Below are 144,179 nucleotides of genomic sequence, written 5' to 3'. Positions count from 1 at the left end.
GTAGTACTTAAAGGAAAATCTTTAGCCCTAAGTTTCCTATTATTCCATTTATACTGCAGAATACTAGATGTCAGGAATTCCCTTTGTGACTCAGTGGATAATGAACCTGACTAGCCTCCATGAGGATATAGGTTTGATCCCTGGCCTTACTCAGTGGGTTAAAGATCTGGCATTGCTTTGAATTGTGATATAGGTCACAGACGTGACATGGATCCCAAGTTGCTGTGGCTGTGGCATAGGCTGGCAGCTGCAGTTTCGATTTGACCCCTAGCCTGGCAACCTCCATATGCTGCAGATACATCCCTACAAAGCTAAAAAAAAAAAAAAAAGAGTATTTAGGAATCACTTATTTTCTCTCTGCCTACCCCCCAAGAATCATTAATTTTTTAAAGATGTGATAATGGTATTTTTAAAAGGGAGGAGGAATTCTTATCTTTCAGAGATTCATGGACAAATATTTTTCTGAGTGGGAAAATCAGAATATTTTTCAAGAAGATAATAAATATTAGAGTACAATTAAAGTGAATTCAAATAAATAATGAAATTGTACATATTAGAAGAGAAAATGAGGGGAAGGAGGTCATATAGCCTTCAACTGTATATATGGCACTTTATGTATTTAGTTCACAGTGTGGAAGATATAAGCCACATTGATAAAACCATTTATCTCTTACAGGTCTCCTCCAGCCGACCAGACCTTTCTGGCTTTGATGATGATGATAAGGTAGGTAGCCATGGGTATAGCCAGGTTTTTAGCAGAATCTAAGTCTAAAATGTTAAGGTATGGTGGTGTTTTTAAAATCTCTAGGGGAGTTCCCATCATGGCTCAGTGGTTAACGAACCTGGACCTGGCTAGCATCCATGAGGACACGGTTTTGTCCCTGGCCTCGCTCAGTGGGTTAAGGATCTGATGTTGCCGTGGGCTGTGGTGCAAGTCGCCGACGTAGCTCGGATCCTGCATGGCTGTGGCTGTGGCATAGGCTGGCAGCTGTAGCTCTGATTCGACCCCTAGCTTGGGAAACTCCATATGCCGTGGGTGCAGCCCTAAAAAGACAAAAAAAAAGACAATAAAATAAAATAAAATAAAATCTCTAGACTTCCCATCTTAATCTGATATGGATTATTGTCTCCACAGGTCCAGGTTCAAATACTTAATGTGAAATTGCTACATACTCTGTGTTACATTGTTGCTTAGCATGATACTTTCCATATCAGGATCCTACCACATATAATAGAATAAATATCCCTGTTTATGGGTCTAACTCTAAATGATTTAAGAAGGTATTACATCTACCATAGCAAAATGAAAATTATTTCAAATGGAGAAAATTAGATACCGGAAATTGAGGACTTTTTGCAGCTTTATTTTATACAACTTTCTTGAACATGTGTGTAAATTACTGCACTAGAGACTGTGGATGATTCAAAAAGTACTAACTGAGATTATGTCCTCAGGAAGTTGAAAATCTAGTCCTTAGAGATACCCATCTCCTGAGAAGTTGAAATAAGATTAAATAAGCTTGGAGTTCCCCTCGTGGCTCAGTGGTTAACGAATCCAATTAGGAACCATGAGGTTGCAGGTTCGATCCCTGGCCTCACTCAGTGGGTTAAGAATCCAGCGTTGCCATGAGCTGTGGTGTAGGTTGCAGACAAGGCTGGGATCTGGCGTTGCTGTGGCTGTGTTGGAGGCTGGCGGCTACAGCTCCAATCGGACCCATAGCCTGGGAACCTCCATGTGCTGCTGGTGTGGACCTAAAAAGCACAAAAGACAGGAAAAAAAAAAAAGGATTAAATAAGCTTATCTGATGTATAAGAGGAGTTTTCTCCCTTTAGTATACCAATATCTTATGCCAGCTTGAAACTTTTAAATCTCAAGTGTATGTAGAGTAACCATACCACCTGTTTTCCCCAGGGCAGTCCCAGCTTATACCTAGTACCCAGGAAAAATGGTTAATGGAACTGTTTTACTCTCAAAAGTGTCTTGGTTTGGTCTTTAAATTATCTGGTCACCTTAGATACACACCAAATTTATGAAAGTGGATGAATGGGACTTAGAGGAGCTCAAAAGAGGATTTCACTCTATTTGTAGTGGCTTTACTAAATATTGAACAAATATAATAAACTCTCAACATGTATTCACTCTGGGTAGCTTGGATATGACCGCATTTGTCATATTGTTCAGTACTTGTCTCCTTTTTTTTTGGCTTTTTAGAGCTGTACCCACAGCATATGGAGGTTCCCAGGCTAGGGGTCCATCAGAGCTGTAGCTGCAGGCTTATGCCACAGCCACAGCAACTCCAGATCTGAGATGCATCTTTGACCTACAATCGCAGTTCATGGCAACCCACTGAACAAAGCCAGGGTTCAAACCTCATGTATACTAGTCAGGTTATTAACCCTCTGAGCCACAAGGGGAACTCCTTTTCTACATGTTTGAAGTATTTTATAACAGAAATAAAGAGCACAGGAGTTCTCTTGTAGTGTGGGTCACTGATGTGGTGTGGATTTGATCCCTGGCCTAGGAACTTCCGCATGCCATGGGTGCAGCTAAAAACAAACAAACAAACAGCACATACTGCCATTAAAAAATAGAAGATGGAAGTTCCCTTGTGGCACAAAGGGTTAGGGATCCACTGTAGCCACAGCTGTGGCACAGGCTGCAACTGCAATACACATTCGATCCCTGGCCCAGGAACTTTCACATTCTGCAAGCTGCAAAAAATTGAAGGAACTCAAATCTGGGCTGCATTTATCTTTTTACAGAGACTTAATTACAGTTGATCTATGTTTTTACCCTGTAGGGTTGGCCAGAGAGCCAGTTAGACATGTCTGACTACAGCCCCAGTTACCAGGACGTATCGTGTTATGGAACTTTGCCCAGGGATTCACCTAGAAGGAGTAAAGAAGGTAGGGGTGAGCTTGTTCTTCTGTGTTATTTCTTTCTCATTTCTTAGGAATGGCTTGGGGGGGATATTCTTTTATCGATGACATGTGATAAGATAGGAAGCTGAAATTCTAGTTTGTGAGATGATCCAAAACTCATTTTGAAGAGAACATATCCTGTTCACTTATTTGATATTTTTTGCTTGGTATCCATTATATCATCCAAATAATAATAGACTTTTTGTGCAACACTTTAGAATTTTCAAATCACATTTCACATATCACACTTCCCTTACTTTAACATCAGTTTCTTGAGGCACACTCAAATCTTATCAACTATGATTAGATTTCATTTTTTACCAGAAAAAATCCACCTCTGTCATGTTTTTGCACTCAAATTAAAGGATTTTTAGGATAACATGTCTCTGATTCCTAAAGGAATTTCAGAAATTATACCAGAAGTGAATTTGATCAGTGACAACATTATTACACACACACACACACACACACACGTATGTGTATAATTTCCCCATCCCCAAAGCAAATAGCACTCTTTGCCTGTGTCAATTGTCTCTGTTACTTTACCCCTGATATTTATTTTACTTACTATGTGCCATTGTACCAGTGAATTGAGGAGAAAATATAAAAGGGGAAATAGAGGCCCAAAAATGTAAGAAATGAGTAAGAGCAAGAATTCACTCATGAATATTAAATCTTTGAGACTTTATTGAGCATCTACTTGCTATGTGCAGTGAAAGATACCAAAAGGTACCAAGATCTGTGGAAATGAGATACATAGAAAATAAGCTAGTAAATGATAAAGTACCAAAATGCATGTGCAGATAATAAGGGCTCTGAAATGCAGAGAAATCAAAAATCAACATAAGCTGAAATTGGTCTGCTCAGTGATGTGTATGCTGGATCTTGAAAAGAGGAAAGAAAATTTGGTTTCTGATTTCTTATGCTACCCTCCAGGGCTTTGTTGACTCTGTAGGTACATCTCTATCCTTGCCTGCCTCTGTTTTAATCCTTAATCAAATACAGCCATCTCTCAGTATCCTCAGTGGACTGCTTTTAGGGGCCGCTGCATCTACCAGAGGGCGCTGCATCAGCCCTCCATTATCCTCAGATGCAAAGCCCTGAGAATATAGAGGGCTGATTGTATATTTATTGAAAATAATCCATGTGTTAGTGGACCTGCACAATTCAAACCCATGTTGTTCAAGGGTCACTGTATTTGCATATTAATTCTATGCATCCCCTTGGGTTTTTTCCTAAGTCATTGTGAGCCATTTATTTATTTAGTCTTTTGAGGGCCACCCCACAACATATGGAGGTTCCCAAGCTAAGGGTTGAATCAGAGCTGTAGTCGCCAGCCTACAGGATCCAGGCTGCATCTGGGACCTCCACCACAGCTCATAGCAATGCTGGATCCTTAACCTACTGAACAAGTTCAGGAATCAAACCTGCGTCTTCATGGATCCCAGTCAGATTTGTTTCCACTGAGCCACGACGGGAACTCCCTGAATCCCATTGTTGTATCAGCTATTTCCCTGGCTGGTTCACTACCTCTCTTCCTGTGTGTTGAGTAAAGTGCTCTGTGCCTGTAAACTCGTGCCTCTTGTCCTCCCCAGGTTGTACATCAGAGAATCCTCATGCCTTAACAGTCAGCCCTTTTAAAGCATTCTCTCCTCAGCCACCAAAGTTTTTCAAGCCCCTAATGCCGGTAAAAGAGGAGCATAAGAAAAGGATGTCCCTGGAAGCAAAGCCTCTTCTAAGCCAGGAGGTAAATGCTGGATGTGCCTGCCCATGTGCGACAGACTGGACTCTGTGCCTGTGGAAAAGTCACCATTGGCATTAACAAAGTTAGCGGCTGCATGTTGACATGAGTGGGTCATCACTGAGTGGATCCTGTTCCGTAATCCCTCTTTCTCCAGCACACACGGTCATGGCAGAATGTTTGGCATGTTGTTCTCACTGCTGTTTTCTTTGTGTTTTATGGTTTTGTCCAAAGTATTTATTATTTTTCAAGTGAGAAAGAGATGTGCCCTAGGTGTTTTGAAAATAGGAAAGGCTTTTTTTTTTTTTTTAATTTGATAAATCCAGTTATGCTGTTTGCCATAGAACCTGTGTAGTCTTGTTGAGTTTCATCTGTCATTTAACTCAGGCCTGCAACATTGTTTGCTGCACCCCTCAGGGTGTAAAAGTGTTTGCATTGCTTTTCTAACTCACACGTACTTAACACGTATTTTGGCCGCCGTCGTCTTCCGTGTGTGATGCATCTGTGTGTCTTAACCTTTGCAGAGCATGCCTCCACCTCAGGCACATAACCCTGGCTGCATTGTACCCTCAGGAAGCAATGGCAGCAGCATGCCAGTAGAACACAATAGCAAACGTGAGAAGAAGATTGTAAGTCCTGCAACCATTTCCTTCATATTGCCTGGTGGTGGGTGTCAGGCCCTTTTGCAGACAATCGTCCCAAAACTTTAGAAGAAATTAAGATATGTATTGGGTCCTGGCTTTTCTTAAAACATGTGATCCTCGGTCATGAAATTTTGCATGGACGTGGCCGTGACTTGTGATTATTTTTCCCCCTCGAGATTCCTTTTATTAATTAATTAATTAATTACTATTTTGCTTAGTAGAAACTTGCTTAGAAAAAGGCACTTTCCATGACTCTAGTCTTTACAAAGTATAATAACACGGAGATCACTTTAACTAATTGGAATCTTTCTAACGTGCCTATACATATTTGCCCAGATTCTGAAGTTAATCTACCTAGAGGAATTGCACTTACTGGGAGTAAGTAATCACGTATTTCGCTGTGGGTGTGTTTGAAAGCTTTTCTCATATGTTGCCAGATGCTAGTGCCAAGATCATCCTGTAGTTTGTAGCCGCTCCGCCGTACTTGACTGCCCAGCAGCATCATCTGTACCCCTCTCCATAGCTTCTTCTAATTTGCTGTCCAAATAGATTGCACCTGCCTTGTCCGTCTTGCTTACATATGGATTGAAACTGCCTGTAAGATCACATTCCCTAGCACTTGGTTTTCACATCTCCAGATTGAGAATTTAAACCTCCGTGTACCAGGCACTTTGGATTATAAACAATACCTCCATTTAAAAGCAAAAAACTCTCGTCCTCTCAGGTCTGGAAAGAATCCTCTAGTTTTGTGTCGCAGCTTTTACTCTCCTGTGGTTTCCTCGGCTTTGAAGAAGGGAGGCCGCTTGAAGCGGGAGGGGCTGCTTGACGTTCACATGTGCATGCGGTCTGCTCTGCAGGCAGAGTGTGGGCCATTTCCTTTCCAGCTGCACCCTGTCAGGTCCATTCCGAAGGGTCGTCGTCAGCGTGAGGTCCTTCAGCCGTTCTGGAATATGCTGCTGATGCAAACTGTCCAAAGCTGGCTAGACCTAACCCGAACAGGCAGGAGGCCACGTCCTGCATGCTTGGAGCGCCAAGGCATCTTAAGAAATGATCTTTGCATTCCTCCTGTCCCCTGAGGAAAGACAGAAAGGCCCCATCTTCCTCTCTCCTCTGTCCGTCCTCCCCTTGTCATCTTTGGGTTCGCCCCGTCCTTCTACCCACAGTCCCCACTAAGTCCCTGCAGGAGGAATGAGCACATCAGCAACAGCCCCTTCATGTCTCCCAGCCTGAACTGACTCCTCTGTCACTTGCTTGCCCTCCCCCTGCTTAGTTAAGGGAGGCTGCGACCTGGGCTAAAAACGCCAGGTGGCTAGTTTATTACCCCTCTGGCTGGCTAGATCAGTTTATTGACATGGCACCCACTACCACGGCTCCCAGGTGCTAAATTTTAACTTTTTTTTTTTTTTTTTTTTTTTGCCCATGCCCATGGCCATGTTCCTGGGCCAGGGATCAAGCCTGTGCCACAGCAGTGACCTGAACCACCGTGGTGATCATGCCGGATCCTTAACCACTAGGCTACCAGGGAACTCCATTAACCTATTTTACCAATACATTTTGGTGGAACATGCCATCAAGAGACTGCTGGATGGCCCTTCTGGGGCTGCCCAGCAGAGAGTTTCACTGTTCACAGTTTGCTTCATAGTTATTTTCTTTATTTTCCTTTTATTATTTTAAAATCCCTGGTGGCTCAGTAGATTAAGGATTGTGGTATTGTCACTGCTATGGCTCAAGTCACTGCTGTGACGTGGGTTCAATCCCTGGCCCAGGAACTTCTGCATGTCACAGCATGGCCAAAAAAATAACAAAATAAAACCCATCTCAGGACTTTTAGCTAGCAGAGAGTAGGATGGAACCAGATTATCTTGGCCCAGGAAGTTTTGAGGAACAGTTAGACTATCTGTGATCAGACACACCATGAAACCCACTGGGCAGGGTTCGATGGTACCATTTTTATGGCTGGGATCTTACTCAAGGGATCTGCCTCTACTTTCCTCGGAAATCTGGCTTGCTGCACACTCTTCAGCTCCAAAACTTTTAAACTGTTTGATATATTTCACAGAGTAGCTTTTTCAGGATGTTTTGGTAGATCTTAAGGGTATTACTTGCTTGATCTGAGGATCTTGTTTCTCTTTGGGAAGCTTTCATTTTACTTCTCTTATAAATGGATATAACTGCTGTATTCTTTTGTTCCCTGTGCGCTTTCCTTTTCCACTCTTAGAAAATTAGAGGATGAAGCAGTATGAGACATCGTCTTTTTTTATTTTTCAGCCCCTCTGATTACCAAATAACCTGTAATTTCACATAAAATATGGTAAATATAGCTATGCTTGATTCTTAAAGCAGTATTTCATTCTCTGATCAGTTGGGGAAGATACACCAATGTACTGTGTCTTCTGTGAATAAGATAAAAGCAACAGTATGCCTTTGGAGTCTGTCCTTTTTTTTTTTTTTTTTTGTCTTTTCCAGGGCCACACTCAAGCGGCATATGGAGGTTCCCAGACTAGGGGTCTAATCGGAGCTATAGCCGCCAGCCTACACCACAGCCACAGCAAGGCCAGATCTGAGCCTCCTCTGTGACCTACACCACAACTCAAGGCAACGCCGGATCTTTAACCCACTGAGCAAGGTCAGGGATCAAACCCGCAATCTCATGGTTCCTTGTTGGATTTGTTAACCACTGAGCCATGACGGGAACTCCTGGAGTCTGTCTTTTTAAGTCACAGGGCAGAAAGAAAAGCATAAAGACAGTCAGTTTTCCCTCCCTTGGGTCTTGCATAAACAGCATATGGTTTTTGTTTCTCATTTTACAGAAGAAACACAAGACTTGTTGAGTGACTTGCCCAAGGTCTCACAGTTAATCAGAGCATAAGAACAAAGGCCCCATCTCTCAGCGGAACTGAGTTGACCCCTGTGACACCTGGGACTCCCAAAGATAGTACATTTTCTGTCTTTCAGCCCTGCTGTTCTCGTTTCTTAAAAGGGGCCACCCTCTCCTTAGTACCATGGACAGAAGTACTAGGGCCCTGGGCTGAGGGAGTCTCTGAAAACAGAGGCCGTCTCCCCTAACAGACAGCTGATTAGAATGGGACTGAAAAGGATTTTAATCGTGTGAAAGTCCTTGCAGAAGTCACTGTTTTTTTTTGGGGGGGGGGGTTGTTTGGTTGGTTGGTTGGTTTTTTTGTTGGCCATGCCCAACACATGCCAAAGTTCCTGGACCAGGGAACACACCCTCACCACAGCAGTGACTCAAGCTACAGCAGTGGCAATGCCAGATCCTTAACCTGCTGAGCCACCAGAGAACTCGAGAAGGTCACTGCTTTAATGTGGATTTTGATCCCTTCTTAAAATCAAGGTGTTTTGTCTATAGGTAGATACCTGCTACATAATCAAAAACCAAATCATGAAGACAGTAGCTGTAGAAGAACTTGAGAACTTGACCCCGTGTCTCACTTTTAGAAAGAATTTTCACTCTTTTTGTCCATAAAGTGTAATAGGAAGGTGCTTCGTTTAATCTCCTTTAAGGTAAAGTGATAAATAATATTTCTGCGCAGACGTGGCTCGCAGATGCATTGCTGTGGCTATGACATAGGCTGGCAGCTGCATCTCTGATGTGACCCCTAGCCTGAGAACTTCCATATGCTGCAGGTGCAGCCCTAAGAAGAAAAAATAATAATAATATTTCTGGTATAAAATGTCTAATATATAAAATAGATAAACAAAAAGGACCTACTATATAGCACAGTGAACCATAGTCAATACCTTATAATAACCTATATTGGAAAAGCTTCTGAAAAAGTATGTTGTACATGTATGTATGTGTACATACACACACATGCAAAACTGAATCACTTTGCTGTATACCAGAAACTAACATAACATTACAAATCAACTATACTTCAATTTTAAAATAAATAAAAATGTACAGAGCCAAGAGATAACTGTCAAAAAAAAAAAAATTCCTATCTAACCAAATTCCCTTAAAATACAGGTTAAGCCAGTGAAGTTATTCTTTTCTCCTTGGAAACCTTAACTTCATAGACTTTCCATCTGCTCTTACACGTTGGAAAATGATGAAATCTATTCAGTTTTCTTTCTTCTGGAAAGTAGCTGTCCCTATTCCACTAGGCTTTCTCTTGAGGTCACTTCCCCAACTCCAGCCCCACCCCAAGTGCAGAACTATGTACTGATCTCTGTTTTTGTAGACTCTTCAGTTTTACTAAGGTCATTTTAATCCTTGAAGAATCATTGTTTATCTTTGGGATTTTTAATGAGTATGTACCTGTTCCTACACATTGAGCTCATGGGTGAACGTTTCACTCAGCAACGTTGTATTTTTAGGGGGACAGACCTTGTTCAGAAGAAATCACTTCAGACATAAAAGGAACCCCAAATTGCAAATTCTCATCTTCAGGTTTGGTTTTCTTTGCAACAACTAATTTTTTAGTAGTTAATTACATCAGGGACTCTTGGGTTTGGGGATTATGTTTCTTTGCCAGCTTAAATCAGAAGGAAATGTAAAAGAAACAAACACCTGAAATCCAATTTTGAGTCTAAACAGGTCAAGTAGAGAATCTAGAAAATATCACCAAGGTTACTGATTCAGACAGTTCTGTCCAGTTTTTGCTCTCTTCCAAAGGTTCCCTCTAACCCCAGGCAATGATCTCTCTACCCGACCCCCTTTTTAACCGTGCTACTTAATTAGAATGCGGCTAAAGATAAGATAGCAAGGTTAGCATTGCCAAAAGTTTTGTTTTGCTAATTTCTGGAACTTTATCACTGATATTTGATAGTCATCTTTGATTAATCACCAAGGGATTAAGACTACTGATAATTTAAAATAATTTTCATTCAAGTTATGTTTAAAACTAAGAAACATTGAAGAGTATTAAGCTATTTCTTTTTTTAGGTACTTAGCATCTTAATGAGATAGAAAAGAAAATATTGCTAAAAAGTCCACTAGATGGACTCTGTGTTCATTTGCGAATGGCCACCTTTCACCTCCATGGAGCGTGCTCCCCTGCCCCCCCCCATCCTTTCTCTCGCCACTATCTCTTCTCTCTCACTCTCTCTATCTCCCTTGAAATGAGTAAGTCTAGTGTTTTAGTTCCAGGTCTTCATGGTCACACTGTTGTTATACTGAATGGAATTTCATCCACCCAGCCGGGTCCACGGTTGTTCTTTGAGCAAGAACACACAGTTGTTACTCCTTGAGGACAAGGAACCATGTCTTTTTTTACCCAACATTGATTCTTAAGACAATGGCTGACTCATAGAGGAGGCTTGATGAATATTTGTTGAATGGAGGTCATGTTTCAAAAGAGACAAGGAATATTTTGCACTGTCATCAGATGTTCATGAAGTTAATTAGAAATGGCTAGATAGTAATAGCACTTATTTTTTATTTGAAAATAAAATGTCCATGTGTTTTACATTGTTTCCCACCAAATATAAAAGAATCAAGTTCTCAGGGAAAGGGATTGGAAGTTAATAACACTCACTTCTCCATAGTTACCAGTCTCTGTAAACAGAATCCTAAAGCTACTTAACAAAGGACATTTTCATTTAAATCTCACTGTCTTCCTCACCTTCTAGTCAAATCCCCTATCCATGCTTCTCAAAGACCTTAGAAAATAGTAATTGCAGATGAATTTAGTATTTTACAAACTTAAAATATTTAGTATAAGACTGAGAATGGGTGTTGAAATTGTGTTCTGTGCCCTTTTGCTGTTGGAGGGGGTGGTCTTTATTTTATTGCCTTTCCTCCCCATAAAATTGCTCAGAAGTCTTTTTTGCAAATCATCTTATTTATCTGCACTTTGCTCCCCAAGATGAAGATTATAAGAACAAATGACACAGCAGCTCTGCTCTGCCTCTAGCTGTCCCTCTACTCATTTAATTAGAAAAGGGAAACCATCCAACCGAAAACTAATCACGAGGAACTAATTAAAAGTCCACTGCACTTCCTGCCATTCTTTCCCTCCAACCAGGGGAGGAAGGGTTTCTAATTATTAGCAATACTTGAGCACAGAAGAAATAAATTTTTATCTCCTTTATCTTGGACATAATGGGTTCACGCTCACAGATCTCGGAGGATCATGTACCTGTGTCCACAACAGGTGACAAGCTTGAACCAAACTCCGAGAGAAAAAACGCTAAACATGTGATGGCAAAAGCCTTTGATAGTCTTTAAAACTTGTCTCAATAATAAAGTTGCTCCAAGGAGCTCCTGGCTGACTTCTGCTTGTTTCTGTAGGACTCTGAGGAGGAGGAAAACGATCTGGAGGCTCTCAACAGGAAGCTGCTGAATTCACAGCCTTATGTCCCCGTGGAGTTTGCCGACTTCAGTGTTTACAATGCCAGCTTGGAGAGCAGGGAGTGGTTTTCTTCTAAAGTCGATTTGACGAACTCAAAGGTCCCGGAGAAGGATGTGTCCCGCAGCCCCACCACCAGCAGCATCACCAGCGGCTACTTTTCCCACAGTGCCTCCAACGCCACCCTGTCTGACATGGTGGTCCCTTCGAGCGACAGCTCAGATCAGCTGGCCCTTCCGGCGAAGGACGCAGATGCCAGCGAGCATCCCGGACCATCATTTGTGCATGATTTCCGGCCGTCCTCAAGCAAAGAGTTGACAGAACTAGACAGAGGCTTGGTAAAGGATAAGATGACGATGGTGCCACTCAAGGAAAACAGTGCCTTAGCCAAAGGGAGCCCATCATCCCAAAGCACCCCCGAGAAAAACTCCACCGCTCTCTGTAGGACCGGCTCGTGTTCAGGACAAGAGGCCTGCTCCGGTAAAAAGGGCCCGCCGGCCCGAGGATTCTGCCCCAGGGAGGTGACCGTGGAACACACCACGGACGTCCTTGAGGACCATTCTTTCACAGAGTTTATGGGCGTGTCCGATGGGAAGGATTTTGATGGTTTGACAGCTCCTTCTGCGGGAGAACTTTCGAGCAGTCGGACCCTACCCAGTCCAACGGACAGTAAGAGGGCCCCGTTTGGGCCCCAGGACCCTGGCCAGCCGCCTTCCTCGGCAGGGAATGACCAGGTAATAAATTCCAGGGGCAGCCCTGTGGGTCCTGGGCTGTCCGTGGATGCACCCAATTGTGCCCCGCCAACTGGGGGCCCTTCATCCTGTGACTTAGGAAGGGCGATTCATTCAGATGTTCCCCACAGGGAGGAGGGGCCCACTTGGGGACCCCGTTCGCATGCTCTGTGAGGGGAGCAAGCCTGTGAGTCTGCTTGCTTAGTTTCAGGGTGGAACTCTGAAATATGAAGGACCTGTGGCTTTTTTTTTTAACTGGCATATGGGTTCGTGTTAAATTGAGCATTTATTGTGGGTAAGGAACAGCCAACCTTGTGTCTGTTCCCTGAGATCTTTAATTACTGGCTGTCGCAAGGTTTTCTGGTAGCATCTACCGTATTTCATCAAATCTGTGATTTCTTTGGTTATTAGATACACCATTATTTTATGTGTGCATCATTAAGAAAAAAATACCTCTCATTCAACTCCATCATATCAGCAGTTTCAGAGGCATTAAAAAGCACAGGTTGGGGGAGGTACACATCACAGATTTGGAAAAATACACACATTGAGTGCCCCCAGAATAAAAATCACTTTGGAGAAGCCTAGCTGAATTCCCTGAGCAGTTGAGGTTTGGGTTTTGAAAGTTAGCTAGGCTGGTTTGCTGTCGTGTTTAATGTTCACAGTGGAACAAAATGAGTCTTTCCTATATTCCTAAGGAAAAGAGTGACTTACATAAATAAGAGGCTGTCTGCTTCTGAGTACCACCGTCTCTTAGACCCACTCAGGGTTGCTTTTTTGGTCTCACCCCCCAGCCACAGCCATGAAAGGGGCACCGGAGCACCAGGCTCAGCCACACAAAGAGCTGCCAAAACTAGAAAGCAGCTGTAGGAAGGAGAGGAGAAGGCAGTGCCCTTCAGCCCCTCTGTTTTGCGGAGGGAGTTATCATTCCAGTTTGGTGGCTTTACCCCCGCCCCAAGTGTTCCATACTAACCCTTAAAATTTCAGTGTGTGGTCGTTTCTACGACAGATTCATAAAAATACTGCAAAAACCGAACAGAGATCTCTTACAACTCAAAAAAAAAAAAAAGACTTTTTAGCTCAACAGAAGAATAAGATAAAGGTATTCATTATTGTTCTTGCAAACTAAGAATTCATTTATTGCAAAGTCTTCAGCTTCTTTTATACCCATCTTTAGCAGAATCTGCTTTGCTGGCCCACAACAGCTTTTCAGTCCTTCTTCCAAGAAGTCCAGGAACACTGTGGTCAGGAGTGTGGTCCAGGGGTTAATTCTTCACCCTGGAACAGTGCTTCTCAAACCTAAATGCACTGTAGTCTCACTGGGAGGTGTCAGGAGAAGATGCCCCTTAAAGACTTAAATTCTGGGGAGTTCCCGTCGTGGCTCAGTGGTTAATGAATCCGACTAGGAACCATGAGGTTGCGGGTTTGATCCCTGCCCTCACTCAGTGGGTTGAGGATCCGGCGTTGCCGTGAGCTGTGGTTTAGGTCGCAGATGCGGCTTGGATCCCAAGTGGCTATGGCTCTGGTGTAGGCCGGCGGCTACGGCTCCTATTGGACCCCTAGCCTGGGAACCTCCGTATGCCGTGGGAGCGGCCCAAGAAATGGAAAAAAGACAAAAAAAAAAAAACAAAAACAAAACTTAAATTCCCGGGGAAGTTCTCTGGTGGCCTAGTGTTTAGGACTTGGCACTTTGACCACTGCTTCAGTCTGGGTTCGGTCCCTAGTCTGGGAACTGAGATCCCACATCAAGCCACTGAAGGGAAAAAAAAAAAAAAAAAAAATCAGATTTCCAGAAGTCACTGCCCTCCACACCTAAGACTTTGCTTCAGTACAAGGTGGAACGGGGGGGGTGAGGTTTTCACAAACCCAGCTGCTGAAGGAGTGGGGGGTGGCATGTCTGAGGTGCACTGCTTGAAGCACCGCTCATAGAAGAGGGAGGAGGGCAGCAAGCCCTTGTTTCATTGCCTGGATTCGTTAGAACCCGGTAACAGGAACAGAAGCTGATTTCTGCTTTCGAAGGGCTCCAGAATAGCATGTCCCTGCCAAAGATTTTGGTTTGAAAGTAGAATTTACAAAAATATTTCTTGGTGGGAGTTCCCGTCGTGGCTCAGCAGTTAACGAATCTGACTAGCATCCATGAGGACGCAGGTTCGATCCTTGGCCTCGCTCAGTGGGATCTGGCACTGTCATGAGCTGTGGTGTAGGTCACAGACTCGGCTCATATCTGGCATTGCTGTGGCTGTGGTGTAGGCTGGCAGCTATAGCTCCGATTGGACCCCTAGCCTGGGAACCTCCATATTATGCCTTGGGTGTGGCCCTAAAAAGCAAAAAATAAATACATTTTTTAAAAATATTTCTTTTATCAGGGTAATGTAGGACTGTGATGATTTTTTTTTCTTTTTCTTTTTGATTACTGTAGTATTTTTGTTATTAGTTCTTTTTTTTATTTTTGGCCTTGCCCTCAGCATGAGGAAGTTCTTGGGCCAGGGCTCGAACCCGTGCCTCCATAGTAACCAGAGCCACAACAGTGACAACACCGGATCTTAAAGCAGCTGTGCCACCAGGGGAGTCCTGTTGGTTGTGATAAGTTGTTTTGACAGGGAAAAAGTTTGAGGACTTTTTTAAGTACTGTTGTTTGACTTTGGTTTTCACCCTGGTACGACTTAGAGTGTGGACCCAGAAGTGATTTTGTTTTACTTTAATTTTGGGTCTTGCTGGCATTACTTTTCCTAGACGCTTCTCCTTGGAGCTAGGTTCCTCCCTTGAACAGTGTAAATTCAAGCACTGGATTCCATTGTAAATCGGATCCTGTGGGTCCCCCTGGGAGGAGCCCCTTGTGTAGGGTGGTCCCCATGGGTAGGGAGGGGGTGGGGACACAGGAGCTGGAACTCATCGGCCTCTGCGTTCCAGGGGCGCACGGCCACTCGGTAAGAGCAGCGAGCACTTCCTGCGAAGGCCACGGCATCTCTGCTCCAGTCGCCTCCCGAGAACACCAGCCCATCTCTACAACAGGCTGCGGCCCAGCGGGACCCCCAGACCAGCACCGAGAAGCCACGCTGTCCCAGGGCTTCCTCCTCTTCCTCCTGAGCAGGGAGAAGCGGCACTTTGTCACTTGGGTGAATCGGCAACCTCTGCTTTTTTCCAGAGAACCGAAAATCCTGGCTTAATGAAGTGGCAGTATTTTTGTTTGCACTCACTACACACACACACACACACCCCCGCCCCATGTAGAAACCTCCACAGATTCAAACAAACTTTATTCTTGTACAATTTTAATCAGTTCTTACTGTAGAATCTGGAGTCAATGCTCTAATTTTTTTTTATAAGTAATATATATTATGTATATGAAATGTGTATCTATATAGTATGTCTGGAGACAGACGAGACTGCACACTGAAATGCGGATGAAAGTGGTTTGTAGAAAATCGTAAGGTACTGGACATTGTTACAAAGCAGCCTGGGCGATCGCTCAGAACACGAGCAGATGAAAAAGATTGTACTGCCTAAGGAGGAGGTTGCACACCCCTCTTTGTGGAAAAGGTTACAGAATGCCGTTCTTTATAACCAAAGAACTTACACAAGACTGAACGTTTTTGCTGTCCACCCTTGTTTTATGTGTACCTATGTGTTTGACTGCAAGTTCGGTGCCATATGCCTCTTGGCTACCAGGCCACGTGCTGCCGTTCTCTGTCCTCTGTTTCACAAGCACACTGAAAAGTCTCAGCTCCCTTCTTTGGTCTTCCACTTGGTTCGCCACCTGCTGACATCGATGTGTATTATAGCTGTTGACAATGACTGGGGCCTGACCCCAGCATCTCTTGTCCCTTGGTCCAGCCCAGCCAGGCAGGCAGAATGCAGAGAGCAGTATTACTGTAAGAAAACACAACGACATAACCAAGCGTTGGGTCGGGCGGGGGGCCGGGAGGGTGTTGATTTTCGTCTCTTTGTGGTTCTGTTTGGGATTGGTAGGTTTTGTGGTGGTGTGGTTTTGCCCTTGTTATTTTACTTCGATTCTGGAAAATACTGAAGAGGTGGAATGAGCTGTAAAGTTCATGGGCACCCACTTGACCGTGTTCGCAAGAAATGATGGAACACAGATGACACTGCTGTCGGTGTCGTCACTTGTAAAAATCTTTAACTGATGGAGGCTTGGAGGGACTGTGTATGCAGAAGTTGTTGCAAAAGTACTTTATGTACCTATTGTGTAGATGCCTGTACAGCTGGTCCACTTGTACAGCAATTCATGTGTTGTGGGAGCCAGAAAGAGTGTGTACAGTTGGCTGTACCTTTTTCCTTTCAGTTCTTAGCATCAGTAAATGAGTAAGATATTGGAGATTTTAATGAAAAGCTGCTGTTCATGATTTTTGTGTATAGTGAGCTGACTGTAGTATTTTACTATTGTCTGTTTAAAAAAAGAAAAACTGTAATTTATATCCCCTTTCAACTTTATTGTATTTAATTGGTACAGACTGTGTGTGTGTGTGTGTGTGTGTGTGTGTGTGTGTGTGTGTTAGAATACAGACTGTCTAATTCCGATTTAAAAACATTGGTTGGTTGTCTTTACTAACTCTGCCATTGGTTTCATATTTGTGTGCCTGTGCCTGTAGCTTAAACAATAATAGTACCAGCAATCATGCCTTGGGGGTTTACTGTGGGACTAGGCACTGTTCCCAACCTTTGATGTTTATCTCAGTTAATCCTTGAAGCTGAGGATGCTGTGGGTTTGGTTGTTATTAAGCGCTGGATGAATGGAAAACGGAGGGAGGTGGAGAGGCTGTGACTGGGAGTGGGTGGCAGAGGCGGGATTCGGTCCACACTTCCATTTCTGCCTCTTCTGTCTGGCGACATGTTGTAGAGGGACAGGTCTCTTAAGGGAGGACCTGGCGCCTTCAGAGAGCAGAAGGGCTGTGGTGAGTGTCCCAAGCCCAGGCTGACCAACATTATCGGGGAGTATCAGCATCAGACGGGAGGGGGTGGGTTACTCATGGTCCCAACACTCAAGCACTTTTCTTTTTTGCCATTCCCACAGTGTGTAGGAGTTCCTGGGCCAGGAATCGAACCCAAGCCATGGCAGTGACCCAAGCTGCTGCAGTGGCAATGCCAGATCCTTAACCCACTGTGCCGCAAAGGAACTCCACTCAAGCACTTTTTTTGCTTGCTTGTTTGTTTTAGGGCCGCCCCTGCAGCATATGGAGGTTCCTGGGTGAGGAGTTGAACTGGAGCTGCAGCTGCTGGCCTACACCACAGCTTTCAGCAACACCAGATCCTTATCTGACTGAGCAAGGCCAGGGATCGAACCCAGGTCCTCATGGATATTAGGTTTGTTACCACTGAGCCACGACAGGAACTCCCAGGCATCTCTTTAGAGGAGGCAGCAGTCCCTGCCACCCCAGAAGTTACAAATAGCTTAACCTGAGTTAATGAAAAATGGTTTGAGAGAATCTTTTCAAAAACATCTCTGTTGTTCACGACAGCCTTTCTGATGAAATCAGGAGCTAGATCTAGTCTATTCTGGACAGAAGAGTGCATTATATAGACAGACTTACAGGGGAAAAAAGATGGGAGGAAAAGCCCAAATTATTTGAATTTTATAGAATGGGAGTTGAGGAAGGAAAATAGCCATTTAATGTTTAAATAAATCATGACAACTACAAATACAGTTCAAGACAAAAATGAGCTAATTGTCTTTCCCTTTGCTAGTATGAGATTAGTGCCATTTGGTCAATAACTGTTCATATAAAGTATATTTAGGGTGGGTAAAGGCCAGATACAATCTTCTAAAAATTATCCGTCTTTAGCCAGTGCTTATTTTGAGAAGTACAGTATCCAAGCTTTAAAACTATTATGGGGGGGGGGGAGACAATTAATTACATGATTAATCTTTATTTTTAAAAAGTAAAGCTGTCTGGTCGTGTAAATGAAGTCATAAGAGATATAATTGATTAAGAGTTCTTTTTTTCCTGGACCAAGAGCTAAGAGTAGAAAAGGATGCTAACTGGAATTCCCGTTGTGGCGCAGCGGAAGCAAATTTGACTAGGAACCATGAGGTTGAGGGTTTGATCCTTGGCCTCGCTCAGCGGGTTAAGGATCCACTGTGGCTGTGGCATAGGCTGGCAGCTGTAGCTCCAATTAGACCCCTAGCCTCGGAACCTCCACAAGCCATGGGTGTGGCCCTAAGAAGCCCAGTACACAAGGACAGAGAGAGATTTTTGTATTCAGCCTTGAACTTAGTACACTAACACTAGCACAAGTGTCTTTCCTTTTTCCTTTTTATTTTTTGGCCACACCCACAACAGGGATTGAACCCATGCCACAGCAGTGACAATGCTGGATCCTTAACCTGCTCAGCTACCAAGCAATGCCACAAGTAGTCTTTTCTGTAACATGGAAGCTACATCCTAAATTAAAAGACAACAACAAAAAGTCAGTCTGTAATCTATAGCAGTTGGTCTCAGATTTTCTCCTAACCTGGAGGAGAAGCAGTCTGTTCTCATGCCCAGCAGCACCCACCAGACATCTGGGGGTGAACAGCAACCTGCTGGTGGGGGCATCTGGAATGTGGAAGACTCCAGGAGAATGCCAGGAGGCAAGTCCTGCCCTCAATACCTCATGAACTGGAGCTGACAGGAGTGAAAAAATCCCAGTCTTCCATTTCACCTGCTTGTCATTTGTTTCTCCCTGAGCTGAGGGGAAAGATAATTGTAGATTTGAGTGACACTTCATGGTCATTTTTTCTCAGACTCAGCGAGTTAATTTAAGTTGAAATAAAACTGAGATTTCGGAGTTCCCGTCGTGGTGCAGTTGTTAACAAATCCGACTAGGGACCATGAGGTTGCGAGTTCAATTCCTGGCCTTCCTCAGGGGGTGAAGAATCCAGCGTTGCTGTGAGCTGTGGTGTAGGTCACAGACACGGCTCAGATCCCTGTGGCTCTGGCAAAGGCCGGCGGCTACAGCTCCAATTTGACCCCTAGCCTGGGAACCTCCATATGCCGTGGGAGCAGCCCAAGAAATGGCAAAAAGACAAAAACAAAAAACAAAACCTGAGTTTTCATCTTTCTGATGTTCTGGGACACACACTCTGTGTATTTTGGGGAAAACAAGCTATTTTCCCTCTTGTGAGGGGTCCCTGTTGCATTCAATACTTAGAAGACTGCAGCTCAAAAAGATGCTTTGGGACCTCGGTCACCATAAGCAGTTCGATGGGCAACAGCCATCATCGCGGTGCTTGCAAAACACCAGGTTGTCCTGGAGAAAGAAAAAAAAAATTTTTTTTTTTTTTTGGCCACATTGCAGCATATATATGGAAGTTCCCAGGCCAGGGATCAATTGTGAGCTGCCGCTGCAGCAACCCTGGGTCCTTAACCCACTGCAGCAGGCCTGAGGTTGAACACACATCAGCAGCAACTGGAGCCACCGTAGAGACAACACTGGATCCTGAACCCAGTACACCACAACTGGAACTCCAAGAAACTCTCGAATCTTCATGGGATCCTATTTAGGAAGACATGGAGAGGCTGATTAATAAAACAACGAATATTTCACAAAGAGAAAGATAAGTTGAAACAGGAGTCTCTGGAAGATCAACTGGGAAAGGGGGAAAGGTCCAGTTTGGTTTAGAGTCCTAAAAACCAACCTGACCCTTTCACAATACCTAAAACACTTGTAAGTATTTACTTTTTTTTTTTTTTTTTTGCTTGCACCACAGCAGTGAGACAATGCTGGGTCCTTAACCCACTAGGACACCAAGGAACTCCCTGTAACTATTTACATTTAAAACTGGAAAACATCGGTGTTTATAACGACTTTATCTGCCTGAACCAAATCATAGCGAGATGTTCTTAGGTTTCTTTGTTATTGTTTATCTTTTCCTGGTCTAGCTTGCATTTTGGGAAACATCACAGGAGAGCATATATATTTTCCCTTGACTAAAGAGCTTAGAAAAATGGATCTGAGCACAAAGCCACATGTAAGTGATTAGGTAAGCTTGTTGAATCAGCATAATCTTTACCAAACATATAGGTAACCACAAATAAGCCAAGCTGCTTAGAAACACCAGAGTTAAAATATTTAGCCACAGCCACAGCCAAGACAAGCACTATCACCAAGAATGATGATTTAAGATCTAACCTCAGTACACTTGCGTCCGAGGCTGTCTTAATGATATGAGAATGCCAACTTACCAGCATTTTTTTCTAGTCTTTTTCTGTGCCGTAGTATACAGTTGTGAGAACGCTGGTGCATTAATATTAGTAATCTATTGCAAAATGAATCACCCTTAAACTCAGCCACTTGAAACAACAATAAGCATTTCTTATTTCATACAATTTCTGTGAGTCCAGAATTCAGATGTGGGCAGTTCTGGGGAATTCTGGCTCCAGTTGCTCGTGAGGTGCAGTCAGCTCTGGCTCAGCCAGATCCGCAGTTATCTGAAGCCTTGACTAGAGCCGGGAGGATCCGTTTTCAGGGTGGTTCTCACCCACAGCTGGCAACCTGGTGCTTCATGGCCATGCAGACCTCTCCATGCTGCTTGAGTGTCCTTAGGACGTGATGGCTGAGCCGTCCCAGAGAGCAAACAGGAGCCACAAAGCCTTTTATGACCTCATCTCAGAAGTCACACTTTGTCACGTCCACCACGTTCTTTTCATTAGACGTGAGCCAGGAACCCAGCCCCCACTGCAGGGGAGGAATTGGACTCTTCCTTTTGAAAAGAGAAAGGCCTAAGGCTGTGTAGACACATTTTAAAATGACCATAACTTCTTACAAGTTATATGGCTGAGGCCATGGGGCAAAGCAAAGCTAACTGGAACCTATGAATGAATATGGATATCCAACTTGTTTATAACAGTAAGGTCAGAAGGAAAGCCTGCATGTCCATGGAATAAAAAGGTATTAATAAAAAAAAATGAAAACACTAGGATGATCTGAATATGTGAGTTATAGCCAATAGCAATGTACTACTATTTCTGGAAGAGGGAAATTATCAGGAACTATTAAGCATGCTTCTATTTATAGTTACATTTTCACATTTGATTATTTTCCGATTTGCTTCATTAGAGGCACAATGAATAGATTTGATGGCTTTGTTCAAAACTGAAAATGACTCTTAGGAAATTCAAACAATCATTACTTAAGGCAAGCAATACTAATGATTAGCTTTAGAAATAAAACTGCCAACAAAAGGGTTTATGAACACAGGATTTTTTTTTTTTTTTTTTTTTGCTGAAGATACTTGAAAACGTAGGATTATTTTACTATTAAAATGTCATACACATCCAAATGTTTGGAAATAAGCAAAAGGCTTGGTTCAGGGCTCTTGAAGCTTGTAAAATAAAACTTTAAATCCAAAACAGAGCAACCAGAAAAAATAAAATTTTTTTTTTGTCTTTTAGGGCCTCACCCACGGCACACAGAGGTTCCCATGCTAGGGGTCAAATCAGAGCTACAGCTGCCAGCTTACACCACAGCCACAACTACGCCAGATCCTTAACCCAGTGAGCAAGGCCAGGGATAGAACCTGCGTCCTCATGGCTGCTTGTCAGATTAGTTTCTGCTCAGCCATGATGGGAACTCCAGAAAAAAAATTTTTAATAAGAGGAATTTTTTTTTTTTCTTTTTCAGTTCATATAAATGACTGGGTAATTTTTTCTTTCTTTTTTGTCTGCACCCATGGCATATGGAAGTTCCCAGCCCAGGTATTGAACCCACACTGCCACAGCAGAAACTCCAATAGGGGGATTTTTTTTTTTATTACTCAATGAATTTATTACATGTGTAGTTATACAATGATCATCACAATCCAATTTTATAGGATTTCCATCCCACAACCCCAGCGCATCCCCCACCCTCCAAACTGTCTCCTTTGGAAACCATAAGTTTTTCAAAGTCTCTGAGTCAGTATCTGTTCTGCAAAGAAGTTCAGTCTGTCCTTTTTTCAGATTCCACATGTTAGTGAAAGCATTTGATGTTGGTGTCTCATTGTCTGACTGACTTCACTTAGCATGATGATTTCTAGGTCCATCCGTGTTGCTAAAAATGCTGGTATTTCATTCCTTTTAATGGCTAAGTAATAGTCCATTGTGTATATGTATCACATCTTCTTGATCCACTCCTCTGTCGATGGACATTTAGGTTGTTTCCATGTCTTGATTATTGAAAATAGTGCTGCAGTGAACAGTGGAGTACTTGTGTCTTTTCAAGTCATGGTTTTCTCTGGATAGATGCCCAGGAGTGGGATTGCTGGATCAAATGGTAGTTCCATTTTGAGTTTTCTGAGGAATCTCCATACCGTTTTCCACAGTGGTTACACCAATTTACAATCCCACCAACAGTGTAATAGGGTTCCTTTTTCTCCACACCCTCTCCACCACTTATTGTTTGTAGACTTTTTGATGATGGCCATTCTGGCCCGTGTAAGGTGGTACCTCATCGTGGTTTTGATTTGCATTTCTCTAATAATGAGTGATGTTGAACATCTTTTCATGTGTTTCTCGGCCATCTGTATGTCTTCTTTGGAGAATTGTCTGTTTAGATCTTCTGCCCATTTTTTGATGGGGTTGTTTGTTTTTTTGATATGGAGCTGCAGAAGGTGTTTATAAATTTGGAGATGAATCCCTTGTCCGTCGATTCATTTGTAAAGATTTTCTCCCATTCTGTGGGTTGTCTTTTTGTGTTGTTTAGGGTTTCCTTTGCTGTGCAGAAACTTTGAAGTTTGATTAGGTCCCATTTGTTTATTTTTGTTTTTACTGTCATTAAGAGGTGGATCTGAGAAGATGTTGCTGTCGTTTATGTCGGAGAGTGTTTGCCCTATGTTTTCCTCTGAGTGTTTTATAGTGGCTAGTCTTATATCTAGGTCTTTAATCCATTTTGAGTTTATTTTTGTGTATGGTGTTAGGCAGTGTTCTAATTTCATTCTTTTCTATGTGGCTGTCCAGTTTTACCAGCACCACTCATTGAACAAGTTGTCTTTTCTCCATTGTATATTCTTGCCTCCTTTGTCATAGATTAGTTGGCTGTAGGTGTGTGGGTTTAATTCTGGGCTTTCTATCCTGTTCCACTGATCTATATTTCTGTCTTTGTGCCAGTACCATACTGTTTTGATGATTGTTGCTTTGTAGTATAGCCTGAAGTCCGGGAGCCTGATTCCTCCAGCTCCATTTTTCTTTTTCAGGATGTCTTCAGCTATTCTGGGTCATTTCCAAACAAACTTTAAAATATTTTGTTTGAGTTCTGTGAAAAATGTCCATGGTAATTTGATAGGCATTGCACTGAAAGGGGGATTTTTTTAAAAAGGCCATTGAAGTGGTCCTGTCAGCCAGGATAGGTGCCTGTAAACTCTTGCCCTGTGCTGCCTCCTGCTGACCCTGGTTGAAGATTATTTTTTCTCATCTAGTTTTGGGATACAGACTTCTGTCTTCATCCACCACTGATGCCAGGGATGGTCTGTCTTCTGAGAACCTTTTTGCAGGACAATTGTTCCCAGGAAACCTGGCAAATACCCTCTGCTGACGGGCTTCCCCCACTGGCCTTGCACAGGTACTTGTGAGGCCCAGGTCTTCCTGTTCCCAGATCTGTCCACCTCACACCCCCTTCCATGGCACTCCTATACTGTGTCCATGCCTGGTGAACCCTGGCAACTCTTCATACTCAGCTCTTAATTCTTCTGCATCATTCATGGTGTCTTCTAGGAACTTACACATGCCACACAAGAAGAACCCACTGGATGCTTTTTGGAGTGCATCTCTTCCCTCCATCCCACCAGAGCAAGGCTGGGAGGGAGTTAACAGAGAAGCAGACATCAGCCTAAGCAGTCTCAAGTTTCCTCTCATGCTGTCTTAGCTTCTAATGGTTTTCCTAATGTCTTAACCCAGACAAAGACTTGGCGGACGGGTCTCCTCCTACAGACCAGGAAGCATCCCCCACCATGGTCTCATCCTCTGAGGTCTCTCTCTTCCGTCATCCCCTTTCTTGATTCCTCCTTTTCATCTCTTCCTATCTCACAGGAACCACCTTTATACCATACACTCTGGCTCTACACATTCTCAGACCTCCAAGTTTTGCTCAAATATATAAAGGAAGGTTCATGGAGTTAAAAATAACTGTTTTCTCATTCGGCAAAACATGCTCTCAAGGTTACTTATTTCCTAGGTGAGGTCTGAAAGCTAAGCCATGCTCAAGACAGTAGCTACCACCCTGTGAAGGAAGGCATGTCATGGACACAAAGAGTGGAGAACCAGAGTGCAGCATGATTTGCACGCAAAAAAGATACATCTTTTTTTTTTCGTTTTTTTTTGGGGGGGGCACTCCACAGCATGGAGAGTTCCCAGGCAAGGAATCGAGCCATCGTTGCAACCTATGCCACAGCTGTGGCATGCTGGATCCTTAACCCACTGTGTCGGGCTGGGGATTGAACCCACGTCCCTGCCACTGCAGAGACACTGTTGATCCCATTGAGCCACAGCTGAAACTCCAAAAGATACTTTTTTTTTTTTTTTTGCCTTTTTAGGGCTGCACCCACAGCATATGGAAGTCCCCAGGCTAGGGGTCCAATTGGAGCCACAGCTGCCAGCCACAGCCATGGAGTTCCTGTTGTGAAGCAGCAGAAATGAATCTGACTAGTATCCATGAGGACGAGGGTTCAATCCCTGGCCTTGCTCAGTGGGTTAAGGATCTGGTGTTGCCGTGAGCTGTGGTGTAGGTTGCAGACAAGGCTCAGATCTGGCATTTCTATGGCATAGGCCAGCATCTACAGGTCCAATTAAACCCCTAGCCAGAGAAATTCCATAGGCCACAGGTTCAGCTCTAAAAAAGCAGGAAAAAAAAAAAAAGAGAGAGAGAGAATGGAAAGGGAGGGAAGAGTAACTTTATAATGAAAACCACTACAGGGAGTTCCTGTTGTGGCTCAGCTCAGCAGTTAGCCAACCTGACTAGCATCCGTGAGGACTGGGTCTCGATCCCTGGTCTCACTCAGCGGATTAAAGATCCACTGTTGCCATGAGCTGTGGTGTGGGTCACAGAACACAGATCGCCATCCCGTGTTGCTGTGGCTCTGGCGTAAGCCGGTGGCTACAGTTTCCATTGCACCCCCAGCCTGGGAACCTCCATTTGCTGTGGGTGCGGCCCTAAAAGGCAAAAAGACCAAAAAAAAAAAAAAAGAGAGAAAAGAAAACCACTACATTCAGGCAAACAAGGTCCACATCAACAGTGATAAGTGATGTCGATACATGATATGATGTGATGAAAATGGCACATCACCTCTGTGGTCATCCTCCCATAAACCTATAACCTCCGTCTAATCATGAGAAAGACATCAGACAGTCTAGGAGAGAGAAATCCTGTAAAATACCTTATCATTTTCCTCAAAACAAGTTTAAGATACTGTCATAGCCAAGAGGAGCTGAAGAAGACATGACGACTAAATACAATGTGGACAAAAGAGGCAATCAGGTAAAAACGTGTGTGTGTGTGTGTGTATTTATTTATTCTCCATTTAACAATTAACTTCCGAGGGCCACTACGTACTGGACTCTAGTAAATGGAGTACAATGCTGTTGCTGTTGGATACACAGTGGCCCTCCCCTCACAGAGTAGACAGTTTAGTGAGGGAAGAAACAAGCAAAAACTACACAATATTTTAATCAAACTTTGTTTTTATTGAAGTATAGTTGATTTACAATGTTGTGTTGATTTCTGCTGTACAGCAAAGTGATATATATACATACATATTTTTTCCATTATGATATATCGCAGGACATTGGATATAGTTCTCTGTGCTGTACAGTAGGACCTTGCTGTTTTCCCCCTCCATGTATAATACATTGTATCTGCCCATCCCAACCTCCCACTCCATCTCTTCCTTAACCCCTTGGCAACAAGAAGTCTGTTCCTCTTGTCTGTAGCTCCATTTCTGTTTTGTAGGTAGGTTCATTTGTTTCATATTTTGTATTCCAGATATAAGGGATATCATACGTTATTTGTCTTTCTGACTTACTTCGCTTAATATGATAACCTCTAGTTGCATGCATGTTGCTGCAAATGGCATTATTTCATTCTTTTTTATAAGCTGAGTTGTAGTCCACTGTACATATGTAGCACATCTTTATCCATTCATCTGGGGGGTTTTTTGTTGTTGTTTCACCGCAGTATAGTTAATTTACAATGTTGTGATAATTTCTTCTGTACAACAAAGTGATTCAGTTATACATATACACACATCCATTCTTTTTCAGAAACTTTTCCCATATAGATTGTCACAGAATATTGGGTAGCATTCCCTGTGCTATATAGCAGGCACCAATTGGCCAATCATTCCACATACCACTGTATACATATACCAATCCCAAACCTCCATTCCACCCCTCTCCCCACCTGTCCACTTGGTAACCATAAGTTTGTTTTCAAAATCTCTGAATCTGTTTCTGTTCTGGAAATAAATTCATTGTATCTATCTATTCATCTCTTGATAGGTTGTTTCCATGTCTTAGCTATTGACACATGCAGTTAATTATTGCATTTACAAGTAATGCACAGAAAAAGTATAGGGTGTTATGATTATGAACAAGAAGAGGAATCCAATCTATCCTCAGGGATTTTCAAAGGCTTTTTCTAAGGAATTTATGCTTGGGCTAAGACTGAAAGTACAATTATGAGTTGGCCTGGTGAGGAGAAGGAGATTGGACTCCCAAAGAGAAGACCAGTTTTAAGGCTCTCACAATAATCCAGGAGATGATATAGTTTGAATTGTATCAATAGAAGAAAGAGAGGATGTGACATATTAGAGACAGACATTTTAAATGACTATTAGAATGTTTGGGGATGAATACTAGCTTAAGGGGTTGGATTTAATAACAGCATAAGCTGATGTGAGAAAAGAACATCTTTGAGTGACAAGCTAACGGATGATTGTTTTGGACAGGTATTCGATTAAGGTAAGGCTTTTTTCTCTCAAAAAGGTACTTTCTGCCTCTATACTATTTCAGCTCACCTGTTCTCTTCCTCCACTTCTTCCTCCTTCTTTTATTATGCATTAAGAACAAATAAGGTACAGCTTAAATATATTTTGATAATTCATTTTCATCAATAGCCAAGTTTATTATCAGAGCCTCAAAGTTGATCTCCCCTGATAAAATACTTAGGAAAAATTTTACTGAGGAGGTGAAAGATCTGTACACTGAAAACTATGACAGCAATGAAAGAAATTGAAGACACAGATGAATGGAAAGATATCCCATGTTCATGGATTGAAGGGATTAATATTGCTTAAAATGTCCATACTACCTAAAGCTATCCAAAGAATTGATGCAGGAGGGAGTTCCCATCATGGCTCAGTGGTTAATGAACCCAACTAGTATCCATGAGTATGTGGGTTCGATCCCTGGCCTTGCTCAGTAGGTTAAGGATCTGGCACTGCTGTGACCTGTGGTGTAGGTCAAAGACAGCTATGATGCTACATTGCTGTGGCTATGGCATAGGTCAGCAGCTATAGCTCCAATTTGGCCCCTAGCCTGGGAACCTCCATATGCTGTGGGTGCAGCCCTAAAAAGACAAAAACCACACACACACACACACACACACACACACACAAAGAATTGATGCAATCCCTAACAAGATTCCAATAGCATTTTTTACAGAAATCCAAAAAATATATATATATCCTGAAGTTCATTTCATGGCACAATGGTAACAAACCAACTAGTATCTAAAAAGGACATGGCTTGGATCCCTGGCCTCACTCAGTGGGTTAAAGATCCAGTGTTGCCATGAGCTGTGGTCTAGGTGGCAGATGCGGCTTGGATCTTGCATTGCTGTGGCTGTGGTGTAGGCTGGCAGCTTCAGCTCTAATTCAACCCCTAGCTTAGGAACTTTCATATGCTACAGGTATGGCCCTAAAAGGCAAAAAAAAAAAAAAAAATCCTAAAAGTCACATGGAACCACGAAAGACACTGAATAGCCAAAGCAATCCTAAATAAGAAGAGCAAAGCTGGAAATATCACAGTCCTAATTTTAAACTATATTACAAAGCTATAGTAATCAAAACAGTATGATACTATCTAAAAGCAGACACATGGACCAATGGAACAAAATCAAGAGCCCAGAAATAAACCCACACCTAAACAGTCAACTAATATTTGACGAGACAGCCAAGAATGCTCAGTGGATAAAAGACAGTCTCTTCAATAAATGGTACTGAGAAGATTGGATAAAACTAGATTCCTGTATTACTCCACTCACAAAAATTAAGTTGAAATGGATTAAAGACTTGTATGAAAGATCTGAAATCATAAAACTCCTAGAAGAAAACAAAGGGGAAAATCTCCTTGATGAGAGTCTTGGCAATAATTTTTTTAGATATGACACCTAAAGCAAAGGCAACAAAAACAACAACAGACAGGTGGGACTACATCAAACTAAAAAGCTTCTGTACAGCAAAAGGAGTGATTGACAAAATGAAAAGCCAACCAGTGGTATGAAACAAAATACTTGCAAATCATACATTAGATAAGTGGTTAATACCCAAAATATATAAAGAACCAATACAACTCAATAGCAAGAAAATTAAAAAATCCCAAATAAAAAGTGGGCAAATGACCTGAATAGGCACTTTTCCAAAGAAGGTACTCAGATGGCCAACAGGTTTGTGAAAAGTTGCTCAACATCACTAGTCATTAGGGAAATGCAGATCAAAAGCACTATGAGAGATCAACTCACACCTGTTAGAATTGCTGATGTCAAAAACACAAGAAGTAACAAGGATGCGGAGAAAAGGAAATCCTGGTATGCTGTTGGTGGGTGTGTAAATTTGTATAGCCACTATGGAAAACAGCGTGGAATTTCCTCAAAAGAATTAAAAATAAAATTATCATATGATCCAGCAATCCCATTTCTGGGTATATATCTGAAGGGAAGGAAATCACCATCCCTGGAGTTCTCGTTGTGGCTCAGCGGAAGTGAATCTGACTCGTAAGCATGAGGTTGCTGGTTTGATCCCTGACCTTTCTCAGTGGGTTAAGGATCCAGCATTGCCATGAGCTGTGGTGTAGGTTACAAACGTGGCTCAGATCCTGCATTGCTGTGGCTGTGGTGTAGGCCGGTGGCTACAGCTCCACTTAGATTGCTAGCCTGGGAACTTCCATATACTGCAGATGCAGCCCTAAAGAGCAAAAAAAAAAAAAAAAGAAAAAGAAAGCACCATCCCCTTATGTTCAATGAACATTATTTACAATAATCAAGACACGGAAACAAGTGTCCATTGATGGATGAAGAGATGAAGCAAATGTGTCTATATTATCCAACACACACAAAAAAAGAAGGAAATCCTGCTATTTGGGACAACTGGGACAATGTGGATGGACTTCAAGGACAGTATGCTAAATGAAATAAGTCAGAGAAAGGCAAATAAATACTCTTACGATCTCATTTATGTGTGGAATTAAAAAAAGCTGAACTCAAAAATACAGAACGGATTGATGGTTGCCAGGGGTGGGGGAGGGTGAAGATGGGCAAAAGGTACAAACTTCCAGCTGTGAGTTCTGGGAAGGTCAAGTACAGCATGGTGACTGTAGTTGACAACACTGTGCCATATATTTGAAAGTTGCCGAGAGAGTAGATATTAAAAGTTCTCATCAGGGAGTTCTCTTTTGGCCTAACAGTTAAGGATCTGGTATCGTCGCTGCTATGGCTCAGGTCTCTGGATTGATCCCTGGCCCAGAAACTTCTGCATTAAAAAATGTAATCATGTGAAGTGATGGATGTGTTAACTTAATATGCTGATCATTTTGCAATATATACATATAATCATCAAATCATCATGTTGTACACTTTACACTCATATGATGTTATGTGTAAATTATATCCTAATGAAACTGTAAAGAATTAAACCAAAATTTACTAAAAAGCCATTAGCAATGAGATCCTGCTGTGTAGCACTGGGAGCTATGTCTAGTCACTTATGATAGAGCATGATAATGTGAGAAAAAAGAATGTATACACGTATGTGTAATTGGGTCACCATGCTGTACAGTAGAAAAAAAATTGTATTGGGGAAATAACAATTTAAAAAAATAGGTAGTTAGCAAGGATCTACTGTATAGCACAGAGAAATCTACTCAATATTCTATAATAACCTATATGAGAAAAATGAATATAACTGGTTCATTGTGTTGAACACCTAAAACTAATACAATATTGTAAGTCAACTGCACTTCAATAGAAAAAAATTTTTAAGACAAAAAAGGAAAAATAAAAAAACTAATGAAAAAGGAAAAAAAAATTTACTAAAACGCCAATCTCCCCACCTCTAACCTCTCATTTCTCCCATACTTCACATAAACAACAGAGTTAGCACCTCTGCTCAAAGAATATTAAATGCCTACTCTCTGGCAGGTCTTTTATATGTGTTACCCCATTTAATCCTTGGAACAGTCTGTATGAGAAACATCGCCATCTCCATTTTACAGATGAAGAAATGGAAGAAAAGAGATTCAAGAAAATTGCTCAAGGTCAGAGCAGGTGAATGGCAGCTCCAGACCTCATATCTGTTTGACTCCAAAGCCCAACTATTTCTTCTGAACCAGGCTAATCCTGCTTGGTCTGACTCCAAGCACCTGTTCAGATCTACTTCTTACTGGTCATACCCTTGCTCCAGGGTCTCTGTATGAGTTTCTGTCTATCCGAACCATGCTTATCTATATCTCCAAGACTCATGCTCTTTCATCAAGAGGCCAGTGGAATAGCTCCAAAATACTGAGAGAATGTCGATCAGGTTCTGGTTAGTTAATAATTCAAACTTGAGGATAAGTAACAACATTTAGGCAAAGACAGAATTTGTCACCTATAGACTATCCACAAAAAGACCATCCAAAGAAGTAACTCAAGAAGAAGAAAATTGGAGTTCCCGTCATGGCACAGTGGTTAACGAGTCCAACTAGGAACCATGAGGTTGCGGGTTTGATCCCTGTCCTCGCGCAGTGGGTTGGGGATCTGGTGTTGCTGTGAGCTGTGGGATAGGTCACAGACAAGGCTCAGATCTGGCGTTGCTGTGGCTGTGGCGTAGGTCGGCAACTGTAGCTCCAATTCGACCCCTAGCCTGCGAACTTCCATATGCTACGGGTGCAGCCCAGGGGAAAAAAAAAAAAAAAAAAAAAAAAAGAAGAAGAAGAAAATTAAACCTAAAAGGAAGGAATAAAAAGCAAGAAAAAGTGTTGAGAGAAGAAATAAACGGTTAAATCTAAACAAGAATCAACAGAACAAAACTTGTGTAGAAGTATGACAATGTTGTGGAACAAAAAATATGGGAGTTCTCTTGTGGCTCAGCAGGTTATGGATCTGGCATTGTCACTGCTGTGATTTGAGTTCCATCCCTGGACTAAAAACTTCTACGTGCCACAAGTACAGCCAAAAAAAAAAAAAAAATTACTCAGTGAAACAAAGACCACACCCCAAATAGTGTAAAATTCACTGGACCTTGAGTCAGGAGGTAGCTATTCTATGACTCAGTCACAAAATTGTGACTTTGAATACATAGTCTAAGCCTTCTGGACCACAATTGCCTATAATGAAACACAAGAGTAACTGATAAGAATTTATGAATTGAATGAATAGCAGAATGTAAAAAATGCTTCGCCATCTGGCAAACCATCACAAAGAGCAAAGGTGTTATCTAAAGTATAAATACAGAACTGCTGTATAGCACGGGGAACTATATTTGGTCACTTGCGATGGAACAAGATGGAGGATAAGGTGAGAAAAAGAATATATATATATATATATGACTGGGTCACTTTGCTGTCCAGCAGAAATTGACAGAACTTGTAAATCAACTGTAACAGAAAAAGTAAAGGAGTTCCTGTCGTGGTGCAGTGGAAACGAATCCGACTAGGAACCATGAGGTTGTGGGTTTGATCCCCAGCTTCACTCAGTGGGTTGAAGATCCGGCGTTGCCATGAGCTGTGGTGTAGGTTGCAGACGTGGCTCAGATTCCACATTGCTATGCTGTGGCTGTGGTGTAGGCCATCAGCTACAGTTCCAATTCCACCCCTAGCCTGGGAACCTCCATATGCCGCATATGTGGCCCTAAAAAGACAAAAGACAAAAAGAACAACAACAACAAAAAAGATGTAATTGCTATACAGCACTATGTAAGTTTAAGGCGTGCAGCGTGATTTGACTTACATACATCATGAAATGATTAGCACAATTAGTAATGAGTGATTGATTCACCATCACATGTAGATCCAAAAATAAAGAAATAGAAAAAAATGTGTGTGATGAGAACTTCTAGGATTTACTCTTAACAACTTTCATATGTAATACATAGCTGTGTTGTCTATATTATGTGGTACATAATAGGACTTATTTATCTTATAACTGGAAGTTTGTAGTATCTTTTGACACCTTCACCCAAGTTCCCTTCCCTCCATCCCCCTATTCCTGCCTGTCGTAACCACAAATCAGATCCTTTTTTCTATGAGTTTGTACATATGTTTGCTTTTGAAGTATAACTGACTTACGACACTGTGTTAGTTCCTATTACACAACATAGTGATTTTTCTTCTATGCACTTCCAAATGGTCCCCACGTTAGGTCTGGTTATAAGATGTGACCGTATAAATCTATCCCTGAGTGATTGACTGTATTGCCAACACTGTCCATTTCATCTTCACAACTCACTTCTTTTGCAGCTGCACATTTGTGCCTATTGCTCTCCGGCACCTATTTCTCTCCTCCTCCCACCTCCCTCCCCTCAGGCAACCACCTGTTTGTCCTCTGTAACTATAACTCTGTTCCTCTTTTGTTACTGTCATTTGTTTTGTTTTTTAGATTCCACAGCTCATTGAAATCATAAAGCATTTGACTCTGTCACTGCTTAATCAACTTGAAAGGAAAAGATATATGTCTCAATAATTTAAACCTGGAGCGAGATATTTCAGTGTAAATTTACTTTCCTGAGGAAAAGAAATTATTGGAAACTGCTTAGGCTCCATTGACTTCTCTGCTCCTGTTTCAGCCTGTCCACCACCCCTCACCTCATTTTTCAGGCCCTTTGCTGTATTATTTAATATGGAGTAGTATTCTGATGTCATAATAACAATACATGACTTTTTGTTGGGGTCAAGTCAATAAGCATAGCTGACTTTTATACCATCAACTACCATCCCAGGGGGTGAGTCTTTCGAATCATGACTTGTGGAATGATTTTCAGCTAGTGTGTTGATTATCACCCTCTAGGACATAATCCTTTAAGAGCTCCAATTTAGCTCCGTACTCCTAACCTGGTTTTAGAATAAAATAGGCCAATGATATTGCCAGCCCGACATATCCTACCTGGCCATATTCCCTTTTTAAAAAGATGAACTGGTCTCTCCAAATAAATTAAGATGATATTCAACAATAATTTAAACAGATCAATAATTTAAACAGGTCAAGCAATTTTTTAAAAATTTTACTTTGAGTTCCTGTCATGCCTCAGTGGTTAATGAATCTGACTAGGAACCATGAGGTTGTGGGTTCGATCCCTGGCCTCACTCAGTGGGCTAAGGATCCAGCGTTGCTGTGAGCTGTGGCATAGGTCGCAGAGGTGGCTCAGACCCTGCGTTGCTGTGGCCCTGGCCTAGGCGGGCAGCTACAGCTCCGATTAGGCCCCTAGCCTGGGAACCTCCATATGCTGCAAGTGCAGCACTAGAAAAGACAAAAAAGACAAAATTTTTTACTTTGTTTAGTTCCCTTCATAACTCAGTGGTTAGTGAACCCAGCTAACATCTATGAGGACCTGGGTTCGATCCCTGGCCTTGTTTGGTGGCTTAAGGATCTGGTGGTGTAGGTCGCGGACACGGCTTGGATCCTGCGTTGCTGTGGCTGTGGTGTAGGCCAGCAGCTACAGCTCCAATTGGACCAGTAGCCTGGGAACTTCCAGATGCCACGCATGTTGCCCTAAAAAGACAAAAACACCAAAAAACCACTTTTTTTTACTTTGTAATTTTTGCACTTTGGGAATATATCTTAAATGCTCAGGCCTTGCCTCTGGAAGTATCCCGAACCTTGAGAAACTGGGGTGCTTAGATATGTAGGTGATTCTTCTCAAGAACCTGGTAGCATCTGAGTCCCTGGGCAATAGTTTTGCCTTTGACACAGGATGCAGCTATGCTGTTGGATGGTCCTGTTCGGCGGGTGAGGCTCAGAGTTTCTTCTTGGGGCCTGGACAGGACGCTGAAGGATGGGAGAAGCGGGATAGGAGCAAGTGAGACTGGGCCTTGAGCACCCTCTCGCCCTCCAGGTTCTCTTCCCTTTGAAAGATGGATACAGAACGCCACACGAGATTTTGGTTCTACGCAAGGAACCTTTAACTGAATGTTGCCGCTCCAGGGATAAGAAGGAAAGGGAAAGGAGGCAGAAGATGTGGGAAAGCCAAGGGGAGGCATTCCCCGAAGCAGCCAAGAGAACGAGTGCAGCTGAGCATGGAAGAAAAATGTTGGGAGCCTTTTAAAATGTATATTCCGGAGTTCCCGTCGTGGCGCAGTGGTTAACGAATCCGACTAGGAACCATGAGGTTGCGGGTTCAGTCCCTGCCCTTGCTCGGTGGGTTAACAATCCAGCGTTGCCGTGAGCTGTGGTGTAGGTTGCAGACGTGGCTCGGATCTGGCGTTGCTGTGGTGTAGGCCGACAGCTGTAGCTCTGATTAAATCCCTAGCCTGGGAACTTCCATATGCTGCAGGTGCAGCCCTAAAAAGCAAAAAAACCCAAAAAACAAAAAAAAAGATGTATATTCCTAGATTCAACTGTAGAGAGTCTCTAGGTCTGGAGTGGGGCCCTGAAAATCCACGTCTGAAATGCTTCCCATCAGATGCTGTCGCCAGATTTGGGGGCTACTGTGGAGGAGCGTAGCTTGTGCCCAAAGAAATCAGGAGCTAATTCTTTTTTTTTTTTTTTTTGTCTTTTGTCCTTTTAGGGCCACACCCACGGCATATGGAGGTTCCCAGGCTAGGGGTCTAATTGGAGCTGTAGCCACTGGCCTACACCAGTGACACAGCAACGTGGGATCCGAGCCGCATCTCCCACCTACACCACAGCTCATGGCAATGCCGGATCCTTAAGCCACTGAGCAAGGCCAGGGATCGAACCCGCAACTGCATGGTTCCTAGTTGGATTCATCAACCACTGAGCCACGATGGGAACTCAGGAACTAATTCTTTAGCTCTAACTTTGAAGCGGGGTGGTGGCGGGGGGAGTCTGCGGATGTTTAAAATCAGTTTAAAGTTGGTTTCCTCTATTCTCTCCTCATTTTCTCTCCCCTTATCAAGTAAATTCTTTTGTATTCATTGCCTCGAGAAGAAGCCAAGGTGAAAAGGAACAACCTTCCAAAGTCTTCCAAAAACCTAAGATCCTTAGAAGAGTTAGATACTCAAGAGAAATACTCTGGAGCGGGAAGGCGGGGCCATGTCCAGAACAAGATGGGGGGTCGGGTGGGGAGGAAAGAAAAGAAAAAAGAAAAAGATTTAGGAAGATTATGTAGGCAGAGGGAAGTTTTTTGTTTTTTGTTTTCTTTTTTCAGCTCCACCAGTGCCTATGGAAGTTCCCAGGCCAGGAATCCTTAAGCAGCTGTGCCACAGTGGGAACTCCCAAGGCAGAGGGAGTTTAGAAGGGGGAGGGGAACCAAGAGAACTGGGGGCCTTGAGTCCTCCAGAGGAACTCAGTGCCCTTCCCTGGGGGAGGAAACCCAGGGAGAAGGCAAAACCTGAGAAAGTCGGTAGGATTCAATGGCAAAGAGCCTCAAGCTTCACTCCCCAAAGCAGAGGCCCTGGAGAGGGAAGGGCTACCCCGTGCACCTCGGCCCAGAGGGACAGGGAGGGAAGGCAAACGCCTGCACTGAAGGGGCCAGGAGGTCAGGACCGTGAGCTGCCTTGGCAACAATCTTCATGGACAGGAGGCATCCACAAACAGAAGCTCCCCCCCCCTCCCCCCGCCCCAGCATGATGTGAGCCAGCCCAAGGGACCCCTCTAGGAAAAAGGCGGGCTGGTGAGACTGGACTTAGCTCATGTTTTGGCAGCCTTTAATAGATGAGGTCTGGGAGCTGAAATTCTCGAGTTAAATAAACAGGAATTTACTTTTTTTTTTTTTTTTGGTCTTTCTAGGGCTGCACCTGTGGTATATGGAGGTTCCCAGGCTAGGGGTCCAATTGAAGCTATAGCTGCCGCAGCAACACGGGATCCGAGTCGTGTCTGCAACCTACCCCAATGGTCACACCAACGCCAGATCCTTAACCCACTTAGCAAGGCCAGGGGTTGAACCTGCATCCTCATGGATGTTAGTCAGATTCGGTTCCACTGAGCCACAACGGGAACTCAGGTAATTACATTTCTTAAATACCTGAGTCATGGACATACTCCTGTCTGCTCTCTGCTCGGTTAGGTCTAGACTCCTGGCTGCTGCATTAGAAGCTAATCAAATGAATTCGGGTGATAAATGGCTTCACAGCCTGAGGTAGGTGTAGGGGAGGGAGGATGGGCCTGCAGCTGTTTCAGTCAATAGCCAGGATATCTTAAAGATCTCAGATAGAGCTGTAAGTCATTCGAGCGTAGGTGCAACTCTAATTTTAATTCAAGACATTTTGAACTAGGGCAAAGATGCAAGGTGGCCAGATTTAGCAGTTAAGTTGTCCCACGCATTAGGTGCACTATGGGGGACATCCTTATAATAAAAAAAATTACTCATTGCTTGGAGCTTCCACTGTGGCGCAGTGGGTTAAAGATCCGGTGTTGCCACAGCTCTGGCATAGGTCACAGCTGCGGCTTGGATTTGATCCCTGGCCTGGGAACTTTCACAGGCTGCAGGTGAGACCGAAAAGGAAACAAATTACTCATTGTTTTTCTGAACTGCCAATGTAGCTGGGTGGCTTCTATGTTACCTGGCAACCCTGCAAAGAAAGGAACTCCCAGATGAGGGGTCCCAACAAGACTTCTGCCACTGTCCCCTGATCTGGGTAGCAGAGCTCTTATGCAGTTCCAGAAATGTTGCCAAGGCCCTCACTGAGAAGCAGCTGGACAAACCTTGAAGTTGAGAAGAGGCAGGAATGTCAGTGGGCTGAGCAGCTTCCGTAAACATCTCGGGCTCCACTCCCTGCATCCGCCCATTGGCTTGGGGAAGTTCTAGAATGCCGCCTGGCTTAAGGAGAGGAATACAAGTTTTGAAATCAGTCAGACCTGAGTTCAGAGCCCTTCCGTCAACTGCAGGTATATGACCTTGAGTGAACTACCTAACCTTTCTCTTTTCGAAGATTCCCTAAGAGGTGTTGTAGGGATGAAAAAGACTGCAGGTAAAGCACACGGCGAGGTGTGTGGCTTCCAGGGGCTACTCCTTACTGCGATGATTTCACACACTTCGTTACTATGTGAGAGTGTGGGAAACTTTAAATCATATTCCTTGGTCTCTTCCTTCCCTCTGAAAGATCCTACTTGGACACTGCAATTATCTGGGGACATGATTTGTCACGTTGCAACTTCAGGTGTATGTGTCTAGAATATACATCTTAGAGGACCTTCCTTTAACCTGGCTTTTAATACTGAAGAATTTATTTACATCTAAATTTAAAAAATGGCATTCTCAACACATCTTCTAGTTGAGTGTCCTAATCACCATTCCACTGAGTCCAAGGAGTGAGTACGGACAATGCTGGATTAGGTAAAGCTTTTCTTCTGCTTGGAAAGTGTTTAAAGAATGTAAATTTAAAGCCATTTACGCAGTAAATATGTCCAAAAGTAAATTTACCTGTGTAAGTATTTATTCAAAATATTTAAAAGTGAAAGTACAACCATTTCTGTTGTGGCTCAGCAGTAATGAACCTGACTGGTATCCCCGAGGATGCGGGTTCGATCCCTGGCCTCCCTCAGTGGGTTAAAGATCCGGCATTGCCGTGCCCTGCGGTGCAGGTCGCAGATGTGGCTCGGATCCAGAGTTGCGGTGGCTGTGGTGTACGGCTGGCAGCTGCAGCTCTGATTCCACCCCTAGCCTGGGAACTTCCTTATGCTGCATGTTTGGCCCTAAAGGCAGGGGGCGGGGGGCGGGGAAGAGGGGAAGGGGGAGATTAAAGGTGTTTTAATAATAAAAGATGATTTGAACAGATTTTAAAGTATCTCTGAAATACACAGAAATCATGCCATCCCCTAAAGAAGAAGGGCAAAACCTCTGTGAATATGCCTTCGTCCATTTAGCACCTGCTACTCTGAATATAAAATGTTAGGAAACCATGGTGTGGCAATAAGGGGGTCTTTTCTTTCTAGTGTATTATTTATTAGTCCTTCATTATTTACGACGGCAGGAAGCGATACTCTGTGTGTCTGCAGCATCACTCCTGCAAGGTACCCCTCATCCTTCCTTTGTTTGTTTTAGAGCTTTTGAATTTGGCTCAACGAGGAGCCACTCTGGACTCAGAAGACTGACTTATGGAGGCTCAACACACCGAAGGTGAGTTCAGACTGCTGCAGACCTGGCAGAATTTTTGACCGTGTTTTCAGAACTTGCTCGTCGCAACTATTGAAATGTGCTCTCCCCTTTCTCGCCTCGCCCTTCCCTTCTTCTCTCTTACATCACTCCTTAAACATCTTACCTTTCTTTTTCTATATTGCTGGCATGGGTAGGAAGCTGTCAGTGAATGTTGCTGAAAAAAATCAAAACAAGGGATCTGATTTGACTTGTTTAGACCTGAGGTAGAACCGGCTGCTATACTTGTCTTTTCCTTAGCTGGAACTTGGGATAGAAAGCGTCTAGGAACTATGGCATTTTTTTCCTCTCCATCTCAGTCTTTTAGGCTTTTCAAAAGATCCTGTTCTAAAGTGAGTGATGGAGCGAATGAATGGCAAGAGTCAGCCCCCTTTGGTTTGTAAACTCAAACCAAACCTTGAGCAAAGGAAGAGACTGTTATCAAAGGAAGCCTAGCCGAGAAGCGTGGGCCCAGATGATGCAGGGTTAAGGGAGAGGCAGGGCCACAAAGGCTGACAGTGAAAACAGAAAAATGGCTTTTCCTTCCCAGTTGTCCACTCCTAGTGGCCTTTTGTAGCTTTATGTCCCATCACCCGGCAGTTGGCCACTGTCTGGTCTAGGAGAGACAAGGCATTATACTCCAGCATTAGCAGGAAATTAAAATCATTCATTGATCTTAGCACTTCAGCTGCAAGAGATAGGCCTAAAAGCAGGTGCTTCTCCTAGAAAGTACTGAGGAGTTACTGCTGACTCACAGACAGGGCAGGATTTTATGACCACGCAAGTGAAATGGAGCTGGTTTAACTATTACTAATTTAAAGCATCTCAATTGTGGCTGGGATTTAACTGTGGCTGGTAGAGGCTGTGCGTTGCTTCGTTGGGGCCTCTGCAGAGACCTCTGGTGTGCTTTGATGTTTTAATTCTAGATCTAAGCCTTCACGGGCAGAGGTGGCTTTCTCTAACCGGAGGTGGTCTCTCTCACAGGCTTTCTTTATGTCTGCAGAGCTGATTTTGTTTGCCTGGCAACGCTGCCTATTTAATATTGCGTGTACAACAATAGAACTTCACTCAGATGTGCCTTGGAGAATATTAGAAGAATTCTTTTTGCTTATTTGTTTTTGAAGAACAATGTTTTTGGTGGCTCACGATATCCTGTTGGCCTTATAATGGACCCAAACAAGGTGAGATAGCTTGAAGACACAGGCCACGGGTTATAGGTGCTGGCTTAAAATCCTGTTGTTACCTAACGACTAGGTTTGCTTAGTTGCTCTGTTAAAACAGTGCTGCTCTCTGTGATAACAGACAGTAAGAGGGAGCTAAATTCACAATTTCATTTCTAGTAATAGCCTAGCTTCCTTTGAAAAAAGAACCTAATGACAGTTTTTAAATGTTTAATTTCATTTCTGTTGATTTCGTGGTAAAGGTGAAATGCACCCAATGTTAAATAAGAGGGAAACAAATCTACATGCTCTGTAAACTGCTGGTTTCCTCAACTCTTGCTTAAATTGTTGGTTGGAGATTATTGAATAGGAATTTCTAAGTCTGCTCTTTACAGAGACTTTGGTTAACTCACTACCTTGATGTCTTGAGGTGTAAGTGTTCGTTTGAACAGATGTGTTTTCTTTGGCCTGTAGGACGGGAGATGTGTGTGAGCCTTTTAAAAAGATTTCTCCGAGTTCCCGTCGTGGCTCAGTGGCTGGCGAATCCGACCAGGAACCATGAGGTTGCAGGTTCGATCCCTGGCCTTGCACAGTGGGTTAGGGATCTGGCGTTGCCGTGAGCTGTGGTGTAGGTTGCAGACGCGGCTCGGATCCTGCATTGCTGTGGCTCTGGCAGTAGGCTGGTGGCTACAGCTCTGATTCGACCCCTAGCCTGGGAATCTCCATATGCCGCAGGAGTGGCTCAAGAAAAAGACAAAAAGACCAAAAAAAAAAAAAATCTCATTTCTTGTGTTGCACAACTTTTTAGGCCTTCCCTGTTGTAAGACTTAGGAGCTGTAGGTGTGTTATGAAAAGAGTACCTTTAATGAACAACTTCAGGGAAGGAATCTTTAAAGATCTGTTTTTTAATTTTTTTTGCAGAAATAGTTTTTGGAGGAAATTCTGAATATAATGAATGAGGAAATCTGAATATTGCCTTGACTTCTTGGCACCTATTACGAGATCAGGCTATAGAGTTCTCGTGGTGGCTCAGCTGGTTAAGAATCTGATTAGCATATCCAGGAGGATGAGGGTTCGATCCCTGATCTCGCTCAGTGGGTTAAGGATCCAGTGTTGCCGTGAGCTGTGGTGTGGGTTGCAGACATGGCTCGGATCCCAGATCCTGAGTTGCTGTGGCTGTGGTGTGGGCTCATAGCTGTGGCTCCAATTCACCTCCTAGCCTGGGACCTTCCATATACCACTGGTGTGGCCCTAAAAAGAAAAAAGAGAGAGATCAGACTAATAGGAGGTAATCTATTTAATTGCTTTTGTGATTTGTCAAGTAGAAAACAATTATCATTCCTGTCCTTACAGTTTAGGGAAGTGCAGTCTATAGCTTTTACTCCAGGTTGCCTGACTCCTTATCCAGCACTTTAGATGTTAGAGGCTAACCCAGTACCAAGAATATTCTCTCTTAGAGTTCTTACCTTAAACATGGTTTTCTGAGTGTTTTGTAAAGAGAAAAGCCACAGCAATTCTAAGGAAGAAGTCTGATATTTCTTTTCAGAATTTCTGCTCATCGCTTCCTGGATTATGAGATGGTTCACTCTACATCCATGTCTTTTACTTCTCATGAATTAATTCTAAAAGAAATTTTGTACAAATTAAGAAGGATAGTTGGGCTTTCTTGCAGCCACCTTGGAGCCCGTGGAGGCCTGCTGGGCACAGGATTCTAAAACAACAAATATGGTGGGAAGATTGTGTTCCAAGGCCATTTTTTGCTGGTTATAAGTGGGGTCTCTGGAACCAGAGGGAGCACACAGCTCTTCTTAAAATTGAAGGTGTTTATGCCTGAGATCAAACTGAATTTTACGTAGGCAAGAGATGCGCTTACGTGTACAAAGCAAAGAATAACACAGTGACTCCTGGTGGAAAACCTAACAAAACCAGAGTAATCTGGGGAAGGGTAACTCATGCTCATGGCAACAGTGGCATGGTTCGTGCCAAATTCCGAAGCAACCTTCCTGCTCAGGCCAACAGAAATCATGTGATGCTGTACCCTTCAAGGATTTAAACTTATTGAAAAGTAAATAAGTAAAAGTGGATTTGTTCCATTGTTAAAAAAAAAAAAAAAGAAGAATACTTTGAAATTAGCAAAGTGCTCGTTAAATATCTAAGCTTTATATTTTATAACTAATGTTTCCTTTCAGGCTATTAACATTTCAGATGTGCTTTATGGACTCTGCAGCACTGATAATTTTTTTTTCTTTGCTTTTTAGGGTCACATCTGAGGCATATGGAGGTTCCCAAGCTAGAGGTCAAATCAGAGCTACAGCTGCCAGCCTACGCTACAGCCACAGCAATGTAGGATCCGAGCCATGTCTGCAACCTCCACCACAGCTCACGGCAATGCCAGATCCTTAATTCCCTGAGCAAGGCCAGGGATCGAACCCACAACCTCATGGTTCCTCATCAGATTCATCTCTGCTGTGCCACGACGGGAACTCCTGCATAATTTTTTAAAAGAGTGCTTCTCAGATGTCATGTGCATACAAGTCACCGGGAGACCTTGTTAAAATACAGATTCTGATTAAGTAGGCCTGGGATGATCTTTCATTCTAACAAGCTCACCATACTGGTGCTGCTAGCCCCTGAATCGCAATGAACCAAGAGACACCACAATAAACTAGGTAGGTTGTGCCTTTCTGGTGGTGGTAGGGTAATAGCTACAATAAGGCTGTTTTACTTATTAACTGGTAGAATGCTCCTGAAAAGGAGTCTTGGTCAGTTAGGATCTGATACATTCTCTACAAATGCTTTTAAAAAATATAAAAAGCTTGATCTCAGTATGAGCATACTCAATTTTGCAAATGCTATAATTTTACATAGATGGCCACCTTAATGATAGGTCCAATTTTCTAATGTACCTGACAAATTATATTTAAAAAACTAAACTAAGCCAATAGATGTATTGTATGAGAAGAATGCAGTAGCAGGTGTTCAGCGTTTAGAATGTAGACTTTGAGCGTGAAGTATTCGTGTTACGTGCTCGTAGTTGACAGAGCATAATGCAGTAAACTTTAAGAGAATTCAATAAAATGATGAAGTATAGGGTACTATTTGGACAGAGGTTGATTTAATGTTTTGCACACTGACATATATACTAAATGATCAGATTAGAAATCAACACATAGGAAGTTCTCAGTGTTAGTTTTGTGTGTGTGTGTGTGTGTGTGTGTGTTTTGCCTTTTCTAGGGCCGCTCCCGAGGCATGCGGAGGTTCCCAGGCTAGGGGTCGAATCGGAGCTGTAGCCACTGGCCTACACCAGAGCCACAGCAACGCAGGATGTGAGCCGCGTCTGAGACCTATACCACAGCTCACGGCAACACCGGATCCTTAACCCACCGAGCAAGGCCAGGGATCGAACCTGCAACCTTATGGTTCCTAGTCAGATTTGTTAACCACTGCGCCATGACGGGAACTTCCTGATCAGTGCTTTTTTTTGATGTTTTGATTATGTTTATATCTTCCTTTCGCCTTGATCTCAGTTGTGGTTATCCTAGTTTACATCTGGCCTATCTGCCAAAATGTGTTTAACCTTCGTTGATTCATGAACTGTCCTAAATATTAGGATAGGACTAGTCGTCATGGATTTGGTTATGATTTCATTCAGTAAAACTGAATTTCCATTTAGAATTGATGAATTTAAAATGTGCCTTCAACCTTAATGTACAATGACATAGCCAGTCAGAAAGAAGAAAAATCTTATTTGGCATGTTGGAATTAAATGACACATATAGTTAAAATTTGATTACACTAGTTAATTCATTTAGTCTTAAGTATTATTTTATTCCCAAATGACAGAGAACACAGTGAATTAATGAGAGTATAATGATGTACATCTTTAAATATCGTCCCAATGCTGTGGCCTCTTCTCCTAAAATACAAACAGACCAAAAAACCCAATACTTTTCTAGAATCCCAACCCCACTTTCCAGCTGAGATTTAAGTTCATTGTAATCATTATAATATAATTCATTTTTTATTTTATTTTATTTTTTGTCTTTCCTAGGGCAGCACCTGCGGCATATGGAGGTTCCCAGGCCAGGGGTCCAATGGAAGCTGTAGCCACCGGCCTACACCACAGCCACAGCAACGTGGGATCCAAGCCATGTCTGCAACCTACACCACAATTCACGGCAACACCAGATCCTCAACCCACTGACTGAGACCCGGGATTGAACCTGCATCCTCATGGATGCTAGTCAGGTTCGTTAACCACTGAGCCATGACGGGAACACCTATAATTCATTTAAAAAAAAACAAAAACCCACTGGTTTAACCCATTTTTCTATCTGATGAGAGTCTTGGTAATAATTAGCACATAGAAATGTCTGTGGACGATAGTGGAGATCTATCTAGAACTAGTCTCAATAAAATAATTTGCTTCAACACATCTCAAAGCAGATACCTCACTTTGTGTATGTACCTCATTTTGTGTAGGTAGGGTAAAATAAATACATACCTTTCTAACTTCTTGTAACTGTCATCTCTAAATACTCCTTTGGCTGGAATTTTCTTACCTTTTGAAGAAGAGAGAAAGTTTGTTTTTCAATCCACATTGGACTTTGGCTAAACTGTATTTCATTTGTAACTGGTGGGTATTAGCTCTTCAAGGTCTGCATTTTCTCTATTTGCTAATTTTTTTTTTTTTTGTCTTTTGTCTTTTGTCTTTTTGTTGTTGTTGCTGTTGTTGCTATTTCTTGGGCCGCTCCCGCGGCATATGGAGGTTCCCAGGCTAGGGGTTGAATCGGAGCTGTAGCCACCGGCCTACGCCAGAGCCACAGCAACACGGGATCCGAGCCACGTCTTCGACCTACACCACAGCTCATGGCAACGCCGGATCGTTAACCCACTGAGCGAGGCCAGGGACCGAACCCGCAACCTCATGGTTCCTAGTCGGATTCGTTAACCACTGCGCCACGACGGGAACTCCTATTTGCTAATTTTTAACTGGCAGATGGATACCATACTATAGGGGGAAAAATAAAGAAGTTTCTTGGGGAAGAGAGACCCTGGTAATAACAGGCTTTTCATTCATTAAGCTCTCTCCCAATACACCATCTTTTCTGGCTTAAAAAAAAAAAATGGATCCAAATTGAAGAAAAGCGAAGTTGGTCTAATTTTTGTTTTCAACTTATCAAGAAGGAATTCCTGCCCTTCTTTGTTTTGTGTCACTTGATCTGAATGTGAATAGCTGTTACTTTTCCCCCCCTTATCCTTCATAGAAGCAAATACGTTGAATTCCGTTGATTTTGTGAACATGGCTTCTCTCTGCGATTTGGAGTCTGATGTATGATACCCTTTCCACTCAAGTGCCTCTGCGGATGTACTCTTCACTCCATCTCTAAACATCCCCTCATATCCCCATGCCAGGATGGGAGTCCTGGAATTCCCAGTGATCCTAAACCAGCTATTTGAGTTTAGTCCTTCCAATGGCGATCATATGTACGATAATATAGTTGACAACTGTCCATTCTCACTATGCAGTAAGACAGAACCAGGATCTAAACATTTCAGTCAATATGAAGGCCATCAGAGAAAGAGAGATTTCTTTCTTTCTTTCTTTCTTTTCTTTATCTTTTTAGGGCCACACCCACAGCATATGGAGGTTCTCAGGCTGGGGGTCAAATTGGAGCTGTAGCTGCTAGTCTACACCACAGCCTACAGCAACATGGGATCCAAGTCACCTCTGTGACCTACACCACAGCTCATGGCAACGCCAGATCCTCAACCCACTGAGTGAGACCAGGGATCGAACCAGTGTCCTCATGGATACTAGTCAGATTCTTTTCCCCTGAGCCATGACAGTAACTCTAAGAGATTTCTAAAGTATGGAGTTCTCCACTGAACTGGAAAAACATCTTTTTCCCCCCAAATGTTTAAGCGGTAGGCAGGTTCCTAAGTTGGTAACAAAAATGGTAGTGATGGCAAATGTAAAAGGATAGAAACTCCTACATTTTCATAGGGATTTGTTACTAATGCTCATGAATAATTTATCATGAATAAATAAATCTGAGAAATAGCAATTGTTATGCAATATGGAAAATGAATATATGCAAGCTAGAAAAGTTTATATAACGTAGTTTAACTGTATCACTGTATTAGCTTTATCATCGTATTACCTATTACAATAAAATGGAAACAGATGGCACTGATAGCAATTGAATGTTGGGCAAATGACCTGTGATACATGTAGAGCTACTGCTATGTGACAAAACTGTTCTATGTTCAGATTATAGCAGTGAGGAAAAAAATCTTGAGGTTTAAAACCTAGTAGGGGAGAAATTAGGTTCAGTTCAGTTGTACCCAGTGAAACAACCCAAAACACAAGATCACTTCTCAGAGCCATTCTTTTTTTTTTTTTTTTTGTCTTTTCGCCATTTTTTGGGCCACTCCAGTGGCATACGGAGGTTCCCAGGCTAGGGGTCAAATGGGAGCTGTAGCCACTGGCAACACCAGATCCGAGCCGCGTCTGCGACCTACACCACAGTTCACTGCAACGCTGGATCCTTAACCCACTGAGCAAGGCCAAGGATTGAGCCTGCAACCTCATGGTTCCTAGTCGGATTCGTTAACCACTGCCCCACGATGGGAACTCCAGAGCCATTTCATTTTTGTCTAGACCTTAAGATTGATGGGAATAGAAGTTATGAATAAAGGATGACTAAAGATAGCTACTTTACAATAGGAGAATTTTAAGTGATAGCTTCCAATTCTGTGAACTACAGAATATCATTGGCTTTGTAGGAATTTCATCATTTATAGAAATGGCTTAATTATAAGTATTAGGTAATAATAATTATTATCACCCCTCAAAAACTAACTATAGTAAGTTATCATCATGTCATCATATTGTCCCTAACATGGCTGGAAGGATTTCAAGAATCCCTATTATGGTTCTATGCTATTTGATTATTTTCCAATTTATACAGAGTATCTCTTAGGAAATATTCAATAATTATTTATATGTTTGAATGTGGGCAGTTTTATAATCAGAATAATTTATTATAACCCATTCTACCACTAGTGATTCCTTAACTGAACACTGAATTCTGTACCAAAAATACAGGAGGAATTGTAGATTTGGTGATTTGTAACTCCAACTGAATTTCAGTGCAAAAACAATGCTATTTTAGAATGTTAAATTATGTTCAAGAAGCTACTTCATCGTGTAGTGAGGTTGATACAATTTCAGGGTAAAATTAGGCAGTGGGAAGTTTTGAAGGCAGATTTGTTCTTTCTCTGCTGTCAAGTTTGGTAAAGTTGCTAATAACTCAGTCACATCAGTGTGGGACTACTGTGTAATTATTCCCTCGTATATTGTTTGCCTTTAAAGAAATAATTATAACATAAACAATTGAGATCAAGGCTAAAGGAAGATGTGGATTTTTTTCCTTATCTCCCTGAATCCTATCAATTCTATTCGGAAGTCTTGCTGAGTATGGCCAAGCTCTTTTTTTTTTTCTCCCCCCCCCCTTGCTTTTTACTGCCACAGGTGCTGCATATAGAAGTTTCCAGGCTAGGGGTTGAATTGGAGCTGCAGCTGCCAGCCTATACCACAGCCACAGCAATGAGGGATCCAAGCTGCATCTGCAACCTACATCACAGCTCACAGGAATGCCAGATCCTTAATCTGCTGAGTAAGACCAGGGATCGAACCCACATCCTCATGGATACTATTTGGAATCATAATCGGCTGAGCCACAATGGGAACTACATGGCCCAGCTCTATTGCATGTCCTTTCCTTTCAGAGCAGCGCTATGAATGCTGTCCCAAACACCAAAGAACAGCCTCCAAGAAAGGAATGATTTTTGAGTCCCCATTCACACTCCTGTGCTGGATTCTGAGTTTAGTAGGGTGAAAGGGGCAAATGGGATGCGGCTACAGTTCAATCTTCTATTTACGTCATGCAAGTAAAGATTCAGGTACAGATCTTTCCTGGGTATTAAAGCTTTTTAGGAATGACTACTTTGCTTGTCACATACCTAGCTAAGAATTGCAAAAGACAAACAATTGTATTAAAGGATGAAGTGCCTCTGAGGAAAGAGCTTTTGTACCTGGAGAGTCTAGTGAGAAGTTAGTGGTGGAGTTGGGGCATGAAGGTATAAAATGGAAGCACAAAAGGAAGTAGATTAATTTTGTCCATCATATTTGGGAACTTTTTATAGTCTTGGTGGTGATAAGGTCAGAGATGCCATTTGTTCTGTCAGCCTATGCCTGATATGGCATGGTTTCTTAGGTGCTGGAAGATGCTGCAAATTCTAAGGTACTGCTTAAGTTTGGCTTCACCTTTTGACTTATATGATTTATATAGCGATTGGAATCATGCAATTTGGTGGTAGAGATGGTATAAAAGTCTTGAGGTTAATTATTTGTATCAGATAACTGGATGATATTAGATGCTTTCTGTCTAAGCAGTTATTATGAATTATGTATATTAATCCTTTCACCAGAACCACCAACTTGTTGAGGTTAATATTCATTCTATTTGCAGATGAGGAAACTGAAGCGTAGAAAGAGGATCAGTAACTTACCCAAGGCTACACAGCTAGTAAGTGATAGATTTAAAATTAAGTTTATTTGAATCCAAAGCTATTTATAAGCTTTAAAATCAATTGTCTCAAATGGAACATTAAGCCCATGTGTTTTCACAGAAGTAGATTTTCTTTCTAATCACTTGGTTACTTGTTTCAACTCCTACAGAAAAGTTGGGTTATAGTCCTGGCTTTGACTGCCCAGTTCAGTGTCCTCCAATATGTCAACTGAATTCTCCGGAACTCCGTCTTGTCCGTTGAATGAGGGCTGGCACACGTGATCACCCAGATCTTTCTAACGGTCAATTTTTAAAAATCGCTATACTTTGTGGATTAAGTCTTTGAGCCTAACTCACTTTTCACTTTGCTAAATATAATGCCTTCTATTTGGAGCAAATATATGTATACTTTTATTACTGGTAATATACCGCTTACCTCTAACGTGAGCTTGACTGCTGTAGGTCATCACCGTAACCATTTATTGCATCTCTTGCATGCCAGGAAATACACTAAGTGCTCCGCGTAGATGATCACAACAGCTGTATAAGGTGGATTTTAAAGTTCCCATTTTATAGGGGCGGAAGGTTTTGACTTCAAGGTCAAACTTAAGTGGTGGAGCCAGACAGCACTTGTGTGTTTGACAACAAAGCCCTTATTGTAACGGAACATTAATGAAACTGTATATATTTGCTAATTCTGTTTTAGGCTTAAAGATCATGGACACTGTCTTTTCAACCAGTTTTTTTCTTTTTATAAGATATTGTTAGCTTCTCTCTGTGATTTTACTATCTGCTTACTTTCTTCCCGCTTTACCATTCCAGAGAAGGAAAGTGGGAAGGAGGTTACCGTTTGTGTTAAATGCCTCTTTCAAAGTTTAGAATCAAGAGCAGTTAAAAGGAACGGAACCCCTGGCTTTGTGCCTCTGCAGGGAACCGCCGTTCTCCTTCCGCGTCCTCCGTTCTGAGCACGCGCCTCCTTCCGTTGAACTACGTTTCCCAGCGGCCCGCGCGGCTGAGAGCGCGGGCTCAACTAGCCCTTCCCACCTCCCCGCCTATCACTTGGTCACATCGTGATGATGCAAACTCGTCGCGCGCTGACTAGTGACGGCGTCCTGGCTCGCGACCGCAGCGGCGGCCTTAGCAGCGGTAATAGACGCAACAGCAGCGATTGCAGGGACGACGACGACGACGGCGGGGCGGGCGCTGTGCGCAAAGGGGAGGGGTAGGCGGGCGGCGCCGGCGGCTTCAACTGCGGCAGCTACGGCTAGGGCGACGGAAGAAGAATCCCCGTCAGCCGGCGGTCGCGTTAGGCCTAAGCAGCGCTTGGATTCTCTTGTGTTGTCCTCGCGGAGAATATCCATAGAGACGGTGACATACACAGAGGCGGGGGTCCGCTGGAGGCTGCCGGACGGGAGCCAGGTCCTCGGCCTGTGTCGCCGCCACCCCCTTCGCTGCCGCCAGCGCGCATTCTCTCTCGGCTCCTGCTCGCAGACCCGCGGTTCCTGGTGTGCCTGTGACCCGCTGTGTGGGCAGCGCGGACGGACTTTTGGGCTGGGGCCGGGCGGGGGGGGCCTCAAGGCCGCCTCTGCCTCTCCCGCCCCCTAACCCGCTCCTCAGGGGGAAGCCGCGGAGGCTCCGCCATGGCCTCGGGAGCCGGAGGCTTAGGAGGGGGCGGTGGCGGCAAGATCCGGACGCGGCGTTGCCACCAGGGGCCAATTAAGCCTTACCAGCAGGGGCGACAACAGCACCAGGTACGGGACCCCGGCGCCTCGGGGGCCTAGCGAGTCGGGCACTGGGGTGGGGAGGGAACGGGCGTGAGGGGTCCGGGGCCCCACGTGGAGCGGACGGGAGGGCCTGAGAGGAGGCCCGAGCAGGGCGGCGGGAGCTCGGGCTGCTGGGGTGGCGACGGGAAGTGGGCTGAGACAGGCCAATCTTGCGGCGCACACGTGTGGTTCGGGCCGCCTCTCCCCAGCCCTCTTAGCCTGGGGCTTTCCCCCGACCGGCGCAGGGCGGGAACAGAAATCCTAGGCCACGACGGGCCTAGGATTCTTTCGTTTTTGGCGGGGATTGGGGGTGTGAGGGTGTTACTCACGTCTTCTCGATGGGAGAAAGGAAAAGATGTGGCTGGAGGCCCCTACGTTTGATATTTTCTAGTCTCCCGCGTTTCAGCGTGAGTGGGGAGGGGGCTGCCCTGGGGAATCGGCCTCTGGGGCCCCCGGGGGTTGGTGGTGGTGGGGGGCGCTGTTAAACGGCAAGTGGAAGAAGTTACTCTCAACCTATTAGTTAATTCTCCATCTCCCCTTCCCGGGTGCCTCCCGATCGGAGAGCGTTGACTTAGATTTTTGTTTTCTTAACCGGGTTATAGTTAGTGGCACCGGGGCATTTTGAAAGTCCCTCTCCGCACTTACGTCTTTTTTCCGTCGCAAGACTCTTCCCTCCCCACTTATGTCCACCCCTCCCCTTTTTATTTTGGAGGCTAGAATTGGCCATTGCGCACAGTTGACCGGAACTCCAGTTCTCATCTCATGCACAAAATATTTTAATATTATGGGACGTACTTTAGAAAGTTCAGGTACTTTTTAATCTAGGAATATTGGTGGTGTTATAATTTAGTCACCTTGTGTACTCGTGGGCGCTCGAAATTATGAACAGGGGTTTAGTCTAATTGTAACTGAGACGTTAGAGTCTGAGAAAATTCTGCTTTTTAGATGTTAATTGTTTGTTATGGGGATTGAGTAGGAAAATGTTAAATATTCTAATAAAAGGCCCTTTAAAATTTCTCGGTGGGAAGTATATGTCTTAAACCTGTAAAAAAACTAAAGTATGGCAAAAGGGTCTGAAAACTTGTTGCGTCCTGTTGAAGGCAGACTTCCTAGATTGCTGTGTTGTGGATGATGATGAATATGAGCACTTTGACATGTTTAGTGGTGGTAAATTGAATCATGAAAAAACAGAATTTTAAAAATAAAGATTTGGGGAAAATTTCTTAACAGTAAAAACTGGTTTATAATAGTAAGTATCTTTCTACTAATGGTTATAAGCTTTGGCATTATTGTTAGCTCCGACCACCAGTTGTCCCCCAGATACATACCAGGAGTGGTTGGTTTTTAGATTTCTTTGTGAGGAGCAGGGGTACTTGCAGACAGATTTAAGATTAAAATTCAGGTCACAGGACTGGCCATTTAACCTAATCCTTTTGGAGAGTGGAATTTAGACACACATGCTTTCTGTTTTTCCTGAGGAATAAATGTCTTTCAGTGCTTTCTTACATCTCCTTAAAGTTTCTACATTAAAAAATGATATGTTGTAAATACAGATCACTGGATGATGTGGGCAGAGTGTAGAGAAGAACTCATATATTCCAGGTAGCAAAAACTATAACTGCACTTTATTTTTAAATGTACTTAGAGAAAAATCTGACTTGGGGGAAGGTGATGCCTTAACAACATTTAACACCTATGATCCAAATTGTCTTAGAGCTGATAGGATTTCAGACTGTGCAGTTTTGTTTTAGAGCTTGATCATTTATCATGTCGCCCTCTCTGAAATACTTTTCAGCTATTTGCGTGAGCCATCTGATTGAAAAAGAAAGAACATTTTTAGGTTTTGAATTGGGATTAAAGATGTTTGGCGGTTTCTTGATTAACATTGCAGATACATTGTGTTAGTATTGGCAGATACTACCAAAGAAAAGTATCTGGGAATATACAAAAGTATATTCTATTTAATTTAACGATTTTTAAAATCTTCAAGACTTTCTTTAGTGCTTACTGGAACTTTTGTGGATTATGGACTACCTGCTTGCTGTCAGCTTTCCTGGGCTGTCACCTCTATGTTTTGCAGCAGCTGCTGAGTCATCATGAATAGCAAGGAGCTTCATGACATGGCATGTTTTATACTAATGTTATTTGATTAAGTGTCCAGTGGTTTCTGGGCAAAAATGAAGTTTTTGGTTGTGTAGTAGAGGGTTGGAATAAGAATGGGAGATCTGGCACTGTTAGTTAATGGATATTTGTCATCACCTTTCAGGCCAACTGGCTTGCCCAGTCACACAGAACGTACGACTTTTGCATGTGTTCAACTGACTTGTAATTTCCTGTTTTGACTTCTGGTTTAGCTCAGCTGAGATATATTTCAAGTTTACACTTTTTCCTTTTAACTTCTGATCTTTAAAATGGCATTTTCTTGAAGTTGTGGAGGTAAAAATCTATTGTCTTACTCAACTAACTGAAAGGTAGTAACTTAAGAATTCTAGAAGCAAAAGTGAAGAACAGCACTGAATGAATAAGTCATCATTTCCACTTGCCTCCTTTCCTGTCCTAGGTGCATTTAGGAAATGGTACCATTTTTTTGCTTGGGCTTGAACAGGTCGCTACAGAAGATGTGGTTAGTTCTTGCCACCTGTTCAGTATCCTTTCTCATTTCCTTTTTGTACGGATTGTCAGGCCCAGAAAGTCAGCTTTGGAGAGGTCATGCTGCTTTTTTAATAGCTACCACTTGAGCCCATGGGCAAATCAGAATCTTGCCTCTGCAGGAATCTACTGCCACCTCCTGGTGAGAGGGGAATTACTCATTTTTGCCCTTTTTTGGTGGGAGTTGGGGAGCATGCTTCAGAGGTTTTTCTCCTCTGGTTGGGAACTGAGAGAATTGATTAATTTTTTTCTTCCTATATTTTGTCTTACAAGTCAGTTTCTGCATTTAGCTATATCAAAAAAGGGGGGAAGAAAACCCCTTTATTCAGTAGCTTAAATCAGGGGTCTGCAAACTTTCTGTAAAGGGACAGATAGTAAATATCTTAGATTTTGTTGCTGCAGGTTCTGTTTTGTTTGTTTGTTTTTTCACACCCAAGGCATATGGAAGTTTCCAGGCAAGGGGTGGAATTGGCGCGCTGTAGTCGCTGCTCTACACCACAGCAGTGCCAGATCCAAGCTGCGTCTTCAACCCACACCACAGCTCATGATAGCTCTGGATCCTTAACTCACTGAGTGAGGCCAGGGATCGAATCCACGTACTCATGGATACTAGTCGGGTTTGTTTCTGCTGAGCCATGACAGGAATTCTCTGTTGTGTTTTTATAATCCTTTAAAAAAAAAGTAAAAAATCTTCTTTTTTTGTTGTTGTTGTTTTGCTTTTTAGGGCCGTACTGGAGGCATATGGAGGTTCCCAGGCTAGGGGTTGAATTGGAGCTACATCTGCCGGCCTACACCACAGCTCATGGCAACGCTGAACCCACTGAGTGAGGCCAGGGGTGGAACCCACCATCTCATGGTTACTAGTTGGATTCGTTTCCCCTGTGCCACAATGGGAACTCTGTAAAAATCATTCTTAAGGTCTGTATAAAAACAGGTGGAGGCCTGAATTTGATTACAGATCATGGTTTGCCTAATCCTGATTTATATGACAGTGTAGTTTTTTTGTTGTTTTGGTAGGTTCTAAATGGTGCTTTGCCCCATCTAAGAATGTACTGCTCAGTATCTGATGGCTAAAGAGTGTTCTCACTTTTGAAAAGGAGAGGTATTTAAAGACTGAATACTTAACTTATTACAGAAGTCATTAAGTAGTTTTGACTTTTTAATTTGCTTTATCTTAGATGTTTAATTAATACTATCAGTGGAAGTAGTTGATAGGAAAAAAATGTGCTGTAATACAGTTAGAGCATCTGGGTTTGAATCACTGTTCTGCCAGGACTTGACAAGATAAGTTTCCTCTGCTTAATTTACTCATCTGGAAATTCTGGAAATTCTCTTGTGAGGGTTAAATGACCTAATATAAGTAAAACACTTAGAACAGCTGGTGTATATAGTAAGGGCTCACTTGAAATTGTTGTGGTTAAGTAGAACCCTTTGGTTTAAATGTTTTTTTGTCTCTGAATTTTGCTGCTGCTGAGTAGTTTTTTTATGTACCCAAGTTCAGTCTTTTACAGGCTTGTATTGGATTTGAAGACTTGTTTCCTGAATGATGAGGCCATACCTTAAACTATCCTCTCAGAGACTTATTATTTTTGTCTTACTGTCTTTTTAGGGCCGCACCCATGGCATATGAAGGTTCCCAGGCTAGTGGTCAAATCAGAGCTGTAGCTACTGGCCTACGCCACAGCCACAGCAATGCCAGATCCGAGCCACATCTCCCGACCTACACCACAGCTCATGGCAACGCTGAATCCTTAACCCACTGAGCAAGGCCAGGGATCAAACCTACAACCTCATTGTTCCTAGTCAGGACTCGTTTCCACTGTGCCACGATGGGAACTCCCTTATTGACTTATTTTTAATGTGTTTTCCTCATAGAAATGCCAGTCATTTAATTATATGGGAAAATAAATCGAAGTATTAAATTGTTTAATGCAGAGTAGGTTTTTTTGTGATGGGAGGCCCTTGTGTGTTATAGTTTATCAGTTTACTCACCAATTTTTCTAAGCTAATGACAGCAAAAGCCCAGGTGTTGTCTCCATTTCCTGGAAAGTCCTCTGAGGAGGCAATTATCTGTTAGTTTGAAGTAAAATGAAGACTTTGGTCTGATGTCACTAATTAACACCATTTTCATTAGGCACAGAATATCATTTGAAAGATGTAATGGCCTTGTATTTTCAAAAATGTTTTATTTGTAGTTACTTAGTTTATGGTTATGGTTGTAAAATATTTTTAAAGAAATCTTCTGTGTTGGGAAGCCAGGGTGAAAGTCTTGCCACTAGATGCAATTTACTGAATTTATTGTTATACACATGATGGTAGAATGCCTTCTGTCTATAAATGTTTTAGTTTCCCTGCCAATTTGCTTGTGATTTATGGAGTAAACTTTTATTTTTATTTATTTAATTTTTTTTTTTGTCTTTTTAGGGCCACAGCCGAGGCAAATGGAAGTTCCCAGGCTAGGGGTCGAATTGGAGCTACAGCTGCCAGCCTACACCACAGCCATAGCAACGCCAAAATCCGAGCCGAGTCTGTGACCTACACCACAGCTCATGGCAACGCTGGATCCTTAACCCACTGAGCGAGGCCAGGGATTGAACCTGTGTCCTCCTGGATACTAGTTGTGTTTGTTAACCACCGAACCAAAACAGGAACTCCTGGAGTAAACTTATACATCCAGTTTTCAGATTGTGAAAGGAAAGTGGCAGTATCTTGGTGGTAACTTTTATTTTAGTGGGTTAAATTATTTTAGGCTTTTATTGGGTCTCCTGTTGCTAGTTTGAAAAGTCTTTTAGGGACTCTTTTTTTTTTTTTTTGTCCTGGTTGTTTAATTATTAATCCCATCTCTATCATATGGATCACTAAAAATAAGAGACTAAGCCTGGTCATCTTTCTCCTTCTGAATTAGTGTTAGAGAATCTTAAAGGAGGTTGAAAATTGTGGCCAGTTGTAGTTTTAAATTTTTTTTAGCTGGAATAGCTTTTATGGTCATGTTTTTCGACTTAGCTCTTGAAGTTAAGAGAAATGAAAAGTATAAAGTATGGATTTTAAGTGGCTTGAAAGATTTGGACTGGGAAAGGTTGGCTGCTGAATGACTATCTGTAGGTTGTAGAATGTGTTGAAAACAGGTTAAAATCCGATTGCTGAGATTAGATTCAATGTAACTGCCTTAGTATTTGAATACTTTATAGTGGAAATGCATTGTTATAAGTAATGTTAGAATGGATATATTTAAAAACTCGGAAGTTACTGGAAGACTAAAGTAGCATCTGTTTTTACTCTTTAGTGTTTAAGATTTTTTTATAGTTAGATATTTCACGTGAAGTCTGGAGTTCCTCTTCACTGTTGTTCTTCCCTTGTTCTTCTTCACTGGGGCTTGGACACAGCAGGGTGAAAACTGATTAGGGAATCTGTGTGAACTGAGACTCCCAAAAAGGTATGGAAAGCAGAGCCTGCTAACACAGGAGGTGAGTAGGTGGGGAGAGAGTTCATAGAACCCTGAAAGAAAACCAAGGGTCAGTGACAAGTCTCAACAAAATAAAGGCAGCTGAAAGAGCAGGTAGAAATCAAAATAGCAGGGTATTCTGGGAGAATAGGGCTCTAGAACCTTTAAAGCAAAAGTGGATTATGTTTGATATATATAGTTAGAGATCCAGTAGAGTCATGTGAAAAAGGAGATTTTATAATCTGAATACTAATTTTAATAATTTGCAGAAAAGAAAGTTGAATAGAACTGAAGTCAAGAAAACTAAGAGGAATAGATAGCTTTATATAAGAAGGGAGGCTGTATGGTAATGATAAGGAGCTGGCTGTAGAGAAGAGATGTCTTTGGTTATTCTGAGATTAGAATGGTGAGAGGATGCATAGGAAAGGAATTTCTTTTTCATTATAATGTGTTCTGAGTTAGGACTGTGGAAGAGCTTTGACCACCTCAGCCTTCTTTCATTAACTCTCACATGCAGGTTAAGTAAGAGAATTCAAAAAACCAATATATTCACAGTACCCTGTAAATTGAATGTGCTTAATATGTGTATAGTATTGAATTTACCTCTGGCCTACAAATTGAATGTTTATTCTGAATCTCAGTGGCGTTTTTGATGTTTCTTTTTGTTTTTTGTTTTTTTTTGGCCATGTTTTGACAAATGTGGAACCTTTTTTTGTTGGAGAAAAAAAATCTGATCATTTTAATGAGTCCAGGTTTAAAGATTCACTCCTCTAATTCTTGAATGTAACTTCATTACTTAGGATGATCTGGTGTAAACTTTGCTTTAGGGCTACAAGGAGTATTTTTAAGATTTCAATTCCTCCCTTTGTTTTGTTGGTTTTCCTAAGAGTTTGATTACATTTTCTTCTTTGGCCAGACTTTCTGCTTCTCTTCACTTGGTTGGCTTTGTGTTACTGTTTCAGAAAATAGTTCAGTTTTCCCATGTTCTTGGATAGCTGCACAGGTTGCTTTTTTGGAGGGAAGGTCTATTAGTGTGGCAACAAAAATAATATTTGCTTAAGCCTAAACAGTTATATCAAGCAAATGTATTGTTCTTTTTTTTTTTTTTTTTGCTTTTTAGGGCTGCACCCGAGGCAGATGGAGGTTCCCAGGCAAGGGGTCAAATCGGAGCTGCAGCTGCTGACCTACGCTACAGCCACCAGCCTACACCACAGCCATAGCAATGCAGGATCTGAGCCCGTCTGCAACGTATACCACAACTCATGGCAACACCAGATCCTTAACTCACTGAGCGAGGCCAGGAATTGAACCCACAACCTCATGTTTCCTAGTTGGATTCATTTCTGCTGTGTCATGATGGGAACTCCTATTACTAATTTTTTGATTTCTAGAATTAATGATGTCCTTTTTTGAAACTTGTTACGGCATTTTCATATGTGAGAATAAGAAGTTGGTTGAAGTGAGTGCAGTTGTAGATAAATTAGTCATGCACCAGCTAATCTGTGCGCTGTACAGACCTGTTCCTGCCTTCACAGAGCTGATGGAGAGTCTAGTGGAGGTGATAGACTGTCATTAACATTCCATTTGATAGATTGCTATCATGTAGGCAGTACAGCGCACTGTTGGTGCATGTAAGCGAGTGACTGACTGTCCCAAATGGGAGGATCAGAGGTTTTCTTTAAGGAAAACATCAAGTTAGAGTGATGCAGTTATGCTTAAAGGAAGCCTCTGAAAAAAGGAAGGAAGCTAATCTGGTAGAGTAGGACTTGAGTATTCACTCCTTAGTAGACCTTTACTCAGTGTACCTCTGTTTGTTGGTTTAATATCGTAAGACGTTATTTCTTCAGGTGCATATAGGAAGCTGATTTGCCCCATTCCTACAAAGATCTGATGCATGTTATCTCCATAACTCCTGAAAAGATAGGACTTCTTTGGTAATGGAATCAAAGGAACCTTTTCTCCCATAAGAAAGTTATGTCTTCACTTTTCCAGCTCCCTTTGCTCTTTCTCAGTTTTCCATTAGTGGTGGAAGTACTTGGAAGCTCATAAAAATCGCCAGCTGGGGAAGATGCCTCCAAATCTATTTGAGAGACTTACCTCACAGTCTACCCCATTCTTTGCATCACTGGGAAATTTCTTTTCCCTAGCAGTTTTTTAAACTTCTAATATCTGGTAGTTGGTTATTTACTGTAAGTTGTTATGTCTTTAACTGGAAATAAAATAGATTCAAAGGTAGGCTTTTTATTTTATTTTTTTTTTATGGCTGCATCTGTGCCATATGGAAGTTCCCTGGGCTTGGGATTGAATCCGAGCTGCAGCTGGGACCTATGCTGCAGCTGTGGCAATACTGGATCCTTTAACCTTCTGCGATGGGCCGGGGATCAAACCTTCACCCCTTCAGCTACCTGAGCTGCTGCAGTTGGATCCTTAACCCATTGTGCCACAGCGGGAACTCCAAAGATTCTTAACCCATTGTGCTGCCACAGTGGGAACTACAAAGGTACACTTTCATGTTTTACTTCTGTTTACTTCTATAAAGTAGATGTTTATAAAAGTTGGTATAATGGTATGACATATTTGATAATGAGATGATCATGGAAATGGTATATTTTGTAGTTAAGCTTATAATCAGGGTTATGTTTATCATGGCCTTAATTGGGAAACCTGTCACTGAGTCTTTAGATGATTTTAGTACAGTGGTTCTCAAATTTTAATTTGCATAACAATCACCTCTAGAACTTGTTAAAAGAAATTTGCGTTTCTAACGCCCTTGTCTTTAGACACCTACTCTGCTGGTCCGAAGACTCCAATTTGAGAACCAGTATTTTAGTCCTTTTATAGTGACTAGAAGAGCCACAGAACAAAAGATTACACATAAATACTCACACATACACATGCACACAACACATGAATAAAGGGGAATTGTGAAGGATTTAAATAGTTATTTCAGGTCTGTTAGATTCCCATTTATGAACAAGATTATCAGAAGCTTGGGCAGCATGTACCAAGGACACGCCTACATTTGAGTCTTTGCACTTTGTTTCCTTAGTCTATAAGACTAGTGGAGGAGATACTGGAACGTACATGTGCATTTCTAGTAGAGATACTAGAAATGTACATGGCTCATTCCTCACTTTTTTTTCCAGGTCTTTGCCTATTTTAAACAACCATTCCCATTTTACTTCCCTGCTTTATTATTGGCCTTAGCACTGAATCACAGTATTATGTATTACATATTATACTAGTTGGTTTGTCTCTGTAACTTAAACTCTAATCTCTAAAAGGGCAGGAACTTGTTGCCTGCCATATCCAGTATTCTTGCCATATATGTAGTGTGTAATCAGTAAATATTGATGAAATGAATTGAATGAAGAAAAGCAATGTTTGCCTTCACCTCTATGAGTTAGATTAAGATTCTAAATTATTCACCAGGATAAGCCTCTTTCCTGGTCCATTTATGTACTGCTTTACGGAGATAAAGGTTGGATATAACTTTTAGATAATGTGAGTACTTCCCCAAGTGTGGCACAGTGTCCATTGTGGCTAAAGAAATGAATCTGATAATGGACTGGCTCGTTAATTTTCAAGTTAATTAGAGAACAAATTTAACAGGTACACTGCTGGATCAGTTAAGGACTCAGCCAGAACTGGTTCACTGTGGATGGTTCAGCTGAGATATTTTGAAGGACGTATCTACACGGAGATATGCTGGTGGTTAAAGGAACGCATGTAGGATAGTGGGATGCCCAGAGACTAGCAATAGTAGGAAGCTGCTCCCATCCGTAGGACTAGATGGATAAAGGGAAGAAATGGGGTAACTGGAGTGGGGGAAGGGCTGCTTGGCAGTAGCTGTAGTTTTAGAGTTGGGGCACTGAGCAGAGAGGGAGTTTCCTTCCATCCGCTCATATCCTCCAAGATCTCTGATAGGCCAGTCCTACCAGAAGCGGCTTGGGTGAGACAGCCAGTCAAGAATGGAGTCAGGGAAGGGCAAGTGAAAACCAGTACAGTGTCAAATCTGGTTTGATAGTTTTATTGCTAAGTTTATTAAGAGAAATAAGTAGTTAGAAAGAAAACCAGTCATATTTCAGGTAAAAATCATGGCTAAAGTTTGGGAAACACTGGGGAAATAGTTATACAAGCCACATTGTATTCAGCACAGTCCACTTAAGATTTGTTTTTCTGATTCATTATTTTTTTATTTTATTTTTTGTCTTTTTAGGGCCACACCTGCGGCATAAGAAAGTTCCCAGGCGAGGAAATCAGAGCTATAGCTGCCTGTCTGTGCCACAGCCACAGCAATGCCAGATCCAAGCTGCATCTGTGACCTGTACTGCAGCGCATCGAAACACTGGATCCTTAAACCACTGATCAAGGCCAGGCATTGAACCTACCTCCTCATGGATACTAGTTGGGTTTATTACCACTGAGTCACAATGGAAACTCCTGTGATTCATTTTAGAGTTTTTTTTTGTCTTTTTGCCATTTCTTGGGCCGTTCCCACGGCATATGGAGGTTCCTAGGCTAGGGGTCTAATCGGAGCTGTAGCTGCTGGCCTACACCAGAGCGACAGCAACGTGGGATCCAAGCCGAATCTGCAACCTACACCACAGCTCATGGCAACGCCGGATCGTTAACCCACTGAGCAAGGGCAGGGATCGAACCCGCAGCCTCATGGTTCCTAGTCGGATTCTTTAACCACTGAGCCATGACGGGAACTCCATTTTTATTTAATAGATTTTAATTATTGTCTGACTAGTGTTCTGCATGTATGTTTTTCAGATAACTGAATATTAAGTTTAAAGGGGGATCCTGTTGCTGTGTAGTGGAAATGAACCCGACAAGTATCCATAGGGGCTCGAGTTCGATCTCTGCCCTTGCTTGCTAGGTTAAGGATCCAGCATTGCCATGAGCTCTGGCGTGGGTTGCAGACCTGGTTCGGATCCTGTGTTGCTGTGGCTGTAGTGTAGGCTGGCAGCTATGGTGTAGGCCGGCAGCTGTAGCTCCGATTCGACCCCTCAGCTGGGAACTTCCATATGCTGCAGGTTCAGCCCTAAAAAGAAAAAAAAAACAGGAGTTCCCATTGTGGTTTGGTGGTTAACAAACCCGACTAGTATCCATGAGGATGTGGGTTCGATCCTTGGCCTTTGCTCAGTGGGTTAAGGGTCCAGCATTGCTATGAGCTGTGATGTAGGTCGCAGACCTGGCTCGGATCTGGTGTTGCTGTGGCTGTAGTGTAGGCTGGCAGCTATAGCTCTGATTCGACCCCTAGCCTGGGAACCTTCATATGCTGCAGGTTTGGCCCTAAAAAGACAAAAAAAAAAGAAAGAAAAGTTTTAAGTATATAGAATTCCTGCTGTGGCCCAGTGGGATCGGCAGCATTTCTGCAGTGCTAGAATGCAAGTTGGATCCCTGACCTGGTATTGTGGGTTAACCATCTGGTATTGCCGCAGCTGCAGCATAGGTTACAACTGCAGCTTGGATCTGATCCCTGGCTAGGGAACTCCATGTGCCTCTGGGTGGCCTAAAAAGGAAAAAAAAAAAGATTTAGGTGTATTTAATTTTATTCACCTGTTGTAGAGGGACTTTCTCCCTAAAATGTATGGTGATTTCTTGAAATGTATCTCATTTCCTAATCTCTTGAATTAGAATGGTGGTCCTCAAACTATAGAATGTATCAGAATCACTTGGGAGGGTTTGTTAAAAAAGGTAAGCCCTACCTCCTAAATATAGTAGGGCTAGGACAAACCCAAGATGATGGTATTACAAATAATAAAGGGACCACATCTTGGGAACCACTAGTGCTAGGGATACTGGTCTTAATTTAACTTTTCTTGATGACTTAAGGTCATTAACCCTATAGAGGTATATTGAAGTATCAGGATATTTCTTTCTTTTTTTTTTTGCCTTTCTGAGGGCTGCACCCACTGCACATGGAGGTTCCCAAGCTAGGGGTCAAATCAGAGCTGCAGCTGCCAGCCCACGCCAGAGCCAAAGCAATACCAGATCCAAGCTGTATATGTCACCTACACCACAGCTTATGGCAACGCCAGATCCTTAGCCCACAGAACAAGGCCAGGGATCAAAGCCACAACCCCATGGTTCCCAGTCAGATTCGTTAACCACTGAGCCACGATGGGAACTCCCAGGATATTTCTTTTTAATAAATGGTTCCAGGTCAATTTTATCACCTGTATTTCTTTTTATTGTCAAGTGCTTCATGCTTCCATTCATTGTGTTATTAATAATTCCTCTCTCACTGAAATTTTGTTGTACCAAGCTGCTGTGGGCTGAGGTTAAATAAATTGCTTACATTTTAGTTTGGAAAAGAGAAGGTCTCCAAGCAATTCATGAGTTTTAATGAATGCAATGAATGAGCTTTATTATAGACTTTTTTTTTTTTTTTGTCTTTTTAGGGTTCACACCGTGGCATATGGAAGCTTCCAGGCTAGGGGTCTAATCAGAGCTGCAGCTGCAGATCTACACCACAGCCATAGTAACGTGGGATCCAAGCTGCGCCTGCAACCTACACTGCAGCTTGTGGCAACTCGGGATCCTTAACCCACTTATTGGGGCCAGAAATCAAACCCACACCCTCATGGATACTAGTTGGGTTCTTTACCGCTGAGCCACAAAGGAGACTGTTCATTTTTTACATAATTCTCCACAATACCTAACAGCCATCATATAAGTGACCTTTGGTTGAATATGGTGTTAAGTTGAGGGTAGGGATCACGGAATGTCTGATATTTTTAGTAGCTAAACACCTTAAGGGAAGTCAACAAAAGATACATTTTGTACTAAATTTTTGCTTTAGTGCTCTAGCTATCTTATCACTTCTTATCAAGCATGTCCTACTTTTTTGCTTCAGCTATGTCTTGAGATCACCTTCAAGTATTTTGGGTTATGGGGAGGAGTACATAAATATTTAAGTATAAATAACAAAAAATATGATGTTTTTATAAATATTAAATCCTGGAGTAGGTATATAATCTTTCTTTCAAAAAGAACTAATACTATGTAATAGTATAAAAAAAGGCAACATATGTATTTGTGTTTTTCAGTAATGAGTATTCTAGTTCGCTTCATGTGTTGCTAGAGAACTTACAATGTTAGATCTGTTCAAAATTCCTGTTTGGAGGAAAAATAATTACTTATTTCCCAGTTGTTACCTACATCTTTTCAAGCAATGAGGGAAATACTATTCAAGTTCCAGTATCAGAGGTGTCTTCCATCATTTCTGTTGAGAGGATTTTTCAAGGCCTCTTTGTTTTGGGTTTGCTTTCAGGGAAGATTTATGTATTCTGGTAACGATTGTTTTTTTTTTTGGTACCTGTCAATCCATTTTTTTTTCCTCCTCTTTTGTGACTTTGTCTGAAATCCTGCTAATGGTAGTCTGTGAAGGAAATCATTGCCTAAAACTGGTAACTGGTTATCTCACCCCAAGTTGTCTCTGCTAGCTTTTTTTTTCTCATTAGTGAAATTACCAATACACGTTTCTGTTATATTTTGTCAATTGTGAAGTGCTTTCATATTATTTTATTTGATCTTTGTCATAATTCTATCAGGGAATAGTTGCAGGGTTATCCTGCTCCTATTTAGAATAACTACTACTGAATATTCACCTGTTCAGTAGTAAGTGGTGTTCTTATTTTACCTAGAATAAATCAAGAGTACAGGGAGATACTCATGTTTCACCCAGGTCCTGTCAGTCCCAGAGTCCATGCTTTTACTGTTTGCTAGATAGACCACAGCATTTGGGTTTGTACTTTGGGTGACTTACTTACACTTCATTGTCTCTCTTCATCTATAAAGTGGCACTATTAAAGCCAATTTCATAAAATTATTGTGAGGATTAAATTGAATATGTATAAACTGCTGACAACAGTGTCTGACATGTAGCAAAGCTGTGATTAATGTTAATAATATTGATAGTTGTTATGCCACACCTTTTCTGCCTTTAAACCGTAATAAAATTCTTGGTTTTTCAGGCAACATTTGGTATAATGCAGTTTTAACCATCAAAAAAATCTTAGTTTGTGTCTTCATGTTATTATGTTCGGTTAGTTGTCTTATTGCCTATGTTTTAAAAAAATTCTCATTTTTATTTGTCTGAATTGTCATTCTTGGAATTCCCATCGTGGCTCAGCAGTTAATGAACCCGACTAGCATCCGTAAGGACGCAGGTTTGATCCCTGGCCTGGCTCAGTAGGTTAAGGATCTGGCGTTGCCGTGAGCTGTGGCGTAGGTCTCAGACTCAGCTCAGATCTTGCATTGCTGTGACTGTGGTGTAGGCCGGTGGCTATAGCTCCAATTGGACCTCTGGCCTGGGAATCTCCGTATGCCGCAAGTGCAGCCCTAAAAAGACAAAAAAACAAAAACAAAAACTTTATTCTTAAAGAATATACAGTAAAGTTATTCCTTATGGAAACTGTTGAAAGTATTGCTTATATTGCTTCTCTTAATGTGCTGGGATCAAGATGGATGCCTTTCGTTTGGGATTATAACATTTTAGTGCATATTTTATTACTAAATCTAAAATTTGTTGCTTTTTGATGGCCTATTGGAGTTTTTTTTTAAAGATTAGAATAATGTGGCCATTTGGGGCAGTTACTGACTCATGGACATATGCATATGCATATAGAAGAAAGAAAAAGGTAGGAATTTCATGTCTATAGAATTTGTAAAATACATTAACTCAGCATTAACTCAAGTAACTGAATTTTAGGAAACATTGTTGGAGACATGCTTGGTATGGCCTTCTGTAAATAGGTACTTATTTAAAAGAGAAATTTCTAAAATTGCCTTACATGTTTTCCCCCTCAACAGGGCATTCTTAGCAGGGTTACAGAATCTGTTAAGAATATTGTGCCAGGATGGCTACAGAGATACTTCAACAAGAATGAAGATGTGTGTAGCTGCTCAACAGACACAAGAGAGGTGCCACAGTGGCCGGAAAACAGGGAAGATGACCATACGATGTATGCAGATGAGGAGGGCACCAGTGTTCATGATGGGAGGATCACTCCTGAACCAACAGTCAGTAATACAGAAGGTAAGTAGGATGTGGATATTTTGTTATGAATGATAGGCTTTCATGCCTTAATTTAAAATATTTTTATAATCCTTGGCTGTGGTAAATCTAATTGTATAGTACAGAAACCATGTTGGAGGAGATTGATAATCACCTTCAAATTAGTTGTTTACTAAATAGTAATTTTACCAGTGTAACTTTTATATTAATAGTAACTAGAGCTGGAGAGTAGTATGCATTCTTCAGATAGCACAGGGCACTAAGAACAGTTAGGGAACCTGTGGCTCATTTCAGATCTTGTCTGCAAGCTTTTTGCTTATATGTACCACCTTGCATTGACTGTCTTAATGATGGTGAGCCATTATTTCTTCTGCTAGTTTAGTGGAATGGATCAGTGAGGAGAACCTCAAATCATGTACGTGTTAAATTTTTGTTGATTCAGTGAGAGTTCAGGCCTCTGAGGGCCCCTCAATGGCATATCTAGCTGGCTGGCTAGCAGTACATTGAAGTTGTAGACTGCACTGGCCGATTGATAGCATGTGATCATAGGAGTACTTTCAGCACACTGCGTATTTATGGCTGATGTGACTCTATAGATGACATGGCCTCATTTAGTCTTACTATCCCCAAATGTGTTCTCTATTGGGCCTGGTTTGGAGAGTAAGAAAGCTCTGTAAATATAAAAAACTGGCATTGTGTTAGTAGCGTACCATCCAGTAGAAGTATATTATACTAGCTTTCTTTTTTCTGTAGAGCTTCTGTATATATTAGATATATAGCAGGTGTCTGTCAATAGCTAGAATATCATCCTATCACTTTTGTTTTTGGTCTTTTCTAGGGCCGCACCTGCAGCACATGAGGTTCCCATGCTAGGGGTCTAATCGGAGCTGTTGCTGCTGGCCTATGCCAGAGCCATGGCAATGCAGGATCCAAGCTGCATCTGCCACCTACACCACAGCGCACGGCAACGCCAGATCCTTAACCCACTGAGCGAGGTCTGGGATCGAACCAGCAATCTCATGGTTCCTAGTTGGATTCGTTAACCACTGAGCCATGATGGGAACTCTGGGTTATACATTTTGAAACTCTGCTTTCAGTTCTTTTGGGTGTATACCCAGAAGTAAAATTGCTGGGTCGTATGATGATTCTAGTTTTCAGTTTTTTTGAGGGACCACTATACTGTTTTCCCTACTGTTTGCACCATTTCACATTTCGTATCAACAGTACAAGGGTTCCAGCTGCACATCGTCACCGACATTTACTTTCTGTTTTCCTGACAGTAGCTGTCCTCATGAGTGTGAAAATACCTCATTGTGGTTTTGATTTGTATTTCTTTTAAGATTAGTGATGTTGAGCTAATGATAAGATTAGTGATGATCTTTTCATGTGACGGTTGGCTATTCCATGTATTGTTTTTGGAGAAATGCCTGTTCAAGTCTTTTGCCCAGTTTTTAATCATGTTTTTTTGTTGTTGTTGTTGAGTTGTGGGAGTCCTTTATATGTTCTGGATGTTAACCCCTTATTGTATATATGATTTGTAGATGTTTTCTGTCATTCTTTAAGTTGCCTTTTCTGTCTTTTGTTTTCTCTTTTGATTTTGACTTTCAGTGCACAAAGGTTTTAAAGTTGGAGTTTCGAGTCTTTTTTTCTTTTGTTGCCTGTCATATTCTAAGAAGTCATTGCCAAGACCATTGTCTTGAAGCTTTTCTCTATTGTTTTTCTTAAAGTTTTGTAGTTTGGGGGCTTATGTTTAGGTCTTTAATCCATTTTGAGTTGATTTTTTTTGAGTGTAGTGGAAGATAAGCATCCAGTTTTCTTCTTTTGCTTGTAGATGCCCAGTTTTCCCAAAATTATTTGTTGAAGAGACTGTCCTTTCCCCATTGAGTGGCCTTGGCACCCTGTCAGGGATCATTTGACTGTGTATGCAAGGGTTTACTCCTGGGCTCTCTATACTTTTCAATTGTTCCACTGGTCTACATGTCTGACTTTATGCTGGCACCATACTTTTTTTTTTCTTAATAGCTGCATTTGCAGCATATGGAAGTTCCTAGGCTACGCACAGGTCAAATTGGAGCCGCAGCTGCAGGCCTACACCACAGCCATGGTAATGCTGGATCCAGGTTGCATCTGCAACCTATGCCACGGCTTGTGGCAACCCCCGGATCCTTAACTCACTGAGCAAGACCCGGGATGAACATGCATCCTTGTGGACCCTATGTTGGCTTCTTAACCTGCTCAGGCACAACGGAAACTTCACACCACTTTTTTTTTTTTTTGGCTTTTTTAGGGCCAAACCTATGGCATATGAAAGTTCCCAGGGTAGGGGTGAAATCAGAGCCACATCTGCTGGGCTTTGCTACAGCAAGACAGGATCCGAGCTGAGTCTGCAACCTGTACTACAGCTCATGGCATTGCCAGATCCCTGACCCACCGAGTGAGGCCGGGGATCGAACCCATGTCTTCATGGGTATAGTCAATTTGTTCCCTCTGTACCACGATGGGAACTCCCATACCACACTTTCGATTACTATTTAGTAATAAGTTTTTGAAAGCAGGAAGTGTGAGACCTCCAAAGTTGTTCCTTTTCCATTATCTTGAGTATTATCAAAGGGTCCCTTGAGATTCCATAAGAATTTTAGATGTATTTTTCTATTTTCTCAAAAGTCATTGGGCTTTTGAAAAGCATTGCATTGAATCTGCAGATCATTTTGCATAGTATTGACATTTTAACAATACTAGTCTTCCAGTCTTAAGAATGGGGCATGTATTTCCGTTTATGTCCTCTATATTCTTTCAGCAATGTTTTATAGTTTTCATTGTGCAAGTCTTTCACTTCTTTCCTTAATTTCTGTTTTATTGTTTTTGATGCTATTGTTAATGGAATTGCTTTCTTAATTTACTCTTCAGATTGTTCATTGTTAGTGTATAGAAACAACTGATTTTTCCATATTGATTTTGTATCCTACTACTTAGCCTAATTTGTTAATTTTAACACTTTTTTTGTGGCCTATTTAGGGATTTCTTCATATAAGATATATCATCTGTAAACAGATAATTTTACTTCTTCCTTTAAAATTTGAATTAAGTTGGTTCCTTTTTTCTTGCCTTAATTACTCTAACTAGAACTTTGAATACTGTGTTAAATAGAATTGGGGAAAGCAGACATTCTTGTCTTATTCCTGATTTTGGAGGAAAATCAGTCTTTGACCATTAGGTATAATGTTAGGTATGAGTTTTTCATATATGATTTGTTACGTTGATATTTCCTTCTAGTTCTATTTGAGTGTTTGTGTCTGCACCTCTTTTCTTATGTAATAATAGCACTTTGAAACTGAATAACGAGAACTGTTTTGTATTGTTTATTAAGCTGTTATATTTGAAGACAAGCTTTTAGAAAGATAGTACATAGAAGAAAATTACAGAGTAATTTCACGTAGCAAATACAGTCCAGCAGCACAGTAAAGAATGCAGACTCTTCTTGCTCACTGGGCAGACTTAATCTAGGGATGCAAGGAATCATTAATCATTAGGGAATTATTAATAGAATTTAGCATGTTGATAGGTGAAATGATCTTATAAGTTGTTTCTTTTGTGTAGATAGTAAATAGGCATTTGCTAAAACTTACAATCTTTTGTTTTCTCTCTCTCTCTTTTTTTTTTTTTGCTGTTTAGGGCTGCACTCTCGGCATGTGGAGGTTCCGAGGCTAGGGGTCCAATTGGAGCTATAGCTGCCGGCCTACACGACAGCCATAGCAACGCCAGATCCAAGCCATGTCTGTGACCTATACCATAGCTCCTGGCAGCACCAGATTGCTAACCCACCAAGGCCAGGGATCGAACCCGAAACCTCATGGTTTCTAGTCAGATGCGTTAACCATTGAGCCACCACGGGAACTCCTAAAGAACTGTGATTTTATCCAAAAAATACTCTTCAGAGTATGCAAATGTGAGTACGTGTATACTTGATATGGAGTATTGGGAAAACAGTTACATAAATAAATATGGTAAATCAGTATGCTCAAACACACTGTGGTCTTTACAAGTCCAATGTGCTGTGCATTGTGCTGCATAGCCACCTCCAGTGTGGTCTTTAAAGGGAACATGCTCTGTATGTAGAGACTAAATTATGTTGATAAATGAAAAAACAAGTCCCATAATAGGATGCATAAACATGATTATGTGGCTAGGGGAAATATTTGTGTATGCATATAAAATATCTGGGAGGATACACAAATTTTTTGCGATATAATTGACTTACAGTATTATATATTTTAGGTGTACAACAGTGATTCACAGTTTTTAAAGGTTTTTCTCCATTTGTAGTCATAAAATATTGTCTGTGTTCCCTATGGTGTACAATATATCCTTGTAGCTTATTTATTTTGTATATAGTAGTTCGTACCTCTTTTTTTTTTTTTTTTTTTAGGGCCACACCCTCGGCATATGGAAGTTCCCAGGCTAGGGCTCCAATTGGAGTTTAGCTGCCCATCTACGTCAGAGCCACTGCGATGCAGGATCCAAGCCGTGTCTGCAACCTACACTACGCTCATGGCAACACCAGATCCTTAACCCACTGAGTGAGGCCAGGGTTGGAACCCACATCATCATGGATGCTAGTCGGGTTCATTAACCGCTGAGCCATTACGGGAACTCCCAGTTTGTACATCTTAAACCCTTACCCTTATCTTCCCTTCCCCCTTCTCTCTCCATTTTTAACTACTAGTTTTTTTCTTTATATCTTTGATACGGTTTCTTTTTTGTAATATTCACTAGTTTTCTTTTTTAGATTCCTCCTATGAATGAATCATATAGTATTTGTCTTTCTCTGAATTATTTCAATAAGCCTAATACCTTCCAAGTCCATCCACGTTGTTGCAAATGGCAAAATTTCATGCTTTTTTTTTTACAACTAAGTAGTATTCCAAAAGTAGTATTCCATTGGAGGATATAGAAATTTAATAGTGGTTATTTCTGGAGGGACAGACTTAACCTTATTTTATGACTTTATAGCTCCTTTGCTTATACTTTCTGTGAAAAATCTGTGAGCAGATTTTATAATAATACAAATTCAAGGAAAATCAAGAACCATGTACTTGTAGGAATTCCCATTGTGGCTCAGCATGTAACAAACCCAACTTGTATCCATGAGGATATGGGTTCAATCCCTGGCCCCACTCAGTGGGTTAGGAATCCAGCATTTCGAGCTTCCTTGCTGGCAGTGTAGGTCACAGACACAGTTTGAATCCTGTGCTGCTGTGACTGTGGCTTAGGCCGGCAGCTGTAGCTCCAATTCGACCCTTAGCCTGGGAACTTCCATATGCCATGAGTGCAGCCTTAACAAAAAAAAAAAGAACCATGTGCTTTTAGAAGTGTATTTAATCACTGAAGTATAGGCAAGTTCATTTCAGTTCGTTGAAACTTTGTTTGGCTAAAGAATATCTTAAAAATTGGGCTTATCATGGGAAGTTTCAGTGATTTGAATTAAAGCTATATTTATTATATAGTATGTTTTCTTAAACACTATTTTGTTGTGATAGTGTATTGCTTTTTCTAAGTTGAACATTCATAATATATTAATGCTTTTCTTTTAAGAACCCTCAACAACTAGTACTGCTTCAAATTATCCAGATGTATTAACAAGGCCTTCCCTTCATCGGAGCCATCTGAATTTCTCCATGTTGGAATCTCCTGCGTTACACTGTCAGCCCTCCACATCCTCGGCGTTCCCAATTGGCAGTTCTGGATTTTCCCTTGTAAAGGAGATTAAAGATTCTACCTCTCAGCATGATGATGATAACATCTCAACCACCAGTGGTTTTTCTTCAAGAGCTTCTGATAAAGGTATTCTTGGCATTTGATAGCATAGCATTTTGGTAGTAAAAATGAGTTTCATGGGATAATTTTTTTTAACTTGGTTGTCATTGTCATTTTCTATTTATAAACATATAGGTCTTGTAATTAGTGCTGTGTTTGTTTCAGATATAGCTGTGTCAAAGAACACTTCAGTGCCACCTCTGTGGTCCCCAGAGGCTGAACGTTCTCATTCCCTCTCACAGCACACTGCCACCAGCTCAAAAAAACCAGCATTCAACTTGTCTGCCTTTGGAACACTTTCTCCTGTAAGTACTAATTTGATTTGATTTAATTTAGCCATATTAGTTTTCAGTGTTTGTTGCTTATAATTTATCATTATGTTTCTATGTAGTCACTTGGGAATTCTTCAATCCTTAAAACAAGTCAGCTTGGAGATTCTCCTTTTTACCCTGGAAAAACAATGTATGGTGGAGCAGCAGCTGCTGTGAGACAGCCTAAACTGCAAAACACACCATATCAGGTTGGTTTGAATAGGAGAAAGATTCATAACTTTTTAAAGAAAATAGTAAGTAACTATTGGCACACGAATAGACTTGAGTTTTGGTTCACTTACTCTTTGGTGAAATGATAGAACTATGGATTATATTCTTTTTGTTTAGGGACTGTATTAATATTACTTTAGACCTAAGTGAACATTTTATACGTTACTTGTGTATGTATGTTTTAGGAAGTATGATCTATTTCCTTTTTTAAAAAGTTGAGGTATAAGTAACATACAGTAAAATTTACTACAGTATTTGAATTTTAACTGAACACACAGAGTTGAGTAACCACTTCTGCAATCAAAATATTGAACACACATTTCCTGCCCTCCAAAATGTTACCTTGTGCAACTCTGTAGTCAACCCTATTAGTCATTACTACATGCCTAAAATAAAAAAATGATGACAAAAAGTGCTGGCCAGAATCCTTACAATACTGGTGAGAATGCACAGTAGTAGCAGTCACTCTGGAAAACACCTTGGCAGTTTATTATAAAATTTATGTTTATTTAACATATAACTCAACAGTCCAACTTCTAGGTACATACCCAAGAAAAATGAAAATTAATGTTTATAGCAGCTTTATTCACAGTGAACAAAAATTAGAAGCAACCCAAGCATCCTCTCACTGGTAAACAGATTATACTGTAACTCAGCAATAAAAAGGAACTAACTATTGATATATACTAGTATATAAATTGGTCTTAAATGCATTATGCCAAGTAGAATAAGCCACATTCAAAAGACTAGTATATGGTTATATTTATGACATCGTGGGGTAGAAAACAAAACTATGGGGAAAGAAAACAGATCATTGGTTGCCAAGAGGTGGAAGTAGGAAGAAGGATTGAACCTCGGCTGCTGCAGTGGTGAGAGTGCCAAGTCCTAACCACTAGGCCATCAGGGACCTCCTCTCCTTTGCTCATTTTTAAATAAGATTCTTTTCTTATTAATGAGTTTTGAGAGTTCATTATTCAGGGTGTTAAGTCCTTTATTAGGACTTTATTAGACAAGTGTTTTACAAATATTTACAAACACTTTATTAGATAAGTGTTTTACAGATATTTTCTCCCATTCTCTGACATGTCTTCACAGTATCTTTTGAAGAGAGGTTTTTACTTTTGATAGGACATTCAACATACTGGTTTTTTTCTTTTTATGGTACATGTGTACATTTTTGTCTAACTTAAGGTAACAGATTTTCTTTTGTTTTCTTCTAGAAACTTTATAGTTTTAGGTTTTTTAAAAAAATTTTCATGAATAGAATTTTTTTTTTAAATGGCTGCATCCACAGCATATGGAAGTTCCCAGACCAGGGATCAAACCTGTGCTATGGCAACAACCAGAGCCACAGATTCCTAACCTAATGAGCCACAAGGAACTCCCTGTTTATAGTTTTTTAAATAGAGTGAAGTATAATTAAATTTACAGTCTTGTATTTCAAGTGTACAGCGTAGTGATTTAGTTACATATTTGTGTGTTTATATGTATGTGTATGTATACACACACAACACACACACGTACATATTTTCAGATTCTAGTTTTAGGTTTTAATTTGGACCTATGGGTCATTGTGAGTTAAAATTTTTTTTGTCTGAGTAATCTAAACTTTTACAGGATGAATTTCAAGCATATGAACTGAAATTCCCACATTTCCCCCATTGTCACATTACGCCAGAGCCACAGCAGCATGGGATCCGAGCCGCGTCTGCAACCTGCACCATAGCTCACGGCAACGCCGGATCCTCAACCCACTGAGCAAGGCCAGGGATCGAACCCGCCCGCAACCTTATGGTTCCTAGTCGGATTCGTTAACCACTGCACCACGACGGGAACTCCTGTGTTTTTTTTTTTTTTTAGGGCTACATCTATGACATATGGAGAGGTTCCCAGGCTAGGGGTCTAATTGGAGCTGTTGCCGCTGGACTATGCCACAGCCACAGCAATGTTGGATCCAAGCCATGTCTGCCACCTATACCACAGCTCATGGCAACACCAGATCCTTAACTCACTGAGCAAGGCCAGGAATCGAACCTGCAACCTCATGGATTTGTTTCTGCTTCACCACCATAGGAACTTCTAAAATTACTTTTATTGATAGATGACATGCTTATCTACATAGGAAATCCCAGGAAACACTAAAAGAAGTTGTCAGGACTTACAAATGAGTTCGGTAACATCAACATAGAATAAAGGTCAACACACAAAGTCAATTGTGTTTACATTTCATATATTAACAATAATTGGAAACTGATAATTTTTTTAAAAACACCAGTTTAAGGTAAATTGCATCATTCTGTGCTTTGTCTTGAGTTATTTGAGGATCATAAAAGTTCTGTTTGATGTGTATTTGCTATGGTGCTTACACTTTCGGGTTTTTTTTAAAGATGGAGGTGTAATAATACTTCAAACATGTAGGCTTTGGAGAGGGAAATCCCCTTGGAGATGACAGTTGGTGGTAGAAAAATGAGAGGAAAGCGAGTATATATGAAGACTGTCTTGTCCTTAGGAATTGTTGTAATGCATTTATGAGAAAAGGAAGCATTTCTACTGGAATTTGTAAACATTGGTTGTGTGCTAAAGGGTACATGCCTCTTCTTTTTTTTTTTTTTTGCTTTTTAGTTCCACACCCTTGGCATATGGAGGTCCAGAGTCCAGGGGGCTAATTGGAGCTATAGCTGCCGGTCTACGCCAGAGCTACAGCAGCGCCAGATCCTTAACCCACTGAGCGAGGCCAGGGTTCAAACCTGCAACCTCATGGTTCCTAGTTGGATTCGTTTCTGCTGTGCCATGATGGGAACTCCACATGCCTATTCTTTATAAGGATTTTTTTCCTTAACTACAATTTTTTTTTTGGTCTTTTTGCCTTTTTTTGGGCCACTCCTATGGCATATGGAGGTTCCCAGGCTAGGGGTCGAATCGGAGCTGTAGCCACTGGCCTATGCCAGAGCCACAGCAACTCGGGATCCGAGCCATGTCTGCGACCCACACCACAGCTCACGGCAACGCCGGATCCTTAACCCACTGAGCAAGGCCAGGGATCGAACCTGTAACCTCATGGTTCCCAGTCAGATTCGTTAACCACTGTGCCACGATGGGAACTCCTCCTTAACTACAATTTTAAGAAAGTTTGAAACTCATTTATTAAGAAATAGCCTGAATATTTAAAATTTTTCTTATGTTAAAATTTGAGAAAGAAGTCAGCTTAAAATTTTTGATTTTCAGAGTTTCCCATTGTAGCTTGGTGGTAACAAACCTGACAAATATCCATGAGGACTCAGGTTTGAACCCTGGCTTGCTCAGTGGGTTAAGGTCCCAGTTGGTTAAGGTTGGTATTGCTGTGAGCTGTGGTGTAGGTTGCAGACTAGTCGGATCTGGTGTTGCTGTGGTGTAAGCTGTCAACTGCAGCTCCGATTTGTCCCCTAGCCTGGGAACTTCTGAATGCAGCGGCTGTGCCCTAAAAAGCAAAAATAAATAAATGATTAAGTTTTAATTACCATTGTAGTGGGTCTACAGTCTCGTTTAACCATTTGGGAATTTACTGTAGTAATATTTAATACTCAGAGTAACAAATACTTTAATGCAGTTCTCATTAATTTAGTGTTCTTTTATTTAAATATCAGTGATAATTGACCAGGGTAATGCCAGAACTTTTTTACCAGTTTTTTCATTGTTCCCATTTAACATAGCTGGCAGATCATTAGAGTAGTGTATGATATCTTACCATTTTTTCCTGATTGTAAGAGTGATTTCTCAGAGAATTATATTTTCGATAAAGGCATAAAGAGAAAAAGTTGAACATGAGCTCGATGACACCATCCACAGATAAGTTGCTGTTAACAATTCATCCAATTAAATCCAATTTTTGCTTTGCACATTCATTCTATTTTGTAAATATTTTCACTGCCTGAAATAAGTGCTGAGAGTTGACAGTTTGAACAAATAACACAAGGTTTATATTGTAGGCACCAGTCAGAAGACAGATGAAAGCTAAGCAACTCAATGCACAATCCTATGGTGTGACTAGTTCAACAGCTCGGAGAATTTTGCAGTCTTTAGAGAAGATGTCAAGCCCTCTAGCGGTAAGTTTTTAAAATCATAATTAAATTCAAGAGTATAACAAAATTTGAGTTTAGTGAAAAATTTTAATTTTGTTATTGTTTAAATATTACCAGGATGCAAAAAGAATTCCATCTGTTTTTTCTCCTCTGAATTCTGTAAGTCACTTTTAAATCTTTTTTTAAGAGATATTTTTTATATATTGGTGATGAGAGCCATATTTTTCACTTTCCCATCTATTCTAATAGTTCTTATTTTTTCAGTCTCTTGATAGGAGTGGGATAGATAACACCACAGACTTGCAGGCCAAAAGGAGAAAGGTAATATTTCTTTAGCATTTAAGGTATTGGCAGTTATGTTGTATTTCTTTTTAATTTGGCAAATATACAAATTGAATTTAGTTGATGGCCATTAGGGGACATGTTTGAAAAAAACAGATTTTTTTACTTGGACATTATAGTCTCTTATGAGGGCATTAGCCATGCTGTATATGTAGTAGATGCTCAGTCAGTTTTTCTTGGTTATTTGGCATTTCCATCTTCAGTATCCTGGCAGTCTTTATGAGTAACTCTTAATTTTGATTAATGAAAATATGAGTGAAGGGAGCTTGAAGTGGGTGTTAATTAGAAGCTCAGTGAACTAAAGCCTTCATTGAACGTAGTTATCTTTATAAACTTCTGTCGTAAACAAACATATCAAGTCTATTATGTGTGATGGTATTTCCAATTGGTGAATCTTCCATCGTCAGCCAATATTCTGTTCCATGACAGCAGAGCTAATAAAAATATAATATAGGTATCTTGATAAACCTTTTTAGTGTATTCTGTTTGGTTAAAATTACCTTTGAATGTTACTGTGGAAAAAATAAAATGCTTGATAGTTAGGGTTAATGAGGTATATTTTTTGTCAGTTATATTTGTGGCTGTCCTTCAGACTTTATATACGTATACACGTATATACACATACATATATGTGTGTGTGTGTGTGTATACATATATATATATATGTATTTTTGTCTTTTCTGGCCGTACCTGCAAGATATGGAGGTTCTCAAGCTAGTGGTTGAATCAGAGCTACAGCTGATGGCCTACACCACAGCCACAGCAACACGGGATCCAAGCCACGTCTGCGACGACTTATACCATAGCTCACGGCAACGCTGGAGCCTTAACCCACTGAGCAAGGCCAGGGATCGAATCTGCGTCCTCGTGGATGCTAGTCAGGTTCATTTCCATTGAGCCATGACGGAAACTCTTGTATACTTATACTTAAGTATCTTTCAGGGGAAGCCGATTCCCAGATCCTTACTTGTTTTACTTGTGAAAGCATTTATTGTGACACCATGTTACCCCAGAAATAGTTGATTAAAATTATCATAACTCTTTGAATTAATTGTGGGGATAATTATACTTGAGATATTGGTAAACTATAATTGTTTTTACTGAAATTCTGATGCAAATAAGGTTTAAATTGAGTTTTTTCTTGGGATAGCATTGCCTCTCAATTTTTAGGATTACCTAGATCTTTGTAATAAGGCAAGAGGGAACCCATTAAATTGTGCCATAATAGAAGTTCTCATCAATAAAAATTTAATTAATGGTTGAATATACTATCAATAAGATTTTAGTAATGGATGCTAGGAAATGCAAGGCCAGAGTACAGTATTGTAGTTCAGGTTTCATGGTTGTAATCACAATAGTCTACAAAATAGACTTTCTCATTGAGTCATAGGATCACATTTGTGATGAGGATTTAGGAAAGAGCTGGTAACTGTACAGAGGCTTTGCCCTGGAAACCAGTGTTGTTCACAGCTGTTGCTGCTGAGTGAAAGGATTGTATTCATAGCATTACAATCTTTGGACAGAGTAGAGACTCTTAGCTTTGTAGTCATCTTATACCAACAGGATTTTGACTGTGTTTCAGAGTACCAAAGACTGTTGACTAGACGCTTGCATACTTTGACAACAAAGCCAGTTCATTTTAATATTTTGAATTCTTAACAGTGCTTTACTAATTAGGCCTAAATTGTAGGGCTTTGGGTTTGGGTTTTAAATAACATTGGAAGAAAATTTACTTGAAGAGAGGTTTGCTCAATTTGTAGCAATTAAAGTATTTTCACAGCTAGTTAAAAGATAATTTATTTACAGCTGGAGAAAATGTACACAGTAATTTGGGGGAAATGTGACAATTTTAGTTCATATGCTTGAAATTCGTCCTGTAAAAGTTTAGATTATTCAGAATATTCTGCAGTATTTCCCATTTTGTGTGTGTGTGAACATGCGTGTGAAGAGTCATTAGGTGTAGAATAAAATAGTGTATAAAACCATTTGAAATAATATGTGTATATATATATAGGTGTCTAAGTACATACATAAATAAATCATGTAAGTACATGTATATACACCCTTGGTTCTTTTACTGTCAGTTTTTCCTCTTAGCATTTGTTTGCATCTACTGGGTATTTCTCTAGGAAGTACTCATAGTCTCTGTGTTGTATTAATTATTGTTAAATAATTTTTAAGTATGCATCACCGATATATGGAAATAAAAATTTGTCTTTGATTTCTGCCTCTCTGTAAGGTGGATTCTCAGAACCCCCCTGTTCAGGGACTCATGACCCCAAAGCCAGTTTCCATAGCAGCAAATCGAACTGTTTACTTTAAACCATCTCTGACACCATCTGGTGAATTAAGGAAGACTAATCAAAGAGTAGATAAAAAGCACAGTGTGAGTATGTGTTTATTTTTACTAGTCTTTGAATATTGATTAAAATGATTAAGAATAAGAATGTAAAGTATAGATAATGAACTATTGCAGTCTAGCAACTAGGTAATGCATAAAGTTTATGAATTAGTGATCATTGCAAATTGGTATGGCTTTAAATGGCTGGCATCTTGGTCAAATCCTAAATTAGTATTTCCTAGTAAACACTAGTATATATTCACTGTTTAAATAATTTTGCCAGACTGGCTTTGTGAATTTTGTTTGTGTTGTTGAACTATTTGAGAATAAATTTCAGTCATGTGACTTCACCCCAAAGTACTTTGGAACACACGTCTTATGTTACCATGTCTAAGGAAGTTAATAATGTTAATTCCTTCCTAATATTATCTAGTATCTAGTTCATATACAGACATTGTTTATAGCTGCTTTTTTGAACCAGAATCCAAGCAAGTTTTACAAATTACTTTTGGTTTTAGCTTTCTAGACCTCAAATCTTCACCACATTGTTTTTTTAAATAATTTCTTGATTGAGATATAATTCACATGGCATGCCATTCACCAATACTAACTTAAAGTGTATAGTTCAGTGGTTTTAGTATCTTCACAGTTCATCTTCTGTCATCACTAGTGTCAACTTTAGAACATTTTCGTTACCATCCCTTTCCCGTCAAAATCTCACACCCATTGGTAGTTACTTCCCACCCTGCCTCCTCCAGCCCTAGGCAACCATTAATCTGTCCCTATAGATTTGCTGACCTGGATATTTCATATAAATTAAATTTAAAATAAGTGGTCCTTGGTGTCTGACTAATTTCACTTAGCATAATGTTTTTAAGGTTCACATCATATATTAGAACTTCAGTCCTTTTTATGGCTGAATATTACTTGGATATACCAATTTTGTTCATTCGTTAATTGAGGGACATTTGGGTTGTCTTCACTTTTAGCTGAAGAATAGTACTACTATGAAGTTTTATGTACAGATTTTTTTTGTGAACATATGTATTAGTTTTTGTTGGGTCTTACACCTTGGATTAGAATTGTTAGGCACATTGGTATTTGAAAAGACTAGATCAGTTGTCTGTTATACGTCTCGTATTCTGAGTTTGCCTGTTTTCCTGTATCATTTAACTAAAGTAAATTTTTTTGTTTAAGTAACATTTTCCTATTTGTGCCTCTGTTTATGTTTAATCTCATTCAGTCTTCATAACAATGCAGTTTCTTGAAAATTTTCACAGTTGAAAGAATAGTACAGTATTTAGTTATTTCCTTTGACTTGACTCACTAATCATTAACGTTTTTAATATTTGCTTTATCAAAATTTAAAAAATAATTTGAACATAATTTTGGACTCGTAAGAAAGTTCTTAAGTTCTCCACACTTTACTGCATTTGCTTTTTATCTTTTTCTGTGTTTTCTACAAATAAGGAATTCTGTCAGATAACTGCAGAAGTGTTATCCAAACTATAAACTTGGGACTTGCCATCGTGGCACAGTGGAAACGAATCTGACTAGGAACTATGAAGTTGTGGGTTCGATCCCTGGCCTCACTCAGTGGGTTAGGGATCTGGTGTTGCCATGAGCTGTGGTGTAGGTCACAGACGCAGCTCTGATCCTGCATTGCTGTGGCTATGGTGTAGCCCGTAGCTCCAATTAGACCCCTAGCTTGGGAACCTCCATATGCCGCAGGTGTGGCCCTAAAAAAGCCAAAAAAAAAAAAAATCCCACAAACTTAACAATGGTATATTATTTACTATGCAGATGTCATCATTGGATGCCAGTTGTCTCAAAAGAAAGAAAATGCAAGATCATGTCTTTCATCTAGTTGTATCTCTTTATATTCTTTTTTCTTTTCTTTTGCTTTTTAGGGCTGCACCTATGGTATACGGAAGTTCCCAGGCTAAGGGTCTAATCAGATACTACAACTGCTGGCCACAACTATAGCCATGCAAGATCTGAGCCATGTCTGTGACCTACACCACAGCTCACAGCAATGCTGGATCCTTTACTCATTGAGGCCCAGGATGGAACCTGCACCCTCATGGATCCTGGTCAAGTTTGTTACCGCTGAGCCGTGACTGAAGCTCCCTCTCTTTTATATTCTTTAATCTAGAAAAGTTGTTTAGGATTTCGTTTATTTTTTGGTATTTCATAACATTGATATTTCTAAATAGTACAGGTAAGTTTCTATGTAGAGTATCCTGCAATTTGGGCAAGTTTGATGTGTCCTCACGAAGCGATTCCAGTTACGGACTTTGAGTAGTGTAGTACAACAGAATAGATTCTGAGCTCGTCTCAGTGTATCCTAGTAGGAGGCATGTGTCACCCGGTTTCCCCATTTCTGACACTGTGCTCATTAATTAGTTAAGGTGGTGCTGATGGAGATGATTCACTGTAAAGTCACTATTTTACCTTTTGTAATTAATAAGAACTTTGAGAGTAAAAATATCCTTTTCACCCATTACTGTTAGCATTATTGATGGTTTTTGCCTGAATCTGTTATTTGTAGATGTCAAATGGTAGTTTTCTAAGTCCACCATTTCTTCTACTTTTATTAGTTGGTTTTCTGCTCTAAGAAGTTTTGTTTTTTCTCTTTATCTGTTTACTTCTTCATGTATTTATTTGTTGAAGTCAGCTTGAATTCTTACATTTGGTAAGATTATAATCTTTTATTAGTATTAATTTATTTTGATGTTCATATTGTCCCACATTTGACTTTTGAAGTGACTTCTTTGTGTCCTGTTAATATTTATCCATTATTTTTTGAGCAGTTAGTTGCTTTTTGGTATTATAAAATACCCAGACTCATTTCTGAGTTTTCAGCCCCAGCCCTGTAATCAGCCATTTGTCCAAGAAACCCTGATTCCTTTAAATGGAGGAACTCCATTTGCACTTGCAGAGAATCATTTCAAAAGGAATATCCGTGTAAATTTGATTTGCACATTTAATAGGCCGTAACGAGAGATAAGTAAAAGTATTTTTGTGGTTGGTAAATGTTTTAAATTTAGGTGTTACCATTTATGTTGAAAGAACTGCTGTGCTTAGTGACAGTTTATGTATGTAATCAGACTGTAACTCTTGGTCATCTTTCAGGAGGCAGGGTATAAGTTACAGATTTTAGGTAGGATTCATTAACTAAAAAAAATCAGAGTCCTCATTCCAAATATTAAAATTCAGAGATAGGTTGTGTTAAAATTAAATAAGCAAGTGTGTAAATATGTTCTTTTTTTTTTTTTTAGACTGGCTATGAAAAAAATATGTCACCAGGACAGAATAAAGAACAAGAGAGGTAATGTCATCTTTGTAGCAGAACTTCTTTATAGTTAGTTTGTAAGGTCTATATGATTTACATATACTTTTTTGAAGTATATGTAATGTTAAAAAAATAGAAACTTCACACAAAAAACCTGTCAGGTTTTAAAATCACATTCAGCTGAACACTTATTTTCTTAATTGTTGGCAGTTCTAATTTTTAGGTATTCAGTTATCAAGTTGTGGACCAGAGTAATATATCATTTAATTTTCTCTTTCTTTGCCTAGTGGCTTTTCTTACCCAAATTTCAGTATGTCTGCAGCCAATGGTTTATCTTCTGGAGTAGGTAGTGGAGGTGGCAAGATGAGACGAGAGAGAACCCGCTTTGTGGCATCTAAACCTCAGGACGAGGAGGTAGGGTCACACTCTTAGTTAATATGTATTTCACCACTTCTTGATTTTTTTTGTTTGTTTTGTTTTCACATTTTTGTTAATGTTATGAATGTGGTGTGCCATTGGATTTTTAATTTGCATGTCTAATTAAAAATTACTTGGGTGGGGAGGCATCTTTTTGTGAGTTTCTTGGCCCTTTGGGTTTTTATCCATTTTTCTTTGTTGGGTTATCTTTTTTATTAGAAAGAGTTCTTTATATATTCTGAACATGAAAGTTTGAAAATGATGGGGTTGGTTGGAAGTTGGTTTAATTAACCTTTTTGTTTAGTTTACACTATATGTTTTCTAACTACTTTGAGTAGAACACAGGTCCCATTTCAGTTTTTTATAAATAGATTTCAGGCTAGCTGTGTTTTTTTGCTTTTTAAGGCTGCACTTGGGGCATATGGAAGTTCCCTGGCCAGGGGTCGGGAGTAGGAGCCACAGCTGCTGGCCTACACTATAGCCACAGCAACGTGGGATTCTGTCTGCGACCCACACCACAGCTTGTGTTAACACCAGATCCTCAACCCACTGAGTGAGGCCAGGGAATCGAACCTGCATCCTCATGGGTACTAGTTGGGCTCGTTTTCACTGAGCCATAACAGGAACTCCTGTGGTTTGTTTCTAATTAAAATTTCATTTGTGACTTTCTCATTGACCCATGAAGAACTGTGAGTATATTTTTAGTTTTTTAAAAAGAAGATCTTCTGTAACAGTTTCTGTTGACTGAAATTATGTTTTAGTTGAAATTACTGTGTGTATCCAGTGTTAATTTTCCTCCTATCGGTATTTTGTTTTGTAGTCTTGTTTAGAATGTAGGTCTTTTTCATGTTTTACCTCTCTCTATATGCTATAGATGTCACTTAAATGCGAGATACATTCTTTAGATCTTCTTTGTTCTTGCTGAAATTTTGGGGGTGTGTGTGTCTCTTTAGTCTGTTACTGAGATGCGAGTTAAAATTGTCAAATTTTATTTGGTGAATTTGTCTTTTTCCCCTGAATTATGTCAATTTTTTTCTTTTTTTTTTGTCTTTTTGCCATTTTCTTGGGCTGCTCTCGTGGCATATGGAGGTTCTCACGCTAGGGGTCGAATCGGAGCTGTAGCAACCAGCCTATGCCAGAGCCACAGCAAAGCTGGATCCGAGCCACGTCTGCAACCTACACCATAGCTCATGGCAACGCCGGATCCTTAACCCACTGAGCAAGACCAGGGATCAAACCCGAAACCTCATGGTTCCTAGTCGGGTCCGTTAACCACTGCGCCACGACAGTACTGATGTTTTGCTAAATACTTGTTGTACATACCAAGACCAAAAATAATGACTTTGTTTCCTGTTAATACCACAGCTGTGGTATGTTACTTTTTTCTCATTTTTACCAGTTAGGAAATAGGTACTGAGGATGGTGAAATTCAAAGTCACATGACTGGTTGGTGGAACAGCTGGAATTCGAGCCTTTGTTGTTTCGTTTTTTTGTTTTTTTGGATTCAAAAGCCCACATTGTTAATGCTGCACAGTGCTACCTTATCCCTGTTCTAAATTGACCTGTAACTGTTTCAGTTCTACCTGCAAATAAATAGAGATAAAAGAATGACACAAAAAAATGAAATATATCATTATAAAACTTGTTCTGTTTTAGGAAATGGAAGTACCAGTATTACCGAAAATCTCTCTACCCATTACAAGTTCTTCACTGCCTACCTTCAATTTTAGCTCTTCTGTGATCACAACTTCCTCTCCATCACCTATTAGTCCTTCACAATCATTAACAAACAAGGTAAAAATCCATTTTACAAATAGAGGTGGTTTTTGTTTTTCCTTTTTTTTTTTTTAGAAAAAATAACATTTTGTTTAAAATAGTAATGAATTTTCACTACTGGAAAGCAACAACTCAGGAAGAAAATGGAAAGATTGTTTTTTCTTTTTTTAAAAAAACCGTATTATAGGCATGTTCTTCAATTCTTATGAATGCATTAGAGGAAAAGTTGATTTATAAGTTTGTTTCCAACTATTTATAAAATAGTTTCGTGCATAAGAATGGATTTATGTTTTTATTTGAGTAGGATTCTTTAATCTGCTCCTGAAAAATTTTATGCTTTTTTGTTGACTTTGACTTTTCTGAACACATTCTTATAGATGTTATTTTTCTCCTTTAGATAAATATCTTCCTCCAACATCATGTATATTCCTCTTCTAAGAGGAAGCCAGATCTTTTTTTTTTTTTTTTTGTCTTTTTAGGGCCATATCCACAGCATATGGAGGTTCCCAGGCTAGGGGTATAATCCGAGCCATAGCCACCGGCCTACGCCACAGCCACAGCAGGGCGAGATCTGAGCCGAGTCTGCGACCTACACCACAGCTCACGGCAATGCCGGATCCTTAACCCACTGAGCAAGGCCAGGGATGGAACCCGCAACCCCATGGTTCCTAGTCGGATTCGTTAACCACTGCGCCATGACGGGAACTCCAAGCCAGATCTTAACAGTGGTTACTATACTGGTTAAGTACTTGTCAGAAGTTAGAAAGTGAAATTTAAAGGGGAAAAATTGCTTTTGGCTTCTTGGGAATAGTTTGCTTAAGGTCTATTTTATTTTCAATTTCTTTTTCTAAAAAGCTCTTTTTTTTTTTTTTTAAATCATTTCTGTAATAATTTGAAAAACCAGGTGCAAATGACCTCTCCGAACAGCACTGGCAGTCCCTTGTTTAGATTTTCATCTCCGATTGTAAAATCTACTGAGGCAGATGTACTACCTCCATCATCCGTAAGTAGCAAACAAGAAGTAGTTCATATTATTTCTTTCTTTCTCTTTTTTTTTTGTCTTTTTTCTTTTGTCTTTTTAGGGCTGTACCCATAGCATATGAATGTTCCCAGGCTAGGAGTCGATTCAGAACTACAGCTGCTGGTCTACACCATAGCCATAGCAATGCCGGAATCTGAAATGTGTCTGTGATCTGTACCAGAGCTCACTGAGCAAGGCCAGGGATCAGAACCTTCGTCCTCATGGATACTAGTTGGTTTGTTAACCACCGAGCCACGATGGGGACTCCCATATTATTGATTTCAAAGGCATATTGTTTTTTTTTAAAAGTCAAATCCAAAATGCCATTGGAAGTAAGAAATACCATATTTGTAATTTTGGATTCATCATACTAAATCTAACATTATATTTAGGTTTTATTCATCTTGTTTCATGATTTTTTTTTCCTTTTTTTCTTTTTAGGGCCACACCCATGGCATATGGAGATTCCCAGGCTAGGGTTGAATTAGAGCTGTAGCTGCTAGCCTACACCGCAGCCACAGCAACATGCGATCGGAGCCACATCTGTGACCTACACCACAGCTTAGGGCAATGCCAGATCCTTAACCCACTGAGCAAGGCCAGGGATCAAACAAACCCATGTCCTCATATATATTAGTCAGGTTCATTAACCACTGCGCCTCGACGGGAACTCCTTGTTTCATGATTTTTACTGTTATTGTTATAATGGATATATGATATTCTTCAGAATAGACAGACAATCATTTACGGAACTCATTTTAACGAACTCAGTGATTTGTTAACCACTGAGCCACAATGGGAACTCCGTATATATGTGTACTTTTAATGGCACTGCAGGAACTCCTCATCCAGAGGGATCTGAAGTTTTTATGTCTCACAATATGTATTTGTTTCTTCAAAATTACGGATAAAAATTTTGAGTAAGAATTAATACTTAAGTTTAATGTCTTGAGATGCCCCAGCCATATTCGGCCTATGTATAATTTTAACGTTACCTTCTGTATTTCACTGTGTCCCTGTTTTTTGTCGTAACTATATGTTCCAGATCATTTTGTAGCTTTTCTGCCCCTGCCGCATGCCTGAGATCCATTCATTATCTGTAAAGTGTCATACTTATTATTAGGAAATTGCACTTAGCAACCCAGAACTGGGCATTAGGAACACATTATTATTTTATGTACTGTCCTGAACAAGAAAGTGCTGTAGAAATTTGAAAAGCTGTTGTTAAATTATGACACGGCTATTTTAGAGATTTAAAGATAGGAAAAATAAAATCTTGGAATATGTGAAATTCAGTATCTTTTTTGACTTTGGAATAAAAAGAGCTTTATATTTGATAATTATTTAAAAATAAATGAACAGTTAAAGGACACCTTTTCTTTACAGATTGGATTTACATTTAGTGTGCCTGTGGCAAAAACAGAACTTTCTGGCTCTAGTACTATTTCAGAACCAATTATGAGTAGTTCAGGTAAGTAAAATTTTCTCACAAATTTTTACGTAAAAATACGTTAGATTAATATTTCAAATTCTTTCTCCTTTGCCATTTCTTGTAAATGCTTTCATTTGAATGAAATTGCTGTCCAAATGTAAATGTTACTTACCCTTTGGTTGTGAAAGGAATAGTTACAGGAGCAAATTTATGCACTGTCTTTGTTTAGTCAAAATAAGGAGCTAGTTTATTGTAAGTGAAGTCTCATTATAAGAAATTTAAGGGTGGGCCACATTGTAGTTATAGTGGAGTCCATCTCTAGGTTTACTCTTAAGTTCAAAAGAACTGTTATGCATAAGTGTTATGCTGTCCTCTGCAGACAGTGATACATAATTTCTCAACTCAAGAAATGGGTGTAATTGAGGGAAAGAAATGAGTATTCAGATAATTAAACAATAGGTTTTGTTGTAATAGTGGTGATTTTCTTTCAAGTGTTGGTTTTTGGAAAATGGAGGATCCAGCTGGGCTGAGTTACTCAGGTCAAGAATTTTGAGCAAGGGCATTTTACTCAAGAAATAAACAGCTAATGCAAGACAACAAGAGGAAAAGCATGACATACTTTGAAAATGGCAAATAATTTTCATGAGATTGAGAAGTATCTTTTTTTTTTTTTTTCGGTCTTTATGCCTTTTCTAGGGCACCTCCCATGGCATGTGGAGGTTCCCAGGCTAGGGGTCTAATCCGGAGCTGTAGCTGCTGCCTGTGCCAGAGCCACAGCAACTCAGGATCCGAGCCGCGCCTGTGACCTACACCACAGCTCACGGCAATGCCGGATCCTTAACCCACTGAGCAAGGCCAGGGGTCGAACCCGCAACCTCATGGTTCCTAGTCGGATTCCTTAACCACTGAGCCATGACGGGAACTCCAAGAAGTAACTTTAAATTCTGAAAATTCTTGAATGCTATGCTAAAGAATTGGATTTTAGTCTGAATGTGGTAAGCACTGTGATACTTATATGGGGGTGATACAGTGTCTAGAAGTAACAGAGGTGCGTTGAGTAGGGGTGTGGGTGGGAGTGTGGGGTATTAGAGGCTGTGAGACATCAGTTAACGGGCTGTTGCCTTATTAAGAAGTGTCTCTTTGATTATCTGCTGGGTTTTGGAATTTTTAAAAACCAGATCCTCCTTCAAAAGATAGATTAAAAAAAATATCAAAGATCCAGAACATAAAACTGCTAGGACGATGTTTGCCTTTAGGTGATGTGAAAGATAAGGTGTAGATTATGAGAGTGGCACAGAATAGGAATTTGACTGATAGATTTGCATTCCTAATTTTTATTGAATAAAGTAACCCTGTGTAAGAGAAAGTAACAAACACATTTCAGGTGTACTTCTTTACTACATGTTTTTTTTTTTCTTTAATGTTGTTATCATTCAAGAATAGTAAGTATTTAAATTTCATTTTCATACGTGGTTATCAAGGGATAGGCATTAAAAGCCTCACTTTTTACCAGTGATAACTGAATCAGGAATATTTTGTTGAGGCAACTTTTTTGTTTCATTATATCTGAGAAAATTACCCACAGTTTTAAGGAGTATATTATGAGAGTGGCATGTATAGAATTGTGGGAATTGTTCTTAATGTTGACATTTCTGATTCTCATCACTCCTGTCATTAAAAAGCTGATTGAAAATGTGGAAGTCATGAGAATTACTTTATGAGAGGAGCCAGTTTTCCCATTGCCTTCTTTTTCTGTCTCTTTAAGTATACTTCAAGGAATTCTTAAAATTTACATCAAATTACAAAAACAATTCAATTTTGACTCTAAAGGAAGATAGAATGTGATAAAGTGATAAAACCCTATTTTTCTTTGTTTTGAGACTGTTGTGAGAGATAGGTGTGGTCTTTTGTCTGTTTTGTTCCTAGCGTGAAATTGACATAAGATAAAGTTAACCATTTAAAGGGAACACAGAGTTCCCTTTGTGGCTCGTTGGGTTAAGAATCCAACATAGTGTCAATGAGGATTTGGGTCCTGGCCTTGCTCAGTGGCTTAAGGATCTGGCATTGCCACAAGCTGCAGTGTAGGTCACAGATGCTGCTCTGCTTGGGTGTGGGTTTGGCTGTGGTGTAGGCCTGCATGCAGCTGCAGCTCTGATTTAAACCCCAGCCTAGGAACTTCCATATGCCACAGGTGCAGCTGTAAAAAAAAAAAAAAAAAAAAAGAGAGAAAAGAAATATAAAAAGTAAAAGCATTATTCTTTAGATGTAAGTAGTCAAAATCTTCTGGACTTTTGAACCTGCTCTCCCTTAACTATGCTTCTAAGAATGATTTCTGTGGCTGCATAACTCTTCATCATTTCAGGGTTCTGTAATCTGTATAGCTAACCCCTTTTATTGAGTATTTGTTATTCAGGTTTTCAGTATAATAACTGAAAGATTTTAATCACAGGATGAATTTCTAGAAATGAAATGTCTGGCTTAGTTGAACGTATTTCACGCAGTGTTTGAGCTGCTGCAAATGCCATATCCTCTCCAGTGCTTCAGTTTTATTTTCTTGATCACAGGTGAACTCACTGGGTAATAATTAAAGATTTTTATGTAGTTTATATATTTTTTACCCTTTTGGAGGAGAAAGATGTACAAGATGGGAAATAGTATTTTTGTTTTTACTTTCTTGTAATGGCAAGTCAACCCTGTACAAGTTATTTGTTCATTATCTTTGGTTTTTTTGTTTGTTTTTGCTTTTTAGGGCTGCATGTGCAGCATGATGAAAGTTCACAGGCTAGGAGTTGAATCAGAACTGCAGCTGCCAGTTTTCAACACAGCCACAGCAACACAGGATCTGAGCCTCATCTGTGACCTATATCATAGCTCATGGCATCACCGGATCATTAACCCACTGAGTGAGGCCAGGGATCAAGCTTGCATCCTCATGGATACTAGTTGGGTTGGTTACCACTGAGCCACAATGGGAATTCCTGTTCATTATCTTTGAATTGCAGTGACTTTTTAGAAGTTGATTCAGATTGACTTTGAATGATCTTTTTAATACATATAAGTTGCTTTTTCCTTGCATGATATCATTTACAATTAAAAAAATTACAGCTGAAGATATCACTGCAGTGAACAGTACAAGTTGTAAGAAGGCAGACGAAGATGGCGAGGGCCTTTTCAGACCTGCAAAAACCCTGAAAGAAGGAAGTGTTCTTGATGTTCTGAAGAACCCTGGTAAGATAATGGCTGCCCTCGAGATACTCTGAAATCTTAATTACAAAATTATGATCTCATCTTAATATTATTTGTTGTACTTCAGGCTTTTAAAAAATGATGACTGATTTCATGGGAGATTGACTTTTTTTTTGTCTTTTTGTATTTTTCCAGGGCTGTGCCTGTGGCATGTGGTGATTCCCAGCTAGGGGTCTAATCAAAGTTGTAGCCTTTGGCCTACACCACAGCCACAGCAATGCGGGATCCAAGCTGTGTCTGCGACTTACACCACAGCTCATGGCAATGCTGAATCCTTAACTAGGTTCCTCGTCTGATTCGTTAACCACTGAGCCACGATGGGATATCTGAGATTGACTTTTGAATATAGGCATAGTCAGATGTAATTATTTTAGGTGAAAGATGATAGAAACTTTACTATTTCTTTAGAATTCAAGGATTCTGCACTAAAATGAAATCTCTAGGGGACAAGTATAGGAGAAAATGTGAATTGCCTGTTAAAAGAGGCCAATATACAAAAAAGTAAAACAAACTCAGTGATGTACCTAGACATGTCTCTCTCTGAGAGCATTGAACTGCTGCCTTATTCTTCTCAGATTATTTCCCAGTTGTGGTATATATATATATAAAACAAAGCTAAGTAGAAAGAAAACACACTGATTGTAGCATAGATACATAGAGAATAGTTATAGTACTCACTTGAAACAAGATACGAATGCTAGTGCGTTTTTTTTTTTTTTTTTTGATGGTGATGAATAGAAGTTCTCAAATAGTTTTCAATTGGAAAATCCAAGAGGATAGCATAATTCCAATTGGGATGTATCCTGTAAGGATATAAAAGTAGTTATAAGATAATCTAGTATCTCAGGAGGAATTTAGATTTATCCAACACATGTGCTCTGTATAAGTGAACAAGAGTTTCATTAATAGGTTGGCTGGTACAACAAGGTGTAGAAGAATGAGGTTTTTTTGGTGTATCTTATTTTATAGATGAGTGTTTTGCCTATTGACGTCTCAGTAATAGAGACGATTTTACAGTTACGGGAAGGACTCTAGAATGCCTATACTGGGATGAACCAATCAGTAATAAGCATCAAATGCATATATTTATCATCATAAAAGTTTACGCTTTGAGGAATTCCCTGGTGGCACAACAGGTTAAGGATCTGGCACGGTCACTGCTGTGGCTCCTGTCACTCTGTGGCATGAGTTTGATCCCTAGCCTAGGAACTTCTGCATGCCAGGGGCATGGCCAAGGCAAAAAAAAGTTTACTCTTTGCATTCATAATGTCTACTCCTTCACACTTTTAAACTTAAAAAAAAAAAAAAGCAGAAATTTGGAGGAGTTAAATGCTCTCTGAAGGGAAATTAGGAAAATATGAAGAAGTGGGCAGAAAGAAAACTGGAATACCCTGAAGTGGTTTATGTTAAAATTTTACCAGCTTCAGTGACCAGGTTAATCATTAACAAAATAGTATATCATTGTCCGCTATTAGTAATTGAGGTATATGGGATTGTTTTGCCCTTAGGCTGAATTATTTCTTGGTACCGGTAGAAAAACCTCTAACAACCTTCTGTATCAACTTTCCCTCTAGTTTTCTTTTCCTCTTCTAAAGGTTAGAGAAATGGGTCACTGAGTTTTTTTGTTATATAGAAAACAAAATTGGTGGAGAGTAAAGGATTCAAAGGTCATTTGTGCAAATAAAGTGTAGTTTGAGTTAATCAAGTCAACAATGTTGGTTTTGATAGCACAAAGTCTTTTTATTATTTCATGGTTCATGGTTCTGTGTGCACACTTTTTTTTTTGGTCTCTTTTTGTCTTTTCTAGGGCCATACCCATAGCATATGGAGGTTCCCAGGCTAGGGGTCCAATTGGAGCCGTAGCTGCTGGCCTACACCAGGGCCACAGCAACATGGGATCCGAGCCTCATCTGCAACCTACACCACAGCTCACGGCAATGCCGGATCCTTAACCCACTGAGCAAGGCCAGGGATCAACCTCGCAACCTCATGGTTCCTAGTCCAATTTGTTAACCACTGAGCCACAATGGGAACTCCTACTTTAACTCTTTAAATACACCTATGATGGCTAACAAAGTGGTAGGCTCTGGGTTTTTATTGGAAAGCTGTCGCAGTTTTGTTTGAATTAGTGTTTGGTAATTTTGTGTGGACATCTGTTTGAATTAGCCTGAGCTTGTGCTCCATTAGGAGATACTGGACCCTAATTTTTATTTTTTCGTTTTTATTTTTATTCAGCTCCGTCATTATAATTATAATGGAGTTCTTTTTTTATTAATACAGTGAATTTTATTATATTTATAGTTGCACAGCCATCGTCACAACCTAATTTTAGAACATTTCCATCCCAAACCCCAAGTTCCCACCTCCCTCCTCCCCATCTGTCCCCTTTGGTAACCATAAGTTTTTCAAAGTCTGTGGGCTTGTTTCTCTTCTGCAAATAAGTTCATTTGTATCCTTTTTTTTGAGTCCACAGGTAAGTGATAGCATATTATGTTTGTCTCTCACTGTCTAACTTCACTTAGTATGATAATCTCTGGTCTACTATTCAGCCATAAAGAAGAATGAAATAATGGCATTAGCAGCAACATGAATGGACCTAGAAATTACTGTATTAAACGGACCCTAATTTTTGTATTTCTGGGTTTTACCAGGTTATTTTAGTACATCTCTGTTGGAATTTTTTTTTTTTTTTTGGTCTTTTTGTCTTTTCTAGGGCCGCACCCGTGGCATATGGAGGTTTCCAGGCTAGGGGTCAAGTTGGAGCTGTAGCCGCTGGCCTGCTCCAGAGCCACAGCAATGCCGGATCCAAGCCACATGTGCAACCTACACTACAGCTCACGGCAACGCCAGATCCTTAACCCACTGAACAAGGCCAGGGAATGAACCCGCAACATCGTGTTTCCTAGTCGGATTCGTTAACCACTGAGCCACGACGGGAACGTCTGTTGGGATTTTTAATCGTATTTGTCATTGAACCATTACTCTTTTAAAGCTTTGTATGAATTTAATGTTACTAAAAATGATCCTTATTACTCTGTTGTACTTTGGGAGGGACATCTTTCAAATAATCATACCTGCACAGTTGAGCTGGTTTTACTGAAACTGTGGATTATGACTGGAAAAAATTCAAAGATGCTCCATACCGGAGGTCATTTGGCATAGGCAGGGGAAGGACGGCAGTGACTGTGCTGCGGTTCAGTGCCGCAGGAAAGGCAAGGAGCAAAATGTGGATGGTGTGTATGTCAGGAAGGAGTACAAATTAAGTCTCAAATTAGTTATACTACAGTAAATAGATTACTAGAGGAAGATGATCTACTATAAACAAAATGTCTTTTGTAGGTTTTTTAACTAGGCCTGTTGCTTACTGATTATATGATTAGTACTAGAAATATAGTTCTAGGTGAAAAATACTTCTTAAGTAGTCCACCTTAGATTATGATAGCTCTACAGTAAGGTGTTTTGTGCCAAGAATAATATTTTTATTATGAATGGCTACTACTCTATAGTTATTTATATTATTAATATTTATTAACTATAATAAGTAATAGGCTTTCTGATCAAAACATTAACTAACTTTTCTCCTCCCACTCCACTCTCCCCAACCCTCCCACCCCATTGTAGGTTTCACATCACCGAAGGCAGATTCTCCTGCTGCTCAGCCTACCACCACAAGCCCAATAGTTTATACAAGACCAGCAATAAGTAGCTCTTCTTCCAGTGGAATCGGGTTTGGGGAAAGTTTAAAGGCTGGGCCATCATGGCAGTGTGATACTTGTCTACTCCAGAACAAAGTTGCAGACAACAAATGTGTAGCCTGTCAAGCAACAAAGTTGCCACCAAGAGATACTGCTAAACAGTTGGGAACTGGGACACCAAGTAAAAGTGGCAAACCAACTCTTTCTTCACCAGGGACAGGCTTCGGAGACAAATTTAAACCAGCAGTAGGAACTTGGGATTGTGATACTTGTTTAGTGCAAAATAAACCTGAAGCGATAAAATGTGTAGCTTGTGAAACACCGAAACCTGGAACTGGTGTTAAACGAGTCTTTACGTTGCCAGTGGCTTCAGAAAGTGCTGTAACCATGGCTGCTTCCTCCTCCAGCTGCACTGTAACCACTGGTGCCTTAGGATTTACAGATAAATTCAAAAGGCCAGTGGGATCTTGGGAGTGTCCAGTGTGCTGTGTTTCTAATAATGCGGAAGACAATAAATGTGTGTCCTGTATGTCTGAGAAACCAGGTACGTTTATGGCTGTTTGGAATAATTTTGTTCATTACTTTAATAGAACATTTTAATTTATTCTCTGTAAAACAGCTAAGAATAACCTCAATGTTTTAGATGTTTCAGGATGCGCATTTCCTCGTACATTAATTTTTCTAAACTGTCTTGAGAGTAAAATGACTTGCTCGCAACTGGAACTGCATGTCCTATTAGGATAGGCTTTGTGTTAATCAGTCCAGCATTTGCTTTGACCTCTTCTTTGTATGCACTTTTATCAGGAACTTGGCTCTTCGCCATCATTCCCAAAGTTGGCTAATATAGATGCAAAGGCCTTAGAATGGGAACCATCATTTCCAAAGTTGGCTAATATAGATGCAAAGGCCTTAGAATGGGACAGTCTCTCTCAAACCTTTATGCAGAATGAAATATTACTTTGTCTCTTTTTCTTGAAGTAGAGGTGAGGATGGCTGGTGGTCACTTCTGGGACAGATTCATTAAAGGGTAGATGGTATTGCTTTATGAGAAGGCTGTGGCTGAATATTTGCCTATGTGCCAGACATATTGCAATGATCTTAAAATAGGCAGCCAGAAAAATGGAATTAGGTTTGAGTTCTGTTTCTCTGTTCAATTTTGAAAGAGTTACTGAAGATTTAAATTGATCTTTAATTCATTTGGAAATGACTTTTTGATGTTTTTGTAATGCTTTTATATAATTATTTGGTATAGATATGTAGTAACATGGATACTAAATAAAACATGTTATGAGTATCCTGGGAATTATACTTCCTATTTTTATTGCCTCATTCATGGATGCGTGGTTTTGTGTCTGCGATGGAAAACTCTTGGGTTAATAGCTCAGACCCCTGTCTTAATACAAGGGGTGAGCCTTATTCCTAATTCTTACTAGACCTCTCCACAAGAATGATTTCAGAATCTCTATTCTAAAATAGGTTTCTCTTCCCATCTGGTATTCTTCCTCCTCCCCTTAAAAAGAAAGAAAGAAAGCCCTGATGCATGCAAGAAACCAAAATTAATTGAGTTGATGGGAGAATAAAACTGAGTCAGGAAATTGTTATACAGAAACAAAGGAAGCTCATATATATATGAAAAAACTTCCTCTTCATCCTTTAGCTGAACCACCATTATATAAGCAGAAAATGATCTGGTCAAACTTGTAATTTTGGTAAATCACTCGGTGGCTTTTTGGAGGATAGATTTGAAGACAACAAAATTTGGAGACCAGAGGACAGATTAGGAAGTTACGTCAGTTATATAGGTCGAAATCCTAGTGATGTGTACTAATGGAATCAAATAAGGATTAGAGGGGGCTGTAGAATAATGTGCAGTTGGAGACATGGTTGCTTTCAAGCTGCTAAAGTTGACAGATAGGTGTGAAGCCTTTGGTTACACTGACTGACGCTGGACCCTCTGGGCTGGAGATACAGATCCGGGAGGCCTTAGTCCAGAATTTTCAGGTCAGTCATGGGCGTAGAGGTGAGGTGAATGAGCAGAGCAAATAGCCTAAAACAGAACTCTGCTACCTTAAGGGAGTAGCAGGAATAAAACTTTGGAACAGTTAATCTTTTAAAGGAGTAACCAGAGAGGGAAATCAAAAACCACATGGTACTGGTGCTTTTTAGAGGATGGATTTCAAGGGAACAAAAAGAACCTGACGTAGTGTGCGTGAGGATGTGGGTTTGATCCCTGGCCTCCCTCCGTGGGTTAAGGATCCGGTGTTGCCACAAGCTGCGGGGTGGGTCACAGATGTGGCTCAGATCCAGTGTTTCTGTGGCTGTGGTGTAGGCCCATAGCTACAGCTCCAATTCGACCCCTTGCCTGGGAACGTCCATGTGCCACAAGCGCCACCCTAAAAAAAAAAAAAAAAAGAAACAAAAAACAGGGCTATTAAGCAAGAGGTGAGGGAGCTCAAACCAAAATAGCAGGAGAAGGGTCAGAAAAAGAATGAAATGTATTGAATGTGTAAGGGTAAGGGAAGAGTTGCCATCTAGCCAGGGTAACCAGGGGGATAGTGGAACCACTGACAAGAGGACAGCACAGGGAGGAAACCTGAAGAGTGGGTGGCAGGTCCAGATCAGAAGATGGTTTTGTTGGCGATTAAAATGTTCGGAGTCGAGGAGAGCTTGTGAGAAGGGCAGTGGACCAAAGATGGAACGATTTTATTGGCAGGATGGAAAAGAACATACCAGTAAACGGCAGATCAGGTAACTGGGAAAAGTGACGACAGTTGGAGAACATTTAGAGAAGTGGGGGCACCAGAATGAATGGCTCCGCTCTCGACACTATTTCTTCATGCACCTGCGCCTCGCTGAGCCATCCTTCCTGTGCTGCCGCCTCTCCCCCACAGTTGCTAGTTCTGCTTAAAAATGTAAATATCAGCTCTGTGACTCCTTCTCCTGTCCTGTAGTCCTTTCCTCTTTGTCCTCTTGTTTAGATCATGTGTTACTCTTTGTCCGTAATGGTGCTACTGTGCATTTATGTTTGTTTTACTTCCCCCTTTTTAGACCATGAGCACCTTTAGAAGTTAAGCAACATTTTATTCATCTTGCTCTCCACCCCCAGAACCTAAGAACGTTATGGTGCTTATTAATTCATGTCTGTTAGATAGCTGCTTTATAACAAATGCTGTGGACGGTAGTCAGTAGTATCGAGTTGAATTGCAGAGTGGCCAGTAGAACATTTCTATGCAAAATTGTCATTTCAAGGCAGAGCCCTGTCCTTGGCAATCTTGAAATGAATGTGGTCTGGGCTCTGTATTTTATGTTTTAGGCTGTTGCCTACAATTTGGAACTTACATTGTATAATGCTGTGCTGTTTAATGAAATTCGATAATGAATCTTAAGGAGAATTGAGTCTTTTAGGCTCTGATATATGAGCATGATTTTTAAAAATCCTGGCTCTTCATACTTGGGGTTAAGAGGGAGCTCATCATTGTGCAAGGTTTGTGAGTTGCTCATTTATAAGATTAAAAGAAATCTGAGATGTCTGTATTGTTTTTAACAATGTAATGTTTAGACTTCTGGCATTTTCTCTATCTTAATAAAAAAACTCTAATAAGAATGGAAATTATGACTTGGTGGTGTCACTGAGATATTGACGTGATGTAAATTAGGAATTTTCCTGTATTTCTCCATTATTTTTTAGGAAGTTCAGTACCTGCTTCAAGTAGCAGCACTGTCCCTGTCTCTGTGTTGTCTGGAGGCTCCCTAGGATTGGACAAGTTTAAGAAACCTGAGGGAAACTGGAACTGTGATGTGTGCCTAGTGGAGAATAAAGCAGATTCCACCAAATGTATAGCATGTGAAAGTGCAAAACCAGGCACCAAGTCTGAGTTTAAAGGTAAGGTCTTAGTAAAGCACTTCTTTATGTTACAACTTTAAAATGAAATATAGGCAAACAGTTTTGGTTTTAAAATGATTTGTTCTTTATTGAAAATCCATGTAAAATGAGGAGTTCCTGCCATGGCTCAGTGCTAACGAACCAGACTAATAACCATGAGGACGCCGGACACGAGGATGCAGGTTCGATCCCTGGCCTCGATCAGTGGGTTTATGATCTGGTGTTGCTGTGAGCTGTGGTGTAGGTCACAGACACAGCTTGGATCTAGATCAGACACAGCTTGGATCTTGCTATGGCTGAGGAGTAGGCTGGCAGCTACAGTTCCAATTTGACCCTTAACGAGGCCCTAAAAGGACAAAAAAAAAAAAAAAGTCCATGTAAAAAGAGGTATTGTTCTGGACCTTAGCTCCTGTCTCTAAATTACTATAAAAACCAGTCATTTGCTGGTTAGCAGTAAAGATAAGTATATTTTCTATTCATTTTCATTTTAGAAGGAAGATGCTGGTTGTACCCACTGAATTAATTGCGTGACTGATGGGGTACAGCTGGCTTAGAAAACGCTGCATTTGGAGTTCCTGTTGTAGTGCAGCTCAAACGAATCCAACTGGGTACCATGAGGTTGTGGGTTTGATCTCTGGCCTCGTTCAGTGGGTTAAGTAAGGATCTGGCGTTGCCGTGAGCTGTGGTGTAGATGGCAGACATGGCTCCGAACTGGTGTTGCTGTGGCTGTGGTGTAGGCCGGCAGCTATAGCTCCGATTAGACCCCTAGCCTGGGAAGCACCATATGCCGTGGGTACAGCCCTAAAAAGATAAAGACAAAAAAAAGAAAAAGAAAACGCTGCATTTGGGTTTTAGCAGAGCGCTAAAGCTCCTTCTGTAGCTGTTAGCTCAGGTCCCTTTCCCATGTTCCCGCCTGTAAATACAGTAATTACCATACCGTTAAATCTTCCTTTTGAGACAGAGGTGATAACTAGTTAAGATGTCTTTGGCACCTTGATTTTTAGCTTTCTGTCTGTATCATTTAAGGTATTTTAGAGACCATGTGGGTGGCCAGTTGCTCCTGAAATTCTGACATAATTTTTCAAATAAATTTCTTAGGGAAAAGAAAGTGAGGTAGGTAATGGCTGTCACTATATTTATACGTGGGGGAGCAGAGTAACGGATCAGTAGCTTGGCACTGTTTAATGATTTCTGTGTTGAGATGGTCATTTAGGTGCTTCATTTCTGGTGTATTCCACTAAAGAAGCATTCCGAAACCAAGATACTGATCTTGTCAGAATAGTATTTTTGTCTTTTAAAATATTGTTTCCACTGGCCTTTTTTTTATTTTAGGGCTGCACCCGCGCCATATGGAAGTTCTCAGGCTAGGGGTCCAATTGGAGCTGTAGCCACCAGCCTACGCTAGAGCCACAGCAACATGGAATTTGAGCTGCATCTGCAACCTACACCACAGCTCACGGCAACGCTGGATCCTTTACCCACTGGGCCAGGCCAGGGATTGAACCCGAGACTTCATGGATGCTAGTTGGGTTCGTTAACCACTGAGCCATGACGGGAACTCCTAATTCTGCTTCTTTGAAGTGAAAAAAAAAATTTTTTTTTTTTGGTCTTTTTCTAGCCTTTTCTAGGGCTGCTCCCGCGGCATATGGAGGTTCCCAGGCTAGGGGTCTAATTGGAGCTGTTGTTGCTGGCCCACACCAGAGCCACAGCAATACGGGATCCGAGCCGTGTCTTTGGCCTACACCATAGCTCACGGCAACAACGGATCCTTAACCCACTGAGCAAGTGCAGGGATTGAACCCACAACCTCATGGTTCCTAGTCAGATTCATTAACCACTGTGCCACGACGGGAACTCCTAATGTGAAAATTTTTAATTTTTATAAATAACACATTTACTCACAAGACTTAAGAAGCAGATTATGACAGAATTCACAGTGAAATGTCTGTCTCTTGTCCTCATTGGCTCATTTTCCATCCTTCCCCCCATCAAAGGTAATAGCTCTTTGTTGTTAGCTTCACGTAACTGGTTCAGAGTTGCTTTATGCACATTAGAAGCAAATATACTTCTCCATATTCTTGCTTCTTTCTACCTTGTTAGAAAAGGATGTATACCACACTGTCTTCACCCTTGGCTTTACCACAAAGAAGCTTGCACAGAGTTTGTTTTTCATTCATCATTTACAGCTGTCTGGATTGCATATCGTATTTAGTAGTTTATCATAAAAATAAAGACTCAGCTGTAAAATTGCCGAGTCAGAGGGTACATGAGTTTGTGATTTGGAGTAAATACTGACAAGTTGTCTCTTGCAAGTTTTGTGCTAATTTACACATCCACCTGCAGTGTCTAAAGTGTCTATTATTCCTAGTCTCGTCACCAACACTGTTTTATCAAACTTGTTGGATCTCTGCCATTCTGATGAAAAGTAGCACATCAGTGTGGTTGTCAAGATCAAGATGTGCTTCTCCCACTGAATGTATGGGTAGTTCGGTTCATGTTTACCAGTACTTTGCAGAGCAATCACTGTGTCCCTTTACTTTTCAAGGTTTACATTTTGAGAGGCTAATATTAATTCAGTCTCCTTTATATTTTTGAAGGCTTTGGCACATCTTCCTCATCTTTGAACCCAGCAACCTCATCCTTCAAATTCGGTATCCCATCATCCTCTTCTGCACCCTCTCAGACTTTAACAAACACTGGAAATTTTAAATTTGGAGATCAAGGAGGCTTCAAAATAGGTGTGTCATCAGATTTGGGGTCTGTAAACCCCATGAGTGAAGAAGGCTTTAAATTTCCTAAACCAATAGGAGATTTTAAATTTGGAGTTTCATCTGATTCTAAGCCTGAAGAAGTTAAAAAAGACAGTAAAAATGATAATAATTTTAAGTTTGGACTTTCTTCTGGTTTAAGCAATCCAGCTCCTTTAGCTCCATTTCAGTTTGGGGTGTCTAATCTTGGGCAGCAAGAAAAGAAAGAGGAAGTGCCTGAATCTTCCTCTGCAGGCTTTAGCTTTTGTTCCGGTGTCATTAACCCTCCCCCTCTTGCTGCTGACACCAAAGTGACCTCTGAGAGCAAGAACAGCTTCAGTTTTGGAACCACAGACACCAAGAGTGTCTCAGTGGCTCCTTTCACATGTAAGACACCAGAAGCAAAAAAAGAAGAAACACCTGTCACCAAAGGAGGGTTCACTTTTGGCAGCATGGACTCTGCCCCCCTGCCCTCTGCCTCGTTTGTTTTGGGAAGGACAGAAGAGAAACAGCAAGAGCCTGTCACTTCTACTTCTCTGGTATTTGGGAAGAAAGTGGACACTGAAGAGCCAAAGTGTCAGCCAGTGTTTTCCTTTGGGAATTCAGAGCAAACCAAAGATGAAGATTCTTCCAAGTCAACCTTTAGTTTCAGTACGGCAAAACCATCTGAGAAAGAATCTGACCAGCCAGCAAAGGCAACTTTTGCTTTTGGAGCGCAAACCAGTACTACAGCTGGTAAGTATTAAACAATTTTTTACAAGGTGTCTTTGATAACTTGGCACATGCAGCAGGTCAAGGAGTAGTTTATGTTGGACATAGTTGAGACAGTACCGGTAACAGAACTCTCTGGGGAGGAGCCAAGGATTTTCCATTTCATTTGCTCCAGACCCCCATGATTCTGATGTTATCTAAAAAATACAACTCCAACAGAAAGCCTGCAGTATTTGCACATTTGTCTATGACTTTCTCCCTTCTGTTTGGGATTTTATAATCACAATTGACATACACTATTCAGGAAACTAATAAAATATTTATGTAAAGGCTTTCATTTACAAATAGGTAGAGACAGCTAGTCTTCACCTGGATTTTCTTTTTTTTTTTTTCTTTTAGGGCCACACCAGCGCATATGGAAGTTCCCAGGCTAGGGGTCGAATCGAAGCTGTAGCCGATGGCCTATGCCACAGCTACAGCAACACCAGATCCGAGCTACATCTGTCTCCTACACCACAGCTCATGGCAACCAACACTAGATCCTTAACCCACTGAACAAGGCCAGGGATCGAACCTGCTTCTTCATGGATGCTAGTCAAATTTGTTTCTGCTGAGCCAAAATGGGAACTCCCACCTGGCACTTAAGGAACATAAACAACAAGTAAATCCCTTGGAAATAGATATTATGAAAACTAAAATGTCAAAGAAAAAAGTAAACAGCTTTTTTTTTTTTTTTTTTGGTCTTTCTGTCTTTTCTAGGGCCGCACCACAGCATGCAGAGGTTCCCAGGCTAGGGGTCTAATTGGAACTACAGCTGTCGGCCCACGCCACAGCCACAGCAACTCGGGATCCGAGCCGTGTCTGCGACCTACACCACAGCTCACGGCAACGCCGGATCCTTAACCCACTGAGCAAGGCCAGGGATTGAACCTGCAACCTCATGGTTCCTAGTCAGATTCGTTAACCACTGAGCCATGACGGGAACTCTGTAAATAGCATTTTTGAAATTTAAAAACATATTGTTGGTGAAATAAAATCATATGTGGGCTGAGTTGCAGAAGAAAACATAGCTGATAATCAGATGAGTGAACTGTATTTCCCAGAACACAGCACAAAGGAACGGAGATCTAAGCTCCATCCGCAAGCTCCATTGGAGTAGGAGTGCTTAGAAGATGAGAACAATGTGGAGGAAACAACAAAGTGACAGGAGAAAATTTCCCAGATGTAAGGATTGGTCAAAGACTAGTGAAATTTTAGGACACCAAAGCCAAAGTCTTGAATGCTGAAAAGCAGTTTGCCGCAGATGACTAGGTTATTGGATTAGGGTCAGACTTGTAATTTGTAACATCAGATGCTAAAAACAGTTGAGTGGTGTCCTCAAATTAAAAAGTCTTAACCCTAGAATTCTGTCACCAGCCAAATATTATCAAATATAAGAGCAACATACAGACAAGCAAAGAATCAAAACTTGGGCATTTTTGAGTAATAAATTGGAAACACAAGAAAATGAAAAATGAAGCTGAAAAGACATTGTATGGAATTTACCACATGGGTGGTGAGCAGTTTTTGTCTATAAATTTTTAATTGAAAATTTAAAAACATCCTTCAAAGAAAACAAAAACCAAATTATACAATATTATTTAGAAAGAAAGAAAAATGAGATAGGGTCTAATCAGATGTACTCCTGGTATCACTATACTGTTTCCATTTAAAGATTTTTAACCTCTTATTAAACAACTTGAAAGTGAGCTACCATGCTCTATTTTCTGTGAGTTATGCAAGTGCCTATACTATAATTTGACCAGCCCTGTCTGGTAGATGATATTGGAAATGAGACAGTGTTAATGGAATAAGTTAAAAAAAAATCTTCAGTAAGGTAGCTGGATTCAGGGTTATCATATGGAAAAAAAAAGTCTGTATTTTTCCTTCAAAGCAAGGATTAATAATTGGATAGCGGGAGTTCCCATTGTGGCTCAGTGGAAATGAATCTGTCTAGTATCCATGAGGGTGCAGGTTCGATCCCTGGCCTTGCTCAGTGGGTTAAGGATCCAGCATTGCCATGAGCTGTGGTATGTAGGTCACAGACGTGGCTCGGATCTGGGATTGCTGTGGCTATGGTGAAGGGCGGGCAGCTACAGCTCCGATTTAACTGCTAGCCAGGGAACCTCCATATGCGCTGATGCAGCCCTAAAAAAACCACAACAAAATTGGATAGCATATCCCGTTTGTATTTTCTAACATTTTATAATGTCAGTAGAACTTGCAACATGTTAAATAATTAAGATAACATAAAAGACAAATTTTGTACTTGCTCTTTCATGAGAATATCCATTACTCTCCATCTCACCTCCAATATAGTTTTCAGCTCTTTTTTTTTTCTTCTAAATGACTGCATGTGCAGCATATGGAAATTCCTAGGCCAGGGGATCAAATCAGAACCACAGCAGCAGGCCTAAACCCATAGCCATGGCAACACCAGATTTGAGCCACCTGCAATCCATGTTGCACCTTGTGGCAACAGCAGATCCTTAACCCACTGAGTAAGACCAGGGATTGAACCCTTATCCTTACAGATAGCATGTTGGATTCTAATCCACCAAGCCACAGTGGGAACTCGCTAATTTCAGTTCTTAGAGGAATTTTTGTGGAGCTTGACCAGCTAAAATAATTTTAAAATTCATAAGGAAGAGAAAGAGTTGCTATCATGGCTCAGTGGTTAATGAATCCAACTAGCATCCGCAAGGACGTGGGTTTGATCCCTGGCTTCGCTCAGCGGGTTAAGGATCCGGCATTTTGGTGAGCTATGGTGTAGGTTGCATTTGTGGCTCTGATACCACATTGCCATGGCTCTGGTATAGGCCGGCGGCTACAGCTCCAATTCGATCCCTAGCCTGGGAACCTCCATATGCCTTGGGTATGGCCCTGAATAGACAAAAAAGACCCTAAAAAAAATTCATAAGGAAGGGAAAATGTACAAGAAGTTTTGGGGAGAAGGGCAGACATACAGTCAAGTTTGCTCTAGTAATATCAAACCCTACCACAAAGCTACAGTACCTAAGAGAGTCTGGTAACAGTAACTGTAGAGGAAATGAGGGTACATATATTTGGAAATTTATTGTGTCTTGAAGATAAAGTTACAAATTAATGAGCAAAGAGTACATTAGTCAGTAAAGACTGCAGAGGAATTCTTTTGTGGCGCAGCAGCTTGGGGATCCAGCATTGTCACTGTAGCTGCTTGGGTTGAATCCTTGGCCTGGGAGCTTGCACATGTTGCAGGCATGGCCACAGGGGGGAAAAAAAAAGGCTGCAGAGAAAATTGGCTACCCTTCAGTTGAATTGAAGTTATAATCCAGCAAACTTAAATTATAAAATCAAATTTATAAAGGTATGGCTATCTCCTAATCTTTGAATTTGCTCTCCAAACACAGTATCCAGTTAGATTTGGATTTAGGGAATATTTTGTATTTTTATTAGTCTGAATGTTGAAGGTTTTGCTATGTGAGACATAATCCATAAGCCATAAAATAGAACAGATGTCCATGTGATAAACACATCTATATAAAAAACTTCAATGATTCTGTTTTCTAAAGGACTCTTTGATTTTAGGGTAGGAAAAAAATGCTTTCTGGTATTACTTGTTCTTAAAAGATTTTTGTTTGTTTCTTAATTTCTGTCTTACAGATCAAGGTGCAGCAAAGTCAGTTTTTAGTTTCTTGAACAATAATTCTTCCAATTCAAGTACACCAGCCACTTCAGCTGGGGGAGGCATTTTTGGTAGTTCCACCACGTCCTCCAGTGCACCTGTGGCTGCCTTTGTGTTTGGACAGGCCAGCAATCCTGTGAGCAGCTCTGCCTTTGGTAACTCGGCCGAATCCAGTACATCCCAGTCTTTGCTGTTTTCTCAAGAGAGCAAACCAGCAACCACGTCCAGCACGGGTACAGCTGTCACCCCATTTGTCTTTGGTCCTGGACCCAGCAGTAATAATACTGCAACCTCTGGTTTCACCTTTGGAGCTACAACCACATCAAGCTCTGCAGGTACGTTTAACAAAAACGAAAATGTTGCAGTTGAATTGGCTTTAATTATAAAGTAGATTAACTCTTAGCAAATAATACCCCAAAAGAGCACGGCTGCCTTTAGGTCATCTCTACTGGCAATGTTGTAATTATTCACAGTTACATTTTGTGTTCAAATTTAATGTAATTAACTCTTGGAAGAAATTTTTCTAATCTCATTAGGAGTGTAATCTTTAGTTTTTTCAAGTGTTCTTTTTGAAATGTTAAATTGTAAATAGCCAGACACTGAAGATTATTTTATTAGGCATTAGTCCTCATTATGCATAATCACAACATGAGTTAATTTCTGCAATGTGTTAAATTTCTGATGGAAGATCAGTTGTCTTCTTACATAAACCTCTCTACCTAAAAGTTTTTGGCTGCCAAAATAGGAGTCTTGTTAATAGAAGTTTTTGTTGATGTGGATTCTATGTGATTTTGCTAAATAATGGTAGCGAGAATTGTGTTCTATTCAACACTTGCCATTGATGAGATTTGTTCAGCAAGGTAAGAGTCTGAAAAGAAGCTTGAAGTTTGCTTTTCAGTTTACAGAGATTTCTTGAGGATTCTCTCATTTTAGCTGTCATGCTGACTGAAGAATTTCTCTGCACCTCTAGGATCCTCCTTTGTCTTTGGCACTGGACCTTCAGCACCATCTGCCAGTCCAGCGTTTGGTGCTAACCAGACCCCAACATTTGGTCAAAGTCAAGGTGCTAGCCAGCCTAATCCCCCAGGCTTTGGATCTATAGCATCTTCAGCAGCATTATTTTCTACTGGTTCTCAGCCTGCACCACCTACTTTTGGGACAGTGTCGAGCAGCAGCCAGCCTCCTGTGTTTGGACAGCAGCCTAGTCAGTCTGCATTTGGCTCTGGAACGGCTTCTAATTCCAGTAAGTATGTTGTTGTGATGTAGTTTATATCCATACTTTAATTATTTTCTGTGAACTTTGAAACCATGCATATCCTTTTCTTTAAATCATCTTTCGTGACAGAATAGAGACATGTATGTTTAGATTTACCTATAAATAATTCCCAACTTTCACACAGTTAAGCACTTTTAAGGTATTTAAGTGTTCGATTAAAATGTAGTTATTTCTTACTGTTTGATTTAGATACTGGATTCAGTCAGTTCCATTTCCCCTCATTGTAATTTTTGGGCACTCTAGCCTAAATTTGAACTGTACTTTCTGATCCTTTTTATGCTTGAATTTACCTTGGAGGGTTATACCCCAGCCCTAGTCCTCTCTCCTAGGGCAGTCCAGCTGAGGTATCCCACCTCTCCTCCCAGCCCCCCAGTAATCCCTAGTTTGTTGTATTTTTTAGATTCCACACATAACTGATACCATACAGTATTTGTCTTTTTCTGTTCAGGACACTTTGTCTTTTTTTTTTTTTTTTTTGCTTTTTTGGGCCATACTTGCAGCATATGGAGGTTCCCAGGCTAGGGGTTGAATCAGAGCTACAGCTGCCGGCCTGCACCACAGACACAGCCACAGCAACACTAGATCCTTAACCCACTGAGCAAGGACCAGGGATTGAACCCGAAACCTCATGGTTCCTAGTTGGTTTCGTTTCTGCTGGGCTATGACAGGAACTCTTGTGACACTTGCTATTTGATGATACCAGCTAGCCTCTTCACTGGATATGCATAAACATTCCTGTGGCTTTTTTTATATGGCTGGTCACGTTGTATTATAATGATGTTACTTCCTTGTAATAAGTTGCATTGTGTATACTTTTTAAGGCTGCTCTTGTGGTTAAAGGGAGTTACTGGGCTAAGGGTCGAATCAGAGCTGCAGCTGTTTTGTCTTTGTGAAATGTAATCTCATATAGAGGAGCCAGAAACATAAATGAACAGTGTAATGCTGAATAAAGCAAACACTTGTGTAGCTACCACCCAGGAGCCCCTTCTTACCCCTTTCTGTTCACATTCTCTGATGCTGTGAGCCACACGGATGCTGTCTTGACTTTTGTGGTAATCAGTTTTCTTGGGTTTTGTTTAAGGTAAACTACAGATATAAGCATCTCTGGAAAATAGAATTTTGTCTGATTTTTAACTGTATAAATGGAATCTTAACTGTATTCAATCTTTCGATTCTTGCTTCTTTTACTTTGTCTTATTTGTAAGGTTCATTTGTGTTATCGCTTATAGTTTGTTTTTTCATTGCTATAGCGTAAATCACTGTATACCACAGTTTCTCCATGTACTGTTGATGACTGAGTGGTTCTCAGCTATTAGGAAATGCAACTCTGCACGTTCTTGTAAATGTGCCCTGGGACACATAGGCATGTTTTTCTAAGGTTCATACCCAGGAAAGGGATTACAGATTGAAAGATAGACATCTGATACCTCAAAAAATAATGCAGACTTTGTTTTTGGCCACATCTGTGGCATGCAGAAGTTCCCAGGCCGGGGATTGAACTTGCACTCCAGCAGTGACAATGCTGGATCCTTAACCTGCTGTGCCACCAGGGGACTCCAATACAAACTTTTCCTGATGGATTGTGTCAGTTCACATCCTACCAACATTATTTATATGAGGATTCTCATGTTTGTATTCTACGCAATTTCATTTTTTTGAATTCTCTTTATAATTTTTTTGTGTCATGTTTCTAATAGGTTGTTTTGCTTTTGCCTAATGATTTGTAGGAGTTCTTTATGTATTCTGTATTTAGTAGTATTTTGTCAGTTAGTACATGGAGCAAAATTTCTCCTGTTTTTGTGACATGTTAACCACTTTAACTGGGACTTTGGGGATTTATTGATTACCCCCCCCCCAATATGGAATTGGAGTTTAGCTTTCTTTCACATAGGTAAACAGTGCCCTCAGTCCTAATAGATGGTTGATCAGTATGCTGAGTATGCAAATGTTATATGATGTACTGTGATTTTCTTTCCTATACAGAATTTTGTTTTCTTTAGCATCAGTGATTCCTTCTCTTTGCTATTGTCTTCTCCCATTTGTATAGATAGCTTCTCAATATTTTTAAATACTTTGGCTACTTTTTTTTTTTGTCTTTTCTAGGGCTGCTCCAGTGACATATGGAGGTTCCCAGGCCAGGGGTCTAATCGGAGCTGTAGCTGCTGGCCTATACCACAGCCACAGCAACATGGGATCCGAGCCGAGTCTGCAGCCTACCCCACAGCTCATGGCAACGCCGGATCCTCAACCCACTGAGCAAGGCCAGGGATCGAACCCACAACCTCATGGTTCCTAGTCGGATTCGTTAACCACTGTGCCACGACGGGAACTCCTTTGGCTACTTTTTTGTATCTGAAATAGCTTACATCATTTTTTCTTTTAAGATTTTAGATTGGTTTTTATTTTTTTTATTAAAAAAAATTTTTTTTTGGTCTTTTTTAGGGCTGCACCTGCGGCATATGGAGGTTCCCAGGCTAGGGGTCTAATTGGAGCTGTAGCCACTGGCCTACACCAGAGCCACAGCCATGCCGGATCCAAGCCGCATCTGCAACCTACACCACAGCTCATGGCAACACCAGATCATTAACCCACTGAGCGAGGCCAGAGATCGAACTTGCAACTTCATGGTTCCTAGTCGGATTCATTAACCACTGAGCCATGACGGGAACTCCATGTTTTACTTTTTAAATGATATATATCATTGATGTACAATATTATATAAGTTACAAGTGTACAGTAGTGATGCAGTTTTAAAAAGATTTTTTAATATTTTTTGCTTTTTTTTTTCAGGGCCGCACCCACAGCATATGGACGTTCCCAGGCTAGGGGTTGAATTGGAGCTGCAACTGCCAGTCTATGCCACAGCCGGGACCTACACCACAGCTCATGGCAGTGCTGGATCCTTAAACCACTGATCAAGGCCAGGGATTGAATCTGCATCCTGATGGATACTAGTTGGGTTCATTACCACTGAGCCACAATAGGAACTCCATGACTCACAATTTTTGAAGGTTATAGTCCATTTACAGTTATTGTAAAATACTGGCTATATTCATTGTGTTGTACAGTATATTTTTTTAGCTTATTTTATACAGAATAGTTTTTATCTCTTAATCGCCGATCCCTGTCTTGGCTCCCCCCACCTTTCTCCCCACTGGTAGCCACTAGTTTGTTCTTGATACATGTGAGTTTTACTAGTTATATTCACTAGTTCATTGTATTTTTTAGATTCCACATGTAAATGATGTCAAAATATTTCTCTGATTTATTTCATTTAACATAATACCCTCCAAGTCTTATCAATCTCATTGTGATTTTAATTTGCATGTCTCTGATGATTAACAATGTTGAGCATCTGTTCATATGCCTGTATTTCTTCTTTGGGTATATGTCTGTCCATGTCTTCTGCCCTCCGCCCCCCACCTTTTTTTTTTCTTTTTTTGGCTTCTCTGCAGCATATGGAGTTCCTGGGCCAGGGATCAGATTTGAGCTACAGCTTTGACCTACATTGCAGTTGTAGCAATGCCAGATCCTTTATCCCACTGTGCCAGCTGTGGATCAAATTTGTGTCCTGGCACTGCAGAGATGCTGCTGATTCTGTTGTGCCACAGCCTGAACTCTATTCTGCCCATTTTTTAACTGGGTTATTTTTTGGATGTTGAGTTGTATAAGCTGTTTATATATTTTGGATATTAACCACTTATTGGTCGTATCATTAGCAAATATTTTCTCCCATTTAGTAGGTTGGTTTTTTAGGTCTTTTATCTATTTTGAATTTATTTTTGTATATGATGTGAGAAAATGTTCTAATTTCATTCTTTTACCTGTAGCTGTCTAGTTTTCCTAGCACCATTTATTGAAGAGACTGTTTTTCTCTATTGTATATTAATTGCCTCCTTTGTTGTAGATTAATTATCCATAAGTGTGTAGGTTTATTTCTCGGCTCTCTATCTGTTCCATTGGTCTTTGTGTCTTTTTGTACCAATACCGTATTGTTTTGATAACTTTAGCTCTGTAGTATTGTCCAAAGTCAGGGAGCATGATTCCTCCAGCTCTGTTCTTTCTCAATATTGTTTTGGCTATTTGGGGTTTTTGTATTTCCATACAAATATTAAAATTGTTTGTTCTAGTTGTGTAAAAAATGCCCTTGGCATTTTGATAGGCATTGTATTGAATCTGTTGAGTCATTTTAACAATATTAGTTGTTCCAGTCTATGAACACAGTATATCTTTCCATCTCTTTGTCTTAACCTTCAGTTTCTTTCATCAGTGTCTTACAGTTTTCTGAGTACAGGTCTTTTACCTACTTCCTTGGGAAGGCTAATTCCTAGGTATTTTATTCTTTTTGGTGTAAGTATAAATGGGATTTTTTCCTTAATTTCTCAGTGTCATAGTGTGTAGAAATGCAACAGATTTCTATATATTAATTTTGTATCTTGCAACTTGGCTGAATTCATCAATGAACTCTAGTAGTTTTCTGGTGGCATCTTTAAGGATTCTCTGTGTATAGCATCATATCATCTGCAAACAGTATTTATTTTTATTTCTTTTTCTTGTCTTGATTGCTATGACTAGAACTTCCAAAACTATGTTGAATAAAAATGGTGAGAGTTGACATTCTTGTCTTGTTCCTAATCTTAGAGGAAGTGCTTTCAGTAGAGCAGGATGTTGTTAGCTATGGACTTGTCATATATGGCCTTTATTATGTTGAGGTATGTTCCCTCCGTGCCCACTTTCTGGAGAGTTTTTATCATAAATAGGCATTGAATTTTGTCAGAAGCTTTTCCTGCATCTATTTCAGATGATCATATGATTTTTATTCTTAAATTTGTTAATGTGATGAATCACATTGATTTGTATGTATTGAAAAATTCTTACGCTCTTGGTTATCATGATGGATGATCCTTTTAATGTATTGTTGGATTTGGCGTGCTAATATTTTGTTGAGGATTTTTACATCTATGTTCATCAATGATGTTAGCCTGTAATTTTCTTTTTTTGATATCTTTGTGTTGTCTGAGAATCAGGGTAATAATGGCCTTCACATATCTTTTAACCCTCTTCTCCCACCAAACTTTCTCAGTTTGCTGTCTAACTGGTCTTGGGGGTCTCTTATTAACTACTTTAATGCAGATTCCTTTTAGCTTCCTCTTACAGGAATCTGTTTGCTGGTCTTATTTCCTTGTTTTGAGAGAGTACATCTTCCAGTGATTTCTTAAGGATTTAGGGAAGAAAAGTTTGAGACCTTAAACATTTCTGGAAGGATCTTCATTGGCCTTCATGGTGGGTAAGATTTTGATTGAATATAGATTTATATTGGAAATCAGCTTCATAATTTTGAAAGTATTTCTCCATTGTGGATATTCTGGCTTCCAGAGTTGTCCTCAAAGTCTGTCTTTTATTTTTGCTTTTTAACCTTTATTTCTGCCTGGAATCTAATTAGAATCTTTTCATTTGTGTCTAGTGTTCTCACTTATCAGGATGTTCCTTGGTTTGGATGTATTTTTATCCATATATGTTAGGAATGCTGTGTGTCCTTTTGTGTGATTTATTTTTGGGAATTTTCTTGAATGATTTCTTTGAAGATTTTGTGTCTCATTCTCATATTTTTTAAACTCCTGTTCTTTTTTTCCCCCACATTTTGTCTTTGTTGTATTTTCTGGGAAGATTTCTTCAGTTTATCTTTTACCATATTGGTTGATATTTTACTTTCACTAGTTGTACTTTTTAATTTCCAAATGGTCCTCTTTGTTCTGTGGATGTTTCCTTTTTATATCTATCCTTCAGCTTTTGTTTTAGAGGTGTTACCTGTTGGGAATGCCCCTCCTGGCTCAGCAGTAACAAATCTGACTAGTATCCATGAAGTTGCAGGTTCCATCCCTGACCTTGCTCAAGTGGGTTAAAGATCCAGTGTTCCCGTGAGCTATGGTATATAGTCGAAGACTTGGCTCGGATCCCATCTTGCTGTGGCTGTGTTGTAGGTCAGCAGCTACAGCTCTGATACCCCTAGCCTGGGAATTTCCATATGCCACACATGTGGCCCTAAAAAGATCAAAAAAAGAGTTACCTATTGATCTCTTGAGGGTATCAGTGATGCAGTTTGTTTTTTGTTTGTTTTTCTCTTAGAGCTTTTGCTTAGTTTTCTCCAAATTGCATTTCTTTATTATTGTTTTGGTCTTAGTGTTTCTTATGAAATATTTTCCTCAAAACTAGTGTTTAGGGTTTTTTATTTTATTTATTTTTTATTGGTTTACTTTTTTTTTTTGTCTTTTTACCTTTTTCTAGGGCTGCTCCCATGGCATATGGAGGTTCCCAGGCTAGGGGTCGAATCGGAGCTGTAGCCACTGGCCTATGCCAGAGCCACAGCAACGCAGGATGTGAGCCGCGTCTGAGACCTACACCACAGCTCACGGCAACGCCAGGATCCTGAGCAAGGATAACCCACTGAGCAAGGCCAGGGATCAAACCCGCAACCTCATGGTTCCTAGTCAGATTCGTTAACCATTGCACCACATTGGGAACTCCAGCATTTAGGGTTTTTTAGATTGTAGTAAGAATGTTTAACATGAGATCTGTCTACCCTTTCACCAGATTAAGTGTTCAGTGCAGTATTGTTAACTCTAGGCACAGTGCTGGGCAGCAGAGCTCTGGGAGGTGGGCATCTTACATAACTGAGACTTGGTACCTATTAAATAGCAACTCCTCATTTCTTCCTACCCCCACCCCCTCCCTTGCGGCAGCCAGTCTTAGTTTGTGGGTTTGGTTACTTTCAATACGTCATATGAGTGAAATGATGCAGTATTGTTCTTCTGTGACTGACTTGTTTGACTTAGCATAATGTATGTCCTCCAGTTTTCCCATATTACAAGATTAATAATATTCCATTCTGTGTATGTATACCATTTTCTTTATCTGTGCTTCCGTCTGTGGACATTGAGGTTGTTTTTACCTCTTGACCATTGTGAATAATGCTGCAGTGTGTGAGAGAGTCCAAGTATCTTAATACCTAGAATGGGATTGCCAGGTCATGTGGTAGTCCTGTCTTTAACTTTTTGTGGAACTTCCGTCCTGTTTTCTGTGGTGGTTCCACCACTTTACATTCCTACCAACTTCCCAAGCGATCCCTTTTCTCCACATCCTTGCCAACACTTATTCTCGGTTTTTTAATAATAGGCTTTCTGAGAGGTGTGAGGTAATTAATATCTCTTGATGGTCTGGATTAGCATTTCTCCCTTAAGATTAGTGAGGTTGAGCATCTTTTCATGTACCTGTATGCCGTCTTTGGAGAAATGTCTATTCAAGTTCTTTGCCCGTTTTTTAATTGGATTATTTGGTGGGTTGAGGGATTCTTTTGTTTGCTTTTATGGTCTTGAGTTGTAGGAATTCCTTATATTTTTGGATATCAGCCCTTTATCAGATAAATGGCTTACAAATATTTTCTACCACTCTATGTATAATTTTGTTGAGTATAGGACACGGAAATACCATTTCATAATTCTTTGAACATGGGTAAGGCTTACAGATCTTGAATTTCATTGTAGGTTTATCTAACTGGCCTATTTGCTTGCAAAGAACTGGTTGATAGTGTCTTTAGGTCTTTCCTTTTAGACTCTCAGATTCCCCAGAGAAGATTCTTCCAGTCCTGCCTGAAGGGTTTATATACTCCTGATATACTCTTTAGGTCTTTCCTTTTAGACTCTCAGATTCCCCAGAGAAGATTCTTCCAGTCCTGCCTGAAGGGTTTATATACTCCTGATTGCCAGTATGCGTTGTTCCAACCTACTCTCAATCTTGGTATTTTCAGTATGGTATCCTTGCTTTTATGTGTGGTGAACCCCCAGTCCAGAGGCCTCTCCAGAGGCTGAACTTCTGTCTTCTGCTAAGTAGGGGAGAATTAGCATCCCATTTGGTTTTGGGGAGGATTGGTCTGGGTTATGCTTCTTAAACAGATATTCTGCCATCCTTCCTTTTTTTTTTTTTCCTTTTAGCTGTTCTTTTGTTCTCACTTCCAGGCGTAGCTGGAACCTAAACCTTTTGGGTACCCTTAGTGTACATGGAATGACTTGTGTGCTTCCCCTTGCTGCTAGTTTAGTGTTTGGCCCCAGCCAGCCTTTCAGCTTTTTTTTTTTTTTTTTTTTTTTTTGCTGTTGGCCCCTCTCTCCCTATCTTTGTAAAAATCCCTTTACTGTTATTTTAACATAATTTTTGAAGAAGCTAGAGCTAAATGTGTTTGTTGATTCTGCTGTCTTTAACCAAAAGTCGGCTCTGCCCTTTTCGTCTGGGTGTTGGGTAAGTTGGGTGACTTGTTGCGGAGGGTGTCAGGTATGTACTGTGTCAGTGGAGGAAAGTCTTTGTTTTCTTCAAGTGACCATAAGAGAGTTTAAAAAAACGTTTACATGTTTTTGTACATGAAGGGTCAGAATCATTACTAGAAAAACCATCGTTTTTACCTTAATAAAGTTTTTCTGCTTCAACTGTTGTAGGTTCCGTTTTCCAGTTCGGTAGCAGCACTACAAATTTCAACTTCACAAACAACAATCCATCAGGAGTGTTCACATTTGGTGCAAATCCCAGCATACCTGCAGCCTCAGCCCAGCCCTCGGGCTCAGGGGGCTTTCCATTTAACCAGTCTCCAGGGGCGTTTACTGTGGGGTAAGAGGACTTTCTGTGGAAATGGAGAATTTAACAGAGTGCCTATGTGTGCATGAAGGTGTGTGTGTTTGTGTGTTGTTTTTAGCGTCATCATGGTGCCGGATAGTTGAGGTAAAATCAGGTTTGTTCTTCATCAGTTTACCACATTACAATGTGAGAGGATCTAGCCTTAACAAAACAAAACAATCTGTGTGTGTGTGTTGGTGTTGGAGGGTGTGAGGTGTAACTAAATGGGTTTGCTTTGATGATGCCCCCCATCACTGGTCACATTAATTTTATGATTGGGAGTTCCCGTCGTGGCGCAGTGGGTAACGAATCCGACTAGGAACCATGAGGTTGCGGGTTCGGTCCCTGCCCTTGCTCAGTGGGTTAACGATCCGGCGTTGCCGTGAGCTGTGGTGTAGCTTGCAGACGCGGCTCGGATCCTGCGTTGCTGTGGCTCTGGCGTAGGCCGGTGGCTACAGCTCCGTTTCAACCCCTAGCCTGGGAACCTCCATATGCCGCGGGAGCGGCCCAAGAAATAGCAACAACAACAATAAGACAAAAAGACAAAAAGACAAAAAAAAATTTATGATTGGAGAATTTTATCTGAGCATCATGTCACATTATAAAGTTTTTATTTTTCACAGGTCAAATGGGAAAAACATATTCTCTTCTTCGGGAACTTCACTCTCTGGTCGCAAGATAAAGACTGCTGTAAGACGCAGGAAATAAAGGTCACGGTGATTGTACACCATTTTAACAACAGCTGGTGCCCTGCTTTCAGATACTGGATTGTACTATGTGCTGGGTCATCTGAAGTTAGATCTGCCTAAGGACTTCTTTAATTTTGGAATTTTCCTCCGTTTTTCTTTATAGAAGCCCCAACCTCACCTCTCCTACCCCCCCTTTTTAAAAAATAATAGCTAAGACTGGTGACTGACTCTTCAGCAAAAATATTTTATGATCCAGTAAAATTATTCGCTGATTTGGCTTAGGCTGGCCGAACCCAGGAATTGAGTCTGCTCGGAGAATGGCTTTGTATAGAACCTCTTCATCTGCACCACCACGTGCGTTGATACGCGTTTATACAACGCATTGAAATTGTAATTATATCTGAGGAATTCTGTATAGATTAGAGAATTTTGAAATGAATGATTTCTCTGATGAGTTTGTGCTGGTGTATGTGTGAAATGAGTGAGTTGGGTGTATCGTGCACTAAAATTTCTGATAGAGGAATCCTGATTAAAGAATGGTCCATGCTAAGGACTTCTTAGATCTAGTTCGTTCTCCATTTAATAATTATATGCTATTTCTATATTGTCATTCTTCCGACTATCACCTGTCTTGCCTTTTTCATTATTTTATTATGAAACTTGTGTAAATACAATTTTGTTTCTGTACTTTTTTGGCATAACATAAATCTGTGAACTTGAAATTTTAATTTTGTGTTAGAAAATTTTTTTGTTGTTTGTTTAGTCTTGTCTCAGATTTTATTATGTAAATCCCATTATTCAAAGTTGCCTAAATCCATTTGGAAATCTTTAAAAAAAAAATTGGGGATTCTTAAAGTGAATTTATTGGCTTTTCTGATCCAGTTTTGTTTGGACCAAAAACCAGTATTGTACAAAGTATTAAGCATATATTTTTATATTTACTGAAATGGACTGTGGTGACTTTGGATAATAAGGAAAAGTTTAATATTAAAGCCATGTTTATTACAGTATAATTAACATGTTAAACCATGGGATAAATGCCATCAATAAAAAATTATGAAATACTTTTTGTTCTAGTGTTAACTCATAGTGAAGGTCAAGTGTTAGTAGAAGAGAACCTTTTTATAAAGGTTAACAGTGGTCGGAAGAGAGATTCCAAAGAACACGTTGACGTGATTCGGAGGGGAAGTGTCTCAAGGTACCTTTCTTTTTGTCTGGTGCTAGGAACCACACCTACTTTGCACACAAATTGACAAACCTTTTTAAAAGTTGAAAATAAACACAAGCAACTGTTTCTGTTTGTACTTGTATCTTCATTGACAGATGACTCGACAGTGTTTATTGATCACATTCTTGGAGAACTTGCCCAAAGCAGCCCACAAAAACTTTGGTGGTCGTTTTGTGGAGTTTCTTTTGGGTTCTTTTACCAAAATTTTTTTTTAAAACCAGATATCTTTTCTGTGGCCTTTGCAAGAGCTCTTGGGACAGCATTTGATAATTTTATTTTTCAATTTGAATGTATTCTGTGGTGACTTTTATTTTATTGAACTTATGGTTGAGTCTAGTCAGAACTTTAAAATGTTTAAGAGCTTTTTCTGTGTGGGTTTCCAGGGGAATGATTTCTCTCATTGAAAATATTGTAGACCATCAGCAAATGCTGGTTTCAGAGTAGAGATTTTGTGTTTATAATTCTCACCTCATTAAATAATACACATTTGATGTGGACAAATGTGCATTATTTGGGGACAAAAGATGATGACAAATGCGAGAAGCAAGCCGGAAACCTGTGCGGTGTTGATGCTGAGAAAATGCCTAACTGAGTTGTAGCAGGTTTGTTCATTTTTACCCATCCTTTAGGCTCACATGGATGACTCTCTACTCTGGGGAAGATTTTTTTTCTGGGAAGATTTCATTTCAAATGTGCTAGAAATACTGCATTTTATTTAGTAATTTTTTTTTCCCCACCTTTTTCGGTTGCACCTGCTTCATGTGAAAGTTCCTGGGAGAGGGATCACATCTGAGCCCGAGCTGCAGCCTACACCACAGCTTCAGCAACTCTGGATCCTTAATTCACTGCGCTTGGTCAGAGATCGAACCTTCGTGCCTCTGCAGAGACTAAGCTGGATGATTAACCCACTGTACCACAGCAGGAACTGCCAGTAATTTGTTTCTAAGCAGGTGACTGAAAACCATACTCAGGGTGGCTTGTCTTAAAAAATGAAATCTCTGGCCCCCAGAACGGAGATCTGTAGGACTAGACTTGTATTTGGGACTTGGGACCTGTTTTTTTCCATCTGACTGCTTTAACTCTCAGCTGTAGACTACACATTCATTGTGGCAACTCCACCTGCAAACCTCTCCCTACTTCAGCTCAGCAGCAGCATCTCTTTACTGGACTGGCTCAGGCTGCAGACCCCCTAGCAGCCTTGGGTTTTATGCTCTGCACACAAGTGAAATCAAGTGCTGTTTGTGGAAGAAGGAGAAACATTTTGAAAAGAAGACAGTAAAAGCCCACTTCTCATGCTGGACCAATGAGGAATTGTTTTTAACTGACTACTCTCCGAGGGAAAGAAAGCCGTGTGCAGGAAGGTTGAATAATCAGGTACATTTATATAATTTGGTTGACAAGTGGGTCAGTCGTTCTCACTAAACGTACCTCAGTGTTTGATGGGGTTTGTCAGATGTGTATTCTGAGTCATCTTCATCAAAAACTCGTGCATTTGTTGGGTCCAGATAGGGTCCAAAAATCATTACATAAGCACGTGGGACAATTGGGAGAATGCTAGAACTTTTAAGTGCTAGGATGATTTAAGTAATTTACAATTTGGGACATGAAGGGAAAAAAGTACAATTCAGATAACTGAAATGTCTTTACCTATTAATATTTATTACAAATTCCTCTGTAAGTTGCTCATAAAATTAGGATTTTATTACTTGAAATAAGTGTTGAACTAATTTTAACAAAATGTAACCAGGCCATAAACTTCCTGGTTTAGCTTGGGAAGAACTTGCGTTTTCTTTCATTGTGTTAGGATGTCGTGTGCTGGGCCCGTTGAATGGAAACTGACAAATGTGGTACACTAAAATTGAGAAAATGGATGTGCTGGATTTCCCATCATGGTGCAGTGGAAATGATTCCGACTAAGAACTATGAGGTTGCAGGTTCGATCCCTGTTTTTGCTCAGTGGGTAAAGGATCTGGTGTTGCCATGAGCTGTGGTGTAGGTTGCAGACACGGCTCGGATCCCGTGTTGCTGTGGTTGTGCTGTAGGCTGGCAGCTGTAGCTCCGATTCGACTCCTAGCCTGGGAACCTCCATATGCCGTGGGTGTGGCCCCAAAAAGCAAGAAAAAAAAAAGTATATGTCTATCTACACACACCAGCTATATATAGCACGTCAGAGCTTTCATTTCCTTGTACTATGGGGCAACTTTTATAAACTTTATCTCAAAAAAGTCCACTGTGGTTCCAGAATGTGCAGTTCCTAGCCGAACTCCTAACAGTGTATACTGTCTATAGGACTTAGACCATGAGTTTATCCTTTATTATCTTAGTCTTTCTTGAGGGATCTGTTTTGTGTCCTGTTCTAGTTTTGTTTAGAAAGGCTGGAAGAGGGAATGCTTGTCAGACCAGACTGAAATTAAATCACCCAGCCCTTGTCTTTTATTAGCTATGAGACTGAATTTCTGGTTCCTCACGTGTAATATGGGTCCTTAACATCTTGCATGGTGGTTGGAAGGATTAGCAACTTTGACTGGATTAGTTTAACATTAAATGCTTAGTCATCTACGGCTAACATCTGAGTGACTTGCTAAAAGAATGTATTGCAAAGTGGATGATTTTTTTTTTTTGGATAGATCTCTATTTCTGAAAGCACTCGTCCCCTGATAGCAAGAGAATGCTAGAGCAGCTGTATTTGGAAGTGAGATATTCTAGAGCAAATCTCAAAGAAACATGCAAAACACAAATCATTGGCATCCAGGTATTTATTGAGACAATACAAATTGGTGGCATACAAATGATTAAAAATAGAATGTTGAATTTCATTTATGGGCAGGCCATCAGATACTTTTTGTGGGTCAAGCCCTGCTGTGATGAACTACATGGAAATATATACACAGTTTGAGATAAAGAACTTGACCCAAGGAAGCACATATGGCAAAGATTTTGGCCTTTGGCATGGGGAGGGGGGGCGGTGGGAAACAAGTAACTGCAATACTTGTCAGATTTTAGGAATACTGCTATTATTTGGGCATATTCTTTAAAAGAAACAATAGCCTGTTGTCATAGGGATAAGTGCAGAATGGAAATACTTAATATCCATATTCCTACCAAAGAGCCTGTTACTCCAAGTAGCCCATTACTCAACTCCTTCCTGTCTTCCTTTTTGCTGGAAATACTTATGCATAAGTGAAGCACCCCAACAAGTTACTTAAAGGAAAAATTCTTTTAAGCAGAGTTAAAAATTTTTACTGTTGTTTGAAACAAACGCCTAAAGATTCATTTGGGTGAAACTAGAAGGTGAATGTTTGGGTAGACAGAAGTAATTTCTGAATGAATGCCACGAGTTATAGATTATTATATAGTCACATGGCTTGCCTGCCATCACTCGGACTTTTCCTCAAGGTGCACTAGCCACTCAGGATGGGTAGATTTTCTAGATGCCTAAGTTAACTGCCTATTCTATGGGTTTATGGGTGGCATGTTCATGTTCATTATCCTATAAAAGGTTATAGAGCTTCAGTATGAGGATTCTATTTTGACAGAAAAGTCAGCATTTCTATAAGATGAAATATAAAGTATGATGAAATTAGGGAGGCTCCACCCACCCCATCCCCAAGAGAAAAAAATGTGGTCCCCTCCCTTCTTCCAGCAACTTGTGAATCAAAATCTCCCTAAGTACTGAATTCGGAAATGGACTTGGATTTTGTTGTAAAGGCAGACAAAGTAATATTTTTTGATAGGGCTCCAGAGTATAACATGAATCCTGAGATGGGTCTAAATGCACCTACACAGGAATTAATCTGAATCACGTAGGTATAGCAAATGTGCAATACTATAAAGTATAAACCAAATTAAATTGGAGTATGCATTTACTTTTATTTTATAAATAAAAAGTCTAGATGGCAAACTATCCAATTATCTAAGAGGAAATTATACATTAAAGATATATTCCAGAGCTATATTCAGAATGATACATTTCAGCTCGAATTCCCCATCAGACAAAAGGGGTATATATGCCAGTGCTGTTGTATACACTGCTCACCGGTAAGTTTATGTAACATTTCATAATTTCTAATTTAAAAAGTTACTGGGTGGTTTTGGTTTATTGACTAAGAAGGGCCATCATAACACTTTATCTTCTTTGAGGTTACAAATCAATGATCTGTTTAGTACTTTGACATATTTAATAGGCTTTCTGTGATGGATTTAATATAAAATTACTATGAAAAATATGGTTTATGAAATTTTACAATAAAAAGCATTAAGGACATTGTTAAGGTTCCTATAAACAAACGTGAATATTTTCAGTTTTAAATGTCAAAAAAACCCACTTTAAAAATTGATATAGTAATAAGCAAAATTATTTTCTATTAAGATCAAAATAAAGCCTAGATTGATCCTATAAGCACCCTAATTATGAACTGTCCAGTACAGTTTAGTGTTTTTTTTGGGAAAATATCAGAGATGCAGAAAATTCCTAAGAATCAAAACTTTTAGTTCAGGTATTTATCAGCACAGCTAACTGGGCCATCTAACAAAAGTACGTACACACACTTAAAACTCTACAACTCTGCAATGGAAGAATAAATTAAAATGGCAATACACGAAGTGTTAATATTTTTCCTCAAAACATCATCCCTGCCAGGCTCCAAATGAGCTGATGGCCCAAAGAACTTAGAATAATGTCTGGAAATGCTACTCTTCCTTGTTACAAAGAACAATCCCTAATGGGAAAATTGCTAAGTATTTCACAGGCTACTAGTATTTAAATAATGAAATACTAAGATTAACTTCTTGATGTTTCAAAAGTTATGAAACAATATAATAAAAGGAAACTAACTAGTATGTGAATATACTGTATATAAAGTTATATTCAGAACACTGAAAAGCACTAATACTTTCTTCATGCTGCACACATACTGGGAATATTGTGAATATGCAACAATTTGACAGGACATAAATCCCCACATATGGTTTGATTTAGGGCAGTGAAGACGTTTGCACATGAATTAAGCTAAATTTACAGTGAAAATTTACTTCCCCTGCCCCATTAAAAGCAACCACTAACTTACCTTTAAAAAAAAAAAAAATTCAACGATAAGATAGTAATATGACACAATACTTTTTCATCATCATGCAAAACTTGCCCCCAAAGTTGCAGGCTGCAGTACTTACTGATGGTTACATTTCAGGTTAGGGAATTGCTGGGCCGGCCTCACTTTCCCCTTTCTCTTGCAGCTAACTCACCACCTCCTAGGATGGGAGCTAAGTGGATTATTATCAAAGGTATGTCCCCCACTCCCTCCCCTCAAAAAGCAAAGACAAATTTCAAGAAGATGAAGGAAACTCAAAGATGAATGTGTTTACAAAACACAACTGGACATTTTCCATCATTTTGGGATAAACCAAAATAAGTTTTTAAAGTTTCATTTGGAGATTTCAAAGCCGAAAATGCTTTTAGCAAATTCTAATGCTTTAGATCTTAAGAAAGTACATATTCTTCATGGTTGATTATGACACCACTTGCCTTCTTTTCGATCTAAAAATTTTAACACTTGAACTTAACAGGTTTTTCCTCTGGAAAAGTTCTTTGGCATTCAAGTCAAGTCAACACGTTCAGCATAGTCACCTGCATCACACTGGAGCGACTGCTTTAATTTCTAAATCATCAATTAATGTAACCCAGGGATACTGATGGCCTTGATACATAGTTTTGTCATTATTCCAGAAACTATGGAATTCAGGACTTTTGGGGCATCATCTAACCCCATTTCTTTTTACTACAATAGTTCCTGCTACAATGTCATAGGCTGTTCGATTATGCTGAAAAAACAGCAGTGTGATGAAAGCAGGGAAAAAAGAAGCAATAGAAAAATTCTTGATCAAAGCTCGTATAGTGGACCTAAAAAATTAAAGCAAAAAAGATCAGATAAGTTGTATATCAACTACAAATAGATTAATAGTATTCTATCAAATTCCAAAGGTATTTAAAACATACTGAAAGTGGAAGGGTTTTACCTTTGATATGTGATTACTTTCAAGTTGCATTATATAATGGTCAAACTAACTGAGCTAGTTCTAAAGACTTCATTACATAGAAGATACACCTTGAACTTTTACATGAAAAGCAGTAACAAATATGTCTTAAAATGTGTACTAAAAACTTAACAGTATTTTTTAGTACTTTGCCAGAAGAAGAGAATAGCTATTCCCTTTACCTACCTATTCTACAGTCACTTACTACTTTCAGTCAGTATCTTTTAGTGTTTTCTCTATCTTCTGAGTATGCTTGTTAACAGTCCCACTTTCTACCTTCTATGAAGAGTTCTCGCATTTCAAACTACTGTATTCTTTTTCAGCTCTCTTTGTGGGGCCCTGTGATTAAGGGAAGCTTTAAAAAGCTTTCAGCAATAGCTCAGAATAGAGAAGTATCCTAACATTAGGTTTCTGCCCTTTAGTGCAGTGAAGGAATAGCATAGCAGCTGAGTGTGGGCTCTGAATCCAGACTACTTGATTTTAGATTCATTTTCTACCAACACAACTACTCGTTGTGTTCCCCACCTGTAATAAAGATTATAGTACATATCTTATAAGGTTGTGAGGATTAAATTAGTTAATACATATGCAGTGTTTTCTAAACTGCCTAGTTTGTGAGGTGCTCAATAAACATTAGCCATTATTGCCTTTCTCATTAACAGTAGAAGCCACAAAAATATAAGGAAATTTTGCACGTCAGCAAACTCAAGGCTTCTTCTAGAGTCTTATTTAACAATCCAATTCTGAATCATTCTGGCAGCAATTCCAGCCAGTATCTTGTTTTGCTCAACTGTTTTACCACCTACTCACCTCCACAACTCCCATTACCACTGTCTGTACCTTCTCAACAGCTAGCCCTGAGAACTGAGAGTTTTACAAGCTCTATGACTTTAAGAGCAGGAGCAGGATATCCGCATGTACAGCTGTCAAAACTTATTGTCTATTCAAGATGGGATAATGACAGCTATTACCAAATGGAGGCTTCAAGGCAGATCAGTAACATAACCCCAGTATCCACAGATCTAGAGACTAAAAAGCTAGGTGTGGAACACTGATGTAGAGAGCATCCACACCCAAATCCTCTTCTCACTAGTACGACTTACAGTTGATGCACAGTGAAGAGAGGTCTACAATCATAATTGAAAACATCCAAACTTACACTTAACAAATGTAAGCCTATTATATGCCATGAAGAACTGACATCCTAAAAATACTTTATCAAATGGTATAGTTTAGGAGTTCCCGTTGTGGGTCAGTGGTAATGATCCTGATTAGTGTCCATGAGGACATGGGTTGGATCCCTGTCCCTGGCCTTGCTCAGTAGGTTGGGGATCTGGCATTGCCATGGGCTGTGGTGTAGGTCGCAGACGTAGCTTGGATCCCACGCTGCTGTGGCTGTGGGGTGGGCTGGTGGCTGCAGTTTGGATTCAACCCCTAGCCTAGGAACCTCCATATCCATATGCCATGGGTGTGTGGCCCTAAAAAGCAAAAAAAAAAAAAAAAAAAAAAACCACACCAAAAAACACAACAAAAAAACCCCAGTATAGTTTATGAAAATAAGTAAATAAGTATAGTAATCAATATAATTCATAAGTACATAGTAGATTAAGCTAAGAAAAGAACTTACGTTGTAATGCTAACATTTGAGGAAGGAATCACTAAAACCCGACTTGGTGCAATAAGCACTGATGTATCACATGTCACAACTCGAAGCCCTAGCAGGAACTTCCCTGGGGTAGCTCCACCTGCTCCCCAAATGCAAATTATCTAAGGAAAGAAGGATAATTTTAAAATAATTTACTGGCTCAACTCTACCAATCTTAAAGGTAAATTTTCCTGCCATATGATTCATGTTTTAAAAATTTCAAGTTGAAAGAATTTAATACTTATAAGGTTAACCTTTCAATGCATTTCTGCAGGTCTCTAACATTTCTGATACCACAAGATATCATAATATTTCTCTTTGACCTATTATATTTTTTAGCAAGTTGTTTCTGTATAAAAATACATTTCAAGTTCCATAACCAACTTTATTTTTGGACAAGATTGAAATGTATTACAAAGAGGTAATAGGAACTCCCATTGTAGCTCAGTGGAAACAGTATGACTAGTATCCATGAAGGTGTGGGTTAGATCCCTGGCCTCGCTCAGTGGGTCCAGGGTCCAACGTGGCTGTGGCTGTAGTGTAGGTTGGCAGCTATAGTTCCAATTCGATTCCCACCCTGGGAACTTCCATATCTGTGGGTGTGGCCCTAAAAAGCAAAAAAAAAAAAGAAATTATAAAATGTCTCCAGAAAGTGTGTTTTGTTTGTTTTTAAGCTACAACATGCAGCAGCTTGATGTGGTATTTCAGTTCCCAGACCAGGGACTGAACCTGGGCTGCAGCACTGAAAATGCTGAGTCCTAACCACCAAACCACCAGGGAACTCCCCAGAAAGTTTTTACTTGAAAAGTATTATGTTAAAGAATATTTAGAAAAAATGGAGACTTTTGACAAATACATGATTATAATTTTCTATTACTTGTTTTGCCTTGGGCTGATAATCTAAAATTAGATTGTTAAATATTAATATTTGCTGAAGACAGTAGCTTACCTCATAGAAACAAACTAATAATCTGTATATAAGAGCCACAACCATCATTTTCTGCAAGTCTTCCATTGATGTGTCTTCATCTATTTCTTCTATTATATAATGCATAGCAAACTTAGAGATATCCCTACACAAAATAAATAGTTTGAAGTTAAAAAGAATTGATTACCAGAGCAACTGCATTGACTTTTTCATCTATGATTATAAATCATAAACTTTAACTGAAATTATCATTTTTAAAAGCATTATTATAATTTCACAACATTATGAAACTTGGGTCAAAAAGAATAGAAGAATTCTATTCTTCTATTGTTTCCAAGCCATTAAAAGAGGATCTTAATTATTTAATGAACATCCACTATAATTTTTCCAAAACTATACCCCCTAGAATTTTAGCTACTCTGTACATTTCCTAATAAACGATATAGTTGAATTATAGCCCTCTCTCCAATAAAAGATATATACACCCCCCCCAAAAAAATAATTTTTATGTTTCCAACTGTCTAATTTCACAAAACACTTATCTTATTCCACAAATAAGCAGGCACTGTGCTAGGCCTGGGAATATGATAAGTGGATTCGACATGGTCTGCTTTCATGGAGATTCTAACCCAGCAGGTAAAGCAGAATAAATAATACTGAAGTGGGATAAGTACAGGCTATAACAGAGAACCACTGGGTACTTGGAAACACACACCAGGCACACTTAACTTAGCGGAGGCTTCCCAGAAGTGACATTTAAATTGAGATCTGAAGAAGACAAGTTAGCCAGACTAATAAGAAGGGAGACATTTCAGAGGCACTGAGAGAAAGCCTTGAAGCAAGAGTGTGATGGAAGCTGTAGGCAGCTCGATATGGCTCAAATATTAAGTATGAGAAATGACAGTGATTAAGAAGTAAAGGTATCTGCTCTAGTTCTGTGAAAAATGTCATGCCAAAAATTTATAGGGAACTGGGAGTTCCCGTCATGGCACAGTGGTTAACGAATCCGACTAGGATCCATGAGATTGCAGGTTCGATCCCTGGCCTTGCTCAGTGGGTTAAGGATCTGGTGTTGCTGTGAGCTGTGGTGTAGGTTGCAGACACAGCTCAGATCCTGTATTGCTGTGGCTCTGGCGTAGGCTGGTGGCTACAGCTCCAATTCGACCCCTAGCCTGGAAATCTCCATATGCTGTGGGAGCAGCCCTAGAAAAGGCAAAAAGGCAAAAAAATTTATATGGAACCGTAAAAGACCCGGAATTGCCAAAGCAATTCTGAGGGGAAAAAAACCAAGCAGGCATAACTCTCCCAGACTTCAGACAATATTACAAAGCTATAGTAATCAAGACAGTGTGGTACTGGTACAAAAACAGACATACAGACCAATGGAACAGAATAGAGAACCCAGAAATAAACCCAGACATCTATGGTCAATTAATCTTTGACAAAGGAGGCAAGAATATAACATAGGGAAAGGACAATCTCTCCAGCAAGTGGTGTTGGGAAACCTGGACAGCTGCATGTAAATCAACGAAACTAGAACACACCCTCACACCATGCACAAAAATAAACTCAAAATGGCTCAAAGACTTAAACGTAAGACAAGACACCATCAAACTCCTAGAAGAGAACATAGGCAAAACATTCTCTGACATCAGCTGTACAAATGTTTTCTCAGATCAGTATTCCAAGGCAACAGAAATAAAAGCAAAAATAAACCAATGGGACCTAATCAAACTGATAAGCTTTTGCACAGCAAAGGAAACTGAAAAACCCAAAAAGACAACCTATGGAATGGGAGAGAATAGTTTCAAACAATGCAACCAACAAGGGCTTAATCTCTTAACATATACAAACAACTAAACAACAAAGTCCAACAACTCAAGTGAAAAACAGGCAGAAGACTTGAATAGACATTCCTCCAAAGATAAACCGATGGCCAACAGGCACATGAAAAAAATGTTCAACATCACTAATTATTAGAGGAATGCAAATCAAAACTACTATGAGGTAGCACCTCACACTGGTCAGAATGGCCATCATTAACAAGTCAACAAATAACAAATGCTGGAGAGGGTATGGAGAAAAGGGAACCCTCCTTCACTGCTGGTGGGAATATAAATTGGTACAACCACTACGGAAAACAGTATGGAGGTACCTCAGAAAACTATGTAGAAAAACAAACAAAAACTATATAGAACTACCATACGACCTAGCAATCCCACTCCTGTGCATCTGTCCAGAAGAAACTTTTGTTGAAAAAGATACACGTACCCCTATATTCATAGCAGCACTATTCACAATAGCCAAGACATGGAAACAACCTAAATGTCCATCCATCAACAAATGAATGAAGATGTGGTATATATACACAATGGAATACTACTTGGCCATTAAGAAAGAACAATAATGCCATCTGCGGCAACATGGATGGAACTAGGCTCTCATAACTAAGTGAAGCCAGAAAGAGAAAGACAAAAGCCATGTGATATTATATTTGGAATCTAATAAATGGCACAAATGTACCTATCTACAGAAAAGAAACAAACTCATGGACTTGGAGAACAGACTTGTGGTTGACAAGGGAGAGGGAATGGGATGGCCTTGGGAGCCTAGTGTTAATAGATGCAAGCTATTGCATCTGGAATGGATAAGCAATGAGATCCTGCTGTATAGCACAGGGAACTACACCTAGCCACTTGTGATGGAACATGACGGAGTGCAATGTGAGAAAAAGAATGTATAAGTGTACATATGTATATATACACATATACACACACACATGACTGGGTCCCTTTGCCGTACAGCAGAAATTGACAGTACATTGTAAATCAACTATAACAAATAAAAATTAATAAAAAAGTTCCTGTTGTGCAGCAGAAACGAATCTGACTAGGAACCATGAGGTTGCGGGTTTGAACCCTGGCCTCGCTCAGTGTGTTAGGGATCTGGCATTGCCATGAGCTATAGTGTAGGTTGCAGACACAGCTTGGATCTGGCATTGCTGTGGCTATGGCACAGGCAGGCAGCTGTAGCTCCAATTCGACCCTAGCCTGGGAACCTCCCCTAAAAAAACAGAAAAAAGACAAAAAATAAAAGAAATAAAAGAAATGAAGGGATCTATTAAAACATATAAAAACATTAAGACTATCCTGATGGCAATGAGAAACTACTGAAGGCTTTTAAGGCAGGAGAATGGCAGAATCAGAAATGATGATCTCTGGTTTTACACCAGAGATTGAATTAAGATAAAACAGGAGACAGTAAACTGAGATACCAGTTAGAAGACTTGTGCTATAATCCAAGCAGGTGATGACAGTGACTGGACTAGGGAGAAGCAATGATGATGAAAAATGGATTTCTGACTTTGAAGAGGAAATGGTACAGGTTGAAGGTTATTCAGGAGATTGAATAGAAAGGAGGTGGTAGGTACTGACTGGATGTTTAGCCCATAGGGAGGGAGACAGGGAAGAATCAGATTAATATTCAAGTTCCCGGAAAAGGCCCTGAAATTTAAATAACTACAAAGGTTTGACCTTGACAGTCAAACTTACTACCTTTGTAACTTGGTAAATGCTGAGTTTAACTTCTGGAAGAATTTCAGTTTTCTATAAAATGGAGGTTTTAACCTCTATTACACAGTGGTGGCAAGATTAAGTAATCCAAGATTGATCTAGAGGTTTATCACACTAAGAGAAAGACAAATATCATATGATAAAACTTTTATGTGGAATCTAATTTTAAAAATGATTCAAGAGAACTTATTTACAAAACAGAAACAGACTCACAGACTTTGAAAACAAACTTAGGGTTACCAAAGGGAAAACACTGGGGAAGGAATAAAGTAGGAGTTTGAGATTCACATATACACATTAATATATAAAATAACTAACTAACAAGAGCCTACTGCATAGCACAGAGAAATCTATTCAATATTCTGTAATAAACTATATGGGAAAAAATCTGAAGAGGAATGAATGTGTAACTGATTCACTTTGCTGTACACCTGAAAGTAACATAACATTGTGAGTCTGCTATACTCCAATAAAATTAAGAATCCATATGAAGTCTAGCCTATAGAAAGTGCTTAGGAAGTGATAACTGCTATTAAGATTACTAATCTGAAAGGAAGATTATTCAGATAAATGGCTCACTTTCAATTTACTGGGAACTTGCCTGACAGTATAAGCAACCCCATTTGCAAGTGCCACCTAGCTGCTTATTTAATAGTTCATCTACTAAAAACTCTTTATGCCTTGGTCTTTAGATACTCCACTCTGAACATGACTGTAAGAGACAAATTAGTAACTGGCTTAAGAAAACAGTGAATAAATTCAAATTCAGGGTTGTAGGTTCCTTTTACTTAGTTTTGATAGGTAAAATTCCCCCACACCTTACAGAATTGATTACGTCTTGTTCTCCCTTTTGTAGTTATTTCTTAAAACCAACAAGAAAATAAACCTGACAAAGCTCCTATAATGAAATTGTTAATAATGGCACACAAATTATCCATATGGTCGCAAGCAGGCATGAAAAGAACTAAAGCAAGATCTCTAGACATTAAAACCTTTCTGCAAATGGCCTTAACTTACTTTATTCCACTGAGGTGCATAATGGTTAAGACAATGGTTGCTTTTATAAAGAAGAGAATAAAGAAATCCACCATCTCTGCCATAAATCTGTGGGCCAAGGATGGAATAACATACTCTCTGCCTGTAAATTAAAAAAAAAAAAAGAAAAAAATTAGGAAAACTAGTCATTGCGCACAGGCCTTGGAACCCAAGCTAGGTAATGAATGAGGAGTATAAAGTCAAGGTACAACTTGCTGATTAAAAAAAAAAAATTATAACTTTTGCAACATTTGTTGAAATTGACTCCAATAAGGCATGTTATTAAAATACAGCAACACCACTTCACTCCTTAACTGAGCATTTTAAAATTGTTTTTACCCCCTTACTGTTTCAAAATGACTTCACAGATAAATTTCACTACTTAAGGTACTCAATACATTTCACTAGGGATTCAAATGGGCAGAATCCAGGTGGTTGCAAGACTATGACACAAAATTAAATATCTGTTAGCAAAATATCAAGGTTAAGTTTAGACAATTAGTACAAAGTAAATCCCTGTGCTCCTCATCTCACCCTTATTCATTTAGTTTGTCTTGCTTTCTATGTAACAAACCCAATGATTCTCAGGGAGCTTGCAAATTCTAGCAACTAGGTCTGTCCCATATTATCTGTGGTTGAACAAAATAAAAAGTCTAAACAATAAACTAAAAAGTGTAAATAATTAAAAGTATTCTAATTCCCAAACAGAAGTAAACAATCTACAAGATTAAGCCAAGGCCCAAAGGTTGTAACTCCATTTGGATTCGTGTAAATCTTATTATCCGTCAGTTCCGTTGTCCCTAATACACACAAGCGCTATTAATTATATATATTTCACCTGTGTTATCATATGTTGGGTAATATATATAATAAAGCCATGTCTGGGTTATTTCCAGCATTACCAGTCAAAACTCCTCCTCCCTCCATGGTGAACTTTGCCATCTGAGAACTAAGCTTTGGAACTCACTCCAGAGCATGGAGGTCAAAGTAAGAGAATGGTTTGAAGAGCAGAGATTTCTTTACACGTGTAAACGATTAGTCCCAGGAGTCAACTGGGACCGCCAGGTCTAAAGAAAAAGGAAACTAGAACCTGGCTGTACACTTGGGGAACAGAAGGCCTGGGCCAACCCCAGCTGATGGACGAGAAACAACCGCGCCGGCTCTACCCCCACGCAGGTCCTTCCCTGAAGAGCCTTCTCACCTGCCTGCCGCCCAGTCTCGCTCGGTGCTCGCGAAGCGGCGGCGGATCCTACCCTGGTCACTGGGGCTGCCCGGGCCGAAGGCTGCACGTGAGGGGCGCGGCCTCCCGGGCCACCGACCGGGGCGGGAGTGGCAACGCCGGTGGCCGCCCCCGGCTCAGGCCGGGCCGCCGCGGCGCTCAGGAAGTAGAAGGGGTTGTAGTAGCCCAGCTGGAGGGGCGGAGGCGCGGCGGTCTGAGGGGCGGCGGCGGCAGCGGCGGCGCCCGAGCTGTAGTTCGGCGCGGGCGGCTGGGGGCTGCAGTAGGCGGGGAAGGCGGCCAGGCCGCTGTGCCAGGTGAGGTAGCCGCAGTAAGACTGCCACAGCCACTCGTGCACCTGCCGGGAGTACTCGCGGGCGCTCAGCCGCGCCGGCCTCTCCCGCGGCGCCCCGGCCTCGGGTGCCTCGCAGCCTGCCGGCGCCTGCATTCCCGAGCCGGAGCCGGAGGCGGAGCCGGAGCCCGCCTCCCCGCGATTCCCGGGCTCGCGCGCCGGCTCCGAGGTCTTGGCGGCGGCCGCGAGGCCCGAGGCTGGGGGCCGGCCCGGGGCCTGGGGTTCGGCCTGCGGCTCGTCTCGGGGGCGTGGGGCGGCGGCAGCAGGCAGGCCTCCCAGGGCAGGGCCGGGCTCGTGGTCCCCTCCACCGTTGTCCTGCCCAGGAGGGCGGCCTCGGGCTTCCTCCGGCCCCTCTGCCATCGTCGCCTCAGCAGCACCCTCGGCGGTCCTGTCACTGCGCCGTCTCCTGCCCCGCTTGCCCCTCCCCAACGGCCCCGTAGCCACCGCAGCAGCCGCGAGCGTCAACAATCCACCACCGGAAGCGGAAACCCCCCTTCCGCGTCGCCGGCGCGGGGCGGGGCAAGGAGGCGGGGCAGGGAAGGGGGCCTTCGTGTTCGCGGGCTGGCTTCAGAGGCTAGGACGCTGGAGTTGGGCGTCCTGCGCTTACTAGTTGTAGGTCCAGACTGTCACCGCCAACACCCACGCCCCGTACACCTCTTGTGTTTTTAATTAAGGGCTGAGGCTTCTCTTGATATTCCCACCGGCTGAGGACTGGGGCTGTCCCGGGAGAAACAGCTGATGGAGAAAGGGGGATTTATGAGAAGTCCTAAGGGTGTGTGCCCCCCTTTCTATTACGGAGACGCGATTGTCTTGATCACTAGACACGGGGCTTGTTGCGTATTTCTGTCTGCATTCATTCCATTAGGTAGTTCTCACCCATTTGTACTCAGCAAGGTGATACGAGCCAATCCTCTAAGAGAATTAGAAACTAATAACCAAACTAAACAGACGTATCAGGATAGTATGGCTCAGCTGCAGCGATCTTCATTGTAATAAGAAAGAGATTATGCTACTTTAAGAGCTAGACTCTGTCTTGATTCTGGAGCTAACTTCTGTTCATAAAATCCTACTTTCCAGTGCTGCACACACAAGCCTGATACGCCAGCAAAACCGTGCCTTTCCTCAGACCCACGGTCTCGCCCTCTGGCACCTGCCTTTTCCTTTATTTTCTGTTAAGGCAGGGCCCTATCCATATCTCAGGGCTTTGGAATCTGCTCCCACTATCACAGATCAGGCATGGTTTCCTCTTCTTCTGAATTATATATGGTACCTTATGTATTTATATTTTAATATACTTTCCTATGTCCTTAAGTTGGTTAAGTAATAGAAATATGTCTTTGTATCCCCAGTTCCATACAAAAGATCTACAGGGGCTTAGTACTGTGGGTCTATACTGTAGGTCTATTTGTTAAGAGGGATTCCCAGAATCATTATTGACTTTGCTCTAGGAGATAAAAGTAAAAGTCTTAGGAGTTAGGATCCGAATGCAGTGGCTTGAATCACTGGGGAAGTGCAGATTCAGTCCCCTGCCTGGCACAGTGGGTTAAGGATCCCGTGATGCTGCAGCTGTGGCTTGGATTCAGTCCCTGGCCCTGGAACTTCCCTATGCCGTGGGTGCAGTAAACAAAAAAGCTTAACCTTAGCCCTTAGGAAGCTAATATAGGGGTTTGTTTTAAACGGACATTTTCATGAAACACTTGAAGACCTACTTAAGATAATACCAGTGCAATATGAATCCAAAACATGAGAAAGCCCATATAGCTAGAAAGGTTATCCTTCCAAATGTGGTTATACAAATCAACTGTGAGGAAGTTGTAACAATAAAACTTGCATTCCAAGTTTGGGTTGGGAAGGCAGGAGAAGCAGGAATAAAGAAGTGAAGATGACACAGAATGATTGTGAAATATTGTGGTTATTGGAGACACAGACTGTGTGTTGAATGCCACTGAAGAGGTAGCACCTGGTATACTATCACTCACATAGTAGACCTTTATATTAATCAAGATTCTTGGTGGCAGTTGTCAGAAACCCAGTTGTAACTGACTCAAGGGAGAAAAAGTAAATGAATTTACTGACTTGCATAACATGTTCAGAAGTTTATAGATAATCAAGTAGAGAAAAACAGGCAATTCCTGGAACTTTCTCTGACTTGCTTTTGAGAAAGTAAGAGTGTTTCAGTGAGAAACTTAATTCTAATGGGCTTAAGCAAAAAAAAAAAAAAAAGTCATTGCCTTTTGTAACCAACAAATTCAGAGGTTCTATATAAGAAGCGTTGATAGGGAGTTCCTGTTGTGGCTCAGTGGAAACAAACCCAACTACTAACCACGAGGATGCTGGTCCAATCCCTGGCCTTGCTCAGTCAGTTAAGGATGAGGTGTTGCTGTGAGCTATGGTGTAGGTTGCAGATACAGCTCGGATGTGGCATTGTTGTGGTTGTGGTGTAAGCAGGCAGCTGTAGCTCTGATTTGACCCCTAGCCTGGGAACTTCCATGTGCCACGGGTGCAGCCCTTAAAAAAAAAAAAAAAAAAAAGTGTTAACAGTACATTTCATAGGCATCCCAAAAGAGAGAAAAAGAAATAATGGCCAGTTATTTTCTAGAATTGAAGAAATATTAACTCTTTAGATTGAAGAAGTGCATCAAGTCTTGGATAAACAATGTATATATACATATAACACATACATGAATATACATGATGAAATTCAAGAGAAAAATGATCTTAAATAACAGCAGTTAAAGCAAAACCTAACTGGAAAGAAATGACATTTAGACTGGAAGCCAAATTGTCAAAAGTAAAAATATGCTGAAGATAGTATAACGCATAATAGTACAGTGAGGAAACTGGACAACCTATAATATTATAAGCAAGTAAACCAGCACTCAAGAATGAGGATGTGGTGTAATGCACCAAACAACATTCGGATCAACTCTAGTCCCTTTCCATCACACTCAGCTAAGGACTGACATCAATAACACAAGAGCTCCTGTTGTGGCTCAGCAGATTAAGAACCCAACATAGTGTCCATGAGGATGTGGGTTCCATCCCTGGCTTCACTCAGTGGGTTAAGGATCTGGCATTGCCACAAGCTGGGGCACAGGCTGCAGATGCAGCTCAGATCCAGAATTGCTGCAGCTGTGGTGTAGGCCAGCAGCTGCAGCTCCAGTTTGACCCCAAGCCCAGGAACTTCCATATGCTGCTGGTGAGGAAATAAAATAAATGGATTCTGGAAATATGGCTGTACATGAATTTTCAATCTCCATGAATCACCACATCAAAAAAATACTGTGTATAATGAAACCAAAAAGGCATGGAACACCATTTTCAACAAAACTAGGTAACAGATAACTCTAAAAACCCCAAAACAGAAGAGGATAGGATCAAACCACTAATACAATGTCCCCCCCATCAGATCAAAATTGTAAAGGTATTAAGAAAATTACATAGGATGTGGAACAAAAATCAGAATAAGAAAAATTCAGAAGAAACTTGGGAAATAATTAAAAATAAGAGAAAATGTGGTTTCAGAAAGTACTAAACTAGAAGGAACATAGGAGCAAACAAACACAGATGATGACCAAGAGAGCTAGAATTTGAGATTTTAAATAAAGAAATACAGGAGTTCCCATTGTGGCACAGTGGAAAAAAATCTGACTAGCAACCATGAGGTTGCGGGTTTGATCCCTGGCCTCACTCAATGGGTTAAGGATCTGGCATTGCTGTGAGCTGTGGTGCAGGTTGCAGATGCAGCTCAGGTCTGATGTTGCTGTGGTGTAGGCTGGCAGCTCTACCTTTGATTCGACCCCTAGTCTGGGGACCTCCATATGCCACGGGTGTAGCCCTAAAAAGCAAAACAAATTAAAAGAAAAGATAGACAGAAACAGGTAGAAATGTTTGAGAAAAGATAAATGCTGAAAATAGGTAAAGAAGATCCAACATATGGATAAAGAGTTCCTGATTTAAAAAAAAAAACCAGAGCTAGCTAACAGAACAAATACAACACTGTAAAATTCAAGACAACTTTTCCTGGAATAGAATATGTATATCTATTAATATATATTCGCATATATTTATATGTATATTCATATATATGTTTGAAACCTCTACTTAAAGAGTATATTGTGTAGCTGAAAACAATGAGAATGAACAAGATTTATTCTAGTAAAACCACTCGACTTTGCATTTTGAAAAATGGTTGTTTAAGCCAAACAATTTTGAGAGAAAGAAAACTGGATTACCATAGGACTTCAACATTAACACTTCATGTAAGGAGAAAATGGTGAAACATTTAAAATACTCAAAGAAGAAAGTGAAAAACAAGGACTCTGTATCCAGCAAAACTGACTTAGTATAAATACATATTTGTTGAGACAGTTATCGAAGTAAAAGAACTCAGAATCTTATTCATTTGAGTTCTTCCTGAGGAATCTACTAGGCAATGAATTTTGGCAACCAAAATTACTGACAGCAACAGAAAGACAGTTAGTAAACTTTAAATACTACATCTAGAACCAAGACTAAATGTGGGTTCGTTTCAGTCACAGTGCAGCCAAGAGATAGAAACTGCTCGGCAATTTGAACAGAGAACACTTACTATGAAGAATTATTAATAGAATTGGAATAAAGTGGAGCTGGCTAGAACTAAAATGCTCTTTTCCTTTTGCTAGTAAAAGGCACAAAGAACTCCTACCATATAGGAATAGTAGATACAGGGAGCAGCCACCACTCTTTGGACTGAAATAGAGTGGCCAAGAAACACCCTCCCCCAACCTCTCCACCAGCCACCTCCTTATTGGAGAGGGCAGGACTGTGGCTTACTTCTGTGGCCTCAGTGGAATCCATTAGAAATCCTCTCTCAGGAGTTTCCACTGTGGCTCAGTGGTAACAAACCTGACTAGTATCCATGAGGATACAGGTTTGATCCCTGGCCCCACTCATTGGGATAAGGATCTGGAATTGCTGTGAGCTGCAGTGTAGGTTGTAGATGCAGCTTGGACCTGGCATTGCTGTAGCTGTGGCATAGGCAGGCAGCTGCAGCTCTCATTCAGCCCCTAGCCTGGGAACTTCCAAATGCTGCAGGTGTGGCCCTAAAAAGAAAAAAAAAAGGAAAAAAAAAGAAGAAATCCTCAGGAGTTCCTTAAGAAAATGTCCACAGGGAGCTGGCTTTATTAGAATTCATTGCAAAGTGCCCAGAGAAGCCACTTACAGGAAGGTTCTTTGCCAGCAACACACTGCTCTTTGAAGCTTCATAAAAAGCAATGTGCTGGGGGAAGCTGCCACTTGTTGTTGGCTACTGGGCACTGCTGAAAGTAACCACACACTCTGTAGGAGCCCAAGGAGATAAGCACATGAGAATCAGAAAGAGAAGCCTCTTCCTCCTTGAATGCCTCCCTGCCCCCATCCTCCAAGAGTGCCCACCACTAATAAAGCCTAACATTAAACCAGCCAGCGTGGGAGAAGTATGTACAGAGTTCAGCTTCATTACTGCCCATCAAGCCAAGATGTGGAGCAGAGTGTCAAAGAGTATAATCTGACATGGTTTTACATTCTGAAATATTGGTTCAAAATGACTAAAAACTGGAGCGATGTATTGGGAAAGTGTTGGCCAAAATTTTAACTTTTCAGTATATTTATGGTGGTAATAGTATCTTGAGAATTTATGTGTAATATGGGGTAAAATGGGTAATTATCATAAGTATGAACAATCTAGTTTCCTACATCTTCTCAGTAGCAATGCTCATTCTTATTATCTGGATTATGGTCTTGAAATACCAAGTCCCAATTCAAGAAACAAAGGCTTCTTAGACAAGTGGTTAATTCTCTGTCTGAGGCAGGAAATGTGTAGAATGAGTCTAAAATATCTTGTCATATTAGAGAGCATAAGAACTACTAAATTCTGTAGGGTCATGTCCAAAGGACCAGGAACCAACTTTAAGAGGCTTGCTGTTGGCCAAAGATGGGACAATGAGTTTCAACAAGGGTAATAATTAGAATGGACTGAAACCCATTAAATAAGTTTAAATATGTACATTCATAATAATGGGTAGTCTTACAAAAGGGATTAAACCTGAGTTTGATCAAACATCTGGATCCAATTGCCAATTTACAGGAAACAGAGGACAAAGATGCATATTGAAATATATCATGATGAGTTTCCATTGTGGTACAGTGGGTTAAGAATCTGACTACTGAGGCTTAGGCTGCAGCTGCGCTTTGCCTTGGATTACATCCTTGGCCCAGGAACTTCCATATGCTGGAGGTTTGGCCATTGAAAAAAGAAAGAAAGAACACGTCATGAGTGTGTAATCTGCAAAATCCAGACTACAGGGGACACTGTAAGTCAGATAGCTGAATTCAATAGATACATTCTAAGAAAAAGAATGGGAGAACCATTGTATTAAAGGAGACTTAAAAAACATCAAATTATCCTTAATGATACAATAGAACAGACTTAATTGACATTTTTAGGACATTGCAGCCAAAATACCCCCATAATACACATTTTTTTCAAGTGAACATGGAACATTCTCTAGGATTGATCATATACAGGGAGCAAAAAAAGCCTTAACAGATTTTTAAGCATATAGAGGTTATTTCAAGCATCTTTTCTAGCCATAACAACGTAAAACTAGAAATCAACCACAGAAAAAGAAACAAGGGAAAAAAAAAAAACAATTACACAGAGAGTAATGACAGGCTACTAAAAAAAAGAAAAAAAAAACAATGAGTCAATGAAGAAATCAAAGAGGAAATTTAAAATATTTTTAGACAAATGACAATGAAAACAACCATACATAATCTATGCGATGCAGCAAAAGCAGTTCTTAGAGGGAAGTTTATAGTGATACAAGCCTTTCTCAAAAAACAAGAATTAAGTCTTTAACAACCTAATATACTACCTAAAAGAATTAGAAAAAGAACAAAACCTAAAGTTAGAAGAAGGAAGGAAATAAAGATCAGAAAAGAAATATATATATTTTTTAAATTAGAAAGATCAAGACCTGGTTCTTTGAAAGGGTAAAAATATTGACAAACCTCTAGCCAGGCACACCAAGAAGAAAAATGGAAGGGCCGAAATAAAGTAAGAAGCGAAAAAGGAGAAATAACAAGCAATACTGCAGAAATACACACACACACACACACACACACAAAACCGTAAGAGTATACTATGAACAGTTATATGACAACAAATTTAAGAACGTAGAATAAATGGTTAAGTTTCTAGAAACACACAGCCCATAAAAACTGCCTTTTTTTTTTTTTTTTCTTCCTAGGGCTGCACCCGCAGCATATGGAGGTTCCCAGGCTACGGGTCTAATCGGAGCTGTAGCTGCCAGCCTTCGCCAGAGCCACAGCAACGTGGGATCTGAGCCATGTCTGCAACCTACACCACAGCACATGGCAACGCCAGATCCTTAACCCACTGAGCGAGGCCAGGGATCAAACCTGCAATCTCATGGTTCCTGGTTGGATTCGTTAACCACTGAGCCACGATGGGAGCTATAGAGCCCACCAAAACTGAATCAAGAAGAAATAGATAATTTGAACAGACCAATCACTGATTAAAAACTCCCTACAAACAAAAGCCAGCACCAGATAGCTTCAGAGGTGATTTCTACAAAACAGAAAAAGAAGAACTCACACTGACCCATCTCAAACTCATCTAAATGACTAAAGAGGAGGGAACACTCCCAAAGACATTCTATGAAGTCATCATCATCCCAGTACCAAAACCAGACAAAGACACTATCAAAAAAAGAAAATTACAGGCCAATATCTTTGATGAATACAGATGCAAAAATTCTCAACAAAATTTTAGCAAACCAAATATAATAACACATAAAGAAGATCATACACCATGACCAAGTGGGATTCATCCCAAATTCACAAGGATGGTTCAACATGCGCAAAGTCATCAATGTAATATAACATTAACAAAAGAAAAGACAAAAATCACATGATCATCTCAATAGATGCAGAAAAAGCATTTGATAAAATTCAACATCCACTCATGAGAAAAACTGTCACCAAAGTACGTATGAAAGGAACATATCTTAACATAATAAAAACCATTTATAATAAACCCACAGCCAATATAATACTCAACACAGTGAAAAGCTGAAAGACTTCTCGCTAAAATCTGGAAGAAGACAAGGATGCACAGTCTCAACTACTTCTACTCAACATTAGTATTGGGAGTCCCAGCCACAGCAATCAGATAAGAGAAATAAAACGTATCCAACTTGGAAGGGGAGAAGTAAAGTTGTCATTATATGCGGATAACATGATACTTTATATAAAAAACCCTAAAGACTCCACACAAATACTGCTACCACTGAAACAAATTCAGCAAGGTAGCAGGATACAAGATTAATATACAGAAATCAGTTACATTTCTTTATACTAACAATGAAATATCAGAAAGGGAAATGTACACAAATGAGCTCTTTAAAACTGCATTTAAAATAAAATATTTAGAAGTAAACCTGATCAAGGAGGTATAAGACTTAATATGCTAAGAACTATAAAACATGAATATAGGAAATTGAAGATGATACAAAGAAATGGAAAGATATCCCATGCTCTTAGATTCAAAGAACTAATATTGCTAAAATGGCCATACAGGGGTTCCCATCTTGTCTCGGTGGTTAACGAACCCTACTAGTATCCATAAGGATGCAGGTTCAATCCCTGGCCTCGCTCAGTGGGGTAAGGATCCAGCATTGCCATGGGCTGTGGTGTAGGTCGCAGATGTGGCTTGGATCTGGCATTGCTATGGCTGTGGTGTAGGCTGGTGGCTACAGCTCCGATTTGACCCCTAGCCTGGGATCCTCCATGTGCAGCAGCTGTGGTCCTAAAAAGACAAAAGACAAAAAAATTAAAAAATAAAATGGCCATACTACCCAAAGTAATCTATAGATTTAATATTATCCCTATCAAATTACCCATGGCATTTTTCACAAAAATAGAATAAATAATCCTAAAATTTATATGGAACCATAAGAGACCCAGAAGTGGCAAAACAATCCTAAGGAAAAAGAACAAAGAAAGAGGCATAACCCTCCCAGACTTCAGACAATACTACAAATCTTCAGTAATCAAAACAGTGTTGTATTGGCACAAAAACAGACATATAGATTAATGAAATGGAAGAGTCCAGAAATAAACCCAGACACCTACAATCAATTAATCTTTGACAAAGGAGGCAAGAATATACAATGGGAAAAGATAAATTTCTTCAGCAAGTGGTGCTGGGAAAGTTGAGCAAACACATGTAAATCAATGAAGTTTGGACATACCCTCACACCATAGACAAAAATAAAATGGCTTATAGACTTAAATATAAGACGTGACACCATAAAACTCCTAGAATCATACCAATGTTTTCTTAGGTCAATTTCTCAAGGCAATAGAAATAAGAGCAAAAAAAAAAAAAAAAGGACCTAATCAAACTTATAAGCTTTTGTACAACAAAGGAAACCATCAACAAAATGAAGACAACATATAGACTGGGAGAAAATGTTTGCAAATGATGTGACTGACAAAGGGCTTAATTTCTAAAACATACTAATAGCACATACAACTCAGTAACAAAACAAAAAAAAAAACCCCACCCAATTGAAAAATGGGCAAAAGACCTAAACAGACATTTCTCCAAAGAAGACATAACAGATGGCCAACAAAAACATGAAAGGATGCTCAACATTGCTAATTATTAGATAAATGCAAATCAAAACTACAATGGGGTAGCACTTCACACCAGTCAGAACGGCCACACTTAAAAGCCTACAAATAACAGACGCTAGAGAGGGTGGGGAGAAAAGGGAACCCTTCTACACTTTTGGTGGGAACATAAATTGGCACAGCCGCTATGGAGAACAGTATGGGGGTTCCTTAAAAAACTAAAAATAGAGTTGCCATATGATCCAGCAATCCCACTCCTGGGCATATATTCAGAAAAAAAAACTGTAATTCAAAAAGATACATGTACCCCTATGCACTTCTATAAGCACTATTCGCAATAGCAAGACATGGAAACAACCTAAGTATCCATTGACAGATGAATGAAGAAAGAAGATGTGGTACATATATACAATGGAATACTACTTAGCCACAGAAAAGAATGAAAAAATGCAATTAGCAGCAATATCCAAGGAGCTAGAAATTATCATACTAAGTGAAATAAGCCAGAAAAGTCAAACACTATTTGCTATCACATAGTGGAATCTGAAATATGACACAAATGACTTATCTATGAAACAGAAACAAGCTCACAGACATAGAGAACAGACTTCTGGTTGCTAAGGGGGAGGGATGGAGTCGAGTTTGAAGTTAGCAGATGCAAACTATTATATATAGAATGGATAAACAACAAGGTCCTACTGTACAGCACAGAGAACTATATTCAACATCCTGTGATTAACCGTAATGGAAAACGATATGAAAAAGAATGTACATACATATATGCAAATCACTTCATTGTACAGAAGAAATGAACACTATAGTAAGTCAACTATGTCAAAATAAATGTAAAAAAGACATCAAATAAGATGAGAGTACAGTAAACTATAGTGTCTAGAGATACACTTAGAGACAATTTTTAAACTGGTGATATCAAAGTCAGGATAGTGATGACATTTGGGGGAGGGAGGGGTTTGTAACTTGAATGGAGCATAGACAGGCTTCTGGTGTGGCTGACAATTAATTTGGGAAGTGAATACAAGGATGTTCACCTGTAATAAACCAAGAAGATGTTAACCAAAGTGTCAAAAATGGAGCATTTTTCACGCACACACCCAAACTCTAAAGGATATACTTTAGAAAGAGGGAAATGGAACTCCAAAGCAAGAATTGAGATGCAAAGAGAAATGACTGAGAAAAGTGGATCCTGAAAGGGTCTAGGTCCTGAGTTAAATGAATTTGAGTCTGGAAAAGCATCATGAATTGACTACATGCCCTCATTTTCTTTCCAAAACATCCATCAAAATGAAACACAGGATGTAATTTTGCAAGACAGAAGGTAACTGATTTGAGGAGGAGGGGCTCAGAACTTGGAGGTATAGGGTACTTTGGAAAGTGGAAGTGGAGCACAGGGCTTATGGGAAGCTGATTAAATACAAGTCTGTATGCTGAATAGTAACTCCTCATCCCTGAATTTTTTCTTTATCAGTTGATTCTGAAACCTATTAATATATAAACTTATTAGTATACAAAAATAAGAATAGAGAGACTTAGGGAAAGAAGTCCCCAACACAACTATGAAATCTATAAATATGAGTTGTGGAGAATAACACTGACGAGCATTTGCCAATTAAAAAAAACAGTTGGATAGGTATAGAGAAAAATAAATTTTTAAAAGAAAGGCAATCATTAATACCAGGAAAAGCAAGATTTTCTGTGTTACCCAGAAAGGGGTCCATGTGGCATTGTTCTAAGTTCCCATAGTAAATCAAAAGGAAATTTTCACAACGTCCAGAGCCCCTGATATTCTTTAAGTGAAGGCGAAGGGTGTCCTCAAATTCTTTACAGCCGGAACCTTACCTAGGTAGCATCAACTGACTTCCACAAGGAACAGCACCTCTCTTACTGGACCAGGTTCGTTTGGAGGGATGCACAGCAAGCCGAAAGGCTGAGACATTGCAGTTTGCAGCCGCGCGAGGATATAGGAGGACATACCTCAAACCCATCTCCCTGAAGGGGAGAGGCTGGAAGTTTGGGATAAAGACTAAAGAGGCAGGCGGTTTGAGGCCTGGGGGTGTGGGGAGCGTGGAGAGAAGTGATTGGAAGAGTGCGTAATCACCGTTTTGCGCAGGCGTAATAAGCTACAGGCCTCCGCACATTCAAATAAGGAGGCACTTAGCATAATCTGGGGCGGAGTCTGCAGCCTTCTAATGTCAAAAGGTCAGCAAATGGACACTGGCGCACGCCCAGTTGGAGGCTAGGTGGTCCTAAGCAGCCTGAATCAGCTCAGATGAAACTAGACTCAGCTGATTCCAACTTCCTTGAAAACAACTCTGGCAAACATCTCATTATTTGGGCTAGGTGCTGCTTGAAGGACAAGCAATTAAAATAAACTTGGTTAGTGAAGGTAGGTGAAACGTAATTAACTAGTGAAGACCCACAGTTTCGTATCTACCAAAAGTGATAGCATCCACATCACAAATGAGAAGAGAACCTGGGAGAACCTTCTTCTGGCAGCTTTTGCTATTGCTAACATTGAAAACCCTGTCGATGTCAGTGTCTCATGAAATACTGCAGGAACGCTGGCCAGTATGCCCACTGCTGCCGCTGGAGCCACTCCTTCTCTCCTGGGACCTTCCCTGGCCAGATCCCAGGGGCTTTCTGACTTCTAGTAGTGACTGGTCCCAGGGCTGACCACCAGCCTCTCACAGAGCATCTTATGTATAACGGACACTCCTCTGTGCTATGTGGACAGTGCCACGTGCAACCACAAGGACACTCACCCAGCCAGTGGTGGATGCTGGTCCAGGAAATTCTGCCCATGTGGGACACCATCTCCTGTGACCATCCTTGGAAGGTCACACCTGACCTCTACTGCTACAAGGATCCTGAGGAGATTGAACAGAAAGAGCAGGCTGCAGCTGAAAAGGCTGGGACCGAGGAAGAATTTCAGGATGAAAGGACGGCTCCAGCTCCTGAGTAGACTGCTACTCAAGCCAGTCACAGACTGGTCTGAAGGCACACAGATGCCCTCTGTGCCTGTCCAGCAATTCCCTGCTGAGGACTAGAGCACTCAGCTGGCCACTGAAGGAAGACTGGTCTGCAGCTCTCACCACTGACGCCACTGGATGGGGAGGAACAACCACTGGGGGAGGGAGGTGTCTTAAAGTGTTCTACAGACTGTTAAACAGAAAATGGAAATAAAGCTAACAGAAAATAATTTTTAAAAAGAGAAAAGCAAAAAAAAAAAAAAAAAGGCTCAAGAAGGGCCTCCCATTGTGGCTCAATATGTTAGGAACCCAGCTAGTATCCATGAGGACACAGGTTCGATCCCTGGCATCGCTCAGTGGGTTAAGGATCTGGTGTTGCCATGAGCTGGGGTGTAGGTTGCAGATGCAGCTCTGATTCAGCT

At 40.5% G+C, this 144,179-nt stretch overlaps 3 protein-coding genes and 2 pseudogenes across 11 annotated transcripts in view; 4 read left to right on the top strand and 1 right to left on the bottom strand.

The window, feature by feature from the left end:
* The window catches only part of KIF13A (kinesin family member 13A), a 230,244-nt gene extending 213,462 nt beyond the window's left edge, over positions 1-16,782 (top strand). For 2 of the 7 annotated variants that reach the window (XM_047797093.1, XM_047797091.1), the window contains 7 exons: positions 677-724; positions 2,802-2,907; positions 4,518-4,669; positions 5,188-5,292; positions 5,644-5,685; positions 11,561-12,352; positions 15,260-16,782. In XM_047797093.1, coding sequence (XP_047653049.1) covers positions 677-724; positions 2,802-2,907; positions 4,518-4,669; positions 5,188-5,292; positions 5,644-5,685; positions 11,561-12,352; positions 15,260-15,280 — 1,266 coding nt within the window. In that variant the 3' untranslated portion in view covers positions 15,281-16,782. Of the gene's footprint in view, positions 1-676; positions 725-2,801; positions 2,908-4,517; positions 4,670-5,187; positions 5,293-5,643; positions 5,686-11,560; positions 12,827-15,259 lie in introns of those variants that run through there. The other 5 variants (XM_047797096.1, XM_047797095.1, XM_047797094.1 and 2 more) reach the window with 4 other exon arrangements.
* Positions 16,783-41,701: 24,919 nt separating this feature from the next.
* On the top strand, positions 41,702-42,029 carry LOC125136323 (60S ribosomal protein L35a-like; annotated as a pseudogene).
* An 8,141-nt stretch (positions 42,030-50,170) lies between these two features.
* NUP153 (nucleoporin 153) lies at positions 50,171-116,377 on the top strand. 3 transcript variants are annotated; one of them, XM_047794600.1, is made up of 22 exons: positions 50,171-50,303; positions 65,233-65,458; positions 71,030-71,278; positions 71,417-71,556; positions 71,643-71,771; positions 75,759-75,875; positions 75,969-76,010; positions 76,116-76,172; positions 78,433-78,579; positions 81,816-81,865; positions 82,117-82,243; positions 83,903-84,040; positions 84,927-85,025; positions 86,430-86,514; positions 89,581-89,703; positions 93,343-93,960; positions 97,105-97,299; positions 99,897-100,781; positions 104,439-104,795; positions 105,431-105,703; positions 114,220-114,388; positions 115,018-116,377. In XM_047794600.1, exons 1-22 carry the CDS (start codon positions 50,193-50,195, stop codon positions 115,100-115,102), a joined length of 4,422 nt encoding a protein of 1,473 aa, XP_047650556.1. In that variant the 5' UTR covers positions 50,171-50,192; the 3' UTR covers positions 115,103-116,377. The 3 variants fall into 3 exon arrangements, with proteins under 3 accessions (XP_047650556.1, XP_047650558.1, XP_047650557.1); XM_047794601.1 differs by lacking the exon at positions 50,171-50,303 and adding an exon at positions 50,422-50,722; XM_047794602.1 differs by lacking the exon at positions 78,433-78,579.
* Positions 116,378-119,052: 2,675 nt separating this feature from the next.
* FAM8A1 (family with sequence similarity 8 member A1) lies at positions 119,053-131,555 on the bottom strand. Its single transcript, XM_047795792.1, has 5 exons — positions 130,723-131,555; positions 129,504-129,624; positions 124,936-125,059; positions 123,969-124,108; positions 119,053-122,207 (listed from the first exon to the last, which is right to left on the bottom strand). Exons 1-5 carry the CDS (start codon positions 131,447-131,449, stop codon positions 122,063-122,065), a joined length of 1,257 nt encoding a protein of 418 aa, XP_047651748.1. The 5' UTR covers positions 131,450-131,555; the 3' UTR covers positions 119,053-122,062.
* Positions 131,556-136,992: 5,437 nt separating this feature from the next.
* On the top strand, positions 136,993-143,971 carry LOC125136545 (40S ribosomal protein SA-like; annotated as a pseudogene).
* The last annotated feature ends 208 nt before the right edge of the window (positions 143,972-144,179 follow it).

Source organism: Phacochoerus africanus, chromosome 9 (assembly GCF_016906955.1).
Source record: "Phacochoerus africanus isolate WHEZ1 chromosome 9, ROS_Pafr_v1, whole genome shotgun sequence".
NCBI classification, from domain to species: domain Eukaryota; kingdom Metazoa; phylum Chordata; class Mammalia; order Artiodactyla; family Suidae; genus Phacochoerus; species Phacochoerus africanus.
The sequence above is the reverse complement of the archived record's forward strand: the minus strand, read 5'-3'. Positions and strand labels throughout refer to the sequence as shown.

Bases quoted from the DNA above. Each gene is read 5' to 3' on its own strand.
- NUP153 (XM_047794600.1), top strand. From the start codon at position 50,193: ATGGCCTCGGGAGCCGGAGGCTTAGGAGGGGGCGGTGGCGGCAAGATC. The intron at 50,304-65,232 runs GTACGGGACCCC...CCCCCTCAACAG, and splicing joins AGGGGCGACAACAGCACCAG to GGCATTCTTAGCAGGGTTAC. The intron at 76,173-78,432 runs GTAATATTTCTT...CCTCTCTGTAAG, and splicing joins TGCAGGCCAAAAGGAGAAAG to GTGGATTCTCAGAACCCCCC.
- FAM8A1 (XM_047795792.1), bottom strand. From the start codon at position 131,449: ATGGCAGAGGGGCCGGAGGAAGCCCGAGGCCGCCCTCCTGGGCAGGAC. The intron at 129,625-130,722 runs GTGAGAAGGCTC...TTTAATTTACAG, and splicing joins CGAGACTGGGCGGCAGGCAG to GCAGAGAGTATGTTATTCCA. The intron at 124,109-124,935 runs GTAAGCTACTGT...TTCTTTCCTTAG, and splicing joins TATTAGTTTGTTTCTATGAG to ATAATTTGCATTTGGGGAGC.